Below are 144,179 nucleotides of genomic sequence, written 5' to 3' on the forward strand. Positions count from 1 at the left end.
ATGTACCTGTTTCTTCAGCAGAAGTACAACCCTGTATAAATCAGGTGCAGTCCTGGATCCAGGCCTCTTGGCCCAGATGTTTGAGAAAAATAGAGCTGAACATCATCAGCATATTGATGACACTTTGCTTCAATTCTCATAATGACCACTCCCAATGGTTTCATGCGGCTGTTAGGCAGTATTGGGGACAAAATAGTGCCTTGTGGCCCCACATAGGATAACTACCAGGGGCCAAGACATAATTCCCAAATGCTGTTCTCTAGAACCAGCCTCCTAGGTAAGTATCAAAAGCAAATGCAAGACTGAGTGTTTCCTCTCTCCCGTTCCCATTCCTCTTGCACTGGCAACAGTCCAGTATCCATTTGGTAAGAACAGCCACAGAGAGAGTATAGATCAATGGGAAATACTGGTGTCCTAGTCCCAGAGTGCAGCAACACCTCTACTCAGACACTTCTGTCAGCAGGTGGTACAATAAGCCAGTTAGAACTACCAGGAACTGCAGGGTGTTGTTGTTAATTCTTCTCCCCCGCTGCTGTTGCTCTTACCACCAGTGGTCACAGTCGAGTGTCCATTCATGGACAGCAGCTGCACAAATTACAAAAGAGGTGGATCAGTCAAGGTGGTCCAGACCAGAACATAAGAAGAGGCGGCAAATGGATCATCTAATTCAGCTTCCTGTTCTCTCAGTGGTTGGTCAGATGCCTGTGGGGAACCAGCAAGCAGAGCCTGAACACAAGTGCATTCTCTCCTCCAGCAGTTTTCACCAACTGGTATTCAGAATGATACTGCCTCTAGCCTGCCTATAGAGGCACTTGCATGTTTCATAGATAATCTATTCTAAAGCAAAATGATAAACCATATGGAATGCTGAAGCCCCCATTGCCTGATTTGTAGTGGTAACCAACTTCCACGTTAGTGACCACTTAAGCAGTGATGAGGAAATTGTGGGTCTCCAGATGTTGGCTGGTGATGATTGGAGTTTGAGTCCAATAACATAGAGAGGGAAATGGTACCTATCCCAGGCAGAAAGCAAAGCTGACATTGTCTCTCACCAAGAAAGTCTATCCCAGCTTACATCCCATCTATCATAGCACAGTTTGTCATTCCTCCCAGATCGGAGAAGCAGGGTGTTCCTTAGGCTCAACAGAACAAAATCCCAACCACAGTTTAAATAACATTTTTTCCATCTGAAAAATGCTTCAGGTGTTCTGATATGCTTAATATTCTGTTAAAAAAGAAAAGTCAAGTCCTTTTGTGTAATGCCAAAGTTCTTTTGTTTCAAATGAGCATGCCTGGTCATGTGTTTAGGACATACTGTATAGAGTTCTGAATATTCCACTCTGCCCCCTAGATGACTGAAACCCAGGCACTAAATTTACCTAATGTAACCGCCAAAAACCTATTCAAGAGGAGGGCAGGCTATGTGCTTCTTTCCCTCATTATCCTTAGTAGGGAGAAGGGAATGTGCACCACACCTTCTGAAGAGCAACACTTCAACTGTTGTGAAAACTCTGTCACAGATGCCTGGCGATCACAGATGGCGAGTCAGCTAGAAGTTAGGCAGGGTCTCGCACATCTGTAAACAACCCTTTTGCCTCACCCTACAAGCTACATTCTTACTCAAATCCTTTCAACTTTCAAAGTGTACAATTTAAACAACTTTCCAGTACGGGATTGGCTTTGGTAGAATCATGTGCCTTGGTACATTATGCAAGATATTCTCCCTTCACTGCACAAGTACAATGCCAGCTTTGTGGCATGTCAGTGCAACAACACTGCATATTCCCAGCAACGATTATATTCACTCCTCACACCTTGTCAACAGATAGAGGGGTAACAGTCAAGCTGGGGCTTGTGCATATGATCATTTGTGTTGGGTCACTGTGCCCTGCTTTTGGGACCAGATTGCATGAGGCCCTACTGTTCATTACTCTGCCATAGCAGGTGGAAGTGGCATTGGTGAAAGGAGGATATTTTAAAGTGGGGATGGAGATCAGCTTCCCATCATTGCTGACCACTGGTCATGCTGTCTGTGGATGATGGGAATTGTAGTCCAAGAACATCTAGTGTGCCACTGGTTTCCCACTCCTGTTATAAAAACTGGAATACCAGTGGTTCAGTAGCCCAGATTTTTCCCATGATTATAACATGGTTCAAAAATAGGGTTCCCACTTACCCCTACTTCCACATCACCCCCATTGCGGCTCCTAACCTTTAACAACAGCCTGACAAACATGGATTTAACAAGAGAAGTTTCTCCAACTACTTTTCTTCCTGCCAGAAAAAGCTGCAGCAGTGACATTTTTATGGGCAAGGGTTCTAATCAAGACAAAACCACCATCCAATGCAGATTTTGAGCCCTAACTCCTTAAGCTGGAAATTCTGCAGCCTTCATCTTAAAAATCTTGATCGTTGTTGGACTCCAGCGGCATCACACCAGAGTTCAAATTCCCTTTGACACAAAGTTCACTGGGTGACCTTGAGCCAGTTACCATCTCTCAGATTAACCTTCCTCACATGATTGCTGTGAGGGTAAGAAAGGGCTGGGAAGAGAACAACAAATGCTCCTTGAAAAGGCAGCATAAAATATAAATCTAATAAAGAAATACTTCTGAGATTGAAAACTTTAACTCAGGAGCTCTGAGCTCCGAAAAATGGGATTGTGAATACATAAAAAAACATTTAAAAAAGTGAAAGTTTCCAAAAGGCAAACCATACAATTATCAGCTCTTAACCTTTTTTCTCTAATATGCTCAAGCAGTCTGTTGCGCTAGACTGCCAGCAATTATAACTTGAGGAGAGAGACAAAAGGAACAAGCAATTTGATGTATAATGGTTATGTGTTTTTGGTGTGCTTTTATTCAGGACCACATCGGAATGGGCCCATATTCCAAAGACACACATGAATCTGTCATTTCACTGATCTCTGCATGAGCATGTGCATATGCCAAACAGCAGTGTGGCAAGGAAGCTGTCGACAGAAATAAAGCAAAGGCCATTAAAAATGACACTGGTATACCTTTACGCAAAAATCAAACTATTTCTCCAGGTGCGTTATGTAAAGGTTCAACGCTATTCTAAAATATGTACAGTTAATGGCAGTCTAGCACCTGCATGCTTCAATACTTTTATTGTCATGCAAGAGCATTAAGGACAGTATTGCTTTCATGCAGAATAAAAGACCCCCTCTCTTAGAGATATCAGACTATTTTAACTAGGCTGCAAAAAAAATATTAAGAGCCTCTAATGAGCAGAGGGTTACTTCCCCCTCCCCTTCTTGCAAATTTGAAGGACAGGGATGAAAGTATTTCTTAACACACTGTTGGGCTTCTTTTTAATGTTATCTAGAGCAAAGTAAGAAAAGAATATGTACAAAGAGCTCACAATGCCATAATTTTAATAGAAATTGAAAATCTTAGTAAATTCTTTTCAAGTTACTGTACCCCAGATTTAACAGTTTTTTAAATGGACGCACATCCTCATTTTTCTCCCTGGATGACACTTTTAATTTTGTCTTGTACATCCATCATTACTAGCCAGCTGATTTTCTAATTCTGATTTTCATAATGTCTCAGGAGGTTCCTGCTAAGGCTACAATCCTTTTCTTTCCTACCTCAAGAACTGCAACAAGTATTGCTTCTATTATAAATAATTATTAACAGCATTTACGGATGCTGTTAACAATTATGCAAATCTCCCTCTCCCTCATGCCTAGGCAGCATGGGAAATACTTGCGAAAGATTTTGCATAACAACGTGGGAGGGAAGTAGGACCTGTGGCCCTTCAGATGTTATTCAGCTACCAACCTCTATCCTTCCCAGGCAGCATGACCAATGGTCATTTGAATCATTAAATCATTGCGTCATTAAATTAATATTCCCATTTGCAATCCAGATCTTTGCAGTTGTAGGTGCTAATTCTACACTCCTGATTTAGTGCTTCTGAAGTGTGACAACAATGGTCTACCGTTTTCATGAATAATTTCTTTTCATTTTCATTTTGAAGGACACATCCTCTCCTTTGCTCCTCAAGCACTATGGTTCTTTCCTTACAGCAAGACTATTTTGATTATAGGAAGACTGGGAACAGAAATTAGCTTTCGCATTTCTGCTGCTATGCAGCTGTTAAAAATACAGAAGACTGGACAATACTACTTCCGATTGCCTAGTTGGTCACTATCCTCTGCAGATAAACTTCTAAATTTTCAGGTTTCACAGGACACACATGTAAAGACAGTTACATTTTGAAGGTAAAACGTCATAAAGCAAGAAAAAATGTTTTGCATTTGCTCTCTCCATTTAAAGAGTGATCATTTTTCTAAAGGTTACGCTGTGACCTTTGAGGTGAGCTACACTTATAAAGCAACATATATTTAACAATGCTGCTTCTCTTGGACCTGGCTTTGAAGTCTGCTTTTGCTTTCCCTTGCTCATCCAATAGGAACACACACACAAACACTTAAAAGTCAACCAGCAGCCTGACCTAGAACAATAAACCCGCACCTCAGCCAAGTGACCCAGTTCTTCCATGTAATCACAAAGATTTCAGAGTGGAAGGCAAACTGGTGAGCCCACAGAGTGAAAAATGATGCCCATTAAGATAATTAATAACACTGTGTTCTTTTATCTCAGTTTTCCCACTCATTCCCTGCTTCTTTCATTAGCTTGCTAAATATTTTTTAATTTTTTAAAGTCCTGGTCTGTTCAAGAGGCTATCCTTCTTCAGTAGCGTAGCGTGGGTTGTCAGCACCCGGGGCAAGGCAAGTAATTTGTGCCCCCTAACCCACAGATGTTGCACCCGGTGCGGCCAGCCCCCCCTGCACCCCCCACGCTAAGCCACTGTCCTTCTTTGAAGGGCTTCTTACCATAACATTTTGAAAATATTTCTGCCATCGCAAGTATCATAATCAGGATTCAAAATTCCATCCCATTCCATGCATCTGCCTAAAACAGGGAGGAGAACCATGTACACAATATTGAGATCTTTGGAGGAAAAATGGGATGTAAGTGTAACATACCGTAATTTTCATTGAAGGCTGCTGACAATATTTTCTAAGCACAGTAAATAAAAATGAGATTCATGAGGTAATGTTAATTTTGAGTAGCTATATCGGAGTGGGGAAACGGACCAGTTGTTTAATTTCAATGTTGAATGGAACATATTGTTTTTTAGTCTTAATAGGAAAGCTGACCAACTACAGCTGAATAGTGAGTGGAACTTGCATTACACGTCAGTTCCAAAATGCTGTGCTGTCATTCTATAATGGGTAAAGACCATCAACACATCGGATTTGCTAAACCGATCAGTGAATTGGCCCATCTGTTCTATTTTCATGCCTCTACCAGTTGCCTTGGTTTCCTCTTTTCAATAAAAACAAAAACTAAACTCTTTTATATAGAAAGTTTCTTTTCAGTGAAACCCCTGATTACATTACTGTATACAATTATCGATTTTGCCTACTAATCTGAAGGTACACTCCATGTGCACATGAAATCCAGGTTTCTTTCTGGGAGCACATCCCTATATCTTGTTTATTAATAAGTCAGGCCCAACAAAAAGCTAAGTGAATACAAAAGAATCTAGACGCTGAATGTATTTGTCCCAAACTAGGAATTATTCTTGAAAGGCAACATAAAAATAGTTATAGTGAATACTTCTTGAAATATTCAATACGCAATTGATTTTCATTTCAAGATTACTGTTTTTACTCATGTGAAAGAGCTCAATGGTTAAAATACTTCCAGTATTTCTACTGTCTCTAAATTCATGTTGTTATGCTGAGCTTGTACCAAGATTTTTCCGACTTGGTACACTTGCTTTATACCCTCCAACAATGGAATGATCTGGGCAGTTGTCCATGCTTTAGTAACATCCAGGCTTTAGTACTGTAATGTGCTATTTATGGGAATGCTTTTTAAAAGGGTTCAGAAACTTTCAACTGTTCTAGAACATGGCAGCTGAGCTGTTGGCAGGAACTCATCATTGTGAATATATTACACTAGTTTTAAAGAAACTGTGCTATTTCCAAGCCCAATTCAAGGTCTGGTTTTCACTACAGGCACCCTGAAGATCACTTATTCCTGCATGAACCTTGTATGGCAGCCAAAACAGTAATCAGGGAATCTTATTTGAATGCTTGTAGTGGTTAAGTGGGTGACCATCAGCTACTGGGCATTTTCTGCAGTTGTGCCCCACCTGTTAAACTTTGGCAGGGAGATTTGCCTGACTGTCTTCTTCAGTTGATAGGGGAAGTCCTCTCTTTTCACCTGGCTTCCAATGTCTTCATCTGCTGGCTTAACTGAGTTTGTTTTTCTGGCACTACATTGGTCTGGTCAATTGCTTTTATGGGTCTGCTGCTTCATTCAGCATATTTCTAGTTGGACTATTTATTGTGTACTGTTATACAATATATTCTTGCGATCTCTGTGTTTGTTTGTTTTTGTATTTTTATTAAAGATTTTCTTGATTTACAGAAGTATGTGTAATGTCTCTCTCTTGTATTTTTTCCATGTAACTTTTTTTCATTATTATTATTATTATTTGTATTTTTACTGCAATCTCCGTGTTAAGTTTGGGGAAGGGCAGAAAACACAGTAAACACTTTCAGAATGAACATGTGAAGAAATCCTGTTATCTGAATTAAGTTTTAATGGAAATTGTGTGATGTGCTCTGACATTTGTAACGTAATGTACATTGAAGTGTATTTGATGTTGGAAGGTTTCTGTCTGGTCTGATGAATGTAAGTTTAACTGTCGCTTGGGGGCTCAACTGGCAGCTGTGAGGAAGGGTTGGCATTAGAATTCTCAGTATGCAACGTATATAAGGTTTGCATATTTTGATTGTTGGGGGCAGGTTTGGAATTTTCAGTTAGACAGTGTGGTTGGCTGGAACTGGAGGGGCCAGAAGAAGTGCTGGTCAGCAGAGGGGAGTTGGAGTTGTTGGTGCTTGTGGAGTCAGCCAGAAGATGAAGATAGCAAAAGATGATTGGTGAAGACGAAAGACTTGGTGCTTGATGGCCTAAGACTTGATGGATATAGCTGAAGAGACTAAGCTGTCTTAGGCTGAAGAAACCAGGGAGAACCTGCAGTGCTTAGAGGAGAAGTGAGAAGCAGTTTGGAGTGTAGGTCACTGGTGTCTGGCAGTAGAAACACCAGAGGGATGACTACCACTTCCAGGGCAAGTTCAGAAAGGCAAAGTTGCATTTCAATGGGTCAGTAAAGGATTGGGGAAAGAGGCTTCCAGCAGAGCCCTCAGTTATAGTGTTGCTGAGGCTTGACTGGGGTGGAGGGGTGCGTAGAAAGGGCAATTTTTATAGGGTAACTAGCTGCTTCCTTAAAACCACCTTAGCTTAACATTAATAGTTGAATATAAGCTGTTGGCATATAAACTGACAGTAACAAGTTAACATAACTTCATACTCATTTAATGATACAGTACTACTTAAAATAGCCAGATAAGCTTATCCTAACTTTGTAATAAACATACATACCTTTGTTAAATATAGCATTTGTATATGACAGGCTTTATACTATGCTTGTACCCCACAGTTACAAGGTTATTGGTAAGGGTTTAGCGGAAAGGAGAGAGTCTGAATGGTGGCAGTGGCACAGATTAAGTAGAACCATTCAAACAAGGGGGGTACTTTGTTATTACAGTGCAAGTCAATACTCGCCTTCCCTCCATAGAGTGTAGGAACATTTTCTCAAGCATTCCTGTCTTCAGTGTTACTATGGAAAATGCAAGTAATAGGTCAACAGAGTAATAATGTACATACAGTACTGCACAATATTCAATAGGTTTGAATACACTATTCAGTTATACATCTTACTCTAGGGCTTGGTAATCCCTGACCAGTCACTATGCTGGCTGGAGTTGTTGAAGTCCAGCAACATCTGAAGGACACAGGTTCCCCATGTCTGCCTTGCTTTGTGTTTACCCAGTTTTCACAGTCCCATAGGCTTCTAATGAGGAGCACATCACTACTGAGCCAACAAGTTAACCAGTTTGGAAAATTTGATCCTTACTTTTATCTATTGCAATTCCAATGCTTCCATTTTTTTCAGAAAAACTTTCATATCCCACCATGTGCTTTAATTCAATTGAACTAAAATTGACCATAGACAGGATCTGCTAGAACAGATCTTGCACAACTTGCATTCATTACTCTTACTCCAGCCCCTCTGCAGTTCTTGCTTCTGAGCAAAAAGATAAACCTGGAGCACAAATGGAACACAAAGAGATAAAACTGGAACACTAAGTAAGAAACTCCACACCAAATGGCAATTAGTCTATCTGTCCTTTCTGGAGGGGCGCTATTTTTCCTAGGTTAAATGCAAGCCCTGTAAAGGACAGGAGTGGCATAAGCACCAGAGTTGGGGAAAGACTTCAACATCACATTTCCACAGCATCTCTCAGCTCTCAACAGAGACAAATTAATAGTTTGTATTGAAAATTTAAATGGGAAGTTAAAAGGCTTCGGTAAAAAAAAAATCTTTGCTTTGCTCTCCTAAAATGAACATATGCATTAAAGAGGAATAGAAATCAACTTTATAGATTTCACCACAGCAAAAGTATGTAGAAGTATGTAAACCTACATTATGCACACAAAGTGATGAGAATTCTAGGGAGATATAGATATAAGGAATTTAAATTCTAAAATTAAATCAAGTCCAGCCTTTCCCAACCTGGTATCCTCCAGATATTTTGGTGAGGCATCCCTTTGCTTGTAATTATTTTTGATTCGGATTTGTCATGGCCAATGGCTAGTACAATAAAAGTGGTTTGGATTGGACAACAAAAATTCTGCCATTCCTATAACTATTGGAGATGTTGACTGGGTCTGATGGATACTGTAATCCAAATGATCTGAAGGGCACTAAGCTGGGTTAGATACAGACAGTATATAATACTAAGCAAAAAGACCACATTATCCTGAATAATACATTCATGTGTAAAAGTTTATTTCACAAAGAAATATTCTGGCATTAAGTCAATCCATGTTTCTAACCTTTGTCTCTCTTTCTCTCTCTATATATGCAGTATAATTCTCAAAACACAGGTTTAACCATTAAACATCTGTTTACTAAACCTGTGGTTTTCATACATGAACCTTACACACCATGCTGGAAAGTAAGAGATAATACATCAGGGCTTGGTAGCTGGATCTTTGCTTGCAATAAAGTTTGTTTAAATAAACATAGAAAAGAAGCAACCTAAGTTGATTATCCAAACAATGCAGGATAAACTTTTTGGGTCTATGTGCATTAAGGTGCTTTAGCATCAGCACAGAAAGCAAAGTATAGAAAAGGAGCGGGAAAGCACAGAGGATCTCATTAAAAATGCCAATGAAGCAATAAACTGTTATCCTTCCATCCCCATTTATATCTCAGAACCTCAATGCTTACTTGGAATCACAAGGTTCTGGAAGAAAATAAACATGATGCAGTAATCTAACACATATACACACCAAGACAGTGTCAAAATAAAAATATTAATCTGCCCCACCCCTCTATACCAAAGTAAGCTTCTAATGTAATTCAATATAGTATTCTAAAAATCAATGTAGAGCCCAATGTTAAACATGGTTACTTGGAATCGGGTCCCACAAAATCCCCAAACTTCCATGGGACATCAGGGTTTGATTTTAAGCATTTTGCTCAAAAGTACATTCCACTGAAATCAATGGGATATAATTCTAAACAGCTACATACAGGATCATAAGTACTGTTAAGCATAAATATGAAGGATTTATATTAACTAGAACTAAACTATAACCAAGTAAGCTTTTTAGGGTATCTTGGTCCAGGAAGATATCTGTTTACAAAATATTCTTTGCCACTGGTTTATATTAGATGGAATTTAGTTGGAAGTGCTTGGACAATATATCAGCTTACAATATAAAGAGGCTTTGGATCAGGTTGCAGTTATGTAATTCTTTTAAAAAAAACCATTGTGCATACAGCATATTGGCAACAACAAAAAAGAGGTCAATATCTTCAGTGCTTACTTTTTTGGCATGTTGAATATTCACTCGTATTATTTAGCAAATCCTGCTTGGTCGCTATACAGTAACTAAACGGGGGGGGGGGTATGTATTGAAGCAAACTAAGTATGTGACTTAAACTCTTTCTGGAGGCAGTACTAACATTTCATTCACTGAAATGGGGATGGTTAAGCATAGAAAATGAGTGGTATTGGGAGGTGCTGCTACAGAAAGCCTGAAGTCTTCTTGCTACTCCAGCAAACTCTTACGGCCCATTCCATGTACTTCCTTCTGTTCGGGGATGTATCTATTCTGTATTATTATTGTGATTTATTAAATTTGTATACCGCCCTATACCCGCAGGTCTCAAGGTGGTTCGCAGGCCAAAATCACAATATAAAAACACAGAATCAAAATAAAAACAAAAACAACCCAATAACTACCCCCCCCAAAAAAAAACATCACTCAATCAAAGGCCTGGTTAAAGAGGAAAGTTTTGGCCTGGCACCTAAAGGTGTATAATGAAGGCACCAGGCAAACCTCCCTGGGGAGAGCATTCCACAAACAGGGAGCCACTGCAGAAAAGGCCCATTCTCGTGTTGCCATCCTCTGGACCTCTTGTGGAAGAGGCACACGAAGAAGGGCTCCAGAAGATGATCTCAGGGTCCAGGTAGGTTCATATGGAAGGAGGCGGTCCTTGAGGTATTGCGGTCCTGAGCCATTTAAGGCTTTATAGGTCAAAACCTAATTAATTGGGCCCAGAAACTAATTGGTAGCCAATGCAGTTGGACCAGGAGCAGAGTAATATGCTAAAACCATCTTGCCCCAGTGAGCAACCTGGCTGCTGAATTCTGCACTAACTGAAGTTTTCAAACCATTTTCAGAAGCAGCCCCACGTATGATGCATTGCAGTAATCTAACACTAAGATTACCAGAGCACTGAATTATTATTATTAATCATATTTTAGTTGCTTTCCTCGCAAAAGCAACTTTCAAAAAATTCCAACAGTCTCTGCAGGCAGTTTATACGCAAGCATCTCTGGGTCAGAGCAATTATACACAAGTCTGTTCTCCTAATCTCAGTGGAACTAATTTTCAGGTAAGTATTTGAGAACTCTGACCTAAAAAATATGTTCTAGCTGCAATTCCCAGTTCTACTACAATTTTTATTATTATTTAGAATGGCTTGCTCTAAAAAAAGGTTACATTCATCAGCCATTAGTCTACATATAGATATTCCTTAATAGCAACACTAGGAAGTACTTATTAATATTTTCAAACTGTTCAAGACACCCCACAAAATAAGACAATCATTCTAGTGAATTTTTCTACTACTGAGCTGCATCTGAGTTTGCTTTCATGCTCCACTGATCTCAACAGAACTTACTATTAATATGATTATCACAACTTTATACACTGCTTACTTGCCAAAATGCCTTCTAAGTGGTTTTAAGTAGATATGTATAAGACTGCACTATCCGCTTCTTATTTTCCCTCAATGAACTCTATCTTATTTTTCCTAAATTTTTGAATGGAGGCCACTCTCTTCTATCAACCAAGAAAATTTCAGTGCCTATATAAAAAGCTCATGTATCTCACTGAGCTTTATTTTTTCCCCAATTTTATATCAAGGTAACGGCTAGCATGTGGCGGTTTCTAGTCTATCGTTTCTTTGGCATTTGCTTATGAACATGATATTTCTACATCTGCTCGTAAAACATTATTATTTGGACGGAATTTTACAACAGCAGACCACAATAAAACCTGTCAATCTATTAAAGTACAATAAAATATTTACAATGGGTGCGATTCAACTAACCAGCCCCATCTGTGGAAGCCCTGTGCTAGGATTTTTGTTTGCACAATGGGGTTTTGCCCCCTCTCCCTGTGATCCCCAAGGTTGGTTCTGGGGAGACCAGGAGAATTCCCAAACGGTAAGTGTGTGGGATGGAAAGGGGGAGGCATTGTTCCAGCTGGCAGACTGGAACAATTGCGCAGATGGAACGATTGGAAAAGTGTGATGTTGAATTCCACCCATAGTGTTTTATCAACACTAGCGGAAAGATAACTTGCAGTTTAATTAAATAATTTTTCACCTCTGAAGGAATGATGTCAAAAAGAATGCTTGTATTTTTCCCCCCTCCCTTGGTACTTGACATATAAAACCCTAGTACATTCTACTATAACTTATCATGCTTGATATGTTTATAACCTGACATTTTAGTTTTACAATAGCCCAGAGACACACAAAAATTTAGATGAGTGGGCTCTGATGTGCAGTTGCCTGTGATTCCAGGCTATGTTTCTATCAGTATTTCAGTACTTACATTTGTTTTGAGGCACATTCTTTGGCTACATTCTGTAGTCTAAACAAATAAATAAAATGGCAGTGACTCTGAAGTAAAGACTACATTATTTCAATAAAGTGACAATACTTTTTCGTAGGGTTGTGATTTTTTTTGGTAAGGCAAGATAGTACAAGTCCTTTCAAGAGGGATGCTTTGTTATATCCATAAACGGTAAAACCCCAGTGCGACTGTAAGGCATGTAAATACTGAACCTGGAAGAAAATAAGGGTGGAGAAGAAAGAATGCATATTGTCAGATTTTAATCCTTTTGAAAATGAAAGTCTGGCTAAAGAAAAGTATTTAGACGCTTAAACATTTTACTTGGATCTTGCCTGCACTGTTAGATAAACATGGAAACTGATAGGATTTGCATGATTCAGGCTGGTTCAAGGGGGCAGGGGCAAAATGGGGCATGTGCCCATGGCAACAGAGTTGCGAGGCTTGCTGTGCCTGCTCTTATGTGCGTGCCCCTACCCTCGACTTTTCCTTGCACTAGTGTGGAAAGAAGATTAAAAGGATCAGCATGGTGTTGGCTTTCCAAGCTTTCCAGGTGCACACAACAGCAGCAAAAGATGCTAATATCCAGATACTGACCAGAGGTCTCCATGTTCTAAAATCAATGGATACAACTGCAGTAGATAATTAGTAACTCTTAGACACCAAAAGCCGTCACCCTTGATACAAAGAATATAAAACACATGAATATGAGTACCAGACAACTGAGACAGTTACTAAGCATCTGCACCATGATAGAACTACATACCTGCTAAATATTTAATGGTGTCAAGTTTGTGCGATTCAAGCATTGTTTTCAGGCCTGCAACTTCAGTGTCTATTTTCCTGTACGTCTGTGTTAAAGCTCTATCCTGTTGTGCATGCTTTAAAAAAAGAAAAAAAGGGAACAATATCTCAATAAACACTGCAGTCACATCTCTAAAAAGCGATACAGTACTGTAACTTTTAACAGAGTGAGACTATCCAGCAAAATGTTGCTCCCCCTTCAGCATTCCAGCTCCTCCATTGCACTCTCTCACCATGATCTTCTGTTCCCTCTCTCCAACAGGCAGGCAGTATTCCATGCCCACTAAACATGCTCAGTCGTCTTTGGGTTGCTTCTGCGATTTCCCCCTCCTCAGGGTTTTTATTTTCTGCAATACTCTGCCAGTTGCTTGTGTCCAACATTATATTATGGTTGGACATTTTTGGTAGATTCTCTCCACTCCACTTGGAAATTAGCTTAAAAAGTCACTTCTGCTAAGACTACAATGCACACACAAACCTCACTTCCATGCTGTGCAGTAAGAAATGGGATTTTTTTCTCACCTTGCAGGATGGAAGCAGTAGGCAATCAGGCCAGCAAAGCAGAGCAAATCACTCTGTCGTTGCTTCACCAATGTGATCTCCTTCCAGATGCCACGGCAGGAGTGAAGCCACTTCAACCACTCAACACTGAAGCTGACTGGCCTCACAAAACAGGGATAACACACACTGTTTTGCCAGCATGATAGTTAGAACAGGAACACTGAGGACTGTGAGCCAGGGAAAGTCCAGTATGGCAGAGTTTCTTTAGCCAATGGGTCAGAGGCTCCCCCCGCTCCACTATATAGCTTGTGTGCCTAACCTAGTAGTATCATCCAATTAGCTTTCTCGGAGAATACCCAAAAAACAAAATAAGAACCTAAGCAGTTAAAATGTTTCTATATATGGATGGAGTAACACCCCCACCCCAATGTGAATGTTGCTGTTATAGCAAGAGCACTTTTTAAGGGGAAGGGCTGTAGCTGATGGATGGAGGTGCATGTTACCCATGGGAAAATGCCCCCGCTTCACTATCTCCAAGCTGAGCTGAAAAAAGATTCTCTGGGCAGCTTTAAAGGTTACACTTTTATGAATGTTTCATCTGCGCAAGCATTCTAGCTTTCACCCTTCCTTTTACACTGTTCCAGGGGTTCTCTCAATCCCTGCAAGCCATTTTTTTGGGGGAAAGGGAATGCAGGAGGAGAAGTGGGGAAACCCTGCTGTGTAAGTTTGTGTGCACAGCTTCCACTGGCGGGGCACCTTAGGCAAATCTCACCTTGTGTCTGAAACAGATGCAGTAAATCATTTATTTATGACTGCAATTTTAAGTCATTTGTTTTGGACGTAATCTCTTTTAATCTCAAATGGGACATACTTCAGAGTAAATGTAATTAAAACTGAACCTGCATGTTTAGATTTTTAAAGAAAAAATGTTGTTTTTTAATTTTCATTGTTGGCTAGTTCGATTGTAATAAATGCTTCCTACACGCAAATACTGAACAAGCAGAAACAAGCCCAATTTGATTTATTTTAACACACATAAAAGCACCCTTTCCACATACTTAAAGCATCTCATGTTCAAACAGAGACATTGCCAAGTAAAGCACACTATCTGCAATTATGCCTCCTTCTATATGCCCCCAAAGGCTCAGTAAATGCAAAAGGAACGATGGTGGTGTTATTCAGGCTACAGGTAGCTCCCAAGAGGAAAAAGTTAGAATTGTAAACAGCGCACTGAGGCTAAGCCACTGACAACAGAAGCACACCAGATGGCTTATGCTTTTTCTCTATTCACATCTCAAACATGGCTACTTCAAATAATTATATATTTCATTGGGATCTTTTATAGAATTCAGGGTAAGTGTGTAGTTAGGTGACTAGCCAGATTCACTTCAAATATTTTTTACTAGAAACTCTCAAAAATCTGTGAGGTTTTCATTCATATTGCTAGTGGATATGCCGTATTTCCGTGTATAAGACTAGATTTTTTTTTCTTAAAAAACAATGTCCAAAATTTGGGGGCGTCTTATACATGGGGGCCATCTCCACCCATTTTCTTAAATTGGAGTCCCCCAAAATAGGGGGCATCTTATACATGGGGGCGTCTAATAGAAGGAAAAATACAGTATGTTTGTATTATGAATTAATCTGGTGAGTTAAAATATACTTGAACATGTACAGTACTGCACTAGCTTACTGGGCTTAATTCACAAGCAAATACGTAAGATATTTGTCCAAATCCAAAATTCTGAAATATACAAAAAAATTAAAATTAATCTTCCAGTTTTGCATGCTTCAAACCCATCTAAGCTTCATGTTTCATATTGAGTTGAATCCAGCATAGACCTAGGAGAAGTCCATTCTGTTCACACACCAGCAGCGCTGGATTCAACCCATTGTGCTTACATGGATTTAATAGCAATTCAGTTTCGAACTTTAAGCACCAGTTAACTGCCATTTTGCACTTATTTCTACTTCTACCACATGGGTATTTAAATGCCATCCCCATAATGGTGGTATGCATGTAAGCATACAACAGATGTGAAGAGGACTATTACTCTGATTGAGCATTAAATTCATCGTTCTTACCAATTCCACTACTTCTGTTCTCATTTTCAACTGTTTCCTCTCATTAAGCGAATACTGAAATTTAAGAACAATGGATTACCTTCCGTGTAAAATAACCAACACCTTTCATTCATGCGCATCTATGAATGTTAGCCCGCCTTCCAGTATTACTGGAACAACTTCTACTGCTCATTGCAATATAGCTCAGTTGGTTAGAGCACGGTGCTGATAATGCCAAGGTTGTAGATTTGATCTCTGTATGGCTCAGCTGCATATTCCTGCATTGCAGGGGGTTGGACTAGATGATCCTTAGGGTCCCTTCCAACTCTACAATTCTCTGATTCTTTTGTGTCGGGGTAGATAACCTTTTCCATAGCAAGAGCCATGTTCCCTTGTTGCAAACCTTCCAGGACTCACATGACAAAGGCAAAAGCAGGCAGAGCAACAGGTGTTTTGCTTTTTTATACAGTAGGCTACCTCCCAGCTGTACAAAAATCTGAAGTTTATATTTACACACACCTCCATCCAGAGAAGCAAGAAGACCTACAGTTAAAGGACACAATCTAGCCAGGCAAAAGTACTTGAGGAGGGTTGCTGATGAGAAGAATGGCTGGGGGGGGGGGAGAAGAGGGGCATTGTCTGGACAGAGTTTAATGGGCCAGATGAAGAGGACTGGAAGGCTGCATTTGACCCTGTGTGTGTTTCTCTACCCCAGGGGTCTGCAACCCGCGGCTCCGGAGCCGCATGTGGCTCTTTTACACCTTTGCTGCGGCTCCGGGGCGGATACTAGCGAGGGGAGGAGGCGCATTGTGCGCCCCAACACTCCCCACTGTGGTGGGCGCTGTACTGGCTGTGACGTCGCATGGGGGCCGTGCGTGCGTTAGTCACACACCGTCCCGACGTCACCTGCCCGCCCGCCCGCCCGCTACATTGTAAGCTGGTCACTGCATTGAAAGGGGGCATGTACGCTGGTCACTGTTTTGAAGGGGAGTGAAGAACACACACACAAAAAAAGGTAACTTGTTAATTTAACGTTTATTTCTATGAGGAGGAGTAATTCTGAGGGGTCAAACAAAGAAATAATAATAAAAAGTGACAAAAAAGTTATTTTTATAATGACGAGTTTTGCGGCTCCCAGTTTTTTTCCCCTTCGGAAATGGGTCCAAGTGGCTCTTTTTGTCTTAAAGGTTGCAGACCCCTGCTCTACCCCCATGTGATGGCCATACAAACATAACAAGTTGACCATCACCCAAAATATTAGCCGTTGAGATTTAACATTCAACGCTTACAAACCTACAATGAATTACAAATGCTCCTCAATACGTGTCAGAGGTTATTTTTGGACGTTGCTCGTTATGAAGCGTTTACAGGATAGCAAAAGACAAGTTTTCTTATTAAAAAATGCAGTACTGAAAAAGTTCAGTGTTACGAAACCCTCATCCTAAAGATCCTAAAATGTAAACACGTCAAGTTTTTTTTCCATATTTTGCAAGATATTGACATTCTACAAAGAAATATTGTTTTAAATCCAGCATTATGTCTAATCACGCTACACAACACCACCATTCCCACAGATGACAGCTATAATTCTTAAGGCAAAAAGGCTAACAGATTAAAAATAATACTTTGCCTAAAGTTAAACTATACAGCATGACAGTTTCTGAACAACCAGTGTGGTGTAATGGTTAGTGTTGGACTATGACTTGGGAGACCAGGGTTCAAATTCCCACTCAGCCATGAAGCTGACTGGGTGACCTTGGGTCAATCACTGTCACCCTAGCCCTACCTCACAGGGTTGTTGTGCAGATAAAATGTGTGCAGGGAGGAGACCATGTACACCTCCTTTGAGCTCCTTGGTGGGAAAAATGAAATATAAATGTAATACATAAATAAATCTTAAAGAAAGACTACATACCAATTCTTTTGTTCTGCTCTTTTCCAAGTTGAATTCTAGCTTGCTGTCTGTACGAACTTTGGAAACTTCATCCTACAGAAAGATTAAACAATAAATAGACATACAAATTCTTAATTTCTTAAGTAAAGCACTACTGTTTTTAGCTGTCCATCATTGCCTACACTGGTTTATTTCAGATGGTTTTTTTTTTGGGGGGGGGGGGGAATTCAGCCCTACCAAGCTCTTTCTGCAACTGAACTCCCACAATACCAAGGAAAGCAAAAGTGCCTAACTGGGAGCTATACTCAAATGTTTATAAAGGGTATGGGTGGCTCTAGATCCTGGTATCAATACAGCTAGTCAGGGTCTATCTTTCTAACAAAAAGTCATCCAACTTTAGAAATTAGCTGCCATAATTCTGAGCTCAAAACACAGTGACTGGAGCTATTATACAACTTCCTGTTACCTCAGTTACAGAAACACCAGTCAGCGAGTTACTTATTTAGCAGCCATAAATGGTTCAGCTCAGTGAGATGGTATTTTATAGTTTAACACCTGAACAATGGTTCCAACAAACCGACAATGCCACCATAAAAGGTGCACAACAGACTACACATAAACAGGAGTTCAAGAAATTCCACTGTTTTATACAATTAAAGTGTTTTCATTGCCAAGAAAAAACCATTTTGTCCCCAAAAGGGGATACAGGCTGCATTGAGAACTTAACTGAAGAAAGTGGTGTGACAAGAGCAGAGCAATAATACTGCAAGGAAGACAAAGAAGCAAACTAAAAGAGGGCAAGGGAGCACATCCAAAGGGCATCTCTTCAGGCACATGCTTGTCTCAAGAAAGATGGTTGCTATTGCCATATTCTACCTCTCAACAATAACTACCCCAAACCTCAGGCCACAGGACTGCATGTGTCTAGGGATGAGAGAATTAGCTCTGTTTTATTGCACTTTAAAATCCATTTCATTAGGCTTTTAGTTCTTTTATGATCCATTATCCTGTTTTTGTTGTATTATACTTTAAAAACAGCAATCGAAACCTTATGTAAACTGCTCTGAAAGGTCTGGTCTGAAAATCAGTATAAAAATACTATAAATAGAGATACTGCTGAAGTTCACCAGCCTCTGGCCCAGAAAGAAGCTTGGGTTAGTCTCAAAGGGAGAGACAAGTATTATGAACCCAACTTCTCCAGCTTGGATTAAAATGCAAGCCAGATAAGATTTTTCCATTTCGTATGTTGGCTCCAAAGAAAGCAGCTACTATGGGTCATAAGCCCATCCCCTGCAGTCGTCTTTTATGTGGTTCAGTTTTCTAGACTAATACATAGCTGTACATAGGTGTCTCCCAGGAGAAAAATCCTGAATCTAGCATTGTGCATGTGTTGCACTCCTTCTTGGATTAGCAGGTAACTAGTCGAGAACATCACCTTTGACACTTGTTCAAAAGCAGTGGTAGTCTTAAAATATCTTCTTACAGAAAGATCAGACACAGTTAACTAGAATATTATGTTCAGTGTAGTTATATTATTCAAATCCAAAAAATCTTACCATTACTTGCTTTCTTAGCTGGTAAAGTTGAAGTTTTATTTTCTTTTTTATTTTTGCATTAAAAAGAGAGAGAATACATGTTAAAACTACATAAGTACAAGATACAAAAATATTGATGCATACATATTGGTTGTTTAAAGTTAATATCTCCAACATCAGTGAACAACTTTGCCTGTTTGTAAGGATTGGGTTCAACTCACTTTCTCTACATTGTTCCCAATAAGTTGTTCCTGTTAAATTCAAAAGCCATCTCCACATACTGGTTTCTATTCTTGCTCTTACTGTGACATTTCCTATTCCAACCATCCCAAATGCTTTACTAAATCAAAGGTTAATTAAAATGCAGTAACTACAATATTTCCCCTTACTGCTAGATGTGGGTTGAGGGGGTTCACAATCTTATCCAATGCATGTTGGATAAATAAACCTGGATGTTTTACCAAGGATGTTTGCCATTACCTCATTTTCTGCTCGAAGTGCTGAAAATTCACTCTTCTCCAAAATAATCATGTCTTTTTTCACTCCACCAATATGAGACATTATCTGCTGAAGAGCAATTTCCTTTAAAAGAAAAAAGTTAATTCAGTCTAGTATCACCAATGCCAATAAGATGTTTTCCTCTACGGCAAATCTTTCAAACAACTAGTACTCCAGAAATTTTGCTCTGTCTGAAGGTTTCATCCAGCACCCAACCAAACTCAAAAAGAGCCCCGTTTTTTCCATTCTTCCCAACTAATGTTCAGAGGAAGAGAAGGATGGGGATAATATGGGTGGAAAGGTATGAATTTTACTGTGCAGTAGCATCTAGACCATATTGCACAATGCACTAGGTCCGGGGTGGCCCTCCAGATGTCCATTGTTCCTCATCATTGTCCATGCTAGCTGAGGCTGATTGGAGCTAAAATCCAACACCATCCGGAAAGCTAAAGGTTACTTGCACTCAAGCAGTCTATTGAGTTCATGCATGAAAATTTTTACATCAGTAGCCAGACCATACACTGGTGTTGCTGAGGTGACCAATGATCAAGCCCCTCAAGGGATCCACAGCTGCTAGCATCCCACCCTGAAACCACCCCTTTCCAAGAGTCACTGCAGGCTACTGCTGTCAGAATATTATTGCCTGGCTGGGCGTAGTGCAGCAAAGGTGACAGAAAATGAAGTAATATCAAACTATTACAAAGGACATATTGTAATTGCTAACAACAAAGGGATTTGGTTTTTGCTCCAGCTTTTAAAACAGCAATTAACAATAAATATTTAAGAAATTTCCACATTCATTTATACCTGTTGCACTTTGGTGACCATGTCCTTGTATATCACATTCATGTTGTTATTTATGATGTTTATTAAAGCAGACACAATAATCTCAGACTGCTGAGTAGTGAATCCTAGAATACAGAACATTGCAAAATTCAGAAACCTCTATATGTTGCTAAACATTAGCTACGGTATATACATTTCATATATAACTAAACAGAAATATAACATTCACAAAGGCTGCTGTAGATATTATTTACAAAACAGCCTGAAGTTTAAAATGGAAGATTGTAGCTTCTTTAGAGCCTCTATGAGGATTTGATGCCCTATGCAAGTGTACATATCTAACAGCATAATATCATGGACATGTACTCAGAAGTCCCCCATTAGCAGGGGTTTAGGAATGCAGTATAAATAAATCTAGTCCCCGAAAGAGTTTTGCAATATTGAAACATGAGGAAAATTCAACAGTTCCACAAAAATTACATGAAAGTACTGGCACAGACAGAAGAGGGAAATACAGTTTTCGCATGGAAACATTTCTGTGAAATTACCAGATTTCATTCAATTAGAGCTAATACCCATAATCAGAACTTTTGATTGAAGAGAAACATATTTTTTTGTGGGGGGGGGGATCCACAGTTACTCATATCAATGTTTACAATTTACATAAAACAATCACTGCAAAAGAATTACCATTTTCTTCTAGAAGGCATACAAAGGCATGGGTGTCAAAATAAAGCTTTCTGTTTCCTGATGGGGAAAAACTACTCTTGTTTTCAAGTTGTGGATATGCTGCATGGATATTCACATCTAATTAAAAAAAGAAAGAAAAATGTATAAAAGTAGTTAAGTGTCAAAAGTAGAACAATAACATACTGATATACTGTATGCAATTTACAAATCCCTCCCCTGGTTTACTGAACAACTCTACAGGGTCCAACCCCAAGCCCACCACAAACACCCAACATGGGCAGGCAGGGCCGGATTTAGGTTCGATGAGGCCCTAAGCTACTGAAGGTAATGGGGCCCTTTATATGTCCAGCTGTCCTTTGTCAACAACAAATCGCCACTGGTTTTTGTGTTGAATTTCTTAAATTACTTACATCATAGGAGCCTACACAACAGCAACAATTTATTATTTATACCCCCCCCCCCCAAATCTGGCTGGGTTTCCCCAGCCACTCCGGGGAAACCCAGAAAACACTGTTTTCTGTATGTAGAAAATACTGTATGAGAAATATAAGATAAAAAACAAAACCTACATACACTGTTGCTGTATGTAGGTTTTGTTTTTTATCTTATATTTTGGAAATGTACATCCAGATTTTTTTCCCCTTTAAATTTTGTTGGGATCCCCCAATAGAGTGGGGCCCTAAACTATAGCTTCTTTAGCTTATACAGTACGTAAATCCGGCACTGGATGGGCAACAGGGCCCTGAAACCAAAACACATTTCACAAACATATTACGTATTTTATTCTCAAAGTAAGCAGGGGCGGCGCTCAAGAGGAAAACGTTTCTCTCGAGTTTGACAGCAGCCCTGAGAACCGAGTCCCAGAACTCGCCGTGAAGCCCCAGCCTCACCCTTCCCCGACCCCTCCGCTCCGGGCTGGCCTTTCAACCGCTCTCACCTCGCGCCCCAGCGGCTGGGCACCGGCCCCCCGCGTCCAGCCTGAGGAAGCGAAGCTCCGCGCCGCGCCGGCCTCCCGGGAAGGAGCCCCGCGCCGGCGAGCTCGCGCCGCCGCCGCCCCGCCCGAGTCCCGGCGCGAGGGAGCCGGTGCGCTTCCAGTCTCCTAGGTAACGGCGGGAGCGGGCGGGGCCCGGCAGGAACGGGAGGAGGACGAGGCCGCGCGGCCCTCGCGGAACCAAAAAGCCCTTCCTCGCGCTCTCCACCGCCGTGGCGGCCGCGGCTTGACCTCTGACCATCACCCCGCTTCGCCTCCCGCTCGAGGTCAAGGCCTAAGGGCTGCTTCGCCTTGGTCGTTTCGTAGCCGCGTCATTCCCTCCGTCTGGCTGCCCAACCCAGCGGCGCAGTGGTTCCGGCACAAACATGTTCCGCCCTCCTCGCTAGCCGCAGCTCCGCGGGAGGAGACGGGCTCGTCTCGGAGGGTTTTGATAAGGCGCCGCCACCCACTTCAAGTGGTGCTGCTTCTGTGACACTCGGCCTCCTCGCAGGGGTGGAGACTGGGAGGAGGAGGAGGAGGAGGGAGGGAGGCGGTTGCTCAGCTCGCTGACAGAGGTTGACGTTTTCCAGGGAGAAAACTAACCCGCTGGTTGTTGCGGGGCGTCCGCGGGGCCCCTCCAGGAATACGTGCAAGTCGTGTTCCCATGAGCTTTAATGGGGGGCGGGGAGGACAGCAAGGCTTAAACCTTTCCAGAAGGGAAAACGGACGGCCACTGTCTTCTTGGTTTGTTTCGTCTCATGTCCCCTTTCAGGGTTTTTCGTATACAGTGCTTTTTTCTGGGGGTAGCATACCCCTAAACATTTTGTGAATCTAAGTCTGGCCCCATTGAGGGGCAGTATTTCAATATGAGTAGGAAAATTAGAGTACCCCTAAACATTTTTTTAGGGGGGGAATGCACTCTCTCTGTGTGTATAAAAAAAATATTTGTGATTTTCAGTTATATATGTGTACACAGACAAAAAAACACAGTCTACAGAAGTAACTTCTGGATTCAGTTTAAAACATTGGAAAGAAGTGATTTGCTGTGAAAGGTGGCAACGAGGATGGGAGTTTATGATCTTTCTTACTCAATCTTATTTCATACCGCAAACATGACCCCTGTATATTGCAAAGGTAAAAAGATATGCACAGGTGTGAGGAAGAATCGGTTTATTGTCTCTTTAGCATATTGAAATAATTAAAACATTTTTTCAAAAAAATTGTGATTTTCAGTTATATACATTTCAATAGTTTTACAGTCATTCTAACAGTTCAAAACTCGACTACCTTCCTCCTCTTTCTGCAGTTCCTTAAATTTATATTTATCATTTCCTGCATATTCTAAATTAACTTAACTTATTATTTTATTCATCTGCTTTATTTACTCTCATGAAGCAGCAGGTTGTTGCTGCCAATGTCCTTATCTGTTTACAATTTATTTGTATATATTCAATTAAAACATTTCTTAATACCATTAAGTAATGGCAGTAACTTTTGATATGTATGAGTTTTCATGCAGTTTTCTTTTTAGTCTGAGCCTTTTACTAGATGTTAGAAGATTTCCTTTGGTATTTAGTCTTCAAAGAATCACTCACTGCTTGTGACTATAAAAAAGACATTTGCAAAGATTGACGCTCACATCATCTGCATGCTCTCAGATTGGCAGGCGAGAATTCTACCACTGAACCACCAATGCGCTGCATGCTTTCAGATTGTATGCAAGACAGAGATGACAAACACAACAGCAACATAAGGCGGCCAATGTTTCTTTGGACTTGCGACAGGCAAAAGTTAAACAGGTGAAACTTTTCCAGGAAGGGAAAGCTCAATCTGTTGAATTTCTATTGTGCAGAAAAAAGGGAAAACTTCCTGTTTTATTTATTGAATTTATATCCCATCCTTCCTCCCCAATGTACAATGTAATAATTATAAAGAGAACTTCAAATTCTGATTCATTATAATGATCACTATCCATATTATCAATTGAAATACAATGTGAAGGCCAGTCCTGCTATGCAGCAAGTTGAAACAGTTTGCTTTAGGCAAAACTTCTCTATTGTTTAGGAATCTAAATAGTATAGGAAGACTTTTTAGATTATTGACCTTTTTGAGGAGGGAGGCATTTGGATTCTGCATTTGAGCACATACATTGCTCTCTTTAATAGTGGACTTAACTAAATTGGTGGTGAGTACCAACAGGTTCACTATGTTGGCCCTGACTCTCGCTGGTGGACATCAGGATTCTAGTAAAAACGAGGGAGATCCTGCAAGCCTGAATTCTGCCCACCCCAGCTTGCAGGAATATAGCACAGATGAAATATTTGCAGTGGAAACGTACCAGATGCAATTGTTTTTCCAAGAGAAGAGACAAGTGAAGAGAACAAAACCTAGTGGATTTGGTGCTAATCTGTCTTGTGTAAGCATTCAGTTGTTTCAAAACTTTCCCACCTTCCTCAGAAAGAATGTTTATATGCTGTCTCTCTGCTGCTTCTCCCTTCTCAACACATACTGTTATATTGGTTGTAACAAACAGGTTTTCCACATGGTATTCTGTAAAGAAAACTGATGCTTCATGAAGTAACTCGCTTGTGAACCGTGTATGGAATATATATGGTTTGCTATCATTCCACCCATAGATGGCAGCAGTTTCTTACAAAGCTGTCTCCTAAGGCTATTTCAGGTCAATGAATGTTTTGGACACAAAAAGTCAAACATTGAGTGGAAATTTCTAAATTGTAGCTTCTCACCTGAAACTGGTGTTCCATCGGTTCACATCACTTACTGGGCTGTCCAAGCAGTTCTTTCTCCTGCTCACATTTCATATATAGATTAACCAAACAACTGCTGCATAACCTCACCACATAATTTTCCTAATTGCTACCATTACCCAATACCATGGTAAACCTCCTGGTTTTCCTAGAGCTGATTGCCACAACTTCCTACATCTCCACTGCTATATATTGTTAACATCCCTTCAAAGATCTTGCTGTACTCCTTACCATATATTGTTATCTCCCCCTCCGATAATACTTTCAGCTGCTCCACCACAACTATCTCAAGCATCTTCCCTAAAAGCAGGCATTTGCAACCAGGTAGTAGCTGTAGGCAAGGGGGTCCAGCTTGGACTTTTTCAGGATGCACACTACCACCAATTTTGAAGCAGCAGATACTAATCCCTCATGCAACAAGGCATTTATCGCACCTTGGACCCATCCAGCCATGCCGTCCCCAGCTAGCTTTAACTGACCAAGAGGAACAGCTTGAGGAAGCATAGGTCAGATATATTAGGGCAAGCACCTAGACCATGTCCTCAGGCACAATAGCCAAAACTGATCCCAAAACACAGGGCCAGATGTAGCATTCGCTACCTGTCTTGACAGCTGCAGCACGTACACTGACAAGTGTGGTACCAAGATCATCGTAAAGATGAGCATTTTTATCCTCAAAATGTTTAACAAAAGATTCACAGCAGGCGGTGGGCTATGGTCCGCTTTCAAAAGTTCTGCTGGATAGCTACTTGAAGATGTGCTGGAGGAAGCAAAATAAGCCTTTTTCTGTCCTTGTGGCCATGCAGCAGGTACAATAATGTGCACTAACATGTTTGGTCAGCTTCACACAGCTTCTAAACATCTTGTACATCGCTCCAAACAGTAATGGTCACCAACAGCAGGGGTCAAGGGAATGCAGCAGTATGAGAACAAATCTTTCTGGATTCTCCATAATAATTGAGTTACATCAATGCCAGAGAGCTATTACTATTGCTATCACTGCCCTCTCTGCAATCTACGGTAACACTGTAGGGTGGCCAGATGGAAAAGAGGGCAAGGCTCTTTTAATAGTTGTGCAGAGGGGGGAAATTACAGGAGTTGGAGCTTGTCATGCTGCAGAACTATCAGAGATACAGGAACCCTATACTCTTTTTCATCTGGCCAGCCTATTGAACTGTTGTAAGAACAGCTGAAACAGAGGACAGAATGTACTTTGAATACTCAGGAGTTCTATATAAATGCTACAATGATGATGAACAATAGTCTGGAATGGTCCTGAAATCAGCAAAATGGTCAGTAACAGCTAAAAGAGCTGTTATAATGGCACAGTGTCCATGTGCACTTACAGTGCATAATTACACAACTCCATCCATTTTACTGTCAAGGATCCTGGGATCCCAAGATCTGCATGAGCATTTTATCAGATCAGGAGTTTAGTCATCTTCAGAAATGGTTACTCCATCACATGAGGCATGATAGGAGGAGCTAGCATAGTCCAGTTGTTTAGCTCAGCAGCACACGAAACTTAGTATAGCTCTACATTCAGGGGCTAGGAGGTAAAAGCCCTTTACTGAGACACGCAAGAGAGCAGGGTACAAGATGCAACGTTAGCTAGCCGAGATCAAGCACAGATAATCAGCCCAAGTCCAAAGCATGATCCGGAAGCAAGGCCTGGAAAACAACCCAGTTCAGCAAGGCAGGGGAACCAGAAGCATGAACAAGAAGCCAGAGACCTGTGCTTTTTACAGCAACTGTGAGTCTCAGGAGGGAGGCCTTATATGCTTTGGCCCCTTAAACCACCCTTTCAACCCACCCTTTCAACAGCTGCTGACAGTGAAGGAGCATTAGGGATTGCTCATTCACAAGTTGGCTGATGACTCTGGAAAGATGTAAACACACACACACACACACACACACACACGTATATATGCCGTTGCTCTCTGGTCTGGACCCAAAGCTGTTGCTGCTGGTACTCTCAAGAACTGGGGTGGTTGTTTCACCTCTGACAGTTCTAGGGGTACTTCATCAGATAGTAACCTGGAGGTCCCCCCAAGGGATCATCAGCATTGAATTCAGGAGGCCCTGCCTGCTTCTCAAGGTCATCAACCTGTAGGGAGTGTCTGGTTCATCCTCAAAGGAATCAGTGTGGCATCAGGCCAGAGCTAGGAATGACACACACTGGGTAACTTGGACCAAGTCACACACACTCAGCATAATCTACCTTGCAGAGCTTTTTGTAAGAATAAAATGAGGGAATTGCATACACTGCCCTGAGTTCCTTGGAGGAAATTTGGGGCAGGAATATAATAAATATATTTTCTTTCCTCCAACCCAACTCAGGTTTCTTTTCCTTGGATAGCCTGATTATAGTAGATGAATGATCCGGCAACTTAATGCACATTTAATTGATGGATGTAATTGTGTGCTGGATGGCAGCCAGTGGTTTTATACTAAAAAAATCAAGCTGACTAAAAGCAAGGAACATCTTTATTAGGAAGAATGTGGCAGATCAAACAGAGATTTAGCTTGTCGTATTACATCCCAGAATGTAGATACCCACCACATCCAAAGCAATTCTGTAAAGACAAGATGTATCATTTTAGATTAATTAAGTTCAAATTCATGTTTCTGAAACCTTGTGAGAGAGGCAAACTTTCCATTTTCAATATTTGTGAGATAATGTTATTATTACACACAATCCAGTAATGTGTTCCTTGCACTCTGAGTGAATGCAATTGATATGACAGAAAATAGCTGAAAGAGAGGGGGAAATGGAAAAAGGAAGCCAATTAGGATGATACTTTCATGTTCTCTCCAGCTGGTTGCCCATCACAGAGAAATTTAAAAAGAGCCATTTGATAAAAAGTCTGTGGCAATTGGGTGAGACTCACAGCTGGCTTTGCTGAGCTAGGAACTCTAGAGTCAGCTTTGCTGGGAATATGGGACATGTGAATAGAAATCTTTGGATGACTCTATAGTGCTCTTTCCCAACCTGGTCTCCTCCAGCTGTTTTGGAATACAACACCCATCATTCTTGACCATTGGCCTTGTTGGTCAGGTCTGATGGATGCTGCAGTCATAGAATCATAGAATTGTAGAGCTGGAAGGGACCACGAGAGTCATCTAGTCCAACCCCCTGCAATGCAGGAATCTCAGCTAAAGCATGCATGGCAGATGGCCATCCAACCTCTGCTTAAAAATTTTCAATGAACGACAGTCCACCACCTGCCAAGGGAGAGACCGTTCCCCTGTCAAACAGCTCTTACTGTCAGAAAGTTCTTCTTGATTTTTAGTCCAGAGCACCAAGTTGGGGAAAAGCTTACCTGCTCCATGTACTTAAAACATAGCAGTGACTAGTGTAAGAAATATTTCCTTTCCCCAATGACTCTTGGGAACTGTAAGTCAGCACAGGGAATATGGACTTCCAATAGAGAATTTTCAAGAGAGGTGTTCAGCAGGGCTGTCCCAGGATGTTTTGCTGTCCTAGGCAAAACTAAATATGCCACATGTATGCATGCCGCCACGTGCACACTGCCTGGGGCAGCCCGGGAAGTAAAAAGGGGTGGGCATTAGTGGCGATGGTTGGGTGGTGTCATGAGGCATCGTGCAGATCCAGTGCCTGAGCCAATAGCCTCACCTCGCTTCATTGTCAGGCTGGCCCTGGTGTTCACCCTCATGTGTTGCATGGAGCAACACTGCACTTGCTGGCTATGGTCTCCCATGGCTAGTGCGCCTGCCAGCCAAGCACCACACACACAATAATTGTGTAAAGGGACCCACCCTATTCATGCACCAGGGTGAGTGTGTAGAGCTCCTCCACACAAGGGGATGTTCCTGGGCTAAAGGCCATTCCCTCTTCTTCCTTTGTGGCCATGGCTCGTGTTTGCTGCTTTTTGAATTGGGAACATTTTCTGCTGCCCTGTACAGTGCCAAATACAAGCTGAAGCTGTAAAGAATCACATGATGTCAGGTGTTGGAGGCCCTGCCCACTTGTTGAAGTGGTCTATGTCTGAACCTGGCCTTCTAGCCATAAGTGATTCCTCACCTTAATTTACATTAAGCTCTCCCAGATGGTCATTGGGTTATTTCTAATGACAACAGATTATCTTGATCCCTTCTGAATTGGCTACATGGCAATATATATTCTGAGTGATCTGGGGGCATGTACTGTAGGGAGTGGGGATGTCATGTAGAGATGGCCCAATTTCACTTACCATGGTGGCTACCAATTTGAGTCAGGGAAAGAATAAGTCTGGGATATTTTGGGGAGTCTCTGCAGAAGGATAATCAACCAAGCACTGTCTGAGACTGGCAGGCATGAGCTGCAAAAGCAGCTCATCCCCTTGAGCTTTGTTGTTACAAATACCAAGTACTGGCAAGTAACTGGGAAACCCCCAGGCTGCCACAACCCACCAGTTAAAGAATTGGTGAGCTGAACAACCTCCCATTTGACTGGCAAGCCTCCAGAATCCCTTCCTAAATGAATGTTACCAGAGCCAGGAGAGCCTGCTGAGAAAGTGTCTCCAATCTCTAATCAAGACGGCTGTAACTATTCAGAGCGAGAAGAGGAACAAAAATTAACTGGCAACCGCTCTTTCTTTAGGCAATGGCTTTCGTTAGAACCTGGCTTCTCTGAAAATTACACAAACATTCCCTAAAGCACACTAAGCCAATTTCTAAATGATTATTAATGGATTTTGCAGTGGAAGGAGGAAAGCTAACAGGCTGCCTTTTGTTAATGAACCATGTTGCAGCTTTTCATTTAACATCAAGTGTGTCTGATGGGGAGAAGAAAAGCTGAATAACAAAAGAATTTGGAGTCTAGAAAGTGATTTAAGGATGCAGATTTCAACCATATGAATGTGCAGCATACATACAGCCATACATACAAGGTTTTTTCAGCTGGTACAAATGGTATTTTTCAGACACTCAAACATGGTACGGGAGAGCCATCCTAGCTCATGGTATACATTGAGAGAGGGGGGGGGAGAGAGAGAGAGGGAGAGAGAGAGAGAGAGAGAGAGAGAGAGAGAGAGAGAGAGAGAGAGAGATGAGCTTGTGGGGTGCCTGGACCTTCCTCTAATTCCTGGATGTCAGACTTAGCAAGCTAAATTCAAGCCAGACTGGCTTCAAGAGATCACCTAAGATGGACCATGAAGGAGAATAAAAGGCAAGTGATGAGCCATTAGGAATCTTTTCAGAGAGAGGGGCCTCTCCTCAGGAGTTAGTTAGCAGGACAAAGGCCAGTGTTTGAAGGAGAACAGTTGTTTAGGATAGCAGATGGCTGGGATGAGAGCTTGTGGTGGTAGTGGTGATGGCAGTCTGTTAAAGTAAGCAAGCAAGAGAGAGAGTCAGAGCTATGTTTGATTTCTTTTTTAATCCAAGACTGCAGCAATGGGAGAAACAGGACCCTCTTGGAGTGTTAATGCTGTGAGCCCCTCCATCACAGGTTCAGGTTGTATATAAGTGTCAATAAACCATATATCCTAAAGACACCACAGCCTCCACTGTGCCTCATTTCCAAAAGGAAACACGGAGCCTGGGTAGGCGCCTGGAACCCCTGGATTTTCACATTGCTCAGACAATGGGGTGGAGTGTAACAATATATATGCCACTATGGTCTCCGTCAAATAGGTTTTGCCTGTTTGTAGTACTTCAAATTTTGAATTATGGTGCTGGAGGAGACTCTTGAGAGTCCCATGGACTGTAAGAAGATCAAGCCTATCCATTCTTAAGGAAATCAGCCCTGAGTGCTCACTAGAAGGACAGATTGTGAAGCTGAGGCTCCAATACTTTGTCCACTTCATGAGAAGAGAAGACTCCCTGGAAAAGACCCTGATGTTGGGAAAGATTGAGGGCACAAGGAGAAGGGGACAGCAGAGGATGAGATGGTTGGACAGTGTTCTCAAAGCTACGAACATGAGTTTGATCAAACTGCGGGAGGCAGTGGAAGACAGGAGTGCCTGGCGTGCTCTGGTCAATGGGGTCACGAAGAGTCGGACTAAATGACTAAACAACAACAAGTACTTCAAATGCCAGTCAAATCAGTTTGACATGAGATGACAGTGGGAGAAGGGAAGCAAGTATGTACACCTCAGCAACAATGGCTCTGTCATACTAATGTAATCTGTGGAAAATGCTGCTGTCTGTGTTGACAGGATCGAGGATCTTAGCACTAGCTCAGATGGCAGACCACATGAGGTATCAGAGGGGAATCCAGCACCTTTACTGGGGGGAATGGTGAGGTGGCGGGGAGGCACAAAGACTGCTAGCTCAACACCATGGAAGCACTCAGCTACTGGGTGGCCAGCAGTACGCAGTGTGGGCTGCAGATGTAATTATCATTATTAACTGCTCCCTCCTGTGCTTGTACCTCTGCACTGCCTCACATTGCCCTCCAGGTGCACCAAGTTCCCCTTCCCTCTTACAGGGGAGAACATGTTAAATGCCGCCATCACCCACTATATCCAAAGCCAAACTGAAGCTCTCCATAACAACACTTGCGTAAAATATTTTTTTTCAATGCTGTGAGATCCAAGATCGCCCATCCACACATAATTTATTCCTTAAGCACAGGTGGGTGTCTTGTTTCCATGACAAACATCCTGTTGCTTCCATGACAAACATCCTGGTGGGAACAGGAGTCCAAAACATATGGAGGCCACCAGGTTGCCAAAGGCTCTTCTTAGGCATTTGTTGTTGGATGTTAGAAGACCCAGGTTCAAATCCCTGCAGGCTTGGAGCTCACTGGGTTGTCTCAAGCAATTCAATGACAGTGTGTGTAACTCAGCCCATGTATACCACAATAAGCTCATTGGGGAAAATGGTGGGATGCAGATGAGATCAATGCTACACCCGTGCTGGCCATGCAAATGCTGGCAATTGTCATGTGCAGGTCAACAGGTGCAGCTTTTATTTAGTATGTATCCCACCCTTCTTCCCAAATAATATATTCCTTAATTTAAAATCTCCTAAAGTGAACCATTGCATTTCAGATGTAAAACTTTGGAACAGTTAAATATTTGTTACAATACTCCAATTATTTTCGATTGAGACTTTTTAGTTAGCCAAGGGCATGTGCTCCATCAATATAATTATACCCCCTTTGTGCCATCTGCCCCCTGAATGTCAGTGCCCCAGCAATGGGCCTGGTGAGCATACAGACAGAAGCAGGAGGGAGACATGAAGTCATGCAGGGAGAGAATGACAGCTTTAGGCAGTCTTCCTTGAATTTGAAATTCATAAGCCATAATCTAATTAGCACTCAGCTGCTTCACTAGGGTGATGATTAAAATGCTGCTTCTACATTTCTTGGATGGTTGGAAGTATGAGGCTGAAGTCACCAGCAGCTTACTAATGGAGGCTCTGCCGTGGGCAATAGCTGCCTGCCTGCTAAACAATCCCTTTGTCACCAGTTGGAGCACAGGAAAGATGTGCAGGGCTATGAACTGACGGCTCACCCAATCACTCGCTGCGCTGTCACTGTCGCTCACAGAGAGTTTTCTCTACTACTGCTGCTGCATCAGCCTGATCAGGACGTGTCAGAGTGACTTTCCCCTCTGCACTCCCAAATAGGCAAAACCTTGCCAACACTGACAGATTTCAAGTTGTCAGCGTTCACTCTTGTCCCTGGTTTAAAGGCAAGATTCATAACAAAGGAAGGGAAAGCCTTTAAAAAAGAAAAAAGTGTGGCTAACATAGGCCCCAAATCTCCAAGCTAGCAAAAAGAAGCACGGCTCATTTGCCCAATAAGTTTCATTAAGTGGAGGTTGTAGTAGTGTCTTCATGCATGTGGAAATTAAATCCTATTGATTTCAGCTCAGCTCCCAAGAACTGATGATTGCTGCCAAAGAAACCAGAAAGTGTTTAGCAGGTGATGATTAAAACTGGAAGGCCAGGAGCTGCAAAGGGAGTTTGAACTCTGTGTGGTTTTGTTTGTTCCAAAGCCACTATTACTGTCCCTGCTATCACCCCGATTGACTCAGTGTGGAGTTTTTGTTCTTGAGCGTTTGTCTGAAAACCTTTGCTGTGTTGGCTTTGAAGTCCACACAACTGGGACTTGAAGATGTGATGCCAGTTTACTGACAGGTGGGGACCCTTGTCCGCCTCCATGGGGGCAGGGATATAAGCATCTGATCTGCCAGTCAGAAAAAAAATTCCCCACACCCTGCTCTTCATGGTTGCTTTTATCTGTAACTACCACAGTCAGGATCAATTTATAAGAACTGATATTTATTTAAAGGAATGACTTGTTTAGATGGCTCTCAAAAACACATATCCAGTTACATGAACAGAGGCAGATATTCAATCTCTGGAATCTTTAGGTAGGGTGTTATAAACTCACCAGGGAGAACCAATTTGAGTCATTCTACCAGCACTCAGAATTTCTCGGGGAGGGTTCTCTGCCAGTTGGGAAGAAGCAAGAGACTTGCAACTAAGTAAGCAAGTAAGGTGGCTAGTAAGCCAGATCTTTATTTGAAATACTGTTGCAACAGAATCCCCACTCACAACATGCAGGAAGGAGAAAGACCACAAACCATAGGGGGTTTTGTGTTTTGTGCAACCCTTGTTTTAAAGCCTATAGATGCTGCATGTTTAACTTGCTACAGTGGTACCTCAGGTTAAGAACTTAATTCGTTTTGGAGGTCCATTCTTAACCTGAAACTGTTCTTAACCTAAGGTACCACTTTAGCTAATGGGGCTTCCCGCTGCCACTGCGCTGCCAAGGTGCGATTTCTGTTCTCATCCTGAAGTAAAGTTCTTAACCTGAGGTACTATTTCTGGGTTAGCAGAGTCTGTAACCTGAAGTGTCTATAACCTGAAGTGTCTGTAACCCGAGATACCACTGTATATACTTTCATTCACCTTCATTAAAAAGATGGACAGACAGCTGATTCCATCTTGAATAACAGCTAGATTAGGCATGCCCAATGTGTAGAATGTACAAGAATGCAATGGGTACAGGTTAGTTTTACTGTATCCTTAGTATAATCAGCTGTTTATTGAGCTGCAAGGACTACACGGCTGTGCTAAAGTGGCAAGGAACATGTTTTAGGAAGTACTGCAGTGCTCGTATCTTTGAAAGCTAATTGTTCTCTTCGTTGTGACTGCAGTTTAAAACAAATCAAAGAAAGCTCCCTTAAGACTCATTAAGAGGCTTACCGCCAACACATTAGTGTATTGTGCTAAATATATTTGCTGAAACTGATGTCAACAGCAGCTAGCATTTAGGAAAAGCTTATGCAATATTAGAAAGAGTTTAGAAATATTAACATGTTTCATTTAAGAAAATCAGTTTATGCTTAGCAGCAATTAAGCATCTGCGGTGGCAAGCTATCAAAAATTAACACAGCCCAAGTCTGAACAGTATCACTAGTGTTCATATATAAATTGCTAGTTGGCTGATTTTTGAAAAGAAACAATATTGTTTAAACAGATGATTGTTAAATACTTGAATGATCAATGGATTACTGTTTGCCTCTGCCTTGGCAAACTACATGTTATGCTTAATACACAGCATGCAGCTATAGCTCTTGTTTTTCTTTAATTAATTACAAACATGGGGGGCAATTATTACTGCGACTGAGTGCACAAGAAGATGAGGATCGCCCCTTTCTTCTCCTTAACGGTGACTACCTGAAAACCAATCCCTCTGTATGGCTATGAGACTTGGGAACAAGTTTGTGTTGGCACCAATGAGAACATTTTTTTCAAAGCCACACAGCTGCACACCACAATTTTTGGCAGAGGGGGTGGTTGCTGGCAGGGTAGAGAAGGGAAAACCCTCCCTCCTTAAACACTGTTATTCCAATAGCAATCACCCTTTCACGTGTAATTAAAAGGAAAGCAAGAGCATTGAGTCTCAACATGCAATTTGGCCCCTGACCTCTTGGAACAACAGCCAACGTGTAATGTAGAATGGTCAGAAACCATTACTGGCTTATGCAAGTTTTAACCAAATCGATTCCATAACTGGGTGCACTGGATTGTGACCAAATGTGTCCAAAAGCCTTTTGATCGGGTCTGCAGACCTAGAGCCAATGTGTTGCAGTGGTTAAGGGTGTTGGAATGGGGTCTGAGATGCCAGGGTTCAGATCTGCACTTGGCCATGAAGCTCACTTGGGTGGCCTTGGACCAGTCACTGTCTTTCACCCTAGCCCAACTCACAGGGTTGTGAAGATAAAGTGGATAGGTCGTGATGGCGAACCTTTTAGAGACCAAGTGCTCAAGCTGCAACCCAAAGCCCACTTATTTATTGCAAAGTGCCAACACGGCAATTTAACCTGAACACTGAGGTTTTAGTTTAGAAAAAACAACTCGTACATTAACATATTTTGTCTTAAAAGAAAAACACAATGACAGAGCTTTCAATGATACAACCCACTTTTTATTGAAAGGTAAAAGTTTGCATTTGGCATGCTTTTGAACAATTAATGTGAAACCTCTGTGACTGCTGGGAGCTCTTGGTGGCCCACCAATGCAGCAGCACACCTCTGAGCATGCACAGAGGGCTGCACCCTCCTCACCCACAGTGGAGGCTCCCCAAGGGAAAATGCTCGCCTTGGGGGTTGTGGCTCTATTTTGCACCCATCCGAGGCACTTCTACTCGGGCACAAGTCCCAGGATCCACACCCAGCCTCTGAAAACATGAGCACCTGCTTGGGGATATGGTCACGTATCCAAATGGGACCAATACCCCACCCGTAGCTTCCCTTTACGCCTCTCTGGCCACGAGGGCGCTTTCTCGGTCTGGGCATCCCACGCTGAGTGGCTGATCAAAAGGAGCCTTAAAGGCACTGCAGCAGACAGGCCAGTTTGGGGATTTCGGCTCTTTATTGCCCTGCATCCGAAACTGAGGGCCCACCATAATCATTGCCAGTGCTACTTCACAACCCGCTCGTGCAAAATACTAATTGCCACAATATGCTCCAGAAGCCTTTGCACAATTGGGCACGATGAACTCGGGCCAAAGAATAGCTGCAACCCTCGTTTTGGAGAGAGTTGGTGCCCCGATGGGCATCGCATTCTGCTCCTGCGCATATGGCACTCCGGCTGCCCAAGTTGAGCTGAGGACTCAACGTGTCATCCTTGCCTTCTGCCAGCTCTGTGCTGGGGCGATGGAGTGTGTGCCCACAGAGAGGGCTCTGAGTGCCCCCTCTGGCACATGTGCCATAGGTTCACCACCACTGGGACAGGTGAGAATAAGATGGGTGGAGAATTATGCATGCCACCTTGAGCTTCATGGAAGAAAAGTAGCATTATTATTACTACCTGTTAATTGGAATGCAAATCACCGATCATGTATTGTTGGCTGGATGTTCAACGAGCCACTCAGTTTTCACTGTCTTTTGTTTTGTTTTTGAAGTCCTGGAAAGACAGCAAAACACAGATTTAGCTAACTCCCTATAGAACTGTGGGACCTTAGCACAGATGATTCAGTTTGGTCCATGAAATATACTCGGAGTCCTGCAGTGATTTTATGCTCTTTATTGCAGCTTGTAAAACAGTGATTGCATTTCCCCCCCAAACCTCAGGCCTTTATATACATTATTTACACAATGAGTCCCGTCTGATTGGCTGATTCTGCTTCCTTCCTGGAGCCTGATTGGTCTTCTCCTGCAAGCCAATCAGTTGTTGCATTCTAGGATCCTACCTGCCTATTGTTATCCAAGCTTAGTACATAACAGCCCACCTGATGAGTACTCTGATGAGGTCTGACTGGAGTTACATTAAATATTCACCTTCTGTTTTTTTAAAATTTCCCAGCTGGACCACAACACAGGGGGAATAAGGTTAATCCTTCTCCTGGCTTCATTTTTTTTACAGAAGAAGAAGAAGAGTTTGGATTTGATATCCCGCCTTTCACTCCCCTTCAGGAGTCTCAAAGTGACTAACATTCTCCTTTCCCTTCCTCCCCCACAACAAACACTCTGTGAGGTGAGTGGGGCTGAGAGACTTCAAATAAGTGTGACTGGCCCAAGGTCACCCAGCAGCTGCATGTGGAGGAGCGGAGACGCGAACCCAGTTCCCAAGATTACGAGACTACCGCTCTTAACCATTACACCACACTGGCTCTCCTACACACCTACCTGTCCCCCTGCCTGCCTGCCCTGGCCATTGTTATTTGCAGCAGAAACTTTCCAGGGTCTTCAATAAAGATAAGTCCCAGTCCTATTTCAACCAAGATCTTTTAAAAATAACTACTAAAAGTTGAAGGCTTGTTGCTGGACAGCACAAGTCCTGCTTGTAGACTTCCCATAGGCATCTGCTTGACCACTGTGAAAATAGGAGGCTGGGCTAGAAGGGCCTTTGGCTTGACCCAGCAGGGCTCTTTTTATATGAAAAACCTGTGCTCCACCAATTGGACCCCTGGCCAAAGCTTACCTTTTGGGAGGAAGTTAGTGTCTTGTGTTGCTGCTCATAATAGCTAAGCATTTTGAAAGTTGCCAGGTGAATCTGCTTAAGCAGGTTCTGATTTTCTGTTGCATTGACCACCTGCAGTTCCCTATGATTTCCTCAATTTTGCACAATCAAGCCTCAAGTCAGTCAAGGTAGGAGGTAAGAGGCTTTCCCCCTCCTTTTCAGTTTGATTAAATGTCAACCAGCCAGGGGCGGGGGGGAGCACAGCTTGAGCTGCTGCTGGTTTCCCTTGATGAGAGCTCTCTTTCTGAAGTCTGCCACTAAGTTACAGATAGGTAGCCGTGTTGGTCTGCCATAGTCAAAACAAAAAAATTCCTTCCAGTAGCACCTTAAAGACCAACTAAGTCAGTTCTTGGTATGAGCTTTCGTGTGCATGCACACTTCTTCAGATAGTGTGTATCTGAAGAAGTGTGCATGCACACGAAAGCTCATACCAAGAACTGACTTAGTTGGTCTTTAAGGTGCTACTGGAAGGAATTTTTTTGTTCTGCCACTAAGGTTACACATCGGTACTATTCATTTCTGTTTCCCTGCTACAGTCAAAAATAGAAGGATGGGTTGCAAGGGACTTTAACAAGAAAAGCAAGTATGGGCAGAAGGATCATAGGGCAATGGTCTGCTAGGGTTGCCATATTTCAAAAAGCAAGATTCCTGACACCCGCAGGTGTTCAGCTTTTTAAAAAAACCCTACCCAAATTGTTGAGCTTTTTTGGGGGAACCCAAAACAGACAACCAGGTTTTCCCTGACATTTTGCCCCCTGCCCTGCCCCAGCCACCATTTTGACACCCCAAAACAAGGACATGTCAGGGATTTTCCAGATGCACGGCAAGCCTATGGTCTGCTGTCTGGAAGCCAATGCTTGGTTGACTTATTAGCCAGTGTGGAGTGGTGGTTAGTGTTGGACATTAACTGGCAAGATTAAGGCTCAAATCCCCACCAAGCCATGAAGCTTGCTAGGAGTCATTGGATCAGTCATAATCTCTCAGCCTTACCTACTTCACATATATATTGTGAGGATAAAATATTGGGGAGCACCATATACGGCATCATGGGTCCCAGGAGGAATGATGGGATACAAGAATTATTGTGGTTGTTTTTTTTAAATTGATAGATGCACACAGAAACTGTCAACATAAAGCCAATGTTAGCATTTTTAATTTGGATTGCTTTGATCCTAATATCTGTTGGAATGAACTGTTGTTGTTTTTAGTTTGCTTGCATTTTTTTAAAGGACTTTTGTTTATTACTAGCTGCCCAGGAAATATAAATTTATATTGATGGCATGAGCTACAAAGTATGTTAATAAATGAAAATAAACATTATTTGTTTTCTAACTTCCCTTCACCTTTGTTCTAACTGGGGATGGAAGGGTCTATCAACTTCTCATTTCTCCAATCTTAAATTTGGTTCTCCACATTTGGGCAGCAATTTGCAAATTTTCTTTTTAAAAAATCCTCATGAAAATTCTCCAGCATTTTAATGTTAATTGCCCCTAACAAACCCAATTTTGAATACAGTTTCAAGTAATAGACATTATTTTTGCAAGCAATGTCTCCTAATATAATGCAATTTTTGTATGTCATTTCCACTAATATATTCATTTTTATGCACACTTTCCCCAATATTTGCATTTTTGCAAACATTTTTTAGGTTGGAGAACTGTATAGAAAATTTCAGGTAGGTGGCACCAAAGGATGGCAGTGTTTTAGGGCTTGTCCACACTTCTGCATGTTCCACCACTTTCCCTCTGAGAAAACCTGCTGCTTACCACTGAATCAGAACAAAATAAAAACCAATGCACAAAATGCATTTCATTTTAAATAAAATGAGCAGTGTCACTTAGAATGTATGGGCCTCCTACTGAGAAAAGGAATAGCATATTCTGGTCACTTAATATTGTATAGGATTGTGCCATAGATCTCTCCGTAGAACTGGGGGAAAGCGAGTGGCTTGACTTATTTTATTTAAACACCAGAACTAGGCAAAAACACTCAGATTGTGGCAGAATACATAAATTGTCATAGCTGAAGGACTGGATACAAGGAATTCTCTACTTCCATTTTTGCTAAGTTCTATTCAATCTGTCATAATGACATCAGCACAGTTGATGGAAATACACTACACATGACCAAGAGAAAAAATATGCTACAGTTACATAGATAGATGATGATGATGATAGATAGATGATAGATACTCTGCTCTTCCACAGTGCTACAAGGAGTAGCAAAAAGCTACTCACATTCACAATGTTGTTGCCCTTCAATTTTTTCCTAGACTTCCAGCTAAGATGTGACCATTTTCTGTACTTGAGTAGAGTATAATTCTTTTGTACAGTGTTGTGGGAAAAACTCAACTGGTGACATCCAATCTGACCTAAGGCACATTTCACTGCATCTCAGTTTTGTCCATCAGTCACTTATGTGGGAGTGGGATCTTTGTTATTGTAAATACACATGAGCTTCCTCCACCAATATTTTTTATTTATATTTTAAATAATGTCTTTTTACTACATACCAATTTATTTCCCTTTTCATAACAAGGATCCAGAAGGCAGATATTGAAATCAAAACAAGTTGCTTTTTCATTCCTTTTTTGTTTCTTACCATTTCTGTCTTCTTTCTTTTGCCCTCCAACACCTTTCTTCCTCCTCTTGCTTCCTCCTTCCCTTTTCTGTTTCTAAATGGCCCCTCTAGGAACAAACTTCTGAAAAACAAACTACCAAGACATTTGAACAATAAACTAGGCAGTTGAGAGACTGGCAAGTAGACTAAGGCCATCTGAAGTAGAGCTGGACCAGAATCAGATACTTTGACTCTGTTGTTTTATATGATTGGGTTCAATACCATTGGCATCTCATGTCACATGGCTCCTGCTAACACAATGCTTGTTGTGCAGTTTTGAAGGGTTATCCTTTAATTTTGAAGCTACACCCTCCACCCCTACACAGAATGGTGTTTCATGTCAAGAAAAAATGGTTTAGCTCTTTTTCTTATTTACATAAAGGACAACATAAACATTCAACTAGATTAAGATTCCAGGCACCTGAGTTTTCCTTTTTGAATCTAAAATTTGCCTGGATCTGTGCTGCATTTGGAACCATAGATGTATGGTCCGGGGAGGAGCCAAGCTTATTCCGCAGCAGATAAAACAATCTGGCTCCTGTAAGGTATGTCTGTATGCACCCAAAGGTGGATGATGCATGAGTGCAATGGAACAAATACTTTACAATTATAAGAAGCATTTAATAACGGAGGCAGAATTGTGGTTGAGGTGATGCGAGTTGAAACCAAAACTCCATCTCTGATGCTGGATCTCTGGTGGTTGTGTTACGCATCTAACTCATGACTTCACATTGCAGTTACAGAGTGATAAACTCAAACAAGGCTTGCTCTGTCAAGTGTTCACTGCAATTTCAGAGTATGTCATCAGGCTGGTATTGCAGTGGCAACTATGGCAACACTATAGTGTCATAGGTGGCAAAATATTTAAGACTATGCAGTATATCAAGGATTCTGAGCATTCCCCCCTATACTCACATTCATATTATCAGACTTCTGACTTCAGTGCACAGAGAATAGTTTACTCCCTTCTCTCTATTCCGATCCCATATCACTGTAGGTCACACCTGTACAGTGTCTACGATTATGATGCTGGAGAAAGACTACTTTAGCATCTCATGATAGGAGCATCTGAACACACCTCTGCTTTCAGATTTGTTTACACAATCCAAAGGCCATCCCACGGGATGTCATGAAATTGAAAGGGAAGGGCTTTTGACTCATTCTGCTATTCAAAACTAGTTGTGCAGTTTGTAGAAAGGAATGCTGATACTGTTATATATTCAACAACAATGCTTCAGGAACTATTTGGGGCAGAATGAGAGAACTATAATAACAAGGTGATGAGGTGGTCTTAGGCATGTCGTTATTTTCTCAGCTTCTGCCTGTTTCCCCAATCTGCAATATAATACTGTAATGGTGCTGGCCATAAAGAGTTGTTGTAAGGCTATGTGAAGACTTTGAGCACTTGAAATCATAGAATCATAGAATCATAGAGTTGGAAGAGACCACAAGGGCCATCGAGTCCAACCCCCTGCCAAGCAGGAAACACCATCAGAGCACTCCTGACATATGGTTGTCAAGCCTCTGCTTAAATGAATTACAAATATCAAGTATTATTTCTGAGTAGACATTATAAACATTTGACATGTGTTAAAACATAAAAAGTATGTGTACTATATCAATAAAGGTAAAGGTAAAGGTACCCCTGCCCGTACTATATCAATAGAAGATCTTAAAAAAATATACAGGTTAAACACAGACTGATAGAAACATCAGAGATGACAACAAGCACAGTACACAGTCATGTACAGAAATGATACACATTTATACCTACATTCCATCCTACATCAAGAACTCATTTATTAGACGATAGTACAGCTTGGACAATTTTGAATGTGAATTCCCTACAAATATATAAATTATTGTAACATGTATGCACACAAACAAATTATACAAATGTTACAGACACTATAAAACATATATTTTCTTAGATGGACTTTTTTGTATCTGATGGAGTCACAAATTAGTTACACTTTGCGGTTTACTGGTGCTGGCCATGCCACTACCCATGCCTTGTTGCAAGCACTTTAAAGTAGTAGTAATAGATCATTCTATGAAATATTAAGTTTTCAATGCTAGCCATTAGTAATGGACAAAAGTAACACTTCTTTAGATGTGCTTTGAGTGCTTTCTTTTGTAAAATACAGGGGGGGGGGTTGGGGGGGGGAGAGAGTCCTAATGGGACTTGTTAATTGAATCCCACCAGTTATTTCCTGCATCAGCTATTATGCACTACTTGCCTTTTCTCCTTCCATGACATGCTGCATGTCATCCCCAAAATTATATGCCTCTTATGAAGTCCTTAAAGATTTCTAAATGTTAATATCATTTGGCTTACTTAAAATAAAAAAATAGGGCAAACAATTATACAGCTTAATGCATTTTCACACTTCAATACGTCATTCATCTTGGATGTAAACAAAAGTGAGTCTATGTTGCAAAACTGAAACCACAGTTTTAATTGCTATAACGAGATTTGGTTTTGATTGTATAAACCATGAGGTTTGTATGGCCTCATAAAAAGAAGTTCAAAATTATTAGGTTAAGTAGGCAAGGCTGTGATCCTCTTCCAACCTGTTTTCTAGGGGAAGCTTAGTTTAAACCAACCTAAGCACTTTATAACAACCCTCTATCTGTTTATTATTATTATTATTTTAGCTTATGCATATTACACCACCACAACTGCAATCCAGGGGTCCGCAAGTGGCAGAATAAGAAATGTGCATGGTTGTGTAAGACTGTGCACAAGCTATGGGCATACTAAACAGGTCACCACACAAGGAACAGACTCTTCAGGATGCAGCTGGATTGTTCTTGCACAAGGAAAATAGCAGCTCTTCATATTTCTGCATGCAGGAGAAAGTCACAGGTAAGGCTTTGTAACGCTTTTAATCAAAAACATATTTGAGAAGAAATGTTAACAGTGAACAAAGATACATCCATGTATTGTTGTGGCGCGTATGTCTCCTTTACAATTTTCTACCTATTCGGTTAGTTAAAAGCAACCATCCATTCCTCAGTCTCTTTCACTGTCTGGAAGCCTGGCAAAAAGTTCTGATGTGATGGTAGCACCTATTTTCTTTGTGCATGTTAAAGATCAGAGGCACCGATGAAATGTCCAATTACCTTGTTAGATCTCTGTTCTTGCCCCGTTTCAGTGGGACTTAATCAGTAGAGGGTCACAGCTGATCAAATCCCAGAGCAACGTTACTCACCAACGTAAATAAGAGACAGTTTAGAATATTAACAGGCATTTCTTCTGAAATGACTCCAGTAATCTTAACTGTTCTCTTATATGAATAATCTATTGAAAATAAAAATATTACTGCAGCATAGGATCAGGCACCCAGTTAGGTGGTTGTACTTGCCTCACGCTCTTTCTATTGCTTAGACTTTAAAAAAAACGATATTTGTTTATTCATTGGTAAAACAGGCTAGAGCAGAAGAAATCAACCATTCAATTACCCTTTAAAATAATAAAAGGACCACAAAACTTGTCAGCACTCCTATTTTCCTTGAAGGATAAAAATAAAAAATACAAACAAGAAATTTAAGTTAACAGTGCTACATCTATGGCAATTTCACATGTTTCATTGCAATTGCTATTAAGAAGACATACAGTCCAGAAACTCATGACATATACACTGGCAAAAGCCATAAACCATGAGAATAACAAGACTCGAGGGAACAAGACTGACAAAGACTACCCCAAGGGTGACTTTCTTTGATACCAGTAAGTAGATCCCTAAAGGCAAGGAACTAAAATATAGCAAGCCTAGCAACCAAACTAGGACTCGAATTGAAGTCTGGAAGAGCAAGGATGTACAGTTCCACACTGTCCAGTGATGAGGCACAGATGCAACAGAGTCAAAGCTTGTTGGCCTGTAGAATTCCACAACAGGGGTTGAGTTCAGGGTCGGAGGGCTCTCTCTCTGAACCTCCATGATAGTTATAACCAGACAGTTGGAGGAAGTGTGAGAGGGGCTAACGAGAGAGGCCAGCCTTTTGGGAGTCAGCAGGAGTTCTGTGGGATTGTCTGGTAGGCACTTCTTCACCTTGCCTCCATAAGCCAAATTTACAAGGATATTGTTGTCATCAGGAAGACTACTGACCTCATCATCGGGCAGGCATGTTTCAAACCTACAGAATGGGCAAACAATGACTCCCTGAGGAGAATCCCCAAAATCTATGATCTTGCAAAGACATTTGGCACATACTCTGTGGCAACACTCCAGTACTTTAGGTTTTCTCTGTCTCAAGTTATAGCGGTTGTAACAGATTTTGCATTCAAGCTCATCTGAGCCCTGGGACTCCACAGTATCTTCTGGAAGTAGGCTGGTCATTTCTTTTCAATGTGCTTTAGACTTGCGGTGATGTCAGACAAAGGCTGTTGCTTTGTCTTTCTTTCTTTGTGAAAAGAAAGATGTTTAGAGTTCCTTTCAGATTACCACAGTACTCAAATCAGTCATGGATGGGTGGAGTACCAACAGTCATAATTTTCAACCTCTGACTAGGACTATCTGCTTTTTTCTTCAGTGTTTCATATACATAGCTTTCATATAATATGTAGTTTCTGTAAAGGGGAAGAAAAATAAATACATGAATTCAGTTAAAGATGTTCCATTTTATATTTTAGCTACTTATTTTTCAAGGTTTTGCTCTTTCATTCTCATAACAACTTTCAGAGTAAAGTTAGGCTGAGAAGAGGTGACTAGATCAAGGTAACCAGTTAGCTGTCCCAAGGCTGAGTAGGTATTTCTACCCATGTCTCCCTAGTTGTTGTTGTTGCTATTATTTGATTTCTGTTTAAAGACTGCTTAGGGAAAGGTAATTGAGCTGAGGTGGGTAAATGAAAACAAGCAAACATAGGGTTGTATCCAGCAAACTTATACAGTGGTACCTCAGGTTACATACGCTTCAGGTTACAAACGTTTCAGGTTACAGACTCTGCTAACCCAGAAATATTACCTTGGGTTAAGAACTTTGCTTCAGGATGAGACCAGAAATTGTGCTCCGGAGATTTTTTTTTTAAAAAAACCCTATGGTATATGAGTTTAAAATATTCATTTAATAGTTTCATATAGATTCACATTATATTTATATATAATATTTACATAAGCTGATGCTTATAATTCTAGGGGATAAGTAAATAACTAAGAGAATATCAATGATCAGCAGCTCAATCAACTGTGAAAAAGGAAAGGAAAGAATCTAAATCAGTTTAAATTAAGTTAACCCAAACATATGATTGACAATTATCTTGAAATTTCAAGTTCTAGTAATTTATAAACAAACTATTTACTTTGATAAATTTCTTAGCACATCATTTCTTACACCTTTTATAATATGTTAACTTACTGAAAATAACTATATTCCAGATTTTCATATACCACTACATTATATATGGCTATTAGATTTTCAATTACCCAATATTACTAGTTTCATTGCTATTAATAACGTTGTATGAGTTCTAGGTCTACATCATTAACAGTTCCTTGTGAACAACCAAGTAACATTTGCTTTGGATTTAATGCTTTATTCCTCCCAATTATATCATTTATTATATTTAAGATCTCCAGAAGGGCTTTACTTGTGCACCATTCTAAAATATGTGCATCATATCTGTTTTGAAATCTCCAACATGTATCCTGCTGAAGATTACAACTTTTAAAAAATAAAAAAGAGTAAGTGCCCAATGCCATCAGTACTGTATTTTGCAATCTAAGTCTTACCACAGACCCTGAATGGTTATGGGGCAGGGACTAAAGATCAACTTTAGAAGATTCCTCATGTGGGCAGCCACTTCTTTAGATGATATCCCAGTCTCATTGCTATCTGCAAAACAAAACAATTCATTTACAATAGGTTCTTTCATCTAGAGCTGCGTCTTGTAATATGTGTGTCTGTGGCAGACCAGCACATGGGTCAATTGGAGCTGTGGAATTGACAACCATAACAGGCACCCTGGACTACATGCTCCCCTCCCCTTTCTGACCCATTACATTTTCCACTCTCTTGATGTGACATGGATTCAGGCAATCTGACTATATAAATTGCAATAAACAAATTCATAAATTTGGAAGCTCCCCAAGGTACAGTAAGTGCAGGACAGGAGTCATTCTCCAACTTCCATGGCTGTTTCTCTTATGCCTGGCAGAAAACCCTGTTGTTTAAGATAGCAGAACCAGTCATTTTCACTAAGTGCCAAAAAGTATATTCTTCCAGCACAGAATCACCTCATAACCAATAACCCCTTCTTTCCCATGAGTTTGCTGAGAATGAAGTGCATTTAAGAGCTGGATTTAAATAGTAAGATGGAAATTTTGGATAATTTTTTTGTAGGCTGCCTGGAGAGCCCTATCCTGAAATGCAGAGTATAAGTACTTTAAATAAACACACATACATATATCCCATACATATGTGCCATGCTGCTAAGCCATACCTTACAAATGTCCCGGAAAAAATGGGACAACCAAATTTTTCTTGTGATAGAATGGTGGCCATCTTGCTCAGTTTTGCACTATGATCCCCCCCCCAAAAAAGCACGGGGGGGGGGGCTGCAATCTTGCATGGCACTCCAAAATTTCAGGGAGAAATCGTGCAACAACTATTGTGTCAGTAATAATCTCTGGATACAATTATCTTGATGTTCACCTACATCTTCAACTCTGTAATCAGAAGCACCATTGACAATTGAAACAGTCATGGGACTACTTTTAAGTTAGGACTATCACCCAATTAAAGAAATCTTAGTTGATGGTTTCAAATGTCTAACTGATTAATTGACTAAATTTGTACAAATTAACCAATGGTTCTAAATAAAAAAGGGGGGAACCCTGTGCTTTTAGATGATACACACCTCCTTAGTCCAAGCCTATAAAAAGCGAAGTCTAATATGTTTGGGGCACATGGAGATTGCTGCATTCATGTTCAAAAGTCTTATCTGATTCAGAAGAAAAAAACCCACTGTGTTGCTAACTTTTAAAGCTGCTTTACTCAACCTGATGCTTGTATATACACATTCCTAGCAGCAAGTGCTTGCTCAACCTGTTTCATGCCACATTTTCTGCTAGCTTTAGTCAGCTTTCAACAATAGGCATTTCCCTGTCAGTTTTAATCAATGTGTCACATTGCACTAAAGTTACAGGACATGGCATATTGATCTGCTTTTGGTTCATAGTCAGAAGGAAAATGGCCTTATACATTCTTCGCATGATAAACAGATTCTTACTGGCAGAAAACAGTAAAGGTTTTTTTTTTTAATGCCTTCAAAAGAGCACCCAAAATATAATGCACATGGAAGAATGCAGTATCAGCAGTGTGTGCAGCAGAAGTGTTACATTTTATTACTGTGTCAAAAATACTTAATATTGCTAGGTTACTGAAATATTAAAACAAATCTGATGGGGCCTGAACTGGCAGAACACACCATTTTCTATGGTCTGTGGTGCATGGATAACAAGTTTGGTGATATGGTCAGCAATGCCTTTGTTTTCCCTTACCCGATGGATCAAACTATTGCTATTAACACCACTTTGGGTAATGCTAAGTGCATTGAAACTGACATTTCATGGTACATAAAGATATTTTGGTTAACAAAAATTCCAATCAATATGACTTTCTGATGGTCTTGTCAGAAACGGGCAGTTTCTCATAAGGGTAAAATTAATCTGCAGTTCACTAAACAAAAGCTACACCTTATACATCATCGATATTGCCTTTTTCATCAAATTTGGGAACCTGAAATATTATTTTATACAGTAACATAAAAATACTCAAGATGAAGGAAGAGCCATATAAAAATTATATAAAAAGCAGAGTAAGGGAACCCCCTCCTCAGTCAAAGGAAGTCCTCTTCAGCTTCCAGCTTCTCAGATATAATTAGCACTTCTGAGTTCAAGAAAGCATCATCTTACAACTTTGTCACTAGTCCCTCATTGAGGTGGGTGTTTGGGTCCCACATTATCTCAACACGAAAAGAAATAGGCATATTAGTATCACTGTACCTTTGCAAGCATTCAGTTCCATACCCTCCACCTTTCTCTGATGAAAATAGGAACGTCCTATTCCATGATGATAATGATAATCATAATTTTATTAATTATACCCTGCCCAGGGCTGCCTTCAGATATCTTCTAAAGGTTCTATAGTTACTTATCTCCTTGACTCAGGGGTCACATAACTCAATTACCTCCAACTTTTCTTCAACGAAAATACGAAGGTCCTACCATACACTCCAACATTTATGTGATAAAAATAGGGATATCCTAAGGAAAAGCAAGGGACGTGGGTGGCGCTGTGGGTAAAACCTCAGTGCCTAGGACTTGCTGATCGTAAGGTTGGCAGTTCGAATCCCCGCGGCAGGGTGAGCTCCCATTGTTCGGTCCCAGCTCCTGCCCACCTAGCAGTTCGAAAGCACCCCTAAGTGCAAGTAGGTAAATAGGTACCGCTTTATAGCGGGAAGGTAAATGGCGTTTCCATGTGCGGCGCTGGTGCTGGCTCGCCAGCTGCAGCTTCGTCACGCTGGCCACGTGACCCGGAAGTGTCTTCGGACGGCGCCAGCTCCCGGCCTCTTGAGTGAGATGAGCACGCAACCCTAGAGTCGGTCATGACTGGCCCGTACGGGCAGGGGTACCTTTACCTTTAAGGAAAAGTAGGACATTCCAGGATCAAATCAGAAACCAGGGTGGCTTCTGTAAATCCAGTACTGAGCTTGGAAAATAGGAACACTTGGAGGGTCTGCAGTTCTCAGCCAATAAAATTCATTGGCAAGATTAAAAACGTGTCATGTTTCAAATAGCAATCCAATTTATACTATATATTGATTTTCAAGGTTTGAAGGAGATATGTTGCATGAAGGTTTGAACTATTAATTCAATTTAGTTTACTTCAACCATTTCTAAATCCCCCCCCCCCCATGGCTATACCAGCATACCAGTTCAGGAATGACATTTGTTTAAATGAATGTGTATAATTCCAGGTTCATAACAGACATAGGGTGTAGTCTGCACTCTACTGAAGCCAATGGCAAAGCTCCCATTGATTTTATTTTCATGCTAATTCATGCTATTATTTTCATATATTCATGCTAATGAATTTATGGTTTACAACTAGACTTGAATACTGAATGCTGACAAAGCTTTAGTACACAAACTGTGGCCTACAATCGTGTGCGGAAATAAGATAAAGCAGTAACTGGTTTGCATGAGACACAAAAAAACATGAAAACTAATTAGAAAAATGTTTTATTTGCTTGTGCAGTCATAATCTACCATTACCACAAATGTGCAGTGTAGCCTCTGGCAAAAGACATTTATATCAAATAGGGCCTACCTAGTAAATGAATACTTTCTTAAAACTGGGATCAGATGCAAGTACTTTCTGAGAACAATTAAAATTCATCACAAATTATTAGCTGATAAAGCTAAGATGGTAAAATAAAGTGCTGCATCACTAGTCCTAGGATTGCTGGAGTGTTGCCGTGTTCAAATTAATGCTGTGGTGGGATTTTTCAGGCTTCAGGAGAATTTAAACTGCATTGCTTAGACTGAACATATTCTGCAGTACAGAAATATGATGGTCTTGTTCAGTAGGGAAGGAACACTGACTACAATTGTAAACTCAGACTGTTCTTTTGACTCCAGCAAACATGCTTTGATATTAGACAATGGACTCCTTAGTTCAACTGAAGACCAGGTTCCTCACAGGATTAATTTTTATATATAGTGCCAAGGAACCCGGTGATTCCACTAGCCAAGCCAAAAAGTATCTTTGACTAGAATGTGATTGTCTGAATTCCCCCAAATAGGGGTAGATGAACCAGCACCAACATAAGCACCTCACTTAAGCATCTATTGCAGATATAATACACTGTAGAAAAGGCAGAGCCGGCCTAGCCATTTGGTGAGACCACCACTGTATCAGTAGGTAGAACCCCCCCCCCACAAACCAGTGGTGTAGCGTGGGTTGTCAGCACCCGGGGCAAGGCAAGTAATTTGCGCCCCCTTACCCGTGGATTTGCGCCCCCTAACCCCCAGATGTTGCGCCCGGTGCAGCCGGCCCCCCTGCACCTCCCACGCTACGCCACTGCCACAAACACCTGCCCTGCTGCTGCTGACATAGTTACTAGTTTTGGGCAAGGTCACATCAATCGGTGCCAATGATAGCAGCATGTAGCAGGGGGCAGCAGAGCAGGTGGTGGCAGGAGCAGGTAGGTGGTGGCAGGAGCTTCGATTTCACCTCAAGTGTAGAACGGGACATGCCATCTTTGAGAAAGGGGCAACCACAATGACCAAGGGGCTGGATCTGGTGCTTTTAAGGTTTAGGATAAAGGGAAAACAAGAGAGTCAGGAAAGAGGTGTGTGAATGGATGGATAAGTTTTTTGCGCTTTCTCATGACTCAGAATGAAAATTCAGAACAGACAAAAGGAAGTATTTCTTCACTCAGCTCATAGTTAAACATAGTTGCCTGAGCTCTGTGAGTGCAGTTTTCTCCCGATTGAAGCACACAGTGTTTGAGGACTGAGACATTTGCAGGGAAACCAAAATGCTCATTTACAAAACTATTGTACCACCAACTTTACTGTACACTTGTGAAACATTAGAAGACAGGCAAACTAATGTCAGTGTACTGGTAGAAGCAAAGATCACCAGTGTCAAAGCAATGATTCTTCAACATCAACTTTATTGGACTGGCCATGTTGTTCAGATGCCTGATTATCATCTTCCAAAGCAACTACTCTATTCTCAATTTAAGAATGGGAAGCAAAATACCAGTGGACAACAAAGGAGGTTTAAAGACGCTCTCAAGGCAAATCTTTAAAAATGCAGTATAAGCACAGGTAATTGGGAAACACTGGCTTGCTAGGGCTGCAACTGGACAATAGCCTCTACCAAAGGCCTCATGGACGTTGAAGAAGTACAAACTCAGGATGAAAGGGAGAAATGTGCTAAGAGGAAGGCACGCTTGACAAATCCTCACCATGATCAACTCCCACCCGGAAACCTATGACCCCACTCTGGAAGGATGCGTGGATCCAGAATTGGCCTCCACAGTCACTTACAGACACAGTCACTTAAGACCATATTCATGGAAGACAATCTTACTTGGCTATGAGTGAGCAACAAAGAAGAAAGAAGTTAAACAATGTAATTCCCTTCTGCAATATATGGATGATGGCCGCTAGATTAGATGGCTTTAAACTAAAAAAAATTAAAGCATAAACTCCAATTTAAAATGCTGTTAAATGTTGGTCTGCACTCTGTCACTCCATGCTTCATAATATTGTTGTGTGAGTTTGGGGAGTCAGACTGTATGATGCCCAGAGTCCCTTCTAATTCCTGAGGTCCTGGATACAGCAAGTGTTAAAATCTAATGTAGGATTCCATTGCTGAATTAGCCAGGCAAGGGTCATAGCTACCACCTAAGTATGATTGTTAGTCTGACAAAGGAAATTGCTCTGTGCCAGAGGGCAAATGGGTGGGCCTCTTCCCTCATCTGGCTGGTAGTGAGAAAGATAAAAGTCAGAGTAGTGTGTGAGAGCTGAAAGCTGGGCTAGACACAGACAGAAGCCAGAGAATGAGAGCCACGCTTGATTTCTGCTTGAATCTACAGTTGTGGCTATGGGAGATTGTATATATGTGTGAATAAGCCATATACCATAAAGACACCACAGTCTCTGCTGTCCCTCATTCCAAGTAAACTGAACCCTGTGTAAGTGCCTGGAACCTCTGGAATATCCCACCACTCAGAGATTGGGGTGGCGTGCAACAATATCAGTATGAAACGGGAAGGACATGCTGTTTATTCCATCAGTGTTCTGCAGAGTTGGTTGTGCTATAGAAAATGGTGCTCACTTTCATAATTTGGAGTGAAGCAACACGACAGGCAAGAGATTGGTGAAATCATTATGAATTCTTGAATTGTGGCAGCTCTTTTGGCAAGGCTTCAAGTCTGAAGGACTCTGCAATTCAGTATCATCTAAATGAACCATTTAATACTCCTGTGTTGACATTGTATTGTGCCTGAAAAAGCCATTATTCTACACCCTCAAACACATCTATAAATTCACTATGTGAAATATACAATGATTCCATTTCTATGTGGGGTCTGAAAGGCATCCAGCTGATGGCAAACTGCAGAAAGGTTATTGCTGTAAATCTTTAGTGTTCACTATTTTTTAAGGCTGAATACTGCAAGTTATTTAAAAACAGCTATACTAGAAAAACTCCAGACTGTCAGCTGTTCTTAACACCATGGATCAAATTCCAATTAGCTTTTTAAAAAGGGAACTAGCAGCTCATTTTCATAGGAGTGTTGGGCTGAACAGAAAGGCAAGTTATAAAGAAAACCCTGTTCAGGAAGCTAGTTTCACTCTTACAGGGTTATGTGGTACACAGAGTATTCTCTGGTAAAACAGGGAAATCTAATTGAGTCTCAATCATAAAGGACGGAAACCTTTTCTCTTCAAGGAATTGCATCTGCTGAGGCAATTATTTCTGTAGAGCATCCAATTTCTGTAGATGTCTTTACCCTGAGTGGCCTAGTGGTGACTGGCCTCATAACCTCTTTTGTATAACTGTACAAGTGTAATAGGGCAAGGGTGTAGGAGAGAGAATATCCCATGATTTATATTTGAGATTCAGTTAGGTCTCCGTGTTTTATTGGATAATACTTCCTGCACCACAAGAGTGAAACCATTTTCTTAAGACCCCATAACAGCACATCATGTAGCTCCACACAAACCATTCTTTACAAATAGAGAAATTGATTAGACATTTCTGCAAACATCTTCTAGTCTAATCCATTTCAGTCCTGTTCACACTTTAAAAAATATTGTTATTTTTATGGACAGGATTCATTTAACTGTTGAAAACATGGAGCACATACTGACCAAAGAAAAACTGATTTTAGAAAGAAAATATTCAAATCATAGGAGCTAACTCCTAGGGGCCATGGGGTTTTTGGCATCCACAATAAAATGTTTGAGGAGGCCAGGTCCCCACGAAGTTGATGGGTATTCCCGTGAATATGATGTGTGTGCACTGCATCAAGCTATCGATTATGTGAAGCGGGGCTTACATGGGCCCCCACAATACTTTATTCAAGTTGGCACACCTGATTAAAATGGTGGGCATTGGGGGAGAGTCACATGGGGACCTTTGTTGATAAGCACCTTTTGTTATATTCTAAATTCAAAAAGCTTTCAAAGCATTTTCAAAACTTTTTTCGACACTGAGGTTAGTGTTTGCGTAATATTCATCTTGTGCACAGTTTATTAACCACATGTTATATATTTTACATTTCTTGCCCTGGTAGTGGATATTTTGACTCAACCATGTGCACAGTGATAATTTATGGCTTTTGAATATAGTACTTGAATGACCAGAATGTGCTCTCTCTCTCTCTCTTTAATGTCCCATTCCCAAAGCCTGTAATATCATCAAACTTATTTCACCACAATCCTCCCAGAACTATTTCGAATTGAAAGGATTGTAGGCTTAGAATAGGATTTCCTTCAATTTTGCTTCAGTTGATATTGCTCATGTGTAAATAAAATAACACTTTCAACGCAGGGAAACTGCCTTTCTGAATCAGCATTTTTTTACACTCTTAACCAGTGAACTCAGTCAAAATAAATGCATTAAGGATGTGAAAAAGCAGGAGATTCAGATCTTAGGGAGGCAGGGAAGACAGTGGAAAAGTATTGTTAAACAGTTTCCCAGTTGTAGATTACTATTTTATAGTTGTGTAGTGGTGTGTATTTTCTTCTGGCCTCAGGTATCTAAATATACTGTGATATCTATCACATTGTGTGAAATTACATGTCAACCTTGAAATATTATAGGCATATAAGGGTTGAAAGACATGAGATATATTGGCAGATACGTGTGCAAATTTCACTCTCAAGGCTACATCTCTGATCTTACCAGTAAACATTTATTTTGTATTAAAACTACTTGTGAAAAGCTGTGCACTTCTTCACCCCGCCACCATTCCTCCTTCCTGAACAATCCAGTGATTTGTATGTAGATGTCCACTTCTTCCCCAGAATAGACAATTTATATTATCTTCTGTTAAAAATGTACTGAAGGCATAACTTATAATTCATATAACATGAGGTGAATGATTTAAAAAAAGCCTTCTTGGCAGTCCCTTCCTAATAGCATTTTACTAACAAGACTGCAGTGACTCACAATCACTGAGACGCAGTAGCCTCCTTCTGTGCATGACTGTGTCACAATGCAAGACTAAATTTAGAGTAAAAAAATGGATATATGGCTAAATTTAGTCTGAACAGTATATATGTATAGTCAAGAACAATATCATATTAGAATGCACTAACAGAAGTGTCAAATATAATCTCTGTAAACATAATATACACATTTAATAAATATGTAAGAATTTACATTTCTGAATTGGAGGGAGCTACAATATCATCTAAAGGAATTCCTTATGGTTAACAATCTTTTTAATGGGATTCCTATTCCATTAACAGTTGGGTAACAAACTAACTTCGCTGGAAAAGGTTTTCCTACCACATAGATGCAGTGAGGGGGAAAGCTTGTCCAGTTAAATTTCTACTGGTTACACAACTGTGAAAAGGCAAAGCAGTTCTGCCAGAAAAATGCTGGCAACTCTACGTCTGCTCAAAGGCAGGACTGTTGCCATATCTAATCATCCTATGACATTCAAATGACACTGTAACAAGCAGGTGCACCACAAGAGATACCTAGAGAACAATACAACAGGATGGCTCATGCAAACATGTAGCCATGGTTCACAAATAGCCAGGGTCAAAGGGAGGACATTGTTTATGATACCATAAAGCACTGCCTCCCAGAGCTTTTTGCTCACCCCAAGTATTATGTGTTGCTTGCACTTCATTAATCACACACCTACTACTTTGGAACAATTGACAGTGTGGAAGATTAGGTTTCCAAGTGGTTTTGTGGCAAATACCACCTTTCTTAACCAGCAGTTAGGTAATGCAGCATATCAGTTCTTCCACTGTTGCCTCTGGTGGCAATCCTATAGTCATTTACCTGGGATTAAGCACTATTGGACTCAATGATATACTTCTAAATAGGCATGGATAGGATTTTATTGTCTTTTACAGATATCACCCCCAACTTCATTCACTACCTGTCACACAGTGGCGTCATGCATTCCCTTCTGAAGAGATCCCAGGGAGTTATAATGGTCTACTGCTTTTCTTCTGTGGATGTATACTTGCTCATTTTCACAGGAATTACGGTAATTTCCCTGCATTGCACAGGGACTTTGAGAACTTTGAAAACACAAAGGAAGGCCAGCTCTAATGCATAGCACTGCTGCCAAATTTAACTTAATGTGAAACTGGATACAAATTTGGAGCTTCCAACTCAGGATAAGCATCAAATAAATCTTGAAAGAAATGGAGGAGTTCACCAAAACTAGATGTATCTTTCAAGGAAGGTGGGGGTTTATATCACTGACATACAGAGTTATCTCAAGTTATATTGCCACTCTAGGCCAAAATTAATTTTGCTGCCTATGCTCCATATCATGCTTTTTATTAATGAAGGAGGACTGTGTTCCCCCTTAAGGATTTTCCTTTTCAGCTCCTTTTCCTTGCTCTGTATGTGAATGGAGCCAACAGAATAAGCACCAACTGGGAACACTGCAGGGCGAAACCTGCACCAGATTATTGTTCTGAGAACCTAGGGTAATGCCAATAGTGTTCCACACTTGCGGGTTTTCCAGAGCATCCTGGAACTTCTTGAAGTCCAATTGTCCAGTCACCTATACTACTGGTACTTACTAGGTTGTCTTGCCCTTGTGAATGTAGTATATTAGTATCATATAACCTCATGTCCTGCAAAAACACCTTAAAGACAGAATAACATACAGTGGTGCCTTGCAAGACGAAAAGAATTCGTTCCGCGATTCTCTTCGTCTAGCGGTTTTTTCGTCTTGCGAAGCAAGCCCATTGACAGCTTAGCAGATTAGCGCTACAGCGGTCTAGCGGCTTCTAGCGATCAGCTGTTAAGCAGCTTATCAGCGGATCAGCTGTTAAGCCGCTTAGCGGCTTAGGAAAAGGGCAAAAAAAGCGGAAAAAACCCGCGGGGACTCGCAAGATTTTTTCGTCTTGCGAAGCAACCCCATAGGGAAATTCGTTTTGCGAAGCGCCTCCAAAACGGAAAACCCTTTCGTCTAGCAGGTTTTCCGTCTTGCGAGGCATTCGTCTTGCGGGGCACCACTATATTCAACAATCTCTTCAAAACATAAACTCTACTGCAGGGGAGCTTGATGGAGGCAAATGCCCAGCCAGAATAAGTTCTACCCACTCTTTACCCTATTTGTATTTAATTTTATTTATTTATATATCCCACTTCTCTGCTGCTTAAAGTGGCTTATCACATTCAGTAGTTTCAGTCTTTTCAGACCTAAGACCCATCTCTAGCCCGAACGTGCATATTGGGGTCTTACATGGTAAAACAAAAACAAAAAACACAGATGTCTGTGTATGGTGGGAGTGCTGCTGTTGCAACCCACCGTTTTGTTAGGTAATGGCCAACAGTGAGCACCAATCAACCAAAATATCAGGTCAGTTTATCCTCTTGGCTAGCTCAGTGGTTTCTGGGCAGGAATTATTGAGAAAAAGCAGAGTTAACAGCACCAGCCTAACAATGTCTACTCAGAAGTAAATCCTACTGAATTCTATGAGGCCTACTCCCAGGTAAGTGGAGTGAGGATTGCAGCATAAATAGCCAAGACTAGTCAAGCACTCTGTTGTTTTTCATTACGTTTATCAGATCAAAATGTCAAAAATGAGAGACACTGTGAGCTTGATGTTCTGTAGAGATGTAATTTTCTGAAATATGGAACTCTTCTGGAACAGTGATGTTTTTCATTAAGGGCCATTTCCTTAAAATATGAGATGCCACTAAATTTAAGACACATCTGGTGTTCAGCAAGGAACAAATGGTTTCAGACATGAAATCAGAACAGAGCAGCGTTTTAAAACAGGGACACTAGCTGATTCTGTATCCTATTTGAAAAATACCTTATGATGCAGTTGTATATCAATAGCTTGTTGCTGCAGCATCGTTGACTTAATAAATAAACAAATAGGTAGAAGTAACTACTCTTCAGAATGTCTATAATGGCCACAGGAGATTTTCCTGAGACACCTACTGCTAGGTCCCATCAGTGTGCCATAGCAACAATGAAATCACAGTCTCTAGGGGGTCATTAGTAAGTGTCTGAATATGTGTCTGAAGTAGCTTCTGGCAGGTACCCAAATCTTCAAGAGGATACTGTATTTCTAACAGCTACTTTACATCTTTCTTACTGACATTTCAAAGCCATGCCTTCTTCTCTTCACCCAAACAGATTGTTAGGTGGATGGGGTCAAGAGGGTATAAAATAGACATTTCAGAAGATCATGGATAAGATGGATATTTTACTTGTATCCTAAAAGATATAGGTAGTGTACAATAATGTGAAACAGAAATTAGGTACATTCTGAGCAGCATATTGTTCTTATAGCTTGAAAAAGTATTGGACAATCCTACATACTGTATATGGCTCTTGATATCAACTAGCAATTTTACCATATATGTAATATCTGCTTTTATTCATATAAGCATGAATTATTATACACATGCAAACAATAGCATATTATAAGCATATAAGCTTATAATGATATCACTGAAGGTTTCCTTCATTTTCTTTCTGGGTTTTCATCATGCTTGCTTTTAAGACCAACAGAGTTTTCAGAGCTATTATTCTACATAATTGTTACAGTATAGTAACAATAGTTGTAATCCTGTGCACACTTACTTTTGAGTAAGCTCCCATTGAACTCAATGAAAATTATATTTGAATGAAGAAGAACAGAATTGGGCTGCTGTGATATGAAAGGGGAGGCTGTGACTTTCTTTTGTGTTTTTAAATATGAATTTTTATTAGGTCCCTAAGTTTTCCTTTATTTGTGTCATAGAGATGGTGAGGGCCATGGTTTAGTGAAAAAACATACACTGAGCTGTTTTTTCACCATCCAGATATGCACATTCTGTTTAATATCACTTTTAGGAAAAGGTCTAGCAACATCATGGCCTTTTGTGCTACAATACTAACACAGGTCATTGTTGCAATGAATTTTGAAAACACAAAAGGTATCAAAATGTTACATAAGAACAAAGGGCACTGGAAAGGAAATAGCTTTCTCAACAAGCCAAGTGCACTATGATGGACAATTAAAGAAAATTATCATTGACATAGAGCATGCTACAACACAAAACCAATCTTACCAAGTGTATTTTGTTCTCTCACTGATCAGTATTTCAGCAGTCATAATTTCACACGTATTTAAAGGAAGGATGTGACATCTTTAAACTGGGGTGTACTCATGTATAAACCCTAATAATTATTATTTCATAAGAAAACTCACTTAGGATTGGCATCTCATTGAAACAGATAAACTCTTAGGCCACAATTCTATAACTATCTATCTGGAAAAAGTCCAACTGAACACAATGCGGGGTTACTTCTAATTAGTACTTTAAGTACAGTGGTACCTTGGGTTAAGTACCTAATTCGTTCCGGAGGTCCGTTCTTAACATGAAACTGTTCTTAACCTGAAGCACCACTTTAGTTAATGGGGCCTCCTGCTTCCGCCGCGCCGCCGGAGCACGATTTCTGTTCTCATGCTGAAGCAAAGTTCTTAACCCGAGGTACTATTTTTGGGTTAGCGGAGTCTGTGACCTGAAGCGTATGTAACCTGAAGCATATGTAACTCGAGGTACCACTGTACATATAGAGGACTCCACTGCTTAGCTGATGCCCATGCTACTAACTGCTAAAGAAATATTAGTTGCCAACTTTTAGGAGTGAGGATAAGGTTCTAAATTAGAGCCCTATTAGAGCCTCTAATACCCAAGTGACAAACAAAATTGAACAGGTGAAATATTACATCATTACTATATTTCCATACTAGAAAAAGCTTCAGTTGCTAAACTGATGCTTGTTGTCACGCAACCTTTAAAGATAAAGGAATTCTGACAAAAAATATTATTATATATTTCTTGCCTTGGATTATGAACAAAACTACTGTACACAGAATTCTGGTTCTTGAGTTGATATTTGCTATCAGCTATCCTTTTTGCCCCATGCTGTCTTCTTCTATATTATATCTACCACATGCATCCAAATATTCAGGTATGTAGCTGGTAAAATTTTATACTGGTCCAATAAAACTCCCCTAAATCAAGAGTTGTCAATGAAGCGCTGTCCAGATATTTGTTGCACTACACTTCCCATCAGTGAAGATCATTTATCATGCTGGCTGAGGCTGATGGGATTTGGAGTCTAACAATACCTGGAGAGCAGAAAGATGTCTGCCCTTGTCCTAAATCATAGTACCACTGAACCATGTCATAAATGATCACAGTAATGTAAAACTACTTGGTATATGATCCAGTGAAGTATTAAATTATTCAGTTCCAGTTGGCTTCCAGTATTAAGCACTCTGGGATTTTCTCAGGAGTAAAACAGTAGTGATGTTAGAAATTAATGCTAACTGTATTATCAGAACTAACATACTGCAAACTTGAAGAAAGTTGTAAATCATTCCTGGTTTTGCTCCTTTTTGTCACTGAACAAATAACCCAGCTATTTCACTTTCCAGGTGGCAAAGTTATTTCCTTCTGGCTTGACTTCATCCTTTTTAAAATAAAAATTAAATTTATGCATAACATGGTATTTCACATAAACTTCCCAAATAGGTTTAAGTGTATATTTAATCCCAACAACTCAACAGAGTAATAAGGCACATCACGTTTCAGCCTTTCATATCTCTGTGTGTTTTGATTAAACAGTTCACTTCCAACCACAATACACTTTTCATAAGGTCAAAAGTCAAACCAGATACAGGAGAGAACGTCCAGGAGGAAAACATGTCTCTCCCCCCCCCCCCCATTTGACAGTCTATCGCTAACTTACCCCGGCATGGATGTTAAAATATAGAAACGAACATAGCTCCCAATAGAAAGGAGAGAAGCAAGGTCCACCAGTTGCAGGCAATGAAAATGGCACGAACCCGTCAGCATCACTCCCCTGGTATCTTTAAAATCATTGCAAGGACAGCAAATCAATTTGTTATAACCCTATCAGAAAAAAGTGACTCCCGTCGTCAAGGGGCTGGAAGTGCACAATTGAAGGTGGACCACTTTCATCCTCCCCACCCTTCTGGGAGGGACAGTAAAAAAAGAAAGCAAGCAACAACGGACCTTAAGCTCCCGTTCAACCATCGCTTCCAATAAACTTGGACAAGCCACCCCTGTGTAGACTTTTCGATACACCTGAGGAAAAGCAAATTTGCAATGCAGCCCAGCTCCTGTTTTGCCACTGATTTCAGAGGGGAGCTGTGAGGAGTACACTCACCCACCCCACCTCCCCTGAGCTACAGCCTTTGAACTCCCCACAAAAACAAAACTTTCCTCACTTCTATCCAACAAAGGCTTCATCTTCCCCACACCCACTCCTAGCCTTAGTCACATTTATTCCCGAGGGGGAGGGCTGCCCCCCACCGCGACCCTACGAGTTTGACCCTCGACGACCAAGAGAAAGTGCACGAGAGGCTGTGTCAGGTTGCACGTTGAAGGAGCCTCTTCCTCAGGCAGGGCTGTTTCCTCAACCGCTCCCCCCCCCCCCCAGCAGCAGCAGCCCCGTTTCGCGAGGAGACAAGATACTGGTGCAGTAATAAAGCAGACAGAGCTGACAGACTCTGCGAAATGGGGGGAGTGGGGGGCCTGACGGGGCGAAGGGCGCCGCACCGTACCTCGCTTGAGTCCCTGCCGGCGGGCGGGAAGGCAGGCAGGCAGGCGGGCTTTCTTCTGGAGACGGCGCTCTTTCCCCCTCGCCTCTTTGCTCCGCAGCAGCACCACCACCACCAGCAGCGAGTGTTTGGCAGAGAGCAGAGGGCTGCCAGGCTTTGCCGTTACTACCGCGAGGAGCCCCGGATCAGCGCCGTCGCCATGGCAACCTGCCCGCTGCCGCCAGCGACGCTGACGAGAGGGGGTGGGTGGGGGGTAGGCGGCCTTTCGCCATTCATTGAAGAAACGTCCTCCCGCTCCCTCCGCCTCAGCCCAGCCCTCAAAACAGGGCGAGAGAGGAGGCGGAGGTAACGGTCGTCGTCCTCCCCCCCCCCCCCGAGCCCGTTATATATTGTCGTACACAAGCACCTCACACGACCGTTTGAAACGCTCCTCCCCCCCAACGACTTTCCCTTCTGTACTTTGTCCAGCAGGTGCCGGGAAGCAGCCGCTTCATGAGGCAGAGGGTGGGGGGAAACGACCGTCCTCTCCCGCCACGCTCTCCAAACGCTTCCCAGTAATGGGGAAAAGAGAGGACTTGTCGTTCAACCCCAAAAGTATCGGCTTGTCGTTTCCCCGGCCCCAAAGGCTAGGCAAGGTCACATCTTGACAAGCAGTGTGAAAAATGAAGGTGACTGGAGGTGCCCTAAGGACCCAAACAGCCAATGCTGCGGAGTTCAGTTGTTTTCCTCGCCATGTGTTTGTGTTTAGCTTTATCTGTTGTTGTTGTTTTGGTGCTCTCTGATTACAACCCACAGCCCAGTGTGGTGAGCCAGAACGTCACTATGTAGAGCCATGATATACCTTATTTTGTTTTTTTTGGAGGGGCACCCCACTTCTCACATAGGCTTCAAAGCGCCTTACGATTTCAACAATTCATTCTAATGTAAATGGCACCTTCTGCTGTAAAAGCTTCGAGGCACCTGGTTCTGCTTGCTTTCAATATATTCTCTTGGTTGGGTTCAACCTACTCTGCTGTCGATTTCATGTGCTGATAACTGAGTGTCTCCAGATACTGCAATCCCAACCGTGCCAATTTCATCAGTTTATGCTTCTACTTAGTTCCTCAAGGGTTCCCACCCACTTTTTATTGTATTTATTTAATCTGCATACCGCCTTATACCGGCAAGTGTCACATAACCGCAGTTTTAACCTATCTCAAGCAAGATCAGCTGATATTAAAATCACATATATTTTAGCAGAGTGGACGAATCAATTCTTCCTCTCCCACCCCCACGCCCTTTACTCTGCGGACCATGTAAGATACTGCATGATAGGGAAGGGATAGCCTATACAGTATGCTCCCTGGCGCACAGGCACCAACTCCAACAGGCCAGATACCTTTGGCCCCCGCAATAAAATTCAGTGTCTGTTGCGCCTCTCTTTGTGCTCTGCCCGGAGCAGCCAAGGGGTTCCTGCCGCTCGGCTCTGTAAGGGTTAACAGCAGCAGAGGAGTTGCCGTTCCTAGAGCGGAAGAGAAGGCTGCGAGAGAGAAGCGTCTCTGCTCATTCCCCCGGGGGAGATGCTTGCAGTGGCTGTGTCTGTCCTTCCTCGCAGAGGCGCTAGAAGTGGGGTGGGGGTAGGGACCTGCCTTAAGAAGCACCATGAGAGCTTAACTTTTTTTCCAAAGATACCATAGCCCAGGCTCTTAACCACTAAATAGTTAAGCTCTGTATATGGTTTACCCTGCTAATCAATCCAGGATGTAACTCTTCTGGTTTCACACTCACAGCCACTAACTTGAATTACTGCACTCCACCCAGAAGCATTCCAGTATGCCAAGTGGTTACAGTATGTTAAAGTGCATACTACTCTATATTAAGGGACCTCTGGATATTTTAGGAGGGAAAAGTGTCTTACCTGTCAAATTCACTGGGATGCACCAGGGGGCAAATTCTTCATCATCAGTCACTTCACTGTCAACCCTGTGCTATAGTATTTATTAAGGCATTCCCCGCCTCCCCTTCACAATCACCAACATTTTCTAGCAGCAGCTACTGATGAGTAAGCACTTTTATTTACATAAGCAAACAAATGAATCAGTTCCCTCCTCCTATGCTCCCTTTCCAAGCAGGTGGGTTCATTTACACACACACACACACACACACACACACACACACACACACACAATTTTTTGAGACTACAGGATGCCCATTCAAGAACATTTTATAAAGATCTCACAATGTGCTCCACTAATTTATAAAGATCTCACAATGTGCTTTACTAATTTGTTTGTACAGGAGATCAGAGTCATGCAAGGGCAATAAAAAGCCAGACATTTTCACTCATTTGGTGCATGTTTATGGATCTGAATCCATTTACTCTTTGAGCGAACAGGGCTAGTAATGTAAACATGGCTTTGAATTGACAGGAGGCCTGGTATTGACTATAAGCTGGTGTCTGAAAATCACACATTTATTTTGTACCTATTTTATAATGAATTAGTGGATTGGACCATTACAATTACTGAAATAAATATCAATAGAATATTTACATTCATTCAACTTTACTAGCAAGTGAGACTACAACTTAAATATTCATTAAAATAATTACAAATATCAGTTTCAATATCAGTTTCAATATCTAGAAGTAACAGATATCCAACCCCCCCCCCACAGAACAGACAGAAAGAAAATGAAATGGACAGAAAATAACTAAATAAAACAAATAATGAAAAATGTCTCAAAGAAATAAAAAGCAGGCATGCTGGCATTTAATTTAAGTTCACAGGAATACCTGGAACTGATGTGTGAAGGCTATGGCAAACTTTTCAAGCCTCACTGTATCCTCCTAAAGGGTTAGACTTCTGAATAGCTTACAGTTCAAGTGTAACCTAAAGTGTCTCCTGAGTTATTTGTGCTTTCTGTCAGGTATCTTCCTTTTACCTAATTTCATTGCTCTTCAGTTGTGTGTGTGCAGATGCATGCGGAGTATATTTTTTCTTCTTCAGTCTTTAGTTCCCCCCTCACCGTTGCTTAATTTTATGCTGGCAGCTACATATCAGGATCTGGTCTGTTTGATTCCCTTCCCCCTTGCTTCTTCTCTCCGAAATAGAGGTTGATAATAATCCTTTGAGGAAGATTGATACCTCTCTCTCCTGCATCCTTTGCTTATATTGATGAACTGCTCTCTCAGCATTGTACTGATCAGAGTGGGAAGAAAAGGAACACACACACAACACAACTCTCAAGGTGCATTATAAATCTTAGCTGCTGCTGTCACTGAACTCAGTTACTGGTGGGGACTGTTAAGTAGGAGCATTTCAAGTCACTGCAGAGGAATTGATTCTTTGCCAAAAGCTGCTTGTGGACTGTAGATTATGCATTCCTTCAGTGCATGTGGCCAAAATAAGGAATGTTCCACATGCCCTCTAGACAGCACCTGGCTTAGAACAAAACTTTTGGCATATTACAAAAGAGAGGAACAGCCTGAAAGATACCTGTAAGTGGCAGCAGCCAGGGTGAGTAGGGGAGCTGCAGCAAGGAAGGAGATCCTACTCTGACCAGCTGTCAGAATGGGAAGAAACTTATTATTCAACTAGCTAAAGGCCGATAATAATGAAGGGCGAACATATGGGCAGAGAGAGAGAGAATCTATGAGATTCCCTCTACTCAAAAAGGGAATTAGCAGAATGAATACCATATTGACCCAAATATAAGCTGCACCCAAATATAAGCCACACCTTTAAAATTGGAGGGGGGCACCTGGCTGCATACTTGGGGGGGGGGATGCACTGTGTTGCCAGCGGCCTTTCCCCTTCCTTGCTCTCTCCCTTCCCGCCCTTGTGGGAGAGGCCGGGGAACCACACACGGGGCTGGCGCCGCTTTGCCGCACTCCTGGTACTGTTTGCTCACACTCATGGCTAGATACCATAAGGTCATGAATATAAGCCGTACTTTAACTTTTCACGGTCAGAATTTGGGGGAAAAGTGAAGCTTATATTCAGGCCAATACGGAACTAGAGGAAAAAATATAGAATGTTTATACTATGGGCACTTCCATATTTGACCCTACCCCATAATAGTGATGATGATGATGATGGTGATGATTGTTATTATTAATTTCATTTCTATACCATTTTATATTTTTAATTAAAAAACCTCAAAGTGGTTTGCAACCTATATTAAAAGATCAAATAAAACAATCCAGAATTGAACATTACTAAAGAAAGTTAAGTATACATTCAAAGCAATAATTAAGAATCATATACTAGCAAATTCAGGTTACCTAATTTAAATTAATTTGGAGCTCTTGTGCAGCTAACTCACTTTTTATATAAGGAAAATGAAAAGCTACAATAGCCAGGCGACCCTGGTAATGGCAAGCTAAGTATGGGTCACTAAGGTAACAAAGGGAGTGACTCTGTGCCAGAGAACAAATGGATAGGCCTCCCTCTCTCAATTCTCTGGTAGTTAGGAAGACAGAAAGGCCAGAGTGGAGAGCTCAGTTACACGAACTAGAACTCAGCTCTCCAAATTGTGTGTCATGACACGTTAGCGTGTGTAGGTGTGCCGCGCAAATGCTCCCCACGGGACCGGAAAGGGGTTTAACCTCCAGTTTCCTAGTAAAACTGAATTACTGTGTTGCGAAATGAGGCACGTCTAAAAAGTGTGTCACCAACATGAAAAGTTTGGAAAGCTCTGAGCTAGAAGCTGGAAGCAAAGCCGCAGCCTGGAAAGACAGAGGGAGAGCCAGGCCTGATCTCTGCTGGGATCCAAGGCTGTGGGAGAAGCAAGACCTTACTGGGGTGTTCATGCTGTGAACCCTTCCAATCGCAGGCTCATGTTGCATATCTGTGTAAATAAACCATATACTGTAAAATAAGCTGCATTTAAGTAACATGTTAACGAAGTGCACATTCATTTAAAGCAGGGGTTGGCAATTTTTTTTAGCCACGGGCCTGTCCACCGTCCCCCAGACCTTGTGGCGGGCTGGAGAAGCGGCATGGGGGGAGAGCTGGAAGAAGAGGCGAGAGGGGGCAAGTAGTTCTCCTCTCCACCCTACAACCCCAGCCGCTCCGCTTACCTTCCCTGGGGTTGCCACCACCACTGCTGTTTATTGTGGGTAGGCAGAACGAGCTCGTCCGCTCCGCTCTCTGGCTCTCAGGAGCACCAGGGTGGCGGCGGTGGAGGGAAGATGAGCAGCATGAAAGGGTTGGCTCCGGAGAGGGGCTGCTTAAAATGGCACTCAGCCCAGCCCCCTTCCTCCTCTAGGCAGGGCGGGGAGAAGCCAGGAGGAGGGAGGGTGGAGGCGCCACCACAGTGTGCGTGAGGGAGAAGGTGGGAAGTGGAATGGTACGGGGGGGGGGAATGATGCAGCCCAAATGAACAGTATCCCCACACCGATCCATGGACAGTTCGCGGGCTGGAACCTGAAGGCAATTGGGCCTGATCCAGCCCACGGCCCTTAGTTTGCCAACCCCTGATTTAAATAGACAGCAGTATATTCAAGTAACCACATAAGCTTGTGTAACTACATCATCTTGTAATAAATAAACATTGATTTCTTTATCATATAAAGTAACTATATCTGCCTGGCTTATATCCCACAGTTACCAGTGATATTAAATGCTAGCTGCAGTACATTTTTAGAGAGAGAAAACAAAACACTGGAGGGTGGGAGGTTGAGTTTTGTTAATAAAATAAGTAAGGGGGGAAAAACCCTGTCCTGCCACAAGGACTCGGCATGTTCAGTGCTCAAGGTCACAAAATGCTGACTCATTGTGTATGGTGTGTGTAAAAAAACCAGGAGGAAGAGGGAATGGATATTCTGTACAAGAGCACTCTGCACTGCAATATTTTGTAGGTGCCACGTGTGACATCTATAAGGCAGTGAGGCTAGATACAAACTCAATAGGAGGCTCATTTGCATAAATTTCATTCCACAGAGGTCGAAATAGAGTCGAACTGTCTGCAAGCTGAGGACACTTCCGTCTGGCTAGATCTACTGAGAGTAAAGGCAATCTTGGAGTCTGCACTATGAAAAGCATTTTCTTTTCACGCAGGGCCCACAGTATTTGTCGGCGTATGTGATTGTTCTTAACAGTGTTAAAAAGCCGAAGAGAAGAAATGTAGGAAGATTACAAATTGGATAGTAAAGCAAGGCCCAGCTTCTTACCCATTTGGGATGTTTTTGTCTTACATCTTTTCTTAGGGCTGCGCTCCCAGGGCTGCACATTGCCCAAACTGTGGATTATTAGCAAGCAAATAAGGGCATCAGTAGTGATTCTGATTGTCAGTGGATGTGGGTTTTAATTTGTAAATCATTTCCTAATTTATATTAGGCTACAGTAGTATCTTTTGACTATCTATTTTGCTTTCAACATAAAATGGTAAATTGTTTCCCTTCTAGCTGTTCCCTGGTCCAAAAAAGGTTGTACAATAATTAATTGAAATCAGATCAAATTTGTTAAAGTGGGGCAGATGGATTATAGTATGATTGGTTCTATAATAGAACGTTAGGTGGGTTCTTTTGTATGCGTCTAGAAGACATCTAGAATAAATGTGTTGGGGAAATTACTGTGGAATTCTCCTAGAAATTGGCTGTACCACAATGAATTATCCCAATTCAGCTGTTATCAGCTAGTCAGACATAACCAGTGGTGGCCCATGATGCATATATCATCCCCATTCACCTCAAAAGACTCATCCTACCACTTCAAGAAGGGCCCTAATGGCATTGCAATGTATTTTCAGATCCACACTGGCAGCACAAAGTGAAGACTTCTAATGCATGCAGACTTCTCTTCCTGCACCTGGGCAAATGTGTTTATTTCTGGATGCTCTGTTCCTTTAAAGATAATACTTAAACAAAAGCAATCAAGAGGCAGGAAGAAAAGGTACTTGGGGGGGGGAGTATTTTATCTGACCTCCAAAATTACTAAACAATCAATTTCTCCTAATTTGACACTTGCGTTAACTATCCTTAGATCTGAGTCCAGATTCTGCCCTTAAATCTTGCCCACATTTACTGGCACTGTGCATTTAACTAACCCCCCCACCCCCCAAAAAAAATCAAAATTCAGTGTGTAGTAACTAAGAGGCTGGACTATTTCAATTTTCTTTTCCTTCCTTCCTTCCTTTATTATTATTTTGATATCATGACTTCTGGAAAATACTGTGGTAAACTTTGGAGGCAGCACCGATGTTAAATAACATTTTATGCATACACTTTGGGACCAAGAGACAGGCTGCATAATAATATAACTAGATTACCGGTGCCATGAGACATGCAGACAGGTTGAAATAATGTCACACCATTTTGATTATTTATGTAAATTGAATATTGAGCTATCTGTGCCATTCCCCAGAAGAATGGAAAGCTTTCACAGCCTATTACAACCTGCAGCTTAACTTCTCAGGAAGCTAAAGTCCTTGTCTAGGGTTGACACATATTTTCTCTTGATTTGTGATTGAGATTTGAAATATGATTAGACTGGTTCTGCTTGCTGTATGAGAAATGCAAAACATTCCTTCTTTTTCTATACTCTTACAAAAAACAAATTAATTTCTCAGCAGTGGTGGGAGTAAAAATGGTTTGGAATATTCATAGCAAATCTTTCCTGATAAATATTGCCCTCAATACTGATTTTATCTGTGTATTATTGATAATTGTTTTATATTGTTCTATGTATACTGCTTATATATTTTCAATTACACAGTTTACATTTTTTAAACAAGTAACATAAATGCCAAATGATCATCAACAAGTAGCTAAAACAAGTGAACTCCTGATGTTTAGCCCATTACGTTGTATTCATGTTTAAAACTCTACCTGCTGTCATTAGTTCTTTTCTTCAGCTGACCATAAGAACAATCTTACTGGCTCAGATCAAAGACCCATCAGGACCTGAGTGTGACAGCATTCTCCCCATCTGTGGTTCTCAGCAATTGGTATACAATAGAGGTAAACCATAGCCATTATAGCTAGTAATTTCTTTTCTTGATAAGCCAAATATGATCCAATCCTTTCCTAATAATCCCTCACGTGGAACTTGCCTTTTCCACGGCTGAAACACTGGGTTGATGCTATTCACTATCAACACAAGGTCTCATTCCTGGTCAGGCACCAATTTATCAGTTTTCATTTTGTCTTTGCAACTCATAGGTTTGTAAAGAGTTATACACATCCTAAAAGCAACAACTAAGGGACGCGGGTGGCGCTGTGGGTTAAACCACAGAGCGTAGGACTTGCCGATCCGAAGGTCGGTGGTTCGAATCTCAGCGACGGGGTAAGCTCCCGTTGCTCGGTCCCTGCTCCTGCCAACCTAGCAGTTCGAAAGCACGTCAAAGTGCAAGTAGATGAATAGGTACTGCTCCAGCGGGAAGGTAAACGGCGTTTCCGTGCGCTGCTCTGGTTTGCCTGAAGCGGCTTTGTTATGCTGGCCACATGACCCGGAAACTGTACGCCGGCTCCCTCAGCCAATAAAGTGAGATGAGCGCCGCAACCCCAGAGTTGGTCACGACTGGACCTTATGGTCTTACCCTTTACCTTTACCTTTAAAAGCAGCAACCAGTTTTGTCTACATCAATATCAAGTTCTCTTTCTCATACAGTCTCCTTTCAGTTAACCACCACTGGCTTTGAATTCCTGAAGATCTAAAGAGTTTATTTAAAATCAGGTCAGCCTGTTAAGGAACAAGTTGGTTTACAACAAAGCAATCCTTATACAAACAAAGCATATTTAAGTTTCTCTGTCTAGACCAGCCTTTGATATCCTGGTGCCCTTCAGACAGCTCTGCTGGAGCTGATAGAAGTTATAGTCTGAAACATACTGAGGCTATAATACTATACCCTGCTGCTGTAATCCTATATATACTTGGGAGTAAACCCTGTATATCTAAATGGGACTTCTTAGGAGACACACATTGGATTGCACTGTAACTGTGTTAAAATAAGGTAAAACCATGTGAAAATTACCACCCTTATTCACAGCCCTATATGCAGTCAAATATACACAGCCATCTATTCCATGCATGGGGAAAGGCATATACATACACACATGTGTGCTTCCTCCATTGAACTGAATTGAACTCAAAGAACTGCAGATCCAAATTTACTGTTTATTTGAGTTCTTAGCATAATCACACATGTTAATCCTGCAGTACTTCTCATTTATATGCTAAATGTGGGGGAGCTGCAGAGAAATATTAAACATGGTTCGATTTTTACTGCCTTTGCAAACTATCAGAATCTACTGATATTTACCAGAAGCTTCTGGCATTGTTGCTAAAGATCCCCTGGATTTGAAAATGGGGTTTTCCTGAAAAGTTCTGTTAGCTCCAGCTTTTAAGACAGCTCTGTTGTACTATGGCAAAAGTATACAGTGTGCTGTTGCCATCTAGAGTTGGTTTAGGGTATTTAAAAAAAAGAATATTGACTCTAACTCCCCTATTTTTAAACATCTCAGCTAACATAGAATCATAGAGTTGGAAGGGACCCTGAGGGTCATCTTTCCTATTAATTCAGACTATTATTATTAATTGGCATTTTATAATGGGGAAATGCTTTTGACTTTTGCCCAATGCAGATTACAAAGTTGTTGTTGTTTTTTTAAATAACAATACTACCAACACAAGGTCAGAAGGCAGACACGAAGTCCAATACGATTGCATCTTATGCACATTTAACTCACACGATTTCAACCATATGCAGTTGAAGGTATGCTGGCTGAAATTGGGCAAGTTAAATCCAATCAAGGTGGAGAACGTAAGAGTTATTCATGCACTGGGTCCACTTGGGTTCTTGTGAGCATCCCAGAGCTGGCGAGCTGAGCAGGCCTTGCCCTCCCCTCCCCCCCGTAAGGCAGAGAACCCCCCATAAGGCAGGCCACTTGGGTTACCTGCCATGAAAAGAGATTTTAAACTCTTCTTTGCATGCTGAGTGAAACCTGCTTGGCACATCGGCTTCTGGGAGTACGGTGGACTCTCTCTTCCCTCCTCTATGCTATTTTTGTGTATATGTTGAACCCTAGGAGCAGAACCCTTGCATAGGATGCAGTTGTGCTGTATTCAAATGATTACACCAGCAAGTCAAGGTCTCTAACTGCTTTACTCCAGTCCTGATCATATGCTTGGTTGGTTTTTTGTTTTTATTACAAAATGTGTTTATAGTACTCACTTCTTTATAAATTAAATGTTAATCCGCCCACACACAGTCTCTGTTTCCAAAACCACCTACGTAGTCAGCAGTCAGTGCTTCTCCTTTAAAACTCTCACATCACCCACTCACTTAAGCAGAATTTCGCTAACAGTGTCATTGGTTATAAATTGTAACTGTTATTATTCACTGCTGTTGTTCAGTTATTCTGTCCAATGGGTGGGTAACTCTGTCACCATACTTACCAGTAGGTACATAAGCCAAACTCAGTCACTGAAATATCCTGCACATTTTTACCATAACCTCCAACATTCTGCGAAGGCAAATCGGGACATGACCTCCCCACCCCCACACACCATCCTGCCGCCACTGCCGCCCTGCACCATCCCTCTGCCACCACCCCCGCACTATCCCATCACTGGCTGCCCTTATTCACCACCATCACTGCCTCCCCACACACCATCCTGTTGCCAGCTGCCCTTACATGCTGTTGCTGCCTCCCACTATACCAAAATAGTCCAAAATACATGGAAGGCATGTATTGGCTACCCCTGTCCCAGATCTTTTAAGTATGTTATATGGTCAGGTCCTTTGAGGGTTTGCTTTTTAAAAAAGTGTTTAAACTGTGTTTTGAGTTTTTAATAGTTTCTGTAGTTTTCTATTGTATTTTAATTATTGTTCAGTGGTACCTCGGGTTACATACGCTTCAGGTTACATACGCTTCAGGTTACAGACTCCGCTAACCCAGAAATATTACCTTGGGTTAAGAACTTTGCTTCAGGATGAGAACAGAAATCGTGTTCCAGCAGCGCGGCAGCAGCAGGAGGCCCCATTAGCTAAAGTGGTGCTTCAGGTTAAGAACAGTTTCAGGTTAAGAACGGACCTCCGGAACGAATTAAGTACTTAACCCGAGGTACCACTGTATTTGGTTTTTATTAAGTTGCCCAGAGACCTTATGTTACAGAGTATCTATATAAATGCAGAAGAAAGAAGGAAAGAAAGAGAAAACTGACATTTAAGGAACATTTTATAAAGCAACTCTTTCCACACCTAAAAGTCAGCTCTCTTGAGTTGATTGGGCTTATTCCCAAGTAGGTATAAGATTGCAGCTCTAGTATTCAACCACATATACATGCTATGAACTCAGTATACTTACAAGTCTCTAGCTACCCATTCCCCTTCTTATTTCAACTACTATCTGCCCTTAAAGGTGAGATTGTAGCAAATAGTAAGCTGGAAGATGTTGGGAAGAAAACAGCATGAGCAAAGAGCTTGAACTGAATGCCACCCCAGCAGCTATTTCTAAATGAAAAACAAACTTAGTCTAGTCCTAGTCTTTTGTAATTACTAACTCAATTAGGGATCAAAGCTGGCCTTGATCTTGAAATAAGTGATTTTGGGCTACGGGAATCAGCAATCATCATGCGTGTATGTACTTCTATCTGGAAAGTACAGTCTAAACATTACCCAGAGGGGTAAACCCACTTGTGGAAAATTTTCAGAGTTAGATGACCTCATCACATCAGCCAAATGACTTTCATTTCCCTTTTCTTGCATTGTTTGTTGCCCTGATGATATTTCATGCAAGAAGTGCTCCATTCATTCAAAGAGAATATATAGTGATTATACTTGCAATTGGTTTTGAGGAAAAACAGAAAGGCATCCGAAGAAGGTTTTGAAATGCAAATGCATTGGTGGATAGGGTTTTGCTATAATGACATCATGTAGCGACAGTCCAGACTACAAAGACGTTTCTGCACAAGCAGTTTGAGTGTTTACCAAAAAAGGATTGAATTGTGACATGAAATGACAGAATAATAAAGACACACACACAAAAATCTGTGTAATTTTTCTAACAATATAAGAGCGCAGATGATGAAACATCTCAAGGTCAAGCTAGATATTTGTGTGGTGAATTGCAGCATGTGGAGTGGGGTTGTCAGGAGTGCAGGTGGTGAGGGGAGCTTTAAATCTCCCCTCCTCAAGCCGAGCCAGATTTAGGGCAGCGTGGCTGGTTTCCCCGCACTGGGTGCCGAGCTAAGAGGGCACTGCAGGGCGCCATGACTATGACGTAGTGCATGCACAAAATGGAAGGTGGGGGGAGGAGGCGCTGAATTTTGGCCTCGCACAGGGTGCCGCTGAAATTTGAAATACCAGATCAAGCACTGTGGTTCCAATTACCCCAGTGGCCGAAACTAAGGGGAAAGCACATGGGACTTCCCCCTACAGCCAGAGACCTTCAAGACTTCCTTAGCTGGAGTGTAGGAGGGGGGGGATCCCCAACCATCTGTTTCCTGAGTTAACTGCACACAGTTTTAGGCATAATCTCTTTTACTTCTTTTCACTTACCATCTCCTGAAAAGAGTAGATAGATCTCAGCTACTGTGTGCCCATGGCATCCATATATTGCTATCAGCTTGTCTTCCTAAGTCAAGGTAAATATATATATATTGTTTTTTCTAATTTTCGTCACCCCATGACTTCAGGGTCTGTTTTTCCTTCAAGATTCTGCTACAGCTGGTCATCTGAGTGGCCTCCCCAGGAATAGCCTGTCTTTATGTTTCCTTTCCTGTAGTCTGGCATGTGGTTCATGGGGTTCCTGATGCTGCGGAACAGGTTGTGGCAACGTGCGGTGAAGATGTGTCGCTCCCTTGTAAATATTTTCAGGATATACAAGCCTCAAAAGGGGCAGTCTCCTGGTATAAGGTAAGTACCTGTTACTTTCATTCCCCTTTGATTTCTCATCTGTATCTGCATTTTATTTAATCCGTGTGGTTAAAAAACGTTGGTGGAGACATTTGTATGGATGTTGTGATATGTGAATCAGGTCTATCATGAACATTATTCAGCTGTTTCTTTGAATTCGTGTGGGCTAAAAAGGAAGAGTGTGAGGAGTGGGCATGCAATCACTGCCCCAACGTCTCTGTTTAAGCTGGCTTAATTTCAAACTACTGCATTGAGAGGGAAGGTCTGAAGGGAAATTTTCAGTATGTTTGGCTGAGTGTGCTTAGAATGCTTTTTCAGGGTTACCAGTTATGAGAATTCTTGGCATGTCAACTCAAACACACTCAGAATCTCACTTCAGATCTTCCTCCTCAATGCGGGTAGGTTCAAGTCGTGTTGGTGTGCATGGGGACATTTGGAATAACAACAACAACAATATCAATAATAATATTTATACCCCACCCATCTGGCTGGGTTTCCCCAGCCACTCTGGGCAGCTTCCAACAAAAGATAAAAAATATGTTAAAACATCAGTCATTTAAAAACTTCCCTAAACAGGGCTGCCTTCAGATGTCTTCTAAACATCAGATCATTATTTCTTTGACATCTGATGGGAGGGCGTTCCACTGGGCGGGTGCCACTACCGAGAAAGACCTCTGCCTGGTTCCCTGTAACTTTGCTTCTCACAGTGAGGGAACTGCCAGAAGGCCCTTGGAGCTACATCTTAGTGTCTGTGCTGAACAATGGGGGAGGAGACACTCCTTCAGGTATACAGTCATACCTCGGGTTGAAGTTGATTCAGGTTGAGCGCTTTCAGGTTGTGCTCTGCGGAGACCCAGAAGTAATAGAACGCATTACTTCTGGGTTTCGCCACTCGCGCTTGCAAAGACGGTCAAAATGATGTAACGCACATGCGCGGAAGCGATGAATCGCGACCCGCGCATGCGCAGATGCAAAGACAGTGGTTGCGTTCACTTCAGGATGCAAGCGGGGCTTCGGAACAGATCCCGTTCATATCCAGAGGTACCACGTACTGGGCCGAGGCCATTTAGGGCTTTAAAGGTCAGCACCAACACTTTGAATTGTGCTCGGAAACGTACTGGGGTTGCATGTGTGCTCCTACACCCTCCCCAATTTTAGCACAAATGTGTTTGCTCCAATTGCCTGAAGAAGGTCATGAATAACAGCAAAAATTATTGTGGAGGTTGGAAAATGTCTTGTTGCTAACACAGGAATTGTTGCTAACTATAGCAATGATTTCCCAGTTCACATGTTGTCAGGGGCAGCCCATCTCGTTTCACCACTTGAGGTAAAATGGGAAGGTGCCACCTGCCATCCCCTCCCCCGAATCCTGGCTTACCAGGGTTGGTTGACGGGGGCTGGTGGTGCGATCTTACTGGAAGCTGCTGCTGCCAGCACTTCCTGGGTGCAGTGGGTGTGGCACCCATGAGGGTACCGCCCAATAGGATTCTGTTACTGAGACAGCTCCCTCCGTCCACCTCGTGTTCTCGTTTGAGAACATATGAGTACAGAGTGCTGTAAAAGAAAACATTTAATGTAAATTGCTCTTGAGATTCTAACATTCTGGGCAGAGAAGGCCAAGTTCAAACATGTCAAACCATAGTTTAGCATGAAAAACCAGGAATGACTATTGGGAAGCCTTGGGCTCATGCCCTCCCTCCACCCCTTCTCCTGTGTGGCCAAAAGAATGAGACTGGAAATTTTTGCTTCCGCTTAACTCTGGGTAGTAGTGCCTTCCAGACCACAGTTACCACAGCGCCTTCAAACCACAGTTACCAAAGCTGGTTCCCTTTAAGTTCCCTTTAAGTTCAACCACAGTTATGGGCCTGGATGTAATGGTGAACTGTGCTTAAGTGAAATGGAAGCTGAAGCTTTCGGATTTCTGGCTGTGCCAGAGAGGAAAGGAATGGGCAGGGCAGGGCATGAGCCCTAGATTCACTGTGGCTTATTTCTGCTCATTTGTATACAACTTAACTACAGCGCTTAACTATAGTTTAGCATGACATGCAAAACCAGCCCACATGTCATTTCTGCATCTTGTAGTGTGCTGTAATACAGTAGCCACCAATTAAATCTTAAACAATTAATAGCAGTTGTAGAAGTTCAGAATCATTCAAGTTTCAGTGCTCTGCAATGCCTCTTCCTTTCTTTTGCATAACTGACATTTATTATTATCACTGACAACATTTCGGACGAGCAGTGTGAAGATGACAGAGCACAGCTAGGCAACCGAATTGTAGAATTAATCACTTAAAAAAAAAATCTATTGAGGGCCTAATCAATAAACAGTATATAAAGCCCTCATGGGGCCAATTAAACAGTAATTCCAACAAATGGTATGACATTTTGGAATGTAAAGTTCAAACAGCTCTCAGGTTAGATCTTTAGCACAGGGTCATGTTGAACTGTGTAGTAAATGCAAACAATTAACCTCTGACTTCTGCTGCCCCAAAAATTATGATGAGGATAAAGATGTGACTGTGCAGTGTGCATTGCTGTTTTTGTGAAGCATTAATGATCAGATTATACAGCCAACAGGGGGTGATAAGCATCTTCAGGTCATCTTCCCACTCCCACCAGCTACTGAAATCAGGATTTCAATTCTTGTCTTGAAACTAAATTGAAAAATAATAACGAGATGCAAAGGAACGTAAATTCTACCATGTCTCTCTCATGTATAGTAAATCAGAACTGTGCATGCAACTATATCTATGAAGGGATTAGAAAAAGACAGTATATAACTATTTGTTTCACTTCACATTCTCATGCAACTCATCCAGGGTACATTCATACTTACAGTTCATTATTAGCATAAAAAAACCCCTAAAACCCCACATTCTGCAGCCAAATGATCTGAAATTCTGCACTGAAATCCTGTTATGTAAATAAAAACATTGCAAAAGCACAAGTCTAGGCAATTTTCATGTTGGCTTTGAAGAAAGGCAGTGTTTCGTTGTCATGCAATAAGGCTATTTGAAATTCAGTGTATATATTCATTGAATTTGCTATCAAATGGCTTGGCTTTTTTTTTTTTAACTTTCCAGCCCATTTCCCCAACTATAACAAAGTAAAGTGTGCACTCATCCATTACATTGTGTTAGAATGGAGACTAGTATGTAGAAATTCATTCACTGCATGCCATTTCTTGTCAGCAGCATTTTTATTCCGTGTCACTATTGCCATGCATTTATTCTCAGTGCGGTTGTTTCAGCTGATGCCTAGAGGCTCATTCCACTTGGAAGTTGAGCTATGTTTTCAGCCTTTGCTGGGCTATAACTCAAAGCAGCATTTTGAAACTGCTTCCCCTATTCCCCCCCCCCCCCTTAAATGATCCATTTAGGATACAACCCCCAGAGATCCTGCCTCTAACTTTTGCAGCATACAAAATTTATTGGGGGAGGTTTTGTAAAAAAATTGCATGTTCTTCATTATTGATTTGTGGGTGCCATTCCTATTTTATACAGGCAAAGGGTTATCTGGGATTTCTTCCCCGACCACTAGAAATCTTTCTGGACTGATCTATGCCTACAACTGAGGGAGGGGTAGTTGGGTCTTTAGTCAGTAATGTTGTGTAATGTACAGTGACTGAGTATGAAACGAGAGTGTCTGACAGGGAGGTGTGTTGCCATGGCCCTAATCTCCAGGCAGTGGCATCAGTGTCATGGGCCAGGACAGTGTAAAGGCAGGGCATGGTGAGGTCAGGTTGGTGTGGTCAATTTAGTGCTGCCGCTGATGTGCCGGAAGCATCCCACCTGAACTGCCACACCTTTCCTGCACCTTTCTAGTCTGTGGCAGTGACATCGCTGCCAGGAAGCCAGGTCTGCAGCTGCTCCTGGCATGGAGACACTGCATTTCATGCAAAGTTTAGCTTTTAATTATTATTTTTAAAACCCATGGTTGACTACAGTTTGCATAGTTCAAAAAGTAATAAAAACAACAACAACAACACCTCTCGATCCAGAAGCAGCTTGGTTTAATTCTCCTAAGAAATTTTAGGGTTTTAGTGTTGCAGTTCATTTACAAGCAATTAATTAAAGAATTTCCCTGCTAAACCCAAGTGAAGATGAATCAGCAATTTGCCACTAGATGTCTCCACAGGCAAAATGTTATTTCTCACGTGCTCACGAAGGAATTAGTGATGGGCAAACTAATTCCATTAGAAATTGGCATTAGCCAAGTTATGAATCTCATGTTACAAACTTAGATGAAAGCTATCCTTTATTTTGAGATTTTGAAATATCCATCATGTTGGTATTTTTTTGCATGCACATTACTATATATATATATATATATATATGCAGGTTTTGGTGTCCTCGGGTGTCTTCCCGTGTAAAAGTTGGGGTGTCTAGGCGACGTTTCGACGAGGTCTCACTCGTCATCTTCAGGCTGGTGCTTTCGGCTTCTTGTTACTGGAACAGAGCGGGATCTCAATGTTTGAGTTCCTATAAATACTGTAGAGGGGGTGTGGTGTCTAGCCTCCAATGTTCTGGGCAGAGAGGAAGTTCCCAGGCTAGTGTGCCTTTTCTTCTTTTGTTCCTTAATTACTTGAGAGATACCTTGAGTGATTTCTTGAGTGATATCTTGAGTACCACTTAGGTGGGTCATTAGGTGTGGATTAGTTGCTAAAGTCTTTGTGTCTTGACCTCTTGAACTTTGTGAAGAGTTTTCCTGAGAAGATGGCTGTATTGCACTTAGTTGTGCTTTGGCTTGGCTTCGTGTATAGGGGCTTGTGTCAGCCAGATCTGTGTAGGGATTGCAGGGGGGTGCAGCATCCGGAGGTGCCACCATGGATTGGCTACTGGATGGTGTCAGTAATTCATCTGTGGAGAGGGTCTGGGTTTGGGTCTGGTGTGGTTGATTGGTGTTGGCGTTCTGTGTGCCTCTGGATCTGGTGTCAGTTCTGGATGGTGTCACAGATGAATTACTGACACCATCCAGTAGCCAATCCATGGTGGCACCTCCGGATGCTGCACCCCCCTGCAATCCCTACACAGATCTGGCTGACACAAGCCACAAAACCACAGCTCGCCCCTATACACGAAGCCAAGCCAAAGCACAACTAAGTGCAATACAGCCATCTTCTCAGGAAAACTCTTCACAAAGTTCAAGAGGTCAAGACACAAAGACTTTAGCAACTAATCCACACCTAATGACCCACCTAAGTGGTACTCAAGATATCACTCAAGAAATCACTCAAGGTATCTCTCAAGTAATTAAGGAACAAAAGAAGAAAAGGCACACTAGCCTGGGAACTTCCTCTCTGCCCAGAACATTGGAGGCTAGACACCACACCCCCTCTACAGTATTTATAGGAACTCAAACATTGAGATCCCGCTCTGTTCCAGTAACAAGAAGCCGAAAGCACCAGCCTGAAGATGACGAGTGAGACCTCGTCGAAACGTCGCCTAGACACCCCAACTTTTACACGGGAAGACACCCGAGGACACCAAAACCTGCATATATATATATATATATATATATATATATATATATATATATATATATATCAATCATGCATCACAACATTATGTGTCACTATGCATCCTTGCATGGTGGATGTTTTCTTATGTGCTTTGTTTACTACAGTGGTACCTTGGTTCTCAAACCTAATCCATTCTAGGAGTCCCTTTCGGCTCCCGAAATTGTTCGAAAACCAAGGTGCAGATTCCGATTGGCTGCAGGAGGTTCCTGCACTCAAGCAGAAGCTGCGTCATTCAGCTTCTGAAAAATGTTCACAAACCAGAACACTTACTTTTGGGTTTGCAGTGTTCAGGAGCCAAAACGTATGAGTACCAAGGCATTTGAGAACCAAGGTACGACTGTGTAGTCAAACACCATGAAGGCAGAGAGAAGTTGAGATGCAAGCTGAACAAGCATCAGAATGAGTAGAAGCATCAACAGACGCAATGCCTATTTGTTACAGCAGGACTCCTGTTTGTTGGCATCAGTCTGTCTCAAGAGACACTGGAGTGCGCCTCCAGGGGTGAAGTCAATCTGCTGTGTTTGCAGCACCAAAGTCACTTCGCCAGGGCACAAGCCTGGGCAGTGTGAATGGAGGTCCTGGGCTGCCCAGAATACAAGACCCCCTCTCAGCCTCGCTGATGTGCTCCAAAGGAAAGCAGAGCAATATGTTTGGCACCAGCTTGGCTGCAGAAATTGCAGGAAGGAGGTGTGAAAGGCACTATCCAACCATCTTAGGGACTCTGCTCCTGATTTGTGTAATGTTTACTCCTTTGCCATTTCTTCTCCCGAAGATATTCCGCAAGGCAGTGGAAGTTTAGGATCAGAGTTTTCCTTCTCTTAGATGGGATACCTTCCCAGATTGATGAGCCCCATCTGCCCCGGAAGGGGTAGTACCTGTGGTGGGGGGCATGCTGTGCTCCTTCTGGGGTAGTTGTCCACCTGGGGTCTGTACCCTACACTAAGCTCTTACCTGTGACTTCCTAGAAGTTGCCAGCATGTGACAATGAGCACACCCTGGGAACGGAAGACTCCTGCTGCTGTTCCTATAAACCAGAGGTTGCTGGACTACAAGCCCCATCATACCTTACCATTAGCCATGCAGGCTGGGGGCTGATGGGAGTCAATCAACCTTCTGGAGGGCACCATTTTGGCTTCCCTGCTTTCTACATGCTTTAAGCAGAAACATTCCATGTGCAATGGGACTATTTCAATTCTTTGGAAAGGAAAGGGTTACAGTAGCCAACGTCTGAGAATGCACAGAAACTGGCAGAATTTGAATGCTTAATCATGCTGGCTGCACAGGCAAATAAAACATAAATTTAACTTGAAATCAATCTTGGTTTGAATTATGAAGATACTAGATTTCACTGAAACAAAGCCAGGGCTTTTTATACAGTTGGGAAGTATGGCTCTTGCAGGTTTGAATTATGAACTAACTAATTTTGAGTTTTGGCATTCACAAGAAGTTGTGTGTATAGCAAAGAAGAGCATTGTGATTGAAATGTATCGTTATTCAAAAGGGCAGTAAGAGAGCTTATACAAACTGTAAAACATTTGCTAGAAATCAGAATGAGAACATTTAGGCAGACATTTCAGCATTTAAATGTATAATGCATTTCTTCAATAAATTAGGGTGTATTGGGGATGAGTTTCCTGCCCCCTTTAGTCTAGATGTATCATCTACTTGAACAGTTCATATTGATAAGTGGAAATAAATGATCACTTCCCATCTGCTTTCCTCAACAAAATTAATATGAGCAGTTCTCTTAGACTGCTATACACCCAGTCTTCTCATGGGAGCTAAGCAGTAGGCATCTTCATCATGGACAAGTAAACTTGCCCGCTGGGCAAATGAGGTTTGTCTCAGCACCACTATGCTCAGAAATTTGATCACCAGTGTTTCTTAGCTTTCTGCTATTTCCAGTTGCGTGCTCCCATTCTACAGGAGTATTCGGTTGCTAGGCAACTGTAGGAGAAATTCCCTAACACCTAGAAGGAGGAGAGCAGGAACTCTCATATGCTCCTAGTAAGTCCCAAGGGAGTCACTACTCCATGGCTTCCAAGTCTATTTCCCAATGCCAAATGGGCACTTGCCCTAGAGATTCCTTGCATGACCCTTTCCTGCAAGCTCTTGTTTTCTGATGGGAGGAGCACGCGGAGGAAGGGATGGGGTGCAATTCTTTTGCTCTCCTATTAGTACCATAGTTGTTAGTGGAAATAAAAGAAGCACCAGTTTGTCACTGCTCTGCTCCTTCCAGGAAATAAAATGGACCTCTCCCTTTAAAAAAGTGATAATGTCCTTCAGTTGCTCATGTTCTTCAACAGAACTGACCCTATAAAGCAGAACCATAAAAGTGTGACATACTGCTACCCTGTATTTGCTTAGGACTGGTGTATGTGTACATTCTGGTTGGTTGGCAGCATACTACCCACTCATATGTTGTTGTTTTGCAGACTGATGAAATTGGTGAAGAATGGACAGATCTGCAATATAATACAGAACATGAATATTCAAGAGATCTTAATGACTCCTCAGAGGTCTCTAATAGCACCTGGCATTATCTGAAGATTAAAAATACTACAAGTCTTAACAGTGGGACATATGCATGCATCATAAGGTCACCAGTCAAAAAAGTTAACCAAACTAGTACAGTTACATTAAAAGTAACAGGTACAGTATGATGGACTGTTTTTTTTTTAACTTCTATTGCACACAAATCACTCAAGGTTCCATAAATTAACTATCTATTTTGCCTTCCAGACTGTCCTGAAGATGCAAAATTTCAAAAATACAGAACAGAACTTGTGATGTTGTGCTCTCTTGGGTTTTTCTACTTGCTGCTCATCTTCTTTGCTTGTGTAAGTACTTTCAGATTGTTTCCAACATCCCCATTGGGCCCCATTTCAGATGCAGTCATCAGTGTTGTCATGAGGGGAAGTGTGAGTGGGACTGTGTCATAAGAGCTTTGTGGTTTGCGTGCTGCAGTTTAGGGCTGCCCTGCAACATGCACAGGCCATGCTCTCCCACACACCCAACTCATAACAGTTTTATTCTTGCTTGATGGGAAAATACAAGTACAAATATTATCATTGTGAATGCTGTGTGGATTATGGCTGTAATAGTGTCACAGGCACCTGCTGGATGGGGGCCAGTGTGTCACTGTGGCAACTAACACAGGTTCATCCTCTAACATCAAGTCAGGACAGATGTGCAGCTAGAGAGTAAAGAGAAGGTACAAGGCTGATGACTTGGAGCCAGACGAACAGTCATTCATTCATTGTTTCATTCATTTATTCAATCAGTCCAGTAGGGAGAGGCAGTCTGAGCTGCAACCTTTACTCTGACAGAGAGGAACTAGACCAATCAGCAGCTCTGTAGGGCCAACTAGGATACGACTGGTTCCCTGTATCACCTGACGCCCTGGTTCCATACCCCTTGTTGCATTATATTCTGTTTATATTGGTAGATAATATTACACAAAAGAGAAATGATGAAGACAGTATGTTACTATCTTGGAACTACAGCTTTTCAGAACTCCACTTATAACCTAGTATTCATTTATAAATTGATGATTTGTTACCTCTGAGCTAGGGCTCTTTACTAGTCAAAAATAAACTTGCTGTAAGGTTCATTAGAAAACAGTAATTCATATACAATACTTTTTCATTATCATGAACCCATTTTGAAGCCCTGGAGGGCTAATACCTGTCACTTTAGACAATACTGAGTTAAATGGACCAATGGTTTGACTCAGAATAAGGTGGCTTCCTATGTTCACTGACATAAATGTTTTCTGGTGACTGTGGTGAGAGGATAATATAGTTTGGCTAAAATATGCCTTTCATACACATTTGGAGGAGCAGCTGAAGTTGTTTTTGCTTTGTTTTGGATACTCACAAGACTTTGGCAGTAATTTGTGCTGAGGTTGACTTGATAAATCTTGAAGGAAGTTGCTAAATTGAAAACAGAGAAAGAAGCAGAAGATTGATCTCTTTGGCTCTCTATTGTGAAAATTGCTAAAATCAATAACAAGGCCTTGTTGTTTCTCCACATATAAAAATTATAAATTCCCTTTGCTGTTGAAGCTTTGTGGGTATTTTGGTGTACTGTTTTTTAAGCAGAACCTTATGCTGCAGATGACCATCTCAATGAAAAAATTAATGTGACATATTCCCTGCATGGGAATAGAGGCTCACAGACACTAAATCAGTTTTCATTAATGTTTAATATTGCCTAAATCTCAAAAAGGAAATGTTTTACTGTTTAATATACCCATTGCTATTTCTGTCTGTTGACCTTCCGATGAATTTAAAGGTACACATGTTTATGGCGTAAGTTGGAACTAGATATTGATACTGTTTCAGAACTGAAGCAAGACTTTGAATCTCATAATGGTATATCTGCAGTCATATTTCAGACACCCCTGTTGAAGGGGTTGCAATATATTTCAAATAAAGAAGAGGTAAGTGTTTGGGACAACTGGAAAAATAAAGGAGTGAGAATCTGATAAGGTTTATCAGTTTATGAATAGTGTGAAGGGCAAAGAAGAATCGCTTTATCCAACTCAGATCACTCATTACAACTGACTGACAGGACAAAGAAGAGGAAGTATGTGTTTATACAACATATATATAATTCACTTTTGGAATTTGCTACCATAACAGATCACACTTCCACTCTTGAAGATTACTGTTCAGTGAAAATGAAATGAAACTATTTTTTTAAAAATGCAAGTTTCAATGGGGAAAAATGAATGAAAAGGTATTCTGGGATTTTATTGCTAGATTCTTAACATTGTAAGATTATTGTTAAATATGCATTTTACCTACAATTCTTATAAATCCTCATTTCAGCTATTCTTTCTTTCCTAGATATGCCTAAAGAAGGATGGATCTTCAGGTTATCAAAAGACTAGAGAAAAACATAAAGACAACAGTTGTTACCTCATCAGTACCTGTTGAAAGGATGGCTTCCAGTGCCCATTATGGAAAAGATAAAACTTTTTCAAGGTTCTGTTCTGGCTGATTTTGTTGAGTGCACTGGGGGTTCGTCAACAGTCATTACTGCAAGACTATTGGGTGGTATGGACATTTAATGCACTGTTTCACCAGAGTATTCTGAATGTTTTTAAATTGTTCACTCCAGCTGGGGAAGTTTTCAGAGAACATAGTTTCATTCACAGTTTCATTCACTACAATATGAACTTTTAGCATCAGCCATACCATTGTCACGGAAGATTATAAGCCTAATATTGGCATCCTGTCTTGTTTATGTATCTTAATCTCTTTGGAGTCTTTGTTCTTAATATGCAAAAATGTGCTATGGACTAGGCTTGGCCCCTTAACCTGGCACATAAATTATTGATTGAACCAGCTCTTTCAATAGCCACAGCTATTGCAATATATATTTTAAGAGAATAATGCGTCTTCAAGTGATCAAACAGCCAAATGAGAGGAAACGTCACTGGAACCTCTGTCTCAACTGTAGAGTTGATAGTCTGCGTTTACATGTGTATCTACTGAAAATTATAGAGTGCACAGAAATGATTTCTTAGACGAATCTTTATTTAAAGATAAGGTATCTGAGTATTGCTATTTTTATTTTATTTATTACATTTGCATACTGCCCTTCATCTGAAGACCACAGGGTGGTTCAGAACATAAAAACACAAAATACACAATAAAACAAAAGCAAACCAATAACCTCCCTACCATGAACACATTTAAAAGGCCACAGAACGCTAATCAGCCAGAGGCCTGGTTAGAGGAATGTTTTTGCCTAAATATATGTAATGAAGGCGCCAGGAGAGCCTCCCTGGGGAGAGCATTCCATAAACAAGGAGCCACTGCAGAAAAGGCCCTTTCTTGTCTTGCCACCCGCCAGATCTCTTGTGGAGGAGGCATATGAAGAAGGGTCTCGGATGATGATTGTAGGGTCCTTGAGACATTGTGGTCCTGAGCCGTTTAAGGCTTTATAGGTCCAAACCAGCACTTTGAACCGGGCCTGGAAACTAACTGGCAGCCAGTGTAGTCAGGCCAGGATCAGTGTAATATACTCAAACTGTCTTGCCCTGGTGAGTAACCTGGCTACTAAATTCTGCAGCAGCTGAAGCTTCTGAACCATCTTCAAAGGCAACTGCACATAGAGTTGCAGTAATCTGACCTAGAGGTTAGCAAAGCATAGGCAACAGAAATTAGACTACCCTGTCCAAATAGGGGATGCCGAAGCTGATGGAAGGCAGTCCACGCCACCGAGGCCACCTGAGCCTCAAGCAACAGCAAAGGATTCAGGAGTACCGCTAAACTATTCACCCCACTGGGGACACCTCTACATAATGAAGAGAGTGTAGCTTTCAAATAGCCACGCACCACTCCCATTTTTTTTTTTTAAAAAAAATTATTCTGGATCTCTCATTCATGCATCTGAAGAGTTATTTAGTCCACACATTTACTGTTGTGAGCATGACAGAACGGAAAGCATTAAAATGTTGTGCCTATTTGATTGAAGGTTTACATCTTCACCAACTGGGAGCAGTATTAGAATTTTGTAAAAAAAATCCCCTGGTACTTAAACAATTCCCTCCAGAAATCCTGTCTTTTTAGAAACTCTGAAAATATCTGCTTATTCAATCCATCACTGTAAACAGCAGATGATTTTCTTCTTTCCGTTTCCAAAGATCATATGGAAGCAATTGCAAGAATGTAAATGTGAACAACAAGGGACAAAGCAGAATTTCAAATATGCCCTATTGATTATTTGGAGAGACCATGTTTCAGAAATGCAACTCATAATAGATGTTGCTAGGGAAAAAATGTGTAAGCTGCAATGGGAACTTGTTGAAGGGTGGGGTATAAATCTCTGAACTTAACAAAAATAATCATATGGTGGTTCCAGTCCTTCTTGGAGGATCAATCCAAGAAGGTGGTGATGGGGAAGTTCTGTTATGCTCCAAGGTTACTGGCTAATGGGGGAATAATTATTTTTAACATCTGTAAAACTGCAGAGGGAGATCATCTGGAAGACTGGGCTATGATAACACTAATATGGGGATCACATTTGGTTCTACTTCTCTTTTCCATCTGCAAAAGGCAGGAGGCTGTGGGACTTTTGAACTGGTTTTAGGGTGGATAAGGGTGAGCAAGGTGAAACCAATCAGATACAGTAAAGCCATGGGCTGGGAAATCAGCCCAAGTGGATAGAGGTGTGCACTTGATCATGGATGAGGCTGTACTTTTTCTATTCCAAGCTCACAGATTTGTGGTTCTCCAGGAGAGCACAGTCTATGGAAGTGCAGGTGGCACTGAAGGCTAGCAGTGCCGTCTATCAACTTAGGCGGCTACTCCACCCGTCAGACCTAGCCATGCGCTTGTTACATCCAGGCTAGACTACTGTGATGCTGTCTGTGTGCGGCTGCCTTTGAAGATGGTTTGGAAACTTAAGTGGGTATAAAGAAATTTAGTTGGTGGGGTGGCAGCCAATCAGTTATGGAATTCACTCCTCACTGAACTACACCTGGCCTCTTCTGTGCAAGGCTCTAACGGAACTTTAAAAAGCTCAAGTATCCTAGCTAGGTTTCCCATACCTGGGCCCAACTTTCTTGCCACTGTGCCACCTGTTCTCCACTGAAAAAGTGTTTCCTCCAAAAGGTCACCAGAGTTCTGTTACAACTAAACATTCCATGTGATGTGTGTGTATGTTCCAACTAACTACCGCGTTCCCGTCATTCATTGGAGCTGTGATAAGCATTATCTGCATGTCTAATTCTGCATTATGAAAAAAGCTTCTAAAATATGAGACAATCCTTAAAACACTCAACATCTGGCAAACTGTGCGCTAGCTAGGAATTGAGGAATTTGACCTTTAATATGTTTTTCATGTATGAGTATCCCTAAGGTTTATACTGAACTATATAGATTATATATTAAAGATTTGAAACCTCTTGGTAACCTGTAAGTCGCTTGGAACACCCAATTTATTTTTACCAGGCTCCTTCCCAAATGAGAATAAAGAATTCAGCTTTTCAGATTTTAAAGGCTCTCCTCTCAAATTGGAACACATCAAAACTGCTTCCTGAAAATGTTGGGGAATAGTTGCACTGTGTTCCCATGTACTCTTTGGAGACCGTCACAATGCATCATTATTAGGTCACTTGTAAGACAAATGCCTGGAGGGAAGTATGAAATGAATTGAGTTTTGTAGATTTAAATTATTGTGTGGGATCATTCTGGTTTTAATATATACCCAGGGGAGGTCTCCTAGAGGAACATGGGGACTTTATAATAAGAATCATTCCTTGGCTAGAGATCTTTATCTCATTATAGAAATAATTCACTAGGGTGTGTGTGTGCATGCACCCTGAGAAAAAGCGGAGTTACAATGAAAGGAAAACTTTCAAGGCTGCCAGATGAAATATCTTCATGGAGCCGTGTACAGAGATGGTCAGCCAAGATAAATAGGCTAGGGAGGTTAACTGGTTTAGCATCAGACAGGCCTAGCAGGCAACACCCAGGAGGTCGTTAAGATCAGAATCTGGGTATATAAATATATACACATTGGGCAATGCGTAGATATTGGTCACAATACAGAAATGGAGGCATGGGAACAATTGTGGAATATGGATATAAAATTATTTTACAGCATGCTATGGAATAAGAGAAAATTATATGAAAAAGTTATAAAGGTGGTACCTAACACCTTGTAGGTTGGCAAAAATGTATGAATCAAAATTAAATAAATGTTGGAAATGTAAAGAGAAAGATGTGGTGGTCTTGCAATAAGGTTAAAGCTTAGTGGGAAATGATATATAAAGAACTGGGGGGAAAACCCAGAAGCTTTTCTTTTGGGGATAATGGAATCAGAGCTGACTGCGTTCTGGGAGACAAAAGACAAACAAGTGAAATCTTCAATGATACATTGGGCAATAGATACTGGTCACAATATAGAAATGGAGGCATGGGAACGATTGTGGAATATGGATACAAAATTTGCCGCAAGCTATGGTATAAGGTATAGGGCGGGCTGGTGTGGAGGACTCCCTGGTCCTGAATAGGGTAACTGTGCCCCTGAAGGACCAGGTGCGTAGCCTGGGAGTCATTTTGGACTCACAGCTGTCCATGGAGGCGCAGGTCAATTCTGTATCCAGGGCAGCTGTCTACCAACTCTACCTGGTACGCAGGCTGAGACCCTACCTGCCCGCGGACTGTCTCGCCAGAGTGGTGCATGCTCTAGTTATCTCCCACTTGGACTACTGCAATGCGCTCTATGTGGGGCTACCTTTGAAGGTGACTCGGAAACTACAGCTAATCCAGAATGCGGCAGCTAGACTGGTGACTGGGGGCGGCCGCCGAGACCACATAACACCGGTCTTGAAAGACCTACATTGGCTCCCAGTACGTTTCCAAGCACAGTACAAAGTGTTGGTGTTGACCTTTAAAGCCCTAAACGGCCTCGGCCCAGTATACCTGAAGGAGCATCTCCACCCCCATCATTCTGCCCGGACGCTGAGGTCCAGCACCAAGGGCCTTCTGCCGGTTCCCTCATTGCGAGAAGCAAAGCTACAGGGAACCAGGCAGAGGGCCTTCTCGGTAGTGGCGCCCGCCCTGTGGAACGCCCTCCCATCAGATGTCAAAACGATAAACAACTACATGACATTCAGAAGACATCTTAAGGCAGCCCTGTTCAGGGAAGTTTTTAATGTATGATATTTTAGTGTTTTTTGGTTTCTATGGAAGCTGCCCAGAGTGGCTGGGGAAACCCAGCCAGATGGGTGGGGTACAAATAATAAATTATTATTATTATAAGAGAAAATTGTATGAAAATGTTATATAGATGATACCTAACACCTAGTAGATTGGCAAAAATGAATAAATCAAAGTGAAATATGTGTTGGAAATGTAAAGAGAAAGAAGGTACCTTCTTCCATATGTGGTGGTCTTGCAATAAGGTTAAAGCCTAGTGGGAAATGATATATAAAGAACTGAAAAAGATGTTTAAGATAACATTTGTAAAAAACAACCACCAGAAGCTTTTCTTTTGGAGATAATGGGATCAGAACTGCCTGCATCCTGGCCGTCAAGCTAACTGATGTGTGTCTATGCCTAAATAATGGAAATCATAATGTTTATCTGAAGTCTAGGACTTTGCAGTAACCCTCATTCTAGAAGAAAGGAAAGCCTCCCATGACTGCATTCTGGGATGTTATTCAAGAACTGAAAGATGTACAGTTTGTGCATAACTGTCATAATGTTACTTTATGATATACATGTCAAAAGCTTCACTACGACTGAATCTATGACATCAGTGGAATTCAGTGGGAGAGATTTTCCAGTTTTTGCCAGAAAGTTCATGTGGCGACTGGAATAGAGCTTCAGATGTTCATTTTCATTTGAGTGTTCATTAGGTTAGCAAAGCATCCCTTTCTATCAGGGATTTCTGAGCTACTCCGACACACTCCAGAGACATGTCCTGCCCAGATCTCATGAAGAGTGCAATGTGATGAGTGTGGTGCAGACCTTGCTTGCTTCTTATAGTTTTTGAAATAATGTCACAGGAAATGAATTTCAATTCCTTTAAATGCAATTAGATTTGACAAGATTTCTCATGGTGAAAGACTAGGTTACAACACATGGTAAAGTTCTCATTCAGTTCATGAAGCCGTAGGTAGCTCTTCATAGTACAAATTAAATTAATCAAAATGGGTAAAAAGCTAATGATCCACTTGGGAGCAAAATTAGCTCCTTAATGAAAGAAATGGAGTTAACAAAATTATAATAGAATGTTAGCAGATGTGCCCTTTGGAAATTATAAATTTGCAAAAACAGATCCCCTTATGTAGATTAGTTGAATTATCACTAAATTTCACCCTGAAGATGTGACGTGAACATATGCATTAGGATCTGTTCAGAGATGTGACCATTTCCACTGTTGATAGGCCCAAATTTCTGAACAGAAATTATTCTGAGTTAAAGGCTGCCTATGAAGAGAGAGTAATTGTTTGTTTTCATTTTTCCAGGGTGTTTTGTGTATGGTACACATCATTAGGGATTAGCACTCAGGTAGCCACAGTGCAAATTTACTAGTTTTACACAGGTGACTGTATTTGGTAATAGATGTAGCATTCAAAATTATAACACAGGTACTGTTAACACCCCTCCAATAGGTTTTATATGAGCAAGGAACATATATGGCACAAGGGGAAACATATTATGGAACTGTATATGTGAATAATGAAAACGGACGACTGGTGTGATTCCCTGATCCATCCACATCATATAACTGGCGGTAGAAAATTAATTTGTAAAGCAAGGGAAAGCAGTGATATTCTGCCCTACAATTCTGAGGAAGGGAAAATTGGTGGGTACTCTGCCAGGGGAAAAGTTGCAGGCTGTACAAATAGTTCATTGCCATTAAAAGGCTGAGGGGGACCACAAGGTATTTGTCTCAGCCATGCAAGTAAAGTGGCTCAAGAAAAGGAGGCAGGCTGGCAGGGAGCCAGGCTTGCAGCAGGGATGCCCATCCACGAGGGCAGCAGATCCCAAGGTAGATCTTTACCCACCCCGTTGTTCCTGATGTACATCTTCATTCACCACTTCTTCCTTAGTGGTGGCCCGGGGTGTGTGTGGACAGATGCCATTTTGTTGTTCATCTCAGGCGCCACAATGTTTGGGCTGGCCTTGACTTATGTAGGACAATATTATATCATATTTTTGAAAGCATTTTTACTCAGAAGTAAGTCCCACTGAGTTCAATAGGGCTTACTCTCTGGAATGTGCCTGATCATTAACACAGTTTCCATTATTATTATTATTATTATTATTATTATTATTATTATTATTAATACAGTCATAATACTTCATAGAATTTCTCAAATGACCTATTACTCTCTGAAGAGATATACTTAATGTTGAATGAAAGCCAGATACACACAGAGAGAATTTTACTACTTGGAGAGACTAACTCTTTCCCAGCTTTTTTCAAACTCCTTTTTATGCCCTTAAAGAACAAATGTGTTGAGGCGTGTGTGTGTGTGTGTGTGTGTGTGTGTGAGAGAGAGAGAGAGAGAGAGAGAGAGAGAGAGAGAGTGTTTGTACACAAACACACATGTGTGGGGTGTGTGGGGGTCTTTGCCCAGGACGACAGAAAACCTAGTTTCGGCCCTGAACAGGGCCCATCCACTCCTTCACCCCAACATGCTCCAGAAGGTCTCCCAACCCTCCCAAGCAGATTTTGGAAGATGTGCAGGAGACTAGAAGTATGGCGGTGGCCAGGAGGGGGGGCGGATCAGAGAAACTAAAAGTCCTATTGTGCAACTGACTTTCCATTGTTAAAGTGGACAGACATTATTGGATGCTGCCCTGAGGAAAAGCCTAGATAAATAACTATGTTTCTGACATGCATAGAATTGCATTTCCATGGTGCAACACTATCCATGCAGTGATATTTGAGTTTATCAAGGGGACCATATTTTCCAATAAAAATAAACATTTTAGGAAAGTGGAAGTTCTGAAGTTGAACGTCTCTGAAATTTCCTGAATCCAGGCAATATTGCCCTTGTTTCCTACAGTCACACTGAAAGATAAACACACAATGCAATGCTTGTTACTTGTCTGGTATTTCCCCCTTTTACTGCCACTCAGTAAACGTCTGTAAAGAACTGTGTTTTATTTTGGGATGTTTCTTCATCTTAGAGTCTCTTTTTATTGCTTATTGGAAGTTTCGTCTGCTGTTTGGATTTTAAAACCAATAAATGATTATACAGATTCAGAAGTCTATTAAATGTTCTAAGTAGTTTAAGTAGTGGAGAAGAAGGAATGTATTTTATTAAAATCAACACTGTTTCCTAGAAATCAATGGACCACAGGGACAAAGCCTTTTGGATTCGGTCTGAACAAATAAATTACCATGTTGGCAAACCATTCCTGGTTTCTGTTTGTTTGCTGCTTTATCTTTTGTGGTTTTTATTAGTGCATTTATTTAATATGCCATTTATTATGTTTGTTATATGAATTGGTTTTTAACAGCCTGGATGGTGGGAGATGCATTTCCAAAACATCTGGAGGGTACCAGGGTTGAGCAAGGCCTTCTTTGTAACATCCACACAAGCACTCCCTGCACAAAAGGGATTGTGAAGTACAGCAAGTCCACTAAATATAGAAAAGATTGTTGGAGCATGAGCGGAAAGTAAAGAGTTACTAGCACTCCTCTGGCAATGCCTGCAGAAGTGCTAGAGGGCCTGTGCAGTATTCTAAAAGGCCAGTTCTATAGCAGTTCTCAAGATGTTGCTTATCCAAGAAGAATAAGGTTTTTGGATTGAGGGCAGGATTCCTAATTCAATCTGCAGTTCAGTCCATGGCTTCAGAAACCAAACAGTCCACTGGATGTTACTCCTTTAAGTCCGAGGTGACACAACCCAGTTTGTGTGGGCACTGGAGCTCCAACCATCACAAGGTTTACAGTGGCCCCACAAGCAAACCTCCCCCTTCCCTCGAAAGCAACGCCGTGCTCCCCTCTCCAGCAATATTCTTACGTGGGTACCTTCTCCAGTCTTCACTTGCAGCCTCCAGGGTCACATCAGCAGCTACATTTACACTAAATGATGGGAAAGGAAAGGCTAGCTGAGCTATAAGCAGTGGTCCAAGTTTAAGGTGTCCAAAATGAGCTTAGTGAGGTCACAACTGCACAGAAGCAACCAAGTTGTTCCAATGGGGCAGCATGCCCACCCACCAAGGTTTTATAGATGCAGCAAGGTGTGCTCGTATGCAACACTCTCATGCCATGCAAGATGGCTGAGAATGCAGATACTCACTGTGTTAGGGAGGAGGCATCTATTCCCAGTGATGGGAGTGCTGCCAGGGCAACCAGGCTGTGTGCTCCTATTCTGACTCCAGTTCCTCCATTCCTAGTGGTGGGCTGATGCCCTGCCTGGATTTCACTGCTGTTCTTTTTTCCCTAGGAAGGAAAACAGGAGATGAGGGTCCTGCTTCCCCAGCTGGGCACCCAAATCAGGGGAGGGAAAGTACTAGCCTCCTCCATCCCCTGTTCCCCAGTGATCCTCCTGTTCCCTCTCCTTGTCCTTCTTTCTCTACCACTCCATTCTTGAGCCCAGCGATGCCTCAGGACCCAAGACAATACCCCAGGAAAAGTAATAGGCCTTAGAGCAGTTGGGAGAGAGACATAGGAGAGGGGATTCCACCTAGTCCATGGGATATGGCATCTGGATGCTGAAGGTTCTGTAGTTTGTTTCTGGAAGAGTGCATTAAAAGCAATCCATAGACGGTAGTTCTACCTCAGTGATATTAACATACCTGTTGGGTACAATGTTCCCAGGCTGTTGGGGGCATCATAGTCAATGGGGCAGATATGTTCATTTCTGTGGTAGAAATGTCTGCAGGTAGTTAGGTTTTTAGGATGAGGTATACTAGGATGGGGACGCAGGTGGCGCTGTGGGTTAAACCCCAGAGCCTAGGACTTGCCGATCAGAAGGTTGGCGGTTTGAATCCCTGTGACAGGGTGAGCTCCCATTGTTTGGTCCCTGCTCCTGCCAACCTAGCAGTTCGAAAGCACGTCAAAGTGCAAGTAGATAAATAGGTACCACTCTGGCGGGAAGGTAAATGGCATTTCCGTGCGCTGCTCCGGTTCACCAGAAGTGGCTTAGTCATGCTGGCCACATGACCTGGAAGCTGTACGCCGGCTCCCTTGGCCAATAAAGCGAGATGAGCGCCGCAACCCCAGAGTCAGTCACGACTAGACCTAATGGTTAGGCGTTCTTTTACCTTTACCTTTACACTAGGATGAGAGGGAGTGTTGTAGGACTTGATTAGTTACATGTCCTGCCAGACATGTCATTATACAACTGTGGCAGAACAACAGGACTTTTATTATAGACCACTCATACAATGAATGCTGGAAAATTCTTATTGCAGAGAAGCATAAGCATCAAGTCCCTGCCACCAGACACCAAGCTAAGCAGGATACCATTATTATTATTTTCCTTTTTCAGAATGGAGCTTTACTTTTCATATTAGTAAGACATAGTATATTTCCAGCTCAATATATGGCGATTTGGAAAAATAATTAATGATTCAAGTGTTTGGAGAATCAGAATGAACTAATATTGTGATGGCTTATGTCTACCTGTCTGACAAATCTGATCATAGTCTTCTATATTTTACCAGAAGGATAAATATTATTTTAGCTCAGCTGTTGTGCCACTGCAGTTGCTAGCCCCCTGAAAGGGAATAGTTCTTTAAAAAAAAAATTTATTGGCATTTCTGGTTGATACATTCATCAAATAAATTAAGGGGCGGAAATCTCTCTAGAATTTTCGTAAAAGTACTTCCCACTTCACAGGCAAATTATGGCTGATGTTGCTTGTGGTGACCTTGGAAAGTAAAAAACAAACAAACAAAAAACGCATCCAGATTTATGATGTAATGTTTGCATTACATTTTTTCTTTTCCAACCGAGGTTCTTCTTAAGATTGACATCATTCTGAAACCACTTAGGTTGTTTCTCATTATTCTCTCTCTCTTGAATTCTGGTGCCTTCTGACAACTTTGATATCTTTGAACTGGCATTCTCTTGTAAACTATTTACATATTGACTGCTGACAATCAAATGCTTTTAAAAGATAGGAATTAGGTTTGATTGTCAGCAACCAATGTGTAAATAGTTTGCAAGAAACAATCAGATCCAGGATATAAAAGTTGTCTGAAGGTACCAGAATTCAAGAGAGAGAGAACAATGAGAAACAACCTAAGTGGTTTCAGAATGATGTCAATCTTAACAAGAACCTGGGATGGTAAAGAGAAAATGTAATGCAAATGTTACATAATAAATCTGGATGCAATGAACCAAGAGAAGGAGTACATTTTAAGTGGAACAGTAATTCACAGCAAGCGGACCAGAAAAAGAAATTTGCTCCTGGGGTTATTTTAGTAAAACCCTTGCAACCATTAGGACAATGTATGACTCTTGTATAAAAGCCAAATAGGATAGTGGAGTGAATAAGGGAATAGAATATAAATCAGAAGAAATGATAATGTTACTGCACAAGGCACTTCACATCTTCATTGGGAATGCTGCACTCAAGTCTTTCTCCCCTCTCCTGCAAAGGACATGAATACCCTGGAGTGAGGTCAACTGAGGACAGACTAAAACATTTCAGATTTAAGGAAGGTTTCCTGCTAGTGAAACGATGCTTTTCTCACCAGAGAAGACAGGATTTTTGTGGTGACTAAATAAAAGTATCCAGGAAGTAAAAAGGTCAGGCTGGCCCAGTCTCTCTGAGATTAGTCCCTGTCCCACTTTTCCCTGATGAATGGTTTTGATAAATTACTAGTCTTGTACTGTGTCAAAGCAAATGCCTACATCTCTCAAGGCTGAATCTTAGCTATCTGTCCCCTGCCTGCCAATCCAGCTGTGGATATATAACCGAGTCACCAAGTCATTTGCTTTAGTCTTCATGCAAACTTGATGCATAGCACTTAAAGGATCTCTTTTGAATGTTTTCTTCCTCATATACTCCATCTTAAGACTTTCGCCAGATGCAGCCATGGGTGGCTTGAGCACCAGGCAGTATTTTCTCACTCTCTGTCCTCCTTCCCTTGTGTTTTTGTTACCATCCAGTCTGAGTAAGAGTTCTGAAGAACTCAAAAGCTAGCATACTATTTTGTGACATTTTGGTTGGCCTAATAAAGGTATTGCCTCATACATTTTTCTTATGCAATGGCCTGGTACGCACATAATGCTAAGCCATGGTTTGTTCACACTAGGATTTGTTTAATAAACCGTAAGTTACCCACAAGTTGCCCACAGACACCACCCTACCAAGTCTTTCTTTTTCTAGTCTTCTGGATAGAGACGTTAAAGTTTTGTAATTCAGTGGGTGTGGAAGGCCCTGTTGCTCTCATGTCACGTGACCTTGGCTCCAGAGCTAGTTTTCTGTGTTGAAGATTCTGTAGCATGCCCTTCACACCCACCGTATAAATGAATTGGGCTGCAAGCCTTAAAATCAGCTCACCTTGCTCTACTTTTAGAAGTGAAGCAGGTGATGACAGGGAAGAGGGCCTTCTCTGCTGTGGTACCCTTAGAATTCCCTCTACAAAGACTTTTTTTCTCATGAAGTTGATTGTACCTGCAGCCCTGGTACAATTTTTGTTTAGTTTTCAATGTCAGACACAAACATCATATTTATCCAGGGTTTTAATCCATTTTAGTCAGTGCTGGTTGTTTTATTCTGTTGTGTTTTTTACTGTTTAACTGCAATAAAACAAAAAAGGTATTCCTATGATTATCATCATTGCATGAGGAAATCTAATTCTCCATTGTAAATCCCTGTTCTAGACTCCTGCTTATTGTGGGCATATTTCATACACTACCCAAAGAGCTCTAGATTTATTTCCTTTATTTATTTCAGTTAAGAATTGCTTGCCACAAAACATCCCAAAGCAATTTAACAATAAAAATCAAGTCCAATATAGATACAGACTGGGATAAAAATCTCTGCTTTAAAAGTCTTGTTGGACAAAGGTCTTCTGTGGGCTCCAAAAAGGTAATAGAGATGGCATCTGTTTTGTATGTTACAGGAAGGAATTCCAAAGGGTAGGTTTTGTCACAGTAAAGACTGCTTCCTACATTGTGGGGAATGGACCTCTTGATAAGCTTGTGTTTGCAGGAGGTGCTCTACTGCAGAGTGAAGTGGTCAACTGCATAGAATAGTGTTGAGATTGTATTCTAAGTATTCTGATCTCAATCTGCATAAGGTAACTTAAATTTTGCCTGGCAGCTAAGTGGCAGCCAGTGCAAACTTTTCAGCATCAGCAATGTAACACGGTGCCAATATTCTGGCCCAGCAAACACTCAAGCCACTGCATTTTGTACTAACTGCAGTTTCTGGGCCAACCTCAGGGGAGCCCCACAAAGACGATATTTCAGTAATCCAATGCAGACGATAAAGGGATCCCTACTATACTTAGCATTTGTGGTTTACTTTTAAATAGTTGTGCTCCCACGCAGGGCCAAGCATAAAATTGGCACCTCAGTTGTATACATTTTTAAAGCAGTACAAATATTATGGCACAAATCTGCTTCCTTTGAGAACTCAGGGTTTGAATAAGCGCATGTCAAAATATCTGTGCATAACCTGACACTTCCTTCCTTATAGGTATGAATGACTGTGTTTGGAGACTGCATGAATGAAAAGAGCATTGGAGCCTGCCAAATCTATAGCCACTTTGAAGGGACTGCATTTTTTTCTTTTTTGGGGTGGAAAAATTTCAATATTTTTTCAAGGTGACTATAGGGAAATGAAGTTCAAACTTTACACACTTCGGGTAAGAACAATATATGACCCTCCTGAACAATACAGCAGAATACATACCTGTATGATAAACCTCCACAACACAGCCAGGCAGTTCCTGTTGTGGAGATTTAAGAAAAATGGGCTGCAGATACAATCAACTTCATGAGAAAAAAGACAGGAAGTAGGAAGTAGAACAGTGATGGCTACGTTTTGCTAAGTGTGCCATGAATCAAGTTCAGTCTATGAGACAATGTTACTCTGCTGTGCTATACAGTGCGAATACAGCCCCCTGCACCTCGGAATGTTGCATTTATTTATTTATTTATTGCTCCAGCTCCAGTTAGCCAGGTGGTCTAGGAAATATGTTCTAATGGTGCTTAAATGTGGCTTATAAATGGTTTTAATTAATTGCGAATCCTCAAGATGGGAGCGATACTAGCCTACCTTATGTGTATGCTGCAAGGATTATTGAGATAATGTACATTAAGTGCTTTGAGCACTGGAAATGAACTATTTTTATCTTAAGTAGGGAAAGAGCAGTCTTTCATTTGTTTACTTTTCAGATTCCAAACTTTTCCCAAGGTTGTAATACAAGATATAATGCATTTAGAAATGTGTACATTGAGATAAAACACACAATTTAAATACATATTTTGTGATAATACATATTTAACTACTCATTACTGTAGGTTTTTCTTCTTCCAAAAAACAGATTTATGTGGAGACAGCACAATATGGATTTATGAGTGAACATGTACAAAATTGACATGGGATGGAAATAGACTGACCTGTCCACACCAATGCAAAGCATTCTGTCACAGACATTCCTTGTTTTAAATGCATAATCCTTGTTCAGAAGTATCCCACACTATAATAGTGCCTCATAGATCAAATAATTCCTGCTTTGTTAAACAATAACTCCCCCAGGAATGGAAATATGTAGAAAAGAGTAATCACACTGAAAGGACAGAACAGGGTGGTCATGTTTCCTTACAGAGAACAGCCCTCTGTTTGAAGTCTTTCTTCCGTTCTTCCTAACTCACCTTTGGCCAATCATTGTCCCTCCCTAGCCTGCCCTGCAGGGTTCTTGGGAGGATAAAACGAGGAGGAGCAGAACTGCATACACTACCTTGTGATCTTTGGAGGAAAGGTGGGCTATAAATGTGATAAAATAATATGTGAATACTTCATTGGTCCAGTTCTGGTTTAAATATAAAGAACGATAAGAAGGCAGAGCCCTTTCAGGTGCCTATACAAAAAGATGCTGGATTCACTGCAACTATCCTCCTGCGCCTTCTTCTCCTACCAACCCTTTCCTCAGGAGTCACCTTGAAAAGCTAAAAGCAACACAGGCTCTTTTCATTGTCAGCTGCAAACCGTGAAACCTCTTGCATGTGCCGGAAGATGCTCTTCTCAACAGAGGCCTAACAGCCATTGCCCGCAGCTGGTTACTTCCCTAATCTTTCCCTCCCTAGAGATTTTCCATCTCAGGCCAATTTTGCACCTGATGGGAAGTTTTGTGCTCATTTTTTTCTTTTAAGTTTCTTTTGAAGCTGCCTCTTCTGCCAGAACTGCAACAAGCTGCTTGGCAGCAGCCTTATTATTGTCGTCGTTGTTGTTGTTGTCGTTGTTGTTGTTATATTTTAAAGAGGAGTGGGATGGGAAATTACTGACAGAAAGCCACACGTATGGGTCCTCACATTCTTTGAAACACAAACCTAAGGACGCTTCCCATCCCAAAAGCTCTCCAAGGGAGAGGAAAAAAGACACACACTCCGCCCAATCAGCTATCATGCTCCGATCACAGCCCGCCTCTGACAGCCTCTTTTCTAACTGGCTGCTGCCTGTTGCTAACCCACGTGACCGCCTCGCGCCTCACGCCGCCTGTCTGTCTGTCTGTCTCCCAGAGCCAAGGCTTTGCATTGCGTGGTGCATGCAGCCCGCTTGCTCTCCTGCGGCTGTCTATGGGCGCCGCCGGCCAGCCTCCACTCAATGTTGGGAGAAGTTCAGCCGTTTGGTCTCACTCGCACAATACCTGATTCAGCCCTTGCAAAAAGCACGCCGCCGCAGGGAAGCTGCTGTGCTCCTTGTGGACGGAAGATGGCACTGGAGGACCTCCTTGGTTCGACCAACCGAGGTGGTTTCCCTCCGCCCCTCCCACGCCCCTCCGTGTTTCTGTATATTTATTTATTTTTAATTTAGCCCCTTAATAATAAAATCGCAGGGTCGACTCATTCATTCATACCACTTCTCCCACTTAATATGCTTGGAGATGGGCGCGAAGCAGCTGTGCAAAACATCCTTGAACGCTGGGAAAGTTTTTATTCAGAATCCGAATCCAGGTGTACCATCGCTCTGTACCTGCAACGCAATCCCCGAGGAAGATCGTTCAGACTGTCTCCTGACTTAAAACAAGCTTTATTTTTCTTTGTTTGAGTGGCATCCTCTTGGCTCCGTAGCTCTGAAACCCATGGACACAACCCCTGGTGCTGACCGTGGGAATTTAGCTACCTGTTGGGGTCAGAATCATCCCTAAAGGTTAAAAAAGGTGCACCTGCATCTAGCTTTGCTCCAGGGCAGACAAATAGCAGGGGTGACTAAGGGTGCTTATGCTCAGCTTCGCTTTTTCTTGACATTCTTGTTAGTTACATTATATATTTTAATAGAATTTTTTGTGTGTAAGAAAGATTTTTAAGCACGCTCTGCCACTATTTTTCCTTTTTTAAAAAATAGATGTTTTCCTAAAAAAGGCAGATCTCACCACAGTTAAGTATGTTGATTTTTGTAAGTTGTTTGGAATTTCCTTTTCTATCCCTTTATTAGTTTACATTTCTTTACGTATTATATCCTGTATTTATTATTTTATAGAAAATATTATTTTATAGAAAATAATAAATACACAATAAATAATGTTCTGGTAAGCTGCAGTTTAGGCCTGGGTGAAGAGAAAGGCCTTCTTCACCTGGCCTCAAAAAGACCACCTTCTTCTTTGGCGATTGCTCATAGCCGAGTAAGATTGTCTTCCATAAACAAACACAGTTTTAACAATGAGTCTGTAAGTGACTGTGGAGGCCAGTTCTGGATCCACATGTCCTTCCACAGTGGGGACATTAGTTTCTGGGCGGGAGTTGATCACGATGTCAGGTGAATCTCCCTGCCAAGGTTATTCCGTAACATGGATGCCGGTACTAAAAGGTCTCATTCCTTGGTTTTTTGCCTCCATTGTTCATTTGGTGGGGGTCTGGAAGTAGGGTTTCGAAAATCTTTAAGGTTCAGAGATGGCCTTTGTGGTAGCCTGGTCTTACGCCTTTTGTGGTTTTAAAGGTTAAAACCAGCACCTTCTACTGCACCTGGAAACAGACTGAAGCCAGTGCAGCTGCGAAAGCAAAAGTGTACTATGGTCAACCTGTCCGGTGCCAGGTTCTGTTCACTGATCATAATGTCATTGCAAGACAGTTAGTTGCCTTTTTAAGAGCTGTTGGCTGCTACAGCTTTGGGGAGACTGTGGTTCTATGGGAGCTTCTGGCTGGAGTCTTCAGGTGTCAGGCCAGAGAGGTGCTGGCAGAATGGCATCCTCCTGTGTTGAGATTCCAGGGCAGTGAGGACTCTCATTCTTCCCCCAAATCCATAGCATTGTCCTCTGAGGAGGAGGAAGCAGACCATGAGGTCATATCTTGACACCATTATCGGCACTCGTTAGAGATGGCTATAGGGCCAACACTGTCATCTGCTTGCTCTGTCATGCAGCCAGATTATTATTTTTTCATTCCACATGGAAATGATAACCACTTTCCTCTTCCTCTCTGCTGAAATTCAATCTGGCCACAGAACAAAGTGTTCAGACAGCCTCGTGGCCAGTGCCAGTTGAGCACTGAGCTCACTGTGCAATCAGGACCAATTTTCAGTTGCACAGATCAACCATTAGTGAATTATGAATGCTGCCTAAAGCTTTAATAAAACAGCTGGTTTCCAGGCTAAAAGAAGCATTAGATAATTACATACAACAATCATTAAAGGTGCATCTTATGGTCTGACCCTGACTATAATTCCTCACAAACCTACACTGTGCAAATGTAAATTAATTTTTTAAAAGGTAGTGTGGGAAGGTGAAAGATTAAACCCCATAATATTGTACAACTTTAAAATGTGATTGGATGAAAATAGACAAAGGTGTCTAAAAGTCAACGTCTGTGCGATCCATCACAATTATGAGCAAAATGAAAACTGAGTTAGTGCCACTTCTTTATCATAAATGCCACTTAAAAGCAGAGTCATAGAAACATAGAACTGTAGAGTTGGAAGGGACCATGAGGTTCATCTCGTCTAGCTCCCTGCAGTGCAGGAATCTTTTGCCCAAGGTGGGGCTCAAATCCATGACCCTCGGATTAACAGTCTTATGCTCTCCCAACAGACCTATAGCAAGTTCATTTTATTTATTGACATAAGTATAAGCCACACTTTACATAAAAATACGTCAAGGCGGTACAGAACATTCAAAATTACAGTAACTTCAATCAAACATCAGTAAAAGAACAGATAAAAGCTGGTTAGGGAAAATAAATTCATGTTTCTATTTCCTTATTTATATATGAAAAAATATTTTGACTGCTGAGTGTTAACCCTACAGGTCAGAGGAGCATTCACAGAACAATGCACACCTGGTATTAAGCACATGATGAGACCCCAAGGATAGGAATGTGCCTTCTTATGCATCTTGCAATGTACAAGGGAATCCACATTCACATTTACTGTCTCGAGTGTCTATTTCTTCACAGTTTGTCGTGCATGGCTATAGGTGGGTTGCCACTTACATGTTTACTTCAGATAGTGGCTATTAAAGCATTAATTGTATGTCACAGAGGGCAGTCTCTAACAGACACATCATGCTAGCACTTGGATTTGTGATCACCAACTTCCACCCATCCACCACATTGTAGTAAATAATGTTTGTAACGATGTTCAATCTGCATCACTCACAACGTTGCACGCCAATGCCCAACCCATGTTTGTGAATGAGCCTGCATGGCAAACGCATTCATGACCACAGGTAGTGGCTGACTACAAGCAGAAATCCTAAGGCTGTTTCTTTCCCTGTCACACCAGACAAAGACAGATTGATACCAGAATGTTCAGCATAGAAAGACTTCTGAAGAACCTTCAGGCAATATTCAATACTGCACCTGCCATAAGTCATATTATACCAGAAATAATAGTAGTAAACAAAACAGGCAAGTCCTATCAGCCAAAGACTAGGAATACACATGGTTCCTGAGGCTGCTGTAATCATATGTACCATAGTGTGGCTGCAAAAGAAATAAACCAGAAGTGAACATGGCTACCTACTCATCACTTGTCTGGAAGGTCACATAAAATCATAGGCTAGCTAGTCCAAATCACTGCCAATGCAGGAAATTCACTGCTACCCCGTCCTTGATAGGTGCTTAAATGATACCATGTTAGTTAGATGGTTACCAAAATATGTACCGACTGTTCATATTAAGCTGTTGCTAAGCTGGTTTCCCTAGCTGGAATTAAGATTGCTGGAAGAAATATCAACAACCTCAGATATGCAGATGACACAACATTGATGGCAGAAAGCGAGGAGGAATTAAAGAACCTTTTAATGAGGGTGAAAGAGGAGACTGCAAAATATGGTCTGAAGCTCAACATCAACAAAAACGAAGATCATGGCCACTGGTCCCATCACCTCCTGGCAAATAGAAGGTGAAGAAACGGAGGCAGTGAGAGATTTTACTTTCTTGGGTTCCATGATCACTGCAGATGGTGACAGCAGACACGAAATTAAAAGACGCCTGCTTCTTGGGAGAAAAGCAATGACAAACCTAGACAGCATCTTAAAAAGCAGAGACATCACCTTGCCAACAAAGGTCCGTATAGTCAAAGCCATGGTTTTACCAGTAGTGATGTATGGAAGTGAGAGCTGGACCATAAAGAAGGCTGATCGCCGAAGAATAGATGCTTTTGAATTATGGTGCTGGAGGAGACTCTTGAGAGTCCCACGGACTGCAAGAAGATCAAACCTATCCATTCTTAAGGAAATCAGCCCTGAGTGCTCACTGGAAGGACAGATCCCAAAGCTGAGGCTCCAATACTTTTGCCACCTCATGAGAAGAGAAGACTCCCTGGAAAAGACCCTGATGTTGGGAAAGATGGAGGGCACAAGGAGAAGGGGACGACAGAGGACGAGATGGTTGGATAGTGTTCTCGAAGCTACCAGCATGAGTTTGACTAAACTGCGGGAGGCAGTGGAAGACAGAAGTGCCTGGCGTGCTCTGGTCCATGGGGTCACGAAGAGTCGGACACAACTAAACGACTAAACAACAACAACAAAGCTGGTTAGGGAGACCACAGAAATGCTCCTGAGACTTTCATGATTATTTACATGCATTCTGTCACAATGCTCCCTGTGGACATTATTGGAAACATTTGAACACCACAAGTAGAATTTTGGCATTACAGTGGTACCTCGGGTTAAGTACTTAATTCGTTCCGGAGGTCCGTACTTAACCTGAAACTGTTCTTAACCTGAAGCACCACTTTAGCTAATGGGGCCTCCTGCTGCTGCCGTGCCACCGGAGCATGATTTCTGTTCTCATCCTGAAGCAAAGTTCTTAACCTGAAGCACTATTTCTGAGTTAGCGGAGTCTGTAACCTGAAGCGTATGTAACCTGAGGTACCACTGTATATAATCTCAAATTATCATTTTATTAGTGGGTAAAATATTCTAAAATCTGATTTCACTGATCACTACGACTACCACAACTCTCTGGAATGAGTTGCTAATATTCTTCAGCCAAGAGGAGAGCCATTGCCCCAGGGATACCAAATAAGTCCAAGGCTGAGCTGCTGTTTCAATTTGCCAGACTTTCCAGATTCAATAGCCAAAGCTCTATTTACTGGGCTAGTCTGGCTCTGTTCTACTAGTAATACCGATATAAGTTCCTGTTTATTGCAGGATGTATTTGCTGAATGACCATTTGCGCTGCTCAGTAATCTCTGCATATCCTGCAGGTAAATCCTCTGGGCCCAATATCTGTTAAATAAATCCATTCAAGTGAATAAACACTCCACAGACCTATTACTGAAATATAATTTACCTCATTGGAAAACAGAGAGATTCATTGACTTGCACACTACCATCCCCATTTTTAAACAACTACTGGGGAGAAATATGCTGCAGCATGCAAGTTCCATGAGCGCATTATAACTCATGCTATTCTGGTGTCATTCGTATTGCTTCCAGTTCTTTTGCCATTGATCAACAGTGGAAATGTCCACATAGTAGTTCCCCCACTCCATGCACCTGATCCCCACATGGCAAGACCCTGTTTGTCTGCTTGGCAGATTAAGGGGAGCCAGGAACCTACGGGGCAGACAGTAAACACAGTGGGAAAATACATCAAAACTTGCTCAACGGAGTCTTTTATTTCTAGCACTACTTCCCAGTCTTCTGGATTTTGTGTTTAGGCACTAGACAGGGAGTCATGGAACCTCCAATGAGGACCTGTTTTAGAGCCAGTGCTGAGAGTTAGAAGGAACAGCCAGTACAACTTACCAAACCAATTTAATGTAGTTCTAGAAAAACATTTCATTCATATTTAAGAACCAGACCAGTGGGAATGAGGTCTAAGTATGTACAGCCTACATCTAATAGGTGAGCAGAATCACTTCATGTTCCAGGGGTGCCTTCCTGCCTCCAAGCACTCCAGACATCTACATGGTTGGGTTCAACAATTGCATAGTGGCCTACTACCTGCTGCCTTGTGGGACATCTTTAGGAGAAGAAACAGGAGAAGAAGGAACCTGGAGTGGAGTCCCTAAGATGGTTGGATGGCATCTTGTACACTTCCTTATGGCTGCCACTCCTGCTGCCAAGCTGTTGCCAAATGTATTGCTCTGCTTTCCTTTGAACCATATCAGCGAGACTTTGCTGTCATCTAGGCAGCAAAGCCCTCCATAGACATAGCCCAAGCTTGTGCCCCAGGAAGGTTACTTCGGTGCAGCTAATGTGGGAGGCAGCAGTTATGAGTTACCCGTCTCTGCAGCTACAGCAGGCGCTGTGATTCTCAGTGGTTTGACTTCACCCCCAGACACACACTCCATTGCCTCTCAAAGCAGACAGATGCCAACAAATAGGGCTTACATGTCCAACAACCGTAGGCCCCCACATATAATCATTTCCCAAAGTGTATTTAGGTTAATGACCTTGTATCTCTATATACATATTAATTAATATACTTTCTACTTCTACTATATATTTTGGAAAGTTGTTTATCTGTCCATCTGTTCCTCTATGCATTTGGACATATGTTTGCCTAGGGTTGGGTGTCATTTTGAATCAAGATGGTGGAACATTTCAAAGCTGCATTGATTTGGACACCACTTAAGATATCGTAACTGTACAATCCTCTTGAGAGGACCTGGCGCTCCGTAAAGCAAATGTTGCAGAGGAGGAGGCTGTGTCAGTGGACAATGAGACAAAAAAAACAGGAGGATTCAGGGCCTTCAGGGGTCACAGCACCCCAACCTCAACTGCAAGACACAGAAGTTCCCAGCAGAGAATTGGAGGTGAATGTTGAGTCTTCCTGCTTGCCAAATGGAACAATCTTCACTTTCCTCTCCCACATTTGTTTTTCCAGTGTTCCTTTTCATCCTCCAGAGTGGATGGGGGATGCAGGAGGAAGGTGTGGGAGCCTTGTTGTGCTAGTGATGTCCTTCTGGCCCTATAGCTCCACTGTTCCTGACTCTGACCCACGTTACTGTTTCCCACTATTTTATTTATTTTATTTTTTTACCAATTATTTTTTATTAGTTTTCCAGATTGTAAACAAATTAATTTAAATTTGACACCAATTTAAAGATTGACTTTCTGCCCCCCTCCAAGATGCTTCTTTCCCCTCTCTCCTTTGCTGCTCACAGTAAAATACTTTTTCTTCATTTCTAATACTTTTCCATCCCATTTCCCCGCTATTTCCATGTGTCTCGGAATTATGGCCGCATAAATTTGTTGGTCTTTGAGGCACGGGTTGGGTTTACTTTTTGTAAACTTTCCGGATAATCTCATTCTTTTGCGCAGAAATCTCTTGGGAGAAATACTTTCAGAAATGGATAATTGCGAGGAGGAAAAGTTAAGGGTAGCCATAAGGATCAATTAGCTGAGACCACATGAAAAGTGATGGCTCTTTTGGGGAGTTAAAACAGATTCTCCATCCACGTTCTGCTTGCTAGTTTTGCATTGCTAACAGATACAGCAAGGAAGTTTCTCCCATTTCAAACAAGAACAATTCCTATTCCAGCAACAGAGTCTCCTACTTTACCCTCCCCCATTCTCTGACATGTCAATGAGGAGACACCGAAGGCCAGCTGTGCATTAAATCAACTTGAGCTTAGCAATGTGGTAAAGCAGCACTGCAGATCAGCCTTGGGCCATCAGCCGTCTTCTGTGCAGCTCAGTTCGCAAGAGTGAATTCATTAATGAACCCAAATTCATTTGGTTGCTATTTACTGCATCCTATTTACCTGCAATGTGGCTAAATTCATGGGAATTTAAGTAATATAAGAGGATCAAATTTTCTCTCCAGTTTACCTTGATGGAGTTGCTCTGCTCTGCAAGCTGAAGCATATTTTATGTCTTTGTGATTATGCTTGTTTGTTGGCTACATATTAAAAGGTTATTGGGGTTGAGGGCCATCACTGCCTTCAAAGAACTGTTGTAGTCTGGCAAAAGCCGGGTCCCTTCTTCTGCCTAGAGTGTTTGCTGAAATCCCAGCAAAATCTCCAGGGGTGAACTCACTGGAAGATAATATGCTTACATATTTGTAAAAGAGAAATGAAATACAGTATGAGAGGTGGATTATTAAAGAGAGTGTAGCTCAACTTCGCCAAAACAAAAGCTCAACAACTTTTGTGTCCGGACTTTCACTTTTTGAAATATGACAACCCTAAGAGTGGTCATAGACATAGGAGACAACTCCTAGCAGCCGAGGTTCCGTCAGCCCCCTCCCCCCATAAAATATTGGTGGGGGCCAGGCCCCCCAAAGTTGATGGACATTGCCATTCAAATAGTGTGCATGTGTCACATCTTGGGAGTGATTATGCAGGGCAGGGCTTACCTGCCCCTCCCAATATTTTATTCAAGTTGGCACCTGGTCATAGCACCTCCACATCCCACAATCTTTCTGCAATTATAGCAAAAGACTCCGGCGCTTTACCTGTGATTCCTGACTTCAGTAGCCAGGGAAAGGGACACATTTTGACTTCTTTAAATGCTGTTCCAGGCCGCAGTCCATTTAGCGAATTCTTTAAATTTCTTCGCAAACTACTGAGTGTCAAGCATGTGCCAGCTACATAAAGGTAAAGGGACCCCGACCATTAGGGCCAGTCGTGGCCGACTCTGGGGTTGCGGAGCTCATCTCGCTTTATTGGCTGAGGGAGCCGGTGTACAGCTTCCGGGTCATGTGGCCAGCATGACTAAGCCGCTTCTGGCAAACCAGAGCAGCACACGGAAATGTCGTTTACCTTTCCGCCGGAGTGCTACCTATTTATCTACTTGCACTTTCACGTGCTTTCAAACTGCTAGGTTGGCAGGAGGGGCCAAGCAACGGGAGCTCACCCCACTGCGGCGATACGAACCACCAACCTTCTGATCGGTGCCACCCGCGTCCCTATGTGCCAGGTACATAGTCCTGTCCTTTTCTGTTCGTAGCCCAGCCCCATGTTTGTTTTTATAGTTACACTAGTCTATATGCTACAGTTGTGTAACAAAATACAGATATTATGGCATTGTAGCAGATGCCAACGATGCTTATTGTCTGAACATTTATGTTGATCGTGAGGGGTGATATAGAGTGTTGGCCTAGGAAGTGGTAGACGAGGGTTCAAGCCCCTATTCAGCCATGAAGATCATTGGGTGACTGTGGCCAGCCACCACCTCTCAGCCTAACCTACCTCACATGGTTGTGGGAATTAAATGAGGAGAGGGAGAACCATGGATGCCACCTTGTGTTCCTTGGAGAATAAGGTGAAAAATAAATGTGGGAATAAACTGTCAGAAATGCAGTTTGCTTTCCCACTGTTAAGTCCTGTTTTAAGAGAAGGAGGCATTGCAGACCCAAGCAGGTGCCTAATATTTTGTGTCTTTGACATTCTCTGAGTGTGGTAAAGAGATGTTTGGAGCTGACACTTAACAAAGATGTGGCTTATTCACACAGTACAATACTTGACGCATCTACTCCCAGGTAAGTGTTTTGATATAAAATAGCTTTTACTGACCAAGAACTTGTCATCAACAAATAAATGAATCCCATACATTCATAATCTGCTCGGGGACAATATGTCAAAGGAAGAGAGCTACCCCAGTGCATAAATTAGTCTGTGCAACTCATTCACTGCTCTAATTAACAGGAGTTGTGTACTCTGCTTCCTCTGCAGCATGTTAACAATCTGCCCCTAAGGGCAAGTGGCACCAAGAAATGCATCATTTTATTTTTAAATATGTTTCAGTACATGACAGCATAAAAAAAACTGAAAGTAAAGAATGGATGGAGGGGGTCACACCAAACTACAGCCACCCATGAGCAGATTCAATGCCAGAAGATCATCAAATCTAATAACAGAATTGTAAGTTTGAAGGGACGACAAGGGTCTTTTAGTCCAACCCCTGCAATGTAGGAATCTTTTACCCAATTTGGAACTTGAACTCACAACCCTGAGATTGAAATCTAACTTCACTTCTAGTGCAAATATATAAAAATCCATTGCAGGAAGATATTCCGGGGCTTGTTTTTGAAGTGATGCAAATATTTTCCAGGACCATACATGCCATGGTCACTAGCCTCTGAATAATCAAGTGAAGTAATCATCTCTAACTACTATCTCAACTAGTTCTGTCACTTGGCCAAACGTATCTCTCAGTCATATGAAGAAGAATGCTTAAGCTTGCAAGGGGAAGAGAACAAAGGAATGGATGTTATTTATGGAGGATTTTCAAAAGTGGGGAGACCCAGTCCTCAGACTCCCTTTGCTTATATCACTTACAATTTGGGAGTCATCAACTTTTCATCAGTTTGACTTCACTCCCAAAGGCGCACTCCTCCATTGTCTCCCGAGACAGAAGGATGCCAACCTAATCCATTTTACAGATAGTGCACTGGTAATTTCAATAAACAAGGCAAAAACATGAAGAGAAAACATGGCTCGGGCTAAAGGGCAAGTGCACCCAACTTTTGGTTCTCAGTTTGCATCCGTGGTCTTCTCAGACTGCCAGTCTGCCTCTGGTTTTTAATTGTTTTGTTTTACATACAGCATTGATATGTCTATACACTAATCTGGTAGCTGAATAGTTACTATGTACATGACAAGCCATGTGGCAAATTTAATTCCCCATAAAACCTCACCCTATGATTATACACCAATGCCATCTTTTTCTGGTGTTCTTTGACTTCTCAGCCTGCTTGAAAATATACTCACATGCTTCCTGTTTCTTTGGCTGCTTTCAGCAGACTAGAATTCCGTTTCTTCTCTTCAACCAAAGAGAGTGAAAATGTCTAGCTGAGATTAATAAAAGAGTACAATGGGGAGAATCATTTCTATCTCCCTGCAGCCTTATTGGGGGATTGGGAGAACCCAAAGTCACAGCATATTGGAAGGGGGGAAATAGGGAGAAGAAAGGCAAGAAAGGAAAGCATTATTTGAAAGAATCAAAATTATTTAAAAGGTGTCTGTTTACAGTACTCTGGAAGACATCAAAACAGTTCAGATTTATTCTGAACTTCACTGAATGACAAAACCTTACCTCAAATGCAGATTTCATCGCATAAATGAAGCAAGTGTTCTATAATTATGGAACTATGTGCCTTACCTGCTGCATGGACCAATTAAATTTGCTCAGAGATGAATGTCAGCAGCAAATCATCTCTCTTTGGGGTTATGTGCTGAAGTTCTTGAATGGTCTGGGACAGATAGGACAAGACTGGAGGGAACAGGTTATGTTTTGGAGGGAAGGCTGATGGACATGTGGATATAGTAGCATTTTCAAATATTTTAAAAGGTCAACAAGTGGTGACTTCACATTGCAACTAAAAGCAGATTTAGGGGGATGTCAGCATAATACCTTATCATTAATTGGTGGGTAATTGATCAAATTGCCTAGGGAATTGTAGCTATAACAAAGTTTTGTAAAACTAAGGAAATAATGAGATGACCAAAGACTGTGCAATACCTTTGCAATAATCGGGTTGTGTGATTCCTGTGGAACGATATCTGTACACATGCAGAACCATGGCAGCTAGCGGATTTTTTTTGTGCTAGTCAGGTATTCACTTGCGGTATGTTCCTTCCTGAATGCTCCTTGAACCATTGTTTTCTGTATCCAGGTGTAAAGTACCCAGGTTTGCAGGCTGATTTTAGGGCCTCTCAATATCTCTCAGTCTGACCTACTTCACACAATTGAGGAAACATTGAGGAAGAAAGGCAGTATAAAATGTCATTCTTTTTTGAAAATTGTTTGGATTTTGGAAGGGAGCGAGACTAAAAGCCATCACAGTAAAGCGGGCTCTTAATACAAGCATAGTAAACAACAACAACCCTGTTATACATGGTGGGGAGGCTGTTGCTTTTTATGATGACAGTATATCAGTTCCATCACCCACCTCCTGGATGACAGCACATTTGATAAAAGCCTGAGCCGTTTATTTCCTGTTATACGCCTGTCTATATGGGCCTTGTTCTTTAAATGTTTTTTCTGTTTCAGAAATAAAATAAAGGGAGGCCACAATGTAACCCTGAAGAAACCACAGAAACCCCAATTCTGTCTCAAAGAGATAGATCTCCTGCCACCATTGTAGTTCCGACAATAAAATGAAAAAACAGGCAAACGTTTCAAATTAGCAATCACCTTACAAAAATGTGTAAACTAAACAGAAATATTGGTTTTATTATTATAATGCTAAGGCCTTTACAATTCTGGTAACTTTTTAACTTAACAGATCAGGATGAATGCTCAATCAACAGGTTGTCTGGAACCATGCTCTGAGGAACAGCTTGCAGTCATGTGTACACAAGTGTACCAACGAGCCTGGCAAAATATCTGCTTGAGGGGTTTTTTTGCAGGGGAGGCATAATAGGACAAAATAACTTTAAATACATGTTTCCTGTCTTGTGCGCAAAATTAAATGTCAATGGTTGAAGCCCAAATTTCTATCCTTTTCACTTTGCTTCCTGATGATTCTGTGTCCTGCTCACAGTACGTCATATGGCTGAATTTCTCATTGGCCTTAATTTTCAAAAGAATCTCTTAAATGTTGGCTACCAGCTGAAATGACTTGCACGAACGACTGACTACTTGCACAGAATGCCTTCAGCAAGTACGAAATATGGTGACCACAGAGTCCACCATAAGCAGAAGCACTTTATATGATCAAGTTTAGTCAGCATCCCATCCCATAGTCTCCACATGTCAGGAAAAACTGGGTGCAAAGGAGTTTGGGTGCAATATACCAGCATATTGATCCAGAGGCTCCTTCGGCATAATTCTGATGCAGTCTCAGAGCTTTCATGTTTTCCATTCATGAAAAACTGGCAACATCCTCAAATGCTTGTTGCTATTACACCATGTTCAGATTTGCTCTAAGCTGCATGGCATGAGCTTTGTGGGTGCATGAAGAAGACCCAAAGGCTGTAGTTCTGGAAAACCACTTCAAAGGCTGAGAGCCAAAGTAGGCATGTTGCTGAATGCACAGCAAGTGCTGAAAATGGCAGCCAACCATTTGGCTTCTACATGTGTATCATCTAGCATATGTTCCCTGTGACCTCATGTCATGACATTCTGTGTTTCCACACACCACATCATTGGCTGGTGCTTACACTACAATATTAGAACATTGAGCAAGGAACTAGATGCATGACAGCTGTCTCCAGCAGCCATGGCCAGTCTTGACACCCTTTTGCGCCTGAGGCAAGATGTGCCACCAACGCTTTCCCCACAGATCTGGGGCCATGCCCCAGTGGAGTGACAGGAGCATGCTGCACAAGGCAGGTTGCCTCAGGTCGCCTCCTTGGAGCACTGGTCATGCTAGAGCAGCAAGCACACCTTTCTAATCACTTTCCACCCCTCCGAACCCACCACCTGAGGCAGTTGCCTCACTCTACTGCCAGCAGCTACAGCATGTTTACATTAATATCTAATTTTGACCCTATTTCTTATAAAAGGACCTAAGCAACAGGTTATGCTGCTAAGAATAGCAGAATAATAACAACACACCTTCTCTTTCCCTCTCTCATTATTCTTTAATTGCTTTTCAAATCTATGTGGAACTGTCAGTGAAGTGAAGTTCTGTTTAATATCTTTGCTTTCAGATTCGGCATGTCCTTGATTACCAAGCTCCTTAACAGCGAGCTCCAACACTTTGCCCTCAAAGTTTGATCATTTATTTTTGACATCTTGAAGGGAAAAGCTGTGAGCTACAAGATGGAGGTAATTAGGGTAATTCTAAGTTTAAAATTACTATATCTACAATAACATACATTTTCTCACCATTTATTATAACAGCTTGTTTAACATATATGGCCTTCATGACTTTGAATGCAAAGTCACACACAAAAGATAGACATATACATTTTAATGATGGCTACATTGGTTGGGGGAAACACACCCACAGATTGTATAAAAGCGCCTGCAAATAATTTCAACTCCAATTATAATATGTTCATATTGAGTTAATGAGCTTTGATTAGATACAAATCTCCTCTCCTCTCTACAAAGCCTTTCACAAGGACAATCCAGCTCACTTTCATGATGCTGTTCATGATGTATATCAGGGGTTGGTAATTTTTTTAAACTGTGGGCCAGTCCACTATTCCTCAGACCTTGTGGCGGGCTGGGGAAGCAGCACGGGGGGCAGGGGGGAGCTGGGAGAATAGGCGAGGGGGGCAAGTAGTGTTCCTCCCCACCCCCCAGCCCTAGTCCCAGCCACTGCACTTACCTTCCCAGGGGCTGCAGCCACCGCTGCTGCTGCTTCTCATGGGTAGGCATAGCAAGCTCGTCTGCTCTGCTCTCTGGCCCACAGGAGCACTAGGGTGGCAGTGGAGGAGGGAAGTTGAGTGGTGCAAAAGGGCTGGCTCTGGAGAGGGGCTGCTTAAAATGGCGCTCAGCCAGCTCAGCCCTGCCCCCCTTCCTCCTCTAGGCAGGGCGGGGAGAAGCCAGGAGGAGGGAGGGAGGAGGCACTGCCACGGTGTGTGAGAGGGGGAAGGGGAGGAACTGAATAGCACAGGAAAAAAAATGGCACAGCCCAAACGAACAGAATCCCCATGCCGATCCACGTACAGTCTGCAGGCTGGACCCTGAAGGCAATTGTGCCTGATCTGGCCCACGGATCTTAGTTTGCTGACCTCTGATGTATATTGACAAAAAATTTGGTATCCTTTTTTCCCTCACGAGTGATGAATGATTAAAACAGAATGTACACACCATTTAAAGTGGTAGAGAACCATGTATTGTGAAGTCTTACTTAATGAGGAGGAAGGGGGATTGTAAAAACTGGTGTGCAATCCGGTGTTGTTGTTGTTTTAAAAAAGTCACTAAAATGCTCAACCACATAGAATAAAATATAGTTGTTTAATGTTTTCTCTAGAGCCTTCAGTATGTCCACCTAAATATCTTACCTGTAACATATCACATTATATACTATTTAGATTTCATAAGAAATGCTAATTTGGCACTTTCTATCTATACTATAATTTATAATTTAGGCTGCATTCCTAATCCTGACTCTATGTTGATTGCTGGTGGAAAGAAGTGCTGCTGTGGTGGCGGCCGGGGGGCTCCATTGTGGTGAAGGGCCAAGTTCCACCTGAGAAGGTGGGAAGCTATTGCTGGTGGGACTACCACAGAACCCAGAGCTCCCTGAGAACCAGCCCTAGAGTGGACACAACAAAAATGGATGAAACCCCTCCCACACCCCTTCTGCTTTGACCAGCAGGAGTGACCAGGGCTTCAGATATGGTGGTAGCTCCACTGCTCTGATAGCTCCTGTCCCCCATTTGGATCTGTCTGTCTTCCTAAGTCCCAGACAATGAGCTGGTGAGAGGGACATTGGGCAAGCCTGAGTGAAATCAAAAGCATGCATTGAAACCAGGCATGACTGAGACAAACAGGCTTCGATTTGTGAGCTAAGTTTGTTCTACTGCTACTTTGGGGTTTTTAATGGACCTTAATTTCATTTTTTGATTTCACCAGATTGATTTCACCTACTCTTTTCACATTTTTGTATTGTTCTCATATCGTTTCTATTCTTCTGTTGTTATGTTGACTGTATATGTTTATATTACTGTACATGTGCTGATATAAATCTAATAAACTAATAAGCCTACATACATATGTACATCTCCGGATATTTATTCTCTCACTCAAGGCCTTTGATATTTTTTTCATATACATGTACAATACTGTTGTATTCTGTTGGATATTGAACAGAAACAGAATTTTAAATACGGAACAAAAATACGCATTTGCATGCCCAGAATAGAAATGGGTAGTGGAGGGCTAAGGAGAAGTGATTGAGAAGAGAAACCAAAAAAAGCCCACAGTATGAATTGCATCACACTGCACCTATTGTTGTGGACTGTATATGGCTGAATGCGAATTAATTCATAATGGCAGTAGAGAAGATAATGTCGTTGAGGATGTACACAGCGTGTTTTCATGCCTCAGAGTAGTTAGAGCCAAACCTCAAGACACAGAAGAAGGTGGCTGGAGCTTTCAGGTCAGGGTGGGGCTTCTGGGCACCTTTGTTTTTACACATTGAGCTTCGTTTCACTGTTCATAAATGGAACACTAGATTGAATGTTTTGACATTCTGCTGGCTTCCAACCTGGTCAGTGAATTCTAGATTAATTTCTCTTAACATGACACAGTAAATCATTGCATGTAATGCACATCTAACGAAAAAACAAAGAGCTAGAAAGATCACTTTCATATTTCTCTCCCTCAAGACCATCAGTTAGATGAGAGTGACAGGATCTGGCTGCTCCTTAGGGACCTGCTAGAGAATTAATGACTTCTTGGGGTTACCTCAGAGTATCAACTTCACTCAGCTGGTCGTTAATCATAAGCAACTGCCTCAAGTGCCGTTTATTCTGACTTTAAATATTTGAAAGTAGTCTTATTCTAGAGAGCATCTCTTTCTCTCCCATTTCCAAGATGAAATTTGAGTACTTTCATCAATATCAAGAGTAATATCTAGATGTCTTGGTAGAAGCATTTGAGCATTCTTAGAGAGAATTGGTGGAGCCGGAACTTACCACCCCATCTGGTCCACATGTCAACACAACATGTGGCCATTTGGTGTTTGAATCCAATAGGACAATGGTTCCGTAGCTTGAGACACATTGGCAGGAATCCATGCCTACCAGCACTGAAGTTCCTGACATATGCAGGGTCATCTGGAGCAAACATGCATACAGGTCTTTGAACTGTCTTATTCAGTCCTCAGTCAGATCAGGGTGCATGTGATCAAGCGGAGTTGTTAGCTGCCTGTTCATTAATAGTTCAGTAGAGCTTCTTCCAGTTGTGAAACAAGGTGGTAATGCGAAGCCTTTCCCACTGGATGGGATGTGCATGTGTTTTAAGCTGTGCATACCTGAGCTTAAAAAATAAATAAAGGGAGAATCAAGTCTAAGTTAGAACTTGCATCAAAAGAATGGCACTTCAGCAGGCTTAGATAATAGTGTCATTCACCTAGATTTCAGGTCAACCAAATGTTTGCAGTCTGCTCATCTGTTTGAATCACATTTGATTTAAGTGAGGTAAACACCATTGGCAACACAGGAAAGTGACGCTGCTAGCTCTGACTTGGTTGGATTGCAGAGCTGTAAGAGCAGGTTAAATATGTCCAAGTAGTGTGTGTGTGTGTGTGGAGGGGGAGAACCTACCTGCAATGTGAAATTACAACAAAGGGAATAATAGAGTGTGACAATGTAACAAGAACATCAATTCTCAATGGAATGGAGAAATGAATTCAATCAAAATGTCAAACAATTCGAGGGCAGCAAGCAGTTTCTCTCTGTGTGAAAAACATCTGATGGGCCATTGTGGAACATAAATTGAATTAAATTCCATTTATTGTGTGTATATATTATTAGGCATCAGAAAAAATATTGTTATTTTTACACCATGGAGAAGGACACTGGGATTGAAAATGATTGGTGCAGGAGAATGTGTGCCTTATTTAGACATGAAATAATGTAAACAGACATGCATGGCAGCAAACTGCAGAGCATAGGAGAAACTGGCACCATTGATGTCAGTTGCAACACTTACCCAATGGGGCCTGATTGTTAATTTAACAACCTGATCCCCACTCCAAATATGATGCAGTGGTTAGATTTAATTCAATTCAAACTGGGAGAAAATTGAATTCAACACAAATATTGGGGCTGACTGAGAATCTGGTTGTTCATTTGCTAATGTTTAAATAGGTGCCAAGTTACCTAAAATACCAAAATGAGTTGTGGTTGTGGTTTTGCAGATATGTATATTATGTATTAATTTATTGTTTCGTTTAGTTTATAGCAAGAAAGAGAACATTTTACACACAACAAAAAGGAAACAATAAAAAGGTACACGACAATCATATGTAACATAAGATCCAGCAGGAGAAGACAAAACAATTACAATATTTTTCTTGCAAATAGGCATTGCCTGGAACTAAGGATTCAGGTTGTTAAATTAACAATCAGGCCCCATTGGTTAAGTGTTGCAACTGACATCAATGGTGCCAGTTTCCCCTATGCTCTGCAGTTTGCTGCCATGCATGTCTGTTTACATTATTTCATGTCTAAATAAGGCACACATTCTCCTGCACCAATTGTTTTCAATCCCAGTTGAAAACTGCATCTTAAAAAGCAGAGACATCACCTTGCCAACAAAGGTCCGTATAGTTAAAGCCATGGTTTTCCCAGTAGTGATGTATGGAAGTGAGAGCTGGACCATAAAGAAGGCTGATCACCGAAGAATTGATGCTTTTGAATTATGTTGCTGGAGGAGACTCTTGAGAGTCCCATGGACTGCAAGAAGATCAAACGCATCCATTCTTAAGGGAATTAGCCCTGAGTGCTCACTGGAAGGACAGATTGTGAAGCTGAGGCTCCAATACTTTGGTCACCTCATGAGAAGAGAAGACTCCCTGGAAAAGACCCTGATGTTGGGAAAGATTGAGGGCACAAGGAGAAGGGGACAACAGAGGACGAGATGGTTGGACAGTGTTCTTGAAGCTACCAGCATGAGTCTGACCAAACTGCGGGAGGCAGTGGAAGACAGGAGTGCCTGGCATGCTCTGGTCCATGGGGTCATGAAGAGTCGGACATGACTAAACGACTAAACAACAAAGGAATTCACATACAGACTTGCCAAATAAAAAAGAGAGATGAAGAGTTAACAGCCTTGGTTCCATTGCTTCCTAAACACTAGGAGTCCCACCGATATATAAAGACCATATGTCTCCCTAAACATACTTTCACAAAATCTGCAGGATGGAATAAACAGGAAGGACTATATGGCAATGGGCAAACTGCCATGCCAACCTGCAAAACAACAACAACAACAACAAAGCAACCGCCACCCCACCCTGGTCTCTTGTAGTATGTTCTTTAGATTCTTCCAAGTTGTAGGGAATCCTTTCTAGAGCAGCAGTTTGCTAGACTTTTGAATACCAGCAATCCTTAAGTTGTCTAAATCGAATGTCCTCTAGAATTTTGTCACAGTTGCTCTTGCCGTCCTTGATAGGTGTGTGAAATGAGTTCTTTATTTTTTAGATCTCAATCTACGTATAGATTAATTTTATTTATTTGAAACCATTTATATACCACTTGCCATTCAAAAGATTGGTATTAGGTGGTTTATAACCGACTCAAGTGCAAGTTCATTTAAATTAACACACTAAAGAACTATCAACAAATACAGCAACATCTACAACAGAGTATGATGCAGCTGGGGGAGCTTTCAGTGGCTCAGGGGAACTTCATGGTCTGCAGAAGTACAGCATGCCCAGTAGGCATAAACGTTGGCTGATTGCTTTGGGCTAGAGGGGAGATGAACGGAATATCCTGGAAAATGGCATAGCTAGAGCCCTTAATAGCAAGAACACTCCACAGCATTTTGTTGCTGATCCTCTGGTACAATTGGTTAGTGCTCCTAACTGTAAACAAGACAGTTAGTGGTTTAAACCCACCCAGGAATGGCTATAGGCAGGATTCCTGCACATGGGCATAGCCAGTGGGATGCAGAGGGAGCAGCTGTCCCCATAAATCAAGTAAATAAATAAAAATGCTTCACTAACTGACCGAATGCATCATAGATAACTCGGTTCTGACACCGCCCCCATAATGCCTGTCCCCGCTAAAATAAATCCTTGCTATGCCCATGTTCCTGCATTGCAGAGGATTGGACTGTGGGTGCCTTGGGGTCTGTTCCAACTCTTGTTGTTGTTTAGTCGTTTGGTCGTGTCTGACTCTTTGTGACCCCATGGACCAGAGCACGCCAGGCACTCCTATCTTCCACTGCCTCCTGCAGTTTGGTCAGACTCATGTTTGTGGCTTCGAGAACACTGTCCAACCATCTCGTCCTCTGTCGTCCCCTTCTCCTTGTGCCCTCCATCTTTCCCATCAGGGTCTTTTCCAGGGAGTCTTCTCTTCTCATGAGGTAGCCAAAGTATTGGAGCCTCAGCTTCATGATCTGTCCTTCCAGTGACCACTCAGGGCTGATTTCCTTAAGAATGGATGTGTTTGATCTTCTTGCAGTCCATGGGACTCTCAAGAGTTTCCTCCAGCACCATAATTCAAAAGCATGAATTCTTCGGCGATCAGCCTTCTTTATGGTCCAGCTCTCACTTCCATACATTACTACTGGGAAAACCATGGCTTTAACTATACAGACCTTTGTTGGCAAGGTGATGTCTCTGCTTTTTAAGATGCTGTCTAGGTTTGCCGTCGCCTTTCTCCCAAGGAGCAGGCGTCTTTTAATTTCATGACTGCTGTCACCATCTGCATTAATCATGGAGCCCAAAATCTCTCACTGCCTCCATTTCTTCCCCTTCTATTTGCCAGGAGGTGATGGGCCCAGTGGCCATGATCTTTGTTTTTTTGATGTTGAGCTTCAGACCATATTTTGCGCTCTCCTCTTACACGCTCATTAAAAGGTTCTTTAATTCCTCTTCACTTTCTGCCATCAAGGTTGCATCATCTGCATATCTGAGGTTGTTGATATTTCTTCCGGTGATCTTAATTCTGGCTTGGGATTCATCCAGCCCAGCCTTTCGCATGATGAATTCTGCATATAAGTTAAATAAACAGGGAGACAATATACAGCCTTGCCGTACTCCTTTCCCAATTTTGAACCAATCAGTTGTTCCATATCCAGTTCTAACTGTAGCTTCTTGTCCCACATAGAGATTTCTCAGGAGACAGATGAGGTGATCAGGCACTCCCATTTCTTAAGAACTTGCCATAGTTTGCCGTGGTCGACACAGTCAAAGGCTTTTGCATAGTCAATGAAGCAGAAGTAGATGTTTTTCTGGAACTCTCTAGCTTTCTCCATAATCCAGCGCATGTTTGCAATTCATTCCTACGATGCAAAGCTAAGCATCATAACAAGTTTTAAGTCCTTGTTATCTGTCATAAGAGCCCTTGACAGGATGTGGATTCAAAGTGATTGGGTTGTGTCCAACTAAGTTCCACTCTGAGTTATTTCAGTGAAATGAATGGAGCTCAGTCATATCCATTATTTTCAATGGGTCACCTCTGAGTGGGGGGGACTTACATTGGTTACCACCCTTTGGCTTTGATGCACACTAGGTTCAAATGTGACTTGGTTGTTTGGTTTGGTTTTAGCTGAGGGAAAGCAGCAGTGGGGGAGATGACAGAATATTGGAACTCTGCAAGAAACATTTGACTCTGAGTGAGTTTGCTGAACTGTGTTCCAACATTCTATGAGAAACATGCCTTCAAAGCAAACAAAGTTAACAGAAGTCACATAACTTTTCTATTTAAAAAGATATTCAGGAAATACATAAGCTAAATGTTTATTTCCTCACATTGCTTTTATGGCATTGTTTTACAACATTATAACTGCAGTTGTCAAAAAAACTATGGATGCTCAATTCATTTTGATGTTGGTATTCACGGCTGCTTTAATGTACAGTATGTGTTTGCAGCGAATGTGTATAAATTTAAAAGGAGGCAATAATTTAGTGCATAGGAAGTTAAGATTTTATAGAGATGATAGTTGTGCAATTTCTTTTGAAATTACATCTTTGTCTAATTGTTTATATATATATTTTAAAAGCTCAGCATATTTGCACAACATTAAGAAAGATGTGGCTGTTGGACACACATGTTACAAATCTCTGAAAGATATACGGTATGTTCTCCAGCTACATCCTCAATGGTACTATCATCTCACGAGGCATGGGATTCGTCTTAAGCTCTGCCTCTTTCCTTCTGCTCCTTGGAAGCTCTGTTGGTGGAGGAAACCCATGGGGAATACACAGATTATTGAAAGCTGGGTGCATGTGAACTGTCCCAGAGAAAGATGTGAACATTTTCTCGGAACAATTTACTCAATTTACTTGCAGTCACTGCAGGGAGCCAGCTGTGCTTACTTAATTTGCAGGCTACACTAGGCTACCAGCCAAAGAAACATCTTGTGTCATTAAAAGCTGTACAGGAGGAGGAAATTCAGCAGGTGAAGCTTTTTCCATCACTGCATCTGCTGTGTTGAGAGCAGCTTTACCTGCCCTTTTTCTGCTTGTCACTCAGCTCTTAAAATGTTAGGGGCCCTAAAAGAATTAACAGGATACTAAACAGTTGACAAAATGCCATGCAAAAATATGACAAGGTGTGAGCTTATAGTCCTTCATACATGATGTAGTGCAGGTGGCTATGGTTTAGCCAAAACAACCTGGTGGGCCAAATGTAACCAGGGACCAGAGGTTCCCCACCGCAGTTGTAAACATTCAGATCTAAAGCGAGTGGAAGCAAGTCCTGCTGAGTTCAAAAAAAGTCCTGTGGCCTTAGGCTGCCTCCTATCCTATCATTGGCTGCAACTTAATGAATTGTTTCCAACTTAACCTGCGTAGGATTGTTCTGTAAGGCCACAGTTTTAGGCATACTGACTTTGCAGTCTCCTGCCAACCTAGCAGTTCGAAAGCACGTCAAAGTGCAAGTAGATAAATAGGTACCGCTCCAGTGGGAAGGTAAACGGCGTTTCCGTGTGCTGCTCTGGTTCGCCAGAAGCGGCTTAGTCATGCTGGCCACATGACCCGGAAGCTGTACACCGGCTCCCTCGGCCAATAATGCGAGATGAGCACCACAACCCCAGAGTCGGCCACGACTGGACCTAATGGTCAGGGGTCCCTTTACCTTTACTTACTCTGCAGTAGGCTCCATTAAATTCAATTGTTATTTCTGAGAGAGCTAGGATAGGCTTGGATTGCCTAGTGCCATATCTACAAATTTTACCATAGAGGGCAAAAGCCTTCACTGCCACCCCCCTCTCCTAGCCATAATTTCCCCCATACTTCATAATTTCCCTTCAAGATATGTCTTCTCTCTTCCCACCCTGAGTTCAGCATGAATAGCCCCACACCTTGCCCAGGGGGGTAGGTACCGACTGTGATGACTTAAGGCTCGTCTATACTGTTGCTTGTCCCATACCTAGAAAGTATGGACCAAATGAATTTCTGTTTGCTTTGTCATTTTCCCCAGGAAAACTCACTCGAACGCTGAATCTGAGCAAATGTTTGCCCCGATTGATGTTTGCTCTGATTCAGTGGTAAATACCAAGTTTTCCCAGGGGAAAGCAGGACAAGTGAAAGTCTGGATGAGCCCTAGGTGATGTAGTGAGGACACACTGCATCGCCCCTTTAATATATTTCTCAAAGTGATAACTGTATACAAATGTCTGCGATGTGAAATAGTTACATGCCCTGATCAGATGGATTCCAATCTCATTTCAAAATATACAGCCCTTTACTGAAAGCACACTCTCTTTCATGGCTTTGTTCTTTTGCTTAACTAATCCTGCTACCCCAAATAAAGGAGGATAATTGGAACTGCTAATTTTGTCTTTGAGGTCCCGACTATTGTTTTCCAGTTGCAAGCTTCCAACCAGACAGAGCTGAATGGCAGTGCTGATGTTATTAACAGCAGTTTGAGCTAGAGGCTACAAGCAATCTTCAGACTTTAAATGGGAATAAAGTTCCCCAAGGACAGCAATGCATTACAAGAACTTTTCCTTTGTGACTTTTAATCTCTAACAAACCCTGGTCTAGACAAGACCAGATTGAATCCCTGTATTATCACTCCAGCAAGACTGCATTTGTCATCACCTTGGATGTAATACTAGCTCAAAGATTCCAGTCCTCTTGATTTCAAATAATGAATTGAGGTTGCTAAAGCTCTGCTGAGAGCTGTTTGGACTCCATTCAGTGCCTTGTCAACTTCTGGAAAAGCTTCATCTTCCCAGAGTGGGGTGGGGAGAGACGCAACACGCACTATTTCCTGAGCTCTGGTACATTTTGTTGGTAAATGAAAGAATGTCAGTATTTCATTTTCAATCCAGGTTTCTACATAGGAAAGTTCCATAAAGGGAGGGCTTAAATTTAAACAACATTTTTTTTATATAGTCATGTGACTTTGACAGATCAAGTAACGGCATTTGTTTCAAAAACAGTTCTTTGGTGTCTCTTTTTAGAATCCAACACATTGTAAGGGCTTTTGAAATGATCAATCTGTTTTTTTTCCCCTGTTTATTGGAAGATGCTGTCTGGTAAGTTAACTATCAGCCTCTTGCACTGAAATCTAATTCAAGTTCCTGTGTAGAAACAGTGCACAGTTTATGTAATATTGGGTTCGTCTTAAGGGGATGCTTTTGCTGCAACAGACTGCCATAAGAACATAAGAAAAGGCTGCTGGATCAGGCCAGTGGTCCAGCATCCTGTTTTCACAATGGCCAACGAGATGCCTGAGGGAAACCTGAGAGCAGGATGAGAGCACAAGAACACTCTCCCCTCCTGCGGTTTCCAGCAACTATTACTGCCTCCCAATGTGAAGGCTGAGCTGGACGCTCCATGAATTTGTCTAGTCCCCTTTTAAGGTCATTCAACATAGCTGCTTTTCTGGAATTAGGTCTTGAAATAAGTAAGATGGAAAAACGAGGGAGGGAAAGAGAGAGAATTCTAAGGCCAAACAACACATTTCATGGGAGATCCTGACATTCTTATTTTGACTCCAGCTTTGACCAGGCCAGCAAAACTGGTGGATAAATTTAGTGCCATTTTTATAATATAAATTGCCTCCTGCAATGGAAAAAAAACCCCACAGCAGTTTGGGTGGGAGATTGGGGAAATAGCGTTGGGAGTGACGGGTGAGGAGCAGGAGCAATTTAGATGGGGAAAATGGCTTGACCCTCCTGTTGCCCAACACTCAGATTAAAATCACTCATCCCCACCCCCCGGTTAATTTGAACTGAAAATAAAACCTTATTTCGAACTTTATTGGAAATTCAAAACCCAGCCTAACTTGCATTGCCTGATCATATGTGTCAGAAACTGTGCCTATATTTGGGTATTTAATGTCTCTGATGGAGAAACAAGACTTTGCCATTTGCAAAATAAAGGTGTGGTCTTCCCTAACCATGTGGGTGGAAACTGCAGGCGTTTACCTGGAGTAGAATGGCTCACAAATGCCGGATAGCCATTCTGAATGATGAGGCTTTCTTTCTCTCCTTCTGAATCCATTTACCTGACAGTGTTGTGAGTGAGACAATGGTGGCTGGTGTGCCTAAAAAATAGGTTCCATGTTCGTTGCCCATAATAAACCAGAAAACCTGGGGCAGGGGGCAGGCAGAGAAAGGGGAGCTTTTGGTTACTTTGTTTCAAAATTTCAATCAAAATCTAAAGCAGACTTCAAAGGGTGTTTAAAGCTGACAGTATTATTTTCTCAGCAAGGAGGAGGGAAGATGAATAAGTATCAAGGCACATCATTCTCAAAATAATTGCAGACTTGACATATCTAAATTAGTTTCGAAAAGGAAATACTGCGGCAATGGAGCTTATTAATTAGGGGGGTATGAGGACCGTAACAGTTCTAGTCCAAGACTGCCCGCAGTCGCAGCTAATAAAATAAAACTCCAGCCATCCTTCATAAACAAGAGTTCCCCAATCCATCCCAAGCATTTTTTGTGTGAATATGTGTAAAAATCTGCTCCTTTTGTTGAATATTTCATAAAGAAAACGCTGCACTGGTTCATATGGAATTATCTGGACCTCTGCAGTTATGAAAATGACAACTTAGAGGTGGTTGTGCACACATTATGGTAAGGAGTGATACTTTTTGCTAGTGAAGTCAGGGAGGCTTGCATCCCACTGCTATTCTGTATTTAAGAAAGTGTTGTGTTTCCCTGTATGGTCCAGTATTTGAACAACAAGCACACACTTCTGTCTAATTCAGGTGCATTGTGTTCATGCATTGCAAATATCATTGGCCACTATTTGCCTACAATGATTAACCATCCCATAAAGCTATAAGTAGTGCATGCTGTAAACGTCCTGTGTGACTGTGACACAAAAATGGCATATATAATCGGTTGGATTTCTAATGGCTAGTCAGTATCTAATGCCTAGTCAAGTTAGCTTGACCAAATCCATCTCCTCTAGAGCCCAGTCTTAAGCCTGCTGCTAGGCAGAAGTATCCCTTGCTATAACTGACTCCTTTTTAAGCCTATCCTGAAAAGCTGGTCATAAGTCCTCCCTTACATAGCCTTTTCCAAAGGTTTTTCCAAAGGTTCATTGCCCATGACACCAGGAGAGCTGGCCACACACTTTGCCAATACTGGTCGTTTCCCTATAAACAGATAGAATTCAAGCCTCCCAACCCATTAGGTTCTGTCTCCATCCCTAGCCATTTTCCTGCTTCTGAGGAGCTGCCAAAGCCCATGTAACAGGTGACCACTTTGAAAATGGCTGGAAACAAAGGACTTTTGGAACCATTTTGGGGACCTTGCCAGGCAGCACAAGAATACTTTTACCTAAAGAGTCACATGTTCTGTTACTCTGCATGCCTTAGAAATGTTTACAGTGGTACTTCAGGTTACATATGCTTCAGGTTACATACGCTTCAGGTTACACACTCCGCTAACCCAGAAATAGTGCTTCAGGTTAAGAACTTTGCTTCAGGATGATAACAGAAATCGTGCTCCGGCGGCGCGGCAGCAGCAGGAGGCCCCATTAGCCTAAAGTGGTGCTTCAGGTTAAGAACAGTTTCAGGTTAAGTACGGACCTCCGGAACGAATTAAGTACTTAACCCGAGGTACCACTGTACTTCCTCATGTTGAAGTGCTATGTGAATTCTGTTTTTGGAATCTTACTTTTTGTTACAATACTATGCCTAGACGTGGGGGAGAGATTTGATTCAGTTTGCTTTCAAAGGCAAACTTTACCCAATTCTCACCTTTTGAAACAATAGATGAACTGAAACACAAGGATTGATTGGCTTTCCCCTCCCTCTTATCAGCAACCCAATTGGAGCCCGAGGTGCTTTAAGCTAATGTTGGCTGGTGGCAGTGGCGTAGCGTTGGGGGGGTCCGGCTGCACTGGGCGCAACATCTGGGGGTTAGGGGGCGCAAATCCACGGGTTAGGGGGCACAAATTACTTGCCTTGCCCCGGGTGCTGACACTGGCTGGTGGACATCAGTAGGAGAAGACTGGGAGAGAGGAATTCTGATTTAGCGTAATAATAATATAAAAAACAAGCAAACTGCTGTAGTTTAATCCTCTAAATTAACTGGGTGAAGGAAGGGTGGAGTGACTGAGGGAAGAAACAAAACCAAATCAAAAAGATATCCAGCATATTTTCTGCTAAGCTCCATCCAGTTAGTGTGGATGACAAACAACAGAATTTCAATGAATATGGTGAGTGAAAAAAATGGGAGTGTTAAGACCCTCATGTGCCAATTGCACACACAGAAAAATAAGTTCTGAACAACCCATTTGTGAGATAATGCCCTCATCTGGACACAACTGGGGATGCAGTCCCTTTCAGAATAGATATTCAGAATAGAACTACAATGGTTAACATTTCCTTTTAGGTTTTTTAAATCTCTAAAATATGTGTTATTCCATTTCTGTCCACACTCCTTATTTTTCACATTGTTTAACACTTCCATACTGAAACTAAAAAGGTTATTTTCCATACAGTTGTATGGCTTGTCTGACTCAGCTTTTCAGTTTCATGTGCTATATGCTCCATGCATTCCCCTACCCAGTGCTCCCACTTCTTGTAACTTATAAGGCATTTTTAAAAAAAGAAAAACAAAAAACCTCCCTGCAGGGACTGACTCTAGTGACTGACTTTGCTACACAGTTGACACCTGTAGAAGAGTCTGTCTGGCAGAGTTCAAAGTACTTGCCAGCTGGAAATGACTTAAGAGAATGACCTCACGTATGAAGAGCTGATGGATGAAGCTTGTAAACAGGTCCTGGTTAACAATTTTCTTCTGGTTCTCCAGAAAGGTACAACTTTCTAGTGCCAATGAACCCCAGATATTACCGATATGACAAGCAAGCCAGCAGATGTTAGTGAGATAGCCCAGTAATTATGAACGAGATCAGGCAACAGCAGTCTAGAGCCCTTGTCTAGGTCATGCCACTGCAGTTGGTGGAGTGTGGGAAGCAGAATTATTTAACAGCATGCTGCTGCCTACCAAATTATTAAAAAAAAAGGAATTCCAAAAAAGCTAGAACCAAATTAAATCATTTAAAAATCCACAAAGGCTAGAATTTAGTTTTCTGTGTGAAGGGCTGTATGTGTGTGCATTGAGTGTTCTTCAGCGTAACATCTTCCCGCCGCCAACACACATCTGCTGTCTAAATTGGTGCTGCTCCAGATTTACTCACTGAGGTTTAGGATGTAATGAGTACTCCAAGTAGAAAAAAAAGCAGGGAGCAGAGAAGGCAGCAATGTTTCAGAACCTTTCAGGGCCAGGTCACATGTGGGTGTCCCACTTAACTAATCCCGCTATCTAGTGGGAGCTAAACAGGAAAGCCAAGCAAACACGTGTGGGTGTATTGGAGCTGCCTCTGCTCATTTATGACTTATTCCCAGACACATCTTGTTAGCTCGCAAGTGAATCAGGACCCTGTCACCCCACCTCGTATTCTGTCACAGTTGAAGTGATTGATGTTAATGTCATTCTGAAGCTATTCACATAAAAAGGTCAACAGTGAAATCAGATCAGCGGGTATTAACATATTTGTCATGTGCCTCTCATCTTCCACAATGAAGAGCCTCATACGAAAGTCTGCACTTCCTCTTCCTTCTCATGTACTGATGCTTGCTGGGTTATATTAGATGCTTTTAAAATAAAATAAAATATCATGCTTAATAGCATGCATCTGTTTTCAAAAAGACCAGCAAGCTCCTCAGGTGCCAAAGATGTCCAGTCAGGATCTCATAAGATAACTGTCTTCCTAGCAAGGGAGACAGTCGCCATGGCAACTTCCAGGCTTCACCCATCAACAGCTTTTAGAATTTTGACAATTCCGAAAGGGACTATGAAGGAATTTCAATTAGAGCCAGCACTTATATATTTAAAAGGCAAACTTTTTGAAACAGAAAAATAATAATCTGTTAAGATAATGCTAACCAACGTCACGCCGGAAATTTTAAAAATGTGTTTAGTGATACGAGAGGCATTTTTTTAAAAAGCTGTCAAAATATTAAAAGCAAACACTGAAACTGGTAAAAAAAAAGAGAAAAGAAAGTGAGAGAGAGCAGGAAACAAATAATTTATGCAAGCTTTTGCAATCACTATGTGTGGAAATCTGGCTGAGACAGATGTGCTCAAGCAAAACATGATGAACGTAACACAACACCATTTTAAGAGCAACTTCTTGGATAATGGATGACTGGGGTTTTGCTCAATACCTCCCCACTTCACCACAAATGTTCTGTGAATATGCACCCCCTGCCCATATCATACTCCTCCTCATCGCCAATGCCATTGTAGCTTGCTCTCACCACTGAAATACTCTGCACTCACTTGCAGCCAATTCTATGCAAGTTTACTTCAACATTTGTCCTGCTGAGTTCAGTGGGGCTTACACCCTCGTAAGTGGTGTGTGGGAACTTTTTCAGACCAAGGACTGTGTTTCCTCATGGGCACTTTTCCAGGAGCTGCAAGCCAGAGGCTGAATCTTTCAAAACCTTGAGCAGGACTAGGGATAGTGGAGGCATCTACAAACTTGGATTCCAGAAGATCTGATCAGGGTACATCAGGGCCTGCAGCAGATCATGGAGTACAATTTAAAATATAGGGTTCTGTGGATCACTTTACCAGTCCAAGGCTTGCAGCACTGCCTGCTTCTGCTTGTGAGCAACTGGAAAAGTTCTGCTATAGCTTTATAACAGATTTTTTTTTTAAATAGATACCGTCTTATAAGTGCTTTTGTTAACATTTGAATTTCTGCACTAAAATCTGCACAGAAATGCAACAGGACTACCTTAGGCTGGGTGGGTCTGTTCATTCCTAAGTAGGTCCCATAGTATGGTGAAAATAATACACATAGACAGTCCCAGATTTAGTTCTGGCATCTTCATCTGAAAGGATCTCAGGAAATAGTTTCCCTTGAGATCTTGGAGCAGCTGCCAGTGTGAGTTTATCAGAGTGGGCCTCATTGACTACAGTCTGGCTCATTATGAAGTATTGCTATTTCAAGGTAAATATTGGAAACCTCCAATGGGATCTGTAAACCAGGAGCCTACTTGCCCTGTTGTAACATCTGGAGAAAGTGAAGAAGTGAGGTTGCTAATTCCCCCTCATTTTCTCCCTGTTAACCCTAAGAGTTTTCAGTCAGATAAAAGGTAAGCACATACTTAGAAAAACAGAAGAGAGAAAAGAAAACTCCCAGGGTTGTTCACAACATTTTTCAGTGTCAGTAGGGATATGCATAATTATACATTTTGGTTTATCTCAGTTTCTCATTTTTTAATTCAGTTCTACACATAGCCACACCGGTTTGCAATTTTTGTAAGCTTTCGTGAAAATTCATCAGCATTGTATTGCAGATTTCTCCTAACATACACATGTGAGCAAAGCAGTTTCCCCTATTGTAATGCACTTGGATACCTTTTTTTTAAAAAGAGGTATATTTGCATTTATATGCACAATTTAATCTGGTTTATGAATTTTTCTACATTACTTGGCTAGAGAAGTGCATTGCAAAATTCAGAGAAGTGTGAATTTTGAAGGATGGCTGTGTTTCAGTCCCCATCTTGTTTTGGAAAATGTGAATTCAGGAAGTTCACCTGAATAGTGAGCCAGATCAAATTTCTCCCCATCCCTAAAAGGCTCATATTGAAACAGTTGCTTGTGGCACTAGCACAGCAAACAGTCACAAAAACAAGACTTGAACAGTTGTGGTTGCTCACATCAGAATTGCCACTTTCCAGCTTCTTGGGTTGGTGCTTTGAGTTGTGACAAACAGTGATTTCTCCACAGTGGGAAGATTATAACCGGATGTTTCAGTCCCTCTGAAGAAACTACATCTGGAAAAGCCCTTAAATTGCACCATTTCCTGAAACTTAGTTTCTAACAATTATGATCTATCTTCCTCTTAATGAAAACCTGTTTTAAACTAATACAATTATTTTAAAAGAAAAGGGGGGATGTCTGTGATCAGAGGGACTTCTTAAAAAGGGAAATGTGTTTAATTATTACTTTTCATGCACAGTGCTCAAATACAAAACTGGAGTACATATTCTCTGTGGAAATGATGTACCTCACACAACAATATTTTGTGTCTTTTGAGCAAAGTTATACATTAACGTATTTCTAAAATGATTTCTGAGTAATTTAAATCACAAATAAAACTGCTGGATGCCTTCAACATTTCAAACCTAATAACTTTAGTATGATACTGTAGGGTACCTTATGCTGTGGAACTAAGAACTCTTAGATTGTTCAATCTTAGCGCCTGAATTTCTCCATTTTAATGTCATGTTGTGGTGAAAAGAGTCTTTCTTTTAATGAAATAAATATTTTCTGCTTCATATTTCAGCACTCAGTTTATCAAGTAAGCCTTAAGCTTTTTTACCAATTAATGCTACAGCCCAAATCACACAGATATGTTAGTTCCTGAGGCAGTATATTCATGCCTGTTACATTTTCCAGTCTAAATACTGACTAAGCCTAACTAGGGAATGAAATGATGGCTCCAGTCTAGGAAAAGCAGGGACTCGTAAAAATGACAAATATATTATTTTTGGTTTTCTTTTTGTGTTTTTCAAGCAGCAGTTGAAGGATTCACAACTATCAGACATTGTGTACCTCCAGACTGTCACTATTTTTGGGTGGGATTCAATCACGTATCAGCAAATTCAGGTTAAAGCCAACTGGGAGGTTTTGCACAACAAACCCACTTCTGCAAAAAAAAAAGAAAAAAGGATTTATTTATTTATTTAGCAATAAGGAAGTGTTTGGGGAAATGCATAAACTGTGGTAAAACACTTGCTTTGCCTGATCTGAAAGCAGCCCTGTATCAGTAAGTTTTTAATGTCTGCTGTCTCACTGTGTTTTTATATTATATTATAGTATATTATGTATATTATTATTTAACATTGTCTAGCCTCCTTGCAAACAAATCAAGGTGCTCAATAGGTTCTCTGAAAATGTTTGTTTGGAGCATTATTTTACTGTCATATTTACAGCACACTTCTAAGCATATTTACTCATTAGTAAGCCCCAACATGTCCAGTGGGATTTGCTCCCCATTAACTGAATTTAGGATTGTAGCTCTAGTCCCAGATAATGGGAATCCTGATGTGGCAGGAAGTGACATCACACACACCATGTGACGCTGCACGTCCATGTTGCAGCTGCAGGCTCCCACAATCCTTAGGGCGAGATGGGCACCCCTGGTGGGGTAAAAATAAAACAAGAGCACTTTGAAAATCCAAAGAGCTTTGTGTACATTGATAAGTAATCCTCACAAAGTTAGTCAATGCAAAATTAGTCACTTTAGACAAGCTAATGACTTGTCTGATGCCACTCAGGGTGTCCATGCTTCATGAGGCCAGAACGTCTTAGTCAACATGCTTATAAAAAATAACCAAGTCAGAATTAACCTGAATAACCTTATGTATTACATGTTTACCTCAACCTTCCTCCAAGGACTTCAAGGTGAAGTTGGTGGGTTCTTCCTCCTGCCACATTGTGTCCACACTGTGTGGCAGGTTAAGCCGAGAGATGGCAATGGCCCAACCAATGGCTCAATCATTGCGCGTTGTGGCCGCAAAGGAATTTGAACCTGGAGCATCCCACTCCCAGTCTAATAACACTCCAACTGGCTCTCCCCTCCTATGGCCAATTCCCTATACCTTTGAAGGGTGCAACTGGAAGCTATTTTGCACAACCCATGCATGGGTACATATACCACATCTCAAAATATTTCTGACTAAAAACTTGCATTTTAATCCATTTACCAGGCGAGCGGGAAATAGCAGTAACTTGGTTGCAACACAGCCTTGTTTTCCAGCATCAGCTCGCCTTTCTCGGCTTGCCTGGCCTCATTGTGTATGTGTGCCTGAAGCCAATTATCCTGGTGCCAAGGGAAAGTGTGCAAAACCGTATTGGAAGCTAATGCAGCACAAAGGGGTCCTTCATCCCGTTTATGCCTCTGGAATGGGGGGGGGGAGTGTGTGTGTGGGAATAAGGAGACAACTTGACTCATGGAGCCAAGTGTAAGTGAGTAAAGGTGTTGTGGCAATGATCAGAAGAACATCTCATAATCTTTAAATGAGGTTTTGTGCAAAGCATTCCCAAGCCAACCAACTAGTCATGTTTATTCCGATAGAGAGCTGTGAGATGTATTTCATCCATACTATGTTTTGCATTAATGTTTTTTAAAACAGAGTGCCGATGGTAAGAGGTTCTGTTTCACATGCTACAGATTCGTATTACCGATTCCAAATTCTCATTTTGTGTTGAGCCTAAAACATTGCATTGTGCAACATGCAATGTCTGGCATCCAAACACTTACAAGCCAAAGAATAATGAAAAAAAGCTCTTTGGATCCGAGCTCACAGGCTGCACCATCTGCCATAAATTTTAAGAAGTCAATTAAAAAGTTCTTTAGCCAATATCAGTAATGGGTAATGGGAGCATTTACGTGATTGCTAATGGCTGGATTTACATGATGCCTCAAAGTGTTGGTTATGAGGTTTGGCAGCAGTACAAAATTAGCCCTGTGATTATCACTACAAATTAAGTTTATGTTGATATAATTAGCAGTTGCAGGATAAAGAAATATTTATGCTGATACTAAAAAACAATAACGTCTTGATGAAAATGTACTTTCAAAAAGACTAAGCAGCCTGTGTAATCTGACTCCAGATGTTTTATTGTCTTTCTTCCTGTACATAAAACATCTCATAGCAGCCTTGGATGGACACCCTTCAATTCTTACTTTTCAGAAGTGGGGTGGTTGTTGATCCACATCCTTGCCCATGCTCAACTGTCTGATAACATCAGAACCAGGCAGTTCATATGGGAGGGTCTAAAGCATGCCATGTGATTTTCCAGAATCACATATTGCCAAAGCAGCCTGGGATGCAACGGAAGACAGATCTAGCAAAGAATATTAGCCATGACACGCCAAATGGAGCATTCATGATTAGAGCATTATACCTTTCTGTGCTGGATGTTGGGGGTAAATATGCCCCGTCTGTGAGCTTTCCCCAGCATATAACTGGCCACTGCTGGAGTACTGGAATAGACTAACTCTCGATATGTTCTGGCAGGGCAATTATTATATTCCTGGCTGTGTACCTGTTCCCGGTTACTCTGGCTCCCCGCCCCCCACTGGTGTTCAACACACGACATTAGCCACAATCCATAGGTATCCTGTAGATTCTTGAGAAGAACTCTTGCTTGTTGTGCTTTCCCTCATATCAACTTCCATCCAATTGCAAAAGGAGGCGGTGGTTAAGCTGTGGTGTGTACATTTCAGGCAGCTGTTGCACATGCTCAGAGGACAGCCTTGGTGAATTGGGAGTTCATTGCAAGGAAACAAATCAGGTAATGAGCATCAGGCGAAGATATCCCCGAGGGAAGAGATACACATAGTTTGTGCATACCTAGAGATACACATATTTTGTGCATACCTTTTCAGATGATTCCTTTGCCCAGCATGACATTTCTCCACCAAATAATTCTGAAGACATTTTGAACATAGATTTATTCAAATGCTGGGAAGTGCTTAGGAACATGCAAAAGATGGGGCATTGTTGTATCTTGCCTGCACCTGTGTCCAATTAAGTCGAGCTGAAAGTTCCTGAAACGGAATAGGTTGCTGTTCTGATTTCTGTCACCCCTAGGAATACTTTCTAGTGAACCTGAAATAGTTTCAAGAGCATCCAGGTAAAGAGCCACAACATGTCAATGATATGAGAGCTATTTGTTTTACTTTGGGCTCCCAGAGCAGTGGTAGCATCACTTTATACAGGCTTAATTTATCTCTTCCCCACTCCTACCTCTAAGCTAAGTAACAAATGGTGTACAAAGTAAGGCTCTATATGGAGAAATTGGATAAAGAGAAGTTTTTCCTCCTTCTCGCGTGACACGAGATCTCGGGGACATCCAGTGAAGCAGAATGGTGGAGGATAAACAGGGCAGACAAAGGAAAATTGCTTTTCATAAAGCGCATAGTTGAATTATAGGATTTGCTGCCATGAGAGGCAGGGATGGCGGCCATCTTGGATGGCTTTAAACGACATTTGTAAAAGACAAGGCTATCAGTGGCTACTAACCTTGATGGTTATGTTTCGCTGTTGATGGCAGTATGTTTCTGAATACCAGTTGTTGGGAATCAGAAGTGGTGGTGGTCGGCAGTGGCGTAGCGTGGGTTGTCAGCACCCGGGGCAAGGCAAGTAATTTGCGCCCCCTAACCCATGGATTTGCGCCCCCTAACCCTAACCCCCAGATGTTGCGCCCGGTGCGGCCGGCCCCCCCTGCACCCCCCATGCTACGCCACTGGTGGTGGGGAGTGCTGTTGCACCCAGGTCCTGCTTGCAGGCTTCCCACAGGCATCTGGTTGGCCACTGTGAGAACAGGATGCCACTGGCCTGATCCTGCAGACTCATCTTATGTCCTTACGGCTAAAATGTTTTTTCCTCGTCAAGTGTGCAACCCTTTGCTCACTTATTATTTGTTATGCAGCCTAGGACCGAGGTATCTAGGACCGCCTCTCCTGGTATGCCCCACGAAGGACCTTAAGGTCCACAAATAACAACACTTTGGAGGTCCCAAGACGCAAGAAGGTTAGATTGGGTTCAACTAGGGCCAGGGCCTTTTCAGCACTGGTCCCGACATGGTGGAATGCTCTGTCACAAAAAACTAGGGCCCTGCGGGATTTGACATCTTTCCGCAGGGCCTGCAAGATAGAGCTGTTCCCGCCTGCCCTTTGGTTTGGACTCAGTCTGACCCTTATGTTTCCCTTCCCTTATGGTCTTGAATTATCAGCTACTTTAAAATAAGGCTACATTTTAAATTGCATTTTAACCTATATTTTAAATTGCCCCCCCCCCCTCTTTCTCCCCTATTATGTTTTTACTGTGATTTTATTGTTGTTAGCCGTCCTGAGCCCCGCTCTGGCCAAGGAGGGCAGGGTATAAATAAAATTATTGATTGATTGGGCTTATTACCTACCCTTCATCATAAAGGCCCTGGGCAGATTACAGCAAAACAGTGGTACAGTTGAGAATCAAATAAAAAAAAGCCACAAAACAACACAAAAATTTCTATTTAAAACGGAGAATAAAGGTAGAGCCTAAAACATATCTCAGCAGCTAAAAGCAAAGGAGAGGAGTAAGTCCCATGGAACTGCAGTGGAATTTACTTTCAGTCAATTCACATAGAAATGGGCTGTTAGTGTTAATTCTCTACCCATCCAATTTCACAACTGGTTCCTATTATGTTAACAGTCTTCGCAAATCTCAGGATGGGAAGCATCAGTAGCAGGGGAACTTAAAGGATGTGTTAAATTCTGCAGGAGCCAGAAACACTGTGAATAACAGGTCATTCTCTGTGAGTTGGGCTGAAATGGAGAGGGCAAGAAATTGGGCAGCTGCACAAAGTTTTCTTTCTTTCTTTCTTTCTTTCTTTCTTTCTTTCTTTCTTTCTTTCTTTCTTTCTTTCTTATTTAAAATATGCTATGCCACCTCTGAACAGACTTGTGTGGCTAGCAAATCAATAATTTAGAAAACTCAGTAAAAACAAGTGAAATCCCCCAAACTCACTGTGCATTGGGCCCAGTCAGGAAGGGGGATCACCGTGGGCCTCTTTTCCAAATACCCCCCAACTTGTAGCCAGCAAGATATTCAAGACGCCCAGTTCCTAGCTGGTGGAGATTCTGCATGACTCTATAACAGTATTCTGCCATTTATGCCTTAACTTTGTACTATTTTATTCTTGCTGAAAGCAATAAAAGCACTATCTGATTCAGACAGAAATTTATCCACCAAACAAAGCAAAAACAAAGGAAAAAGGACAGCCCGCTCAGCTGTTTCCGAGGTGCAAGAGCTCTAAAGGGAGCCAAGTCAGACTAGGTTGGCCATTAAAATGGCCAAACTAAACAAGCCACAATTAGAGAAACTGCTTCCAGATAGTCTCCCTCGGATTGCCCTGGTTGTGGAGTTAAGAATCTGAAGGTCTGAGTCATCATAATTGTCTCTTGTTTAACCTGGCCAGTTATAAATACTGGGTTGTATCCTGTGCTATGCCAACAAGGTTCCACTGGAGCAACAGGGCTTCAGTTTCCTCTCCTCCCTTTACACACTCTCAAGGGGTGCTCCAGAAGATCCCCAAACTAGTGAAACTGGCTTTGAACTGCACGCAGGGCAGCTGGAGGAGACAGCAGAGGGAGAGGAAGTTACATCGCATGTGCAGAAGTTATTTGTGCCAATAGAACTAAAGGCAGAAACAATCATATTTCTCTAAGGAAGTTGAGGGGCCAGCACTGTGAAGGCCCTGTCCTATGTAACTGTGGTGGTGGCCTAAAGGGCCACAATAAATATGGTAATGTGAACCCCTATAAATCCTTCAGTGTGCTTCTAATAGAGAAGTTATGGTAACCTGTTGCTTTATGAAACTGAAGATTTTGCAAGTTGCTGCCCCCCATTGGGGCAGAAGTACAGCTAACACGTGAATCACAAAGATACAGCTCATAAGCTAGAACATGAATTGATACATGGTGCAAATGGCTACGCGTAACACAGGTTCCCAACATGCATACTAACACAATGTAACAGAAATTAGAAGTTTAACAGAAAGCGCTGGGAATCAGAGCTCAATCAGCAGAAATTGCTAACGCTTATGCGCATGTGTATTATACATGAAATGAGGTAATGATGTACATGATTGGTGAAAATTGAAATCCTTTGTTTGAAATGCTATAAATACCACCACCCGGACCCTTGGGCGGGGTTGCAGTTTTGCGAAACAATTCGACTGTAACCTATTGCCTAGCAATAAACAACAATAGACTCCTAACTCCTCTTGTCTCTGAGTTTTAATGGCGTAAACTGAGAAGATAAGCCATTTTTCTCTCATAACATAAGCACCCTCCTGCAAGCCACACCTTGTAGCAGCTCCGCAAATCCCCCCCATATGCAACCAAGTTTTGAATTTTGTCTTTCTGAAGCTGGGGGTTTCTGAGGGTTGTGATATATATAAAATGTGTAATATCACCCCTATGGTATATGAAGCCAGAGCCCATTTCCAGGTATGTGAAGAAACCAGCCTAAATGCAATATGCAAGAAGCTGTGGGTTACTGAAATCATGGGGTCCTAGCCAATGTTAATCCTACTCAGAGTAAACCCATTAAAATTAGTGGACATGACTAACTTAGGTTTATTAATTGCCATGAGTCTGTTCTAGATATCATTTAGCTGGATACAACCCACGGGCTGTTAATGCTGCTGTTAATTTGGTCCAGTTTAATTACCTGAGCAGTCTTAGTCTACTCAGATCACCTTGCATCAGGCCAGGGAGATGGAAATTGTTCATTTCCCTGGAGCAGCTATGTTTGCAAACAATTTGCTTTCTGCGAGAGAACCTCAACATTTCATTTGTCATGCTTCCAGTAAATATGACAGAGTTGCCAGACCTGCGTATGTAAATCCTAGCAAAGCTGTATTTCCAAATTGAGTGTTTTCAAAGGTGTGGGGGGGTGAGTAGGTGGGTGGAAACAGAAAGCACTTTTTAAAAACCTTGTTAACATGGCTCTTATTTAATTCCTTTTTGCAGCAGCGTGTATCTTGTAGACATTTGTATGACAGGATGTAATTAATGTTTTGTGGAATTAAATGATCTTTTTGGGGGGTGGGGGGTGGGGACAGGGAATAGGTTATACATAGGTTTTCAGTTAAATAACAATTAGGCCTCATTAGGAGACTTTCCACTTGCTGGTACTTGTTTTAATCTTGGTTCCAGAAGCCATCATTTGTTGTAAGATGAAAAAGCAGATCCTGTGAACATAAGTGCAAATTGGAAAAGGTGTGTGTGTGTGTGTGTGTGTGTGTGTGTGTGTGTGTAAAAAGAGGAGAGAGATAATGAGCAGTTAAATGTTCTACAGTGCCCAAGCACATTTATTCCTTGCAATTCCATATGCTCAAGCTGTTCCTATTTACCTTATTCTAGAAATATACTGTCTAGAATAGGTGGCGAGGTGCTCCTTAAAGATGTCATTAACGTGGGCACTCTGGTGCATGCAGCCCAATGTCTGAGCGGTGAGAGATTTTGGGGTTTTGGCGCTTAGCCAGGGTTTCCTTGGAATTAAGGTCACTGCAGACTGTGGTGCCTTTTGGATATATGATTTTATTTACATATCTACATATTTTTTTTATTTACATATTTACATAATTTTATTTATTTAATTTCTCTACTGCCCACCACCCGAGGATCGCAGGGCGGTTTACAATATAAAAACACAAAAATGCGTAACATAATGACGAAAACAATATCCCACCCCACAGTTTAAAAGGCTGTAGATTGATAAATTAGCCAAAAGCCTGGGGAGAAAAGGAATGTATTTGCCTACCATAAGATCGCTGTAGAGGTGCCAACTTGCGAGGGAGATGGGGAGGGGGGGGGATGTTGTACAAGCAACGCATGATGTCATACCATGATGTCAGGACATTGGGAGGAGCCAGGGGTTGAACCCTGTGGCAGCATGGCTTCAATAGTCGGTGGCTCCTCCTCTCAGGCGTTCAGCCTCCTCCTCCTCTTCCCCCTGCAACGAAAGAACCGGAAATATATTTGCATAGGAAAATTCCTGCTCCAGTGGTTCGCTGAGGAAATCATGTTGTGCATGGAGCTTGCACACAAGCAACACTGTCTTGACTCATAAGTGAATGAGAGGCCTTTTCTTGAGCTCTGTATATGCCCTGGAGCTCCTGAAGAAAGTTGTCCCAGCTGTTAAAACATTATGAAAACAATAATCAGAGGCAATATTCCAGATTGCAGGTTTGCCTTTTCTGGTTTTATTCTAGTACATTTAGATTTCAAAGATAAACATGGTAAAACGAGCTGCAGCTGTCTGGAGTGTGTATGTAATACCCATCCTATGGGCTTCTAGGGAACTGTACTCTTTTAAACGGGGAGCTATATTCTGGTAATCAGAGACATCTTGGTACCTTTCATATATGTTACATACAATATAGGCTCTCGGGGTGTTGTGTGAGAGGCCACTGCAAAATTCCCCGGATTTAACAAAAGCCAAAGTAAGCTCCGTGTGCAGCACAGCAGCTGGGGAAATGCCTGGATCAGTTCCCAGCAATGGGGAAGCGGTGCAAATTATGCCTTTGTGCCAGTAGCAGGATTCTCTTTACGCAGGATCCTATGAGCTGGTGTTGTTGAAAAGTAGCTCACAGGATTAAGTCTTAAGGTACAGCCATAGCTTCACTTTTCAGGGGAAAGGAACCTCTTTTCCTTTCCAAGGCACCATTCCTAACTCTGACAACTCAAGGATTAGCAGGAGAAAGAAAGCAGATTGCATAATGTGCTGAGTCACCAGAATGCTATTACATTTTGGAAACAGGACAGGCCATGCCAGTTTTTAAACTGCAAGTATGCTTATTTCTCTAAACAAGAGGACCACGCAAAACATAATATCCATGCCTTTCTTTTGTGGTATCTGTTTGTTTTGCTCTGTCCTCTTGCATATTTTTTTTTTCATAACTCCAAATGTGAAGCTGAGCTTCCAGGACCACCTAACGAGAGACTGAAATATGTGCCTTAAGTGCTTTTGGCCAAGATTTCAGAAAACACTGGTAATAAATAACTTGGAGCTGGTGTAGCTAACAAATTTGCTCAGTGTCCTTGTAATTTTGTGTGTGTGTTACCTCTGGCACGGTGGTCCTGTGGTTGCATATTAGTTAGGGCAATAAGCCTTCCTTTTGTTTTTCTCTCCCCATACACATTTGACCATTTCCTTTTGCAGAACAGGCCACACTCTTCCGTGTCCACAGGTGCTGTTCAGCAAACCATTACATCCTCTTTTCAATTTTAAAAAGCCAACATTTCTGGTTCAGCATACAAAATAGGCCATATTTAATTACTTTTTCAGTGTTCATACTGAGTTATATTTCAAATGTACTATGTGTATACACAAACACACACACACGCTGCCACTTTATATTTCTCTGGAGTATTTTGTTTGCTTGAATTCAGGATTTATTTTCCCATTCTGCTTATGTAAATTGTTTGTGCATCTGTGCATTCTGAATTCATTTTATTATCATATTCGAGTCATCTTTGTTTATTTGCTTCATGACAGGAGGAGTAAAATATTAAAGACCTATGCTGAAAACAACTGGTTTATCGTATTCCTGCACTTCTAGAGCAGATAAACCAATTATCAGAGCAGTCACATGGGGTAGTATTTTTGCTAGGCTACACAATTTCAGACTACAGTGGTACCTTGGGTTACGTACGCTTCAGGTTACATACACTTCAGGTTACAGACTCTACTAACCCAGAAATAGGGCTTCAGGTTAAGAACTTTGCTTCAGGATGAGAACAGAAATCATGCTCTGGCGGCGCAGCAGCAGCAGGAGGCCCCATTAGCTAAAGTGGCGCTTCAGGTTAAGAACAGTTTCAGGTTAAGTACGGACCTCCGGAACGAATTAAGTACTTAACCCGAGGTACCACTGTATAGTTGAAGGCCTGTGCGTTTGAATGCTCTCCCCTGCCTATAATAAAGAATCTTTCTGGGAGAAGTTTGTAGATGTCTCTCACAGGGCCGGCTCTACCATTAGTCTACAAGGGGGCTACCTCAAATGGCAGCTTCTAATGGCACAGCCAAGAGCAGCAGCAGCCTACTAAACTAGTATGCTGCCCTATGGTGCACTGAAGGCTGATGTTCCACCCTAAGTGTCAAAGTAAGATTCAATTGCCTGTACTTTTGACTTTTGCATTTTTTTTGGGGGGGGGCACCTTTTCCTTTGCCTGCATGTGTATAGATATTGTGTATATAAAGGGCCATCAAGTTTTCTAGGCCCATGGGCACATAGAGCCGAAAGAAGAAATGGAGGAGATGACCATTCTTTCCGCTGCCTTCTTCATCTCTACTTTTCAAGGGATGAAAGAATCATAGAATTGTAGAGCTGGAAGGGACCACAAGGATCATTTAGTCCAGCCCCCTGCAATGCAGGAATCTTTCACCCAGCATGGGACTTGAACCCACAACACTGAGATTAGGAATCTCATGCTCTAACGACTGAACTGTCCCTCAGAGTAAGCACCATCACCAGTTCACAACCAAGAGGGCAGTGAGTGGTTGGGCTCACAGGCTTCGTAAGTGTTAGGAGAAGACTTCAAGGGTGGCATGGAACTCATGGTACTCCTGCTGTATATCGGTGTGTGTTGGGGAAAACAAGGGGACACTAATCTTCCACTCCTATGCCTGTCACTTGAGACAAATGTCTCATTCCACTTCATTATAGGCTCAGCCCTGCTATTCAGAAGGGAGACTGGTATTGAAGCAGCATTCATCAGTGACAGCCCAGGTCTTGACCATCACTGGAATGAGGAAGGTAAAAAATGTTCTTTAAAGTTGGGAAAGAGCCTGCAAACGCAAAATTCACAAGACATTGCCAAGTGAATAACCAATTTTTTTTTTTAAAAAGAGTGTTTTAGCCTTTAAAAACTAATTTTTACACTTTTGTTCAACCAACTGCTGCTACTTGTGTGTCAGGCAAAGTTCACCTTATTTGCAGGTGACATGGATGGGCTTGGCAGCAAGCCAGGACAGAAGTTGCCTCAACATTGTTATCACCGTTAAAATGTCCAGAATAAAGTTCAAGTAGGTTTAGCTTGGAGGGCTGATTTCTAATAACTTTGCAACAAATCTTTTTCATCCTCTTGATTAACAGTCTGTACTCCCTACTCCTCACCCTGCAAAGCAGCCTTTTCCATTTGCCCAAATTTGTTACAGGCACCCTATAGATCTGCTCCAAATTTTGACATTTGAACCATTTCTTAAAAGTGGCTTATGGGATCATATGAATAAGAGGAATGAAATTACAAAGGCTTAACCCCCCCCCCCCAAAAAAAAAACCCCAGCATAGCTCTGCTGGAGTGCAGGCAGCACAAAAGGATTTCAAAGTCCCCTCAGCATTTTCTCACCTCATTTCTAATTATCTGACACTCAAACACCAGAAAATCTTCAAATAGTTACAACAGGTCTACAGAAATGTAGAAAGGGGCCAGAGGAGAATGGGCCCAATCCTTTAATAGGACCGTGAATTACAGATCATCTGAGAATGATTAAGAGAATAAGAAGAGCCTTTCTGGATCAGACCACAGACCCATCCAATCTGGCATTTTGTTCTTACAGTGGCTGGAAAAAATGCCCTTGGGAAGGCTACAAGCAGAACCTTAGGGCAACAGTGCTTTCCCCACTTGTGGCATCCCATTAACTGGTATTCAGAAGCTTTCTGTCTGTAACACTACAAGTAGAAAAAGAACTAATAGTCATTGATAGCTTTATCCTCCAGGACTTTGTCTAAGCTCCTTTTATAGCCGTCAAAGCTGGTGGCCATTACTATTTGTGGTTGCGAATTCCATAGTGTACCTATGTGTTATGTGAATAAATACTTCTGTTTGTCTATCCTGAAACTTCCAACATTCAGTATCATTGGATGGTCGCAGGTCCTAGTATTATGAGAAAGGAAGAAAAATGCTTGAATGATCCTGAACAAGAAAGACCCTAGACATACCTTTGCATCCGCAGAGATCCTTGGGGTGGGGAGGGGAATAATTCTCTTAAAGTCCAGATCATGACCATCTTAGATCTGAAAGAGACTTTGATTGATCAACATGTTTTATTAACAGTGGGATATTAATTAAATCAGATTTTAATGGGCTGTTGCGGTTGTGAAAGGACATTCAATGTCCATGATGTGACCTTTGAAAACAGAAAACGAAACAAAACCCTAAGCGCATTTCTTGATTCAGCCCTGTTTCAGAGTTAGGTGCATGTTGCATCAGTGTAAAGAAATGGGTGCCCCAAATGGCTCCCTCCAGCCAAATGAGTCTCTGTATGTATAGGAGTTTTCTGCATACGACCACAACCCCAGGACATGCTATAAAGATGGATGGAAAATGTTCTCTTACTCTGTTGTACATGAATATTTCGCTTCCATTCCTGGTTGTCCTCAACACCTTGTCATTTTGCCCAAACCATCATTTCACTTCATTTCTCACCAAGCTTTTTAATATCTTTGTTCTTTTACTTCTTCCCATATCTTGTGGGTTTATTTTGTTTTGTTTTGTTTTGATTCTCAGTCTGCTGCCTTCCAGCATCCTGAAACCAATGCAGAAGCAAGACGGAGCTCTACGGCTTCTATATATCATACGCTAAATTAAGAAAGGCCAAGACCTTCAAAAGCACATTATGCTGCTTGCATATTCTCTCTTTAAAATATAAACTCTGAGAAGTTCCTAATTGCTAATTTAAACAGTAGCACTCTCTTTTTTTGTCAGTCTTTTTGCTTCTCCCACGCTCTTTAAATAATTAAATGGCTAATTCCTCTTCTCTCCATCCCCGCACAAAAGGAAAGAAAGGAAGGGAACTTTTTACTATTTATGTTACAAATGTCTTTGGCTGCCAGACAGTTTGCTATTAGGAAAGCACAGAGGGTTTTGCTGATAAAAGCCAGGAATTTCACAGTTCCATCTCACACTTCAGGTTGATAATAATTGGTTTTAATTTGCACCTTTTTATTTCTGTTTGTTGGCACAGCAGTCCCAGCTAAGGTCAGGGTGTCAAGCTAGACTTAAGCAATAACTGTCTCTTTGTTTTTGTGAATTCTTTACTGGAACCACCCAAGAGTGAATGAGAATGCATGTTGAGCTTATTCACTGGGAAGGCTCTTCACTGTGAATGGACGCAACATTGAAAAATAAGCTGAGTGGTATTGGTATACTGCACCCATTCCGAAACTGTGTGTCATAATCCATCCTCACAAAAGCAAGCGCTTCCTAGTTTGATGAAAGAACCTATTTCGGTGGTAAACGCTTTCCTGCAGGAGGTCCCAAATTTGGTCCCTGGTAATTCCAGGGAACCTGAGGCCCTCCAAGTACAGCAATTTAATTTACTGAAATTGAGAATTCTTAAATGCATTATTGTGTGTTTAATTCTGGATTTTTCTCCAGTAACTCTCGTGTGATTGGTTAAATTTGGTCACATGAGAGGTATCCTATT

General features: G+C 41.7%; 4 protein-coding genes across 10 annotated transcripts; 1 reads left to right on the top strand and 3 right to left on the bottom strand.

Annotated features, from left to right (window-relative positions):
• Nucleotides 1-7,412: 7,412 nt before the first annotated feature.
• MCUR1 (mitochondrial calcium uniporter regulator 1) lies at nucleotides 7,413-22,677 on the bottom strand. Of its 4 annotated transcripts, none has more exons than XR_014566208.1 (10): nucleotides 22,038-22,677; nucleotides 21,101-21,217; nucleotides 20,432-20,535; nucleotides 19,607-19,708; nucleotides 19,148-19,189; nucleotides 17,613-17,684; nucleotides 15,719-15,772; nucleotides 13,095-13,209; nucleotides 7,977-12,543; nucleotides 7,413-7,925 (listed from the first exon to the last, which is right to left on the bottom strand). XR_014566208.1 is itself a non-coding variant. In XM_083747029.1 (9 exons), exons 1-9 carry the CDS (start codon nucleotides 22,330-22,332, stop codon nucleotides 12,488-12,490), a joined length of 957 nt encoding a protein of 318 aa, XP_083603155.1. In that variant the 5' UTR covers nucleotides 22,333-22,575; the 3' UTR covers nucleotides 7,413-12,487. The 4 variants fall into 4 exon arrangements, 1 of the variants encoding a protein (XP_083603155.1); XR_014566209.1 differs by having other exon boundaries at nucleotides 7,413-7,728; nucleotides 12,419-12,543; nucleotides 22,038-22,575; XR_014566210.1 differs by having other exon boundaries at nucleotides 7,413-7,728; nucleotides 12,311-12,543; nucleotides 22,038-22,575.
• An 18,978-nt stretch (nucleotides 22,678-41,655) lies between these two features.
• RNF182 (ring finger protein 182) lies at nucleotides 41,656-61,008 on the bottom strand. 2 transcript variants are annotated; one of them, XM_083747062.1, is made up of 3 exons: nucleotides 60,706-61,008; nucleotides 45,613-45,715; nucleotides 41,656-44,453 (listed from the first exon to the last, which is right to left on the bottom strand). In XM_083747062.1, exon 3 carries the CDS (start codon nucleotides 44,221-44,223, stop codon nucleotides 43,486-43,488), a length of 738 nt encoding a protein of 245 aa, XP_083603188.1. In that variant the 5' UTR covers nucleotides 44,224-44,453; nucleotides 45,613-45,715; nucleotides 60,706-61,008; the 3' UTR covers nucleotides 41,656-43,485. The 2 variants fall into 2 exon arrangements, with proteins under 2 accessions (XP_083603188.1, XP_083603189.1); XM_083747063.1 differs by lacking the exon at nucleotides 60,706-61,008 and adding an exon at nucleotides 59,868-59,888.
• CD83 (CD83 molecule) lies at nucleotides 59,976-87,801 on the top strand. 3 transcript variants are annotated; one of them, XM_083747059.1, is made up of 8 exons: nucleotides 59,976-60,618; nucleotides 61,174-61,370; nucleotides 67,435-67,577; nucleotides 68,526-68,644; nucleotides 73,412-73,542; nucleotides 81,499-81,715; nucleotides 81,806-81,903; nucleotides 83,917-87,801. In XM_083747059.1, the coding sequence occupies exons 3-8, from the start codon at nucleotides 67,468-67,470 to the stop codon at nucleotides 84,004-84,006; spliced, it is 765 nt and encodes a 254-aa protein (XP_083603185.1). In that variant the 5' UTR covers nucleotides 59,976-60,618; nucleotides 61,174-61,370; nucleotides 67,435-67,467; the 3' UTR covers nucleotides 84,007-87,801. The 3 variants fall into 3 exon arrangements, with proteins under 3 accessions (XP_083603185.1, XP_083603186.1, XP_083603187.1); XM_083747060.1 differs by lacking the exon at nucleotides 61,174-61,370; XM_083747061.1 differs by lacking the exons at nucleotides 59,976-60,618; nucleotides 61,174-61,370; nucleotides 67,435-67,577; nucleotides 68,526-68,644 and adding an exon at nucleotides 73,156-73,271.
• On the bottom strand, nucleotides 72,537-93,410 carry LOC310848255 (uncharacterized protein). Its single transcript, XM_083747087.1, has 5 exons — nucleotides 93,349-93,410; nucleotides 92,850-92,992; nucleotides 74,921-75,096; nucleotides 73,186-73,261; nucleotides 72,537-72,590 (listed from the first exon to the last, which is right to left on the bottom strand). Exons 1-4 carry the CDS (start codon nucleotides 93,385-93,387, stop codon nucleotides 73,212-73,214), a joined length of 408 nt encoding a protein of 135 aa, XP_083603213.1. The 5' UTR covers nucleotides 93,388-93,410; the 3' UTR covers nucleotides 72,537-72,590; nucleotides 73,186-73,211.
• Between the last annotated feature and the right edge of the window lie 50,769 nt (nucleotides 93,411-144,179).

This window comes from Podarcis gaigeae, assembly GCF_964106915.1.
Source record: "Podarcis gaigeae genome assembly, chromosome: 7".
In the NCBI taxonomy this organism is placed as follows: Eukaryota; Metazoa; Chordata; class Lepidosauria; order Squamata; family Lacertidae; genus Podarcis; species Podarcis gaigeae.

What these genes read in the sequence shown, in the direction of transcription:
- RNF182 (XM_083747062.1), bottom strand. Translation starts at nt 44,223, where the DNA reads ATGACCAGCCTACTTCCAGAAGATACTGTGGAGTCCCAGGGCTCAGAT.
- MCUR1 (XM_083747029.1), bottom strand. Translation starts at nt 22,332, where the DNA reads ATGGTCAGAGGTCAAGCCGCGGCCGCCACGGCGGTGGAGAGCGCGAGG. An exon ending in CCCAGCCGCTGGGGCGCGAG is followed by an intron (nt 21,218 to 22,037) that starts GTGAGAGCGGTT and finishes TTTTTTAATTAG; the next exon opens with ATGTGAATATCCATGCAGCA. An exon ending in CACTTCGAGCAGAAAATGAG is followed by an intron (nt 19,190 to 19,606) that starts GTAATGGCAAAC and finishes AAAATAAAAAAG; the next exon opens with AAAATAAAACTTCAACTTTA.
- LOC310848255 (XM_083747087.1), bottom strand. Translation starts at nt 93,387, where the DNA reads ATGATGCCCCCAACAGCCTGGGAACATTGTACCCAACAG. An exon ending in GGGAACATTGTACCCAACAG is followed by an intron (nt 92,993 to 93,348) that starts GTATGTTAATAT and finishes TTTCCTTCCTAG; the next exon opens with GGAAAAAAGAACAGCAGTGA. An exon ending in GCCCCCGTCAACCAACCCTG is followed by an intron (nt 73,262 to 74,920) that starts GTAAGCCAGGAT and finishes ACCTTGACTTAG; the next exon opens with GAAGACAAGCTGATAGCAAT.
- CD83 (XM_083747059.1), top strand. Translation starts at nt 67,468, where the DNA reads ATGCATGCAGACTTCTCTTCCTGCACCTGGGCAAATGTGTTTATTTCT. An exon ending in AGTTACATTAAAAGTAACAG is followed by an intron (nt 81,716 to 81,805) that starts GTACAGTATGAT and finishes TTTGCCTTCCAG; the next exon opens with ACTGTCCTGAAGATGCAAAA. An exon ending in TGCTCATCTTCTTTGCTTGT is followed by an intron (nt 81,904 to 83,916) that starts GTAAGTACTTTC and finishes TTTCTTTCCTAG; the next exon opens with ATATGCCTAAAGAAGGATGG.